General features: G+C 36.3%; 1 pseudogene; it reads left to right on the forward strand.

The window, feature by feature from the left end:
* Positions 1–3,210: 3,210 nt before the first annotated feature.
* LOC111901532 (L-type lectin-domain containing receptor kinase IX.1-like) lies at positions 3,211–120,840 on the forward strand (annotated as a pseudogene).
* Positions 120,841–144,179: the final 23,339 nt, after the last annotated feature.

Genomic DNA, 144,179 nt, shown 5'->3' on the forward strand with positions numbered 1-144,179 from the left:
AATATTAGTTGTATATGACGTGTACATATATATTCATAAAAGGTCCTTCCAGTTCATCCCATGCCCTTGAGTAGCAAGGGTATACATCCATGTCCATACGTATCAGTTGGATTACTAGTAAACTACCATATGGGTAGTTCAGGGAGATACTAGAACTATTACTAGAACGCAACATCATACAATGAGTCAGTTCATTCATGAGTCAATACTTTCTAGAACATTATAGTACATTACTATACTTGCTAGATAGACAGAACACACATTACAGCTAGCACACGTAGAACATTTCCGTACATTACACTTACATTAATACGTTAATTATTGTGATATAAATTGGAGCATGACTTAAATGTCATGGCCCGAGTTGTAGCCAGAGTCTCTTGAAGGGAGAGCGTGAGTTTGTGTATAGATCTGTACTGGATTGACTATCCTACATCTCGCTGCTAGCTACAGCGGGACCTGCAGGTCTACGGGTGCCAAACGTCATTCCTTATTACGACCATTCTTATATCGTTGTTACCAGTCAATAGTATGGTGCAATTAATCACATGATGCCTTAATATAAATCCGGTTTAAGGTAGTTAGTACAGCAGTAGTTCTTATAGCGCTACGTTTTAGTACTACATTAATTTTCCCCGTACATATATTTAGTGATCTTTTCACTTAAACTATAAATGTAAAAACTATATTTTGATAATGATAGTTACACTTGGGAAAATTTCACACTTCTACAAGAGACGAACATATAGAACAGTTAAGTCTTGGTAGAAGACTACATAGAGATCAGTTAAGTCTTGGTAGAAGACTCCCTGTTATAATAGTAGGAATCATAGGGATTTCTAGGGTTTTTCAAACGTTTACAGTTGTTTTACAAACATCTTCATAATTACAGTTCATATACAAATTCTTACATACAAATACTTACATAAAAATTAAGACACTAAAATACTTATGATCTCACCAGCTTCAAAGCTGATACTCGCTTTCAAAATTACTTGTATCCTCAGGTCATCATAGACAGGTACCGATGCAAGGAGAAGGGAAGATGGAGCTTGTTCAAGACTCATCTTTCATTTTGATTTATTCTTTAGTGTTTATCAAAATTTGACAGAACACTTGTATAATAATTATATTATTAATGCAATGGATGATGTTGTTGCTTGTTTACTACTTTTCATTGTTGTGATACTGTACATGACGTCCTCCGCCCCAGAACGTTTCCGCCGTTCTTGGTTTTGGGGTGTGACAGATTGGTATCAGAGCATTGTTTATAGTGAATTAAGTATATCAACCCATAAAAGATATACTAACTATAAATACATAAGGGATTAAAAATACTCTGACCAAGAGTTTATACTTTAAATAATAAAATATTTAATAAAGTATACGTGCCTGCATTCATACTAAAATCAGTGTCACTAGGACAGTACAAAAGAATTACGATTGTTGGGCAACACAAGTGGACTTAGAGACATGGTCAAAACTGGGAAGATATAGCCTAATCACCTATATTATCCGAGGGTTGACTAGCATGTGCCTAAGTTTAATTGTGTGGTTGCAACAATGCTAAAGTCTTACCAACCCTACCACAATGAGAACAATAGAACATAACATTAAAATTTAAAATACTATAGGAGTATTTGGTGTTACTGTAAGTACGTTATACTAGAGAACTAAAATGGGATCTTCAATACTAAGTTGATAGTTGCTAAGTGGATACACTAAGGATATATGTAATTAGGATGTTATAGACTTAGAATATGTGAAATTTTACTTTACCCCGATTCTGTGTAAATTTTGGAGTTAAGATCACTTATTCGAAGGTCTATCCTGTTTAGATTACGCATAGCTGGTATGCACTTCACAAATAGCGATGTAACTAATGAAGGTTTTCTAAATAATTATCTAGATAGTTCGTCTAATAATTATTCTCTTACCCTAAATTCTCGCATAGAAAATATAGCTGGACTCCATCCCCACGGCAACCAGTACCTTCTGAGTGAGGTCATAACTGGTTGGTTTGGAGAAGAACCAGAGAATGATCATCCTATCCCCTTGAATGATCACCATGATTAAGACCTTTCGTATGATGCTAACTCCGAACCAGAGGTTGAGAACCTACCCTAAGCAGCTCCCTTTCCAATTCCTAACCCTTGTACGGCTTTTCATGGCCCGACCCTGAGTGAGTGGAATGCTTGGAAACATGGAGCCAAGGACAAGATCAGCCCATGCCATTTAATGGCGACTGAAGCTTTTGCGACTTGAACAATGGGGGCTCAGCAGATAGAGTCTTGCCAATCTTGGTCCGCAGAGTGACCCGAAATGAGATTCAAGGCAGGACAGCCCTACATCAGATTACCGAAGTTGTCGCCAATGCGAGAATGCATACCCTCCATGCCATTCGTATAGAAGATGCTCGCGAGAGATCAAAGAGAAACCATGAAACCCTGCTGCAAGCACTGGCTGAATCACGAGCCGAAGTCATAGAGCTCCGAGTACACCAAAGGGTGTACGAAAGACACCTACTTGATGTAGAACGTCAACTGGCTGAATTGAGAGTTCACCAGAGGGGTGACCGTCGCCAGTAGTAGACTCTTTACTTTGCTTCCGTTGTTAGAAAGTAATCGTTTTCTGTCTTTGCCTGATGTGGCATTTTATATGAAATTACCTTGTACTGTAAGTACTTTAGGTTAGGTCCTTATGCTGTCAGGAACTATCTTCTGTGGATATGATGTAAGACCTTTACAAGGTCATTTTCCCGAATCTTTACGTCGTGAATATCCAAGATATTGACAGCCGGCTAACTTCTGTGTCATTCTTTATTCAAGTACTCTTATCATACTCTCATTGGAGTCTATCTGGAACATGCTTTAGTCAAGTCATTGGACTATAGTGATCTATCTCCAGAGACATTTCCAAGTCTCTTTCATTGTTTGGATCCTGTTATTCACCAACCCACGATACCTCGGCTTGTAAGACAAACGTCTTGAGAACATTCTACAAACTCACTTCCATTCCGTACTAGGACTGCATCATAAGGATGTAGGTCAAACCTTCGTAATCATACCTTCAATCTGTACTAGGACTGCATCATAGGGATGTAGGTCAAATTTTCGAGAACATACTTCTATTCTTTACGTAAATAGTCGAACTACGTCTAGAGTCAACCAGAATCGCTCACAAATTCCTTGTCTTTCGTATTACAGAATCATGTCGTCATCCGGACACAATCATCCAAGCAATGAAACCTCTACTTTTCCTATGGACGCCGCTACTTTCCAAACCGCCGTTACAGCTGCTGTGATGGCTGCCGTGACAGCTATCCTAGCTAATCGCAGCACTGTCAACGCAACCGAGACTGAAAAAGGAATTGACAATCCCGATCGTGTTAACGATCTAAGAAATCAACAAATAGTAAAAGTCACCACCGCTCAAAACAACAACTCAGAGTTCAAGAAACGAAAATGTCAAACTCAAGTAAAATGCAAGCAATTTTAGAGAATTGCCGTACAACAACCACAAGTGGAAACTGCTGCCATCCCAGTACCGGACAGACCATATAAAGGAACACTCCCGAAGTGTGACCGATGCAACTACCACCACAAAGGAATTTGCCGAGCCTGGAAATGCAATAGTTGCAACAAGATGGGGCACATTGCTCATTTCTGTAGAACTACCTCCACCACTGGAGCAAGCCTAGTTTGCTATAGTTGTGGTGAGGCAGGGCATTATCACATGAATTGTCCAAAAGAGAAGATCAACGAAAGCAACCGTGTCCCCATAACTCCTACTCGACACTTCACTTCCACCACCAATGTTGGTGTTGTCCAGATATGTCACCAATACGGTGAAATTGGGCACTTCAAGAAAGATTGTCCGATAACAAAGAACTCGGGTGCTGATGGGAAGATTCTCAGGATCACAGCCGCAGGAGAGCCTACTCCGGAACCCTCATTAATGTAATTTAGGCCTTTCGTTGTATCAGACTTAAAAACTATCCAGGACTATTGCAACTAGAGTCTTACCTTTTACGAGATCTTGTTTGTATAGGGATTCTCATGCTATGTATACTTGTCTTTTGTAGTATATCTTATTCGCAGAAATAGTATAGTGGTAAATCTAAAGTACTGTAACTCTGTTCATGGTTGCACGGTTGTGTTTTGACTGTAAACGTCTTATGTTCAAATCTAATGTCTTTAAGTTTCAGTATGATTCCGACATTATCATACAACTCGATTCAATTTGTTCCTCACAAAAACAGCTTTTTTACGTACATCTCTTTCTTCTAGATCACTTTTCCAACGAAGTCGTCATATCAGAACACCGAAGTACTCATGCCAGGAGTACCTCTTAGTTATTTTTCCAAAGAAACCCCCGAAGTACCACTCGTGCAGTACATCAAGTTCAATCCAAGGATTTATACGATTGATCTATCACTGAGAAATGTATGCATAAGAGTGATATATAATCAAGGTTCTACAGGTTTAGAATTGATGATTCCATTTTAACTTCGTTTTCCCTGATGGGAAGTCAGCTTAATGAAGAATCAGTTATTCGACTACCTTTTCAATAATAATTATATATGACTCGTATACACAAAATTGTGATTGTGAAACCAGGTATGAATCCTAATATGAACTTCAGGACAGAAAACTGCCTAAGCCTATGAGAAATCGCATCGTCATGTGAACAAACTTAGAACCCAGTACGACTCTTGTAAACAGATCACCCTATAGTCTAAACACCCACGGAGATACCGGAACTGTTGGGTCGTGTTTTGTATTAAGTGTTGCGTCTATTGGGCTCGTTAGCTAGTCCGTTTTTGTATCTCTGGTATGGGCCTGTCCATCCGTGAGTATAGTAGGGTTTATTATAAATATAGGTGCTTGCATGCATCTTAGGTTGACGATAGTAACGATAGATCAGAGCATTATTCAGCAGTTTCAATTATCGTTCTTGTAACCCTAACTCCTCTACAGCGGAAGTTCTTAGTCGAGCTTTGCTGAGGATTGTTTGAATTAATCATTCGACACATTGTGATTCAATCTTGTCTTGTTTATTGTTTTATGTTCTTCACACTACCTGTTACAAAGATCTAATCGATCTTCAAGTTTATTAATAACTTATCAATTGGTATCAGAGCAGGAGGCTGTGTAATTCATACACTTCTTTTCTGTGAAAAAGGTTGCGATTAGGGTTATTCCGCATTTACTGATATTTATTGAGCCGCCATCCCATAATTGATGTAACTCAACATTTATTTGTGTTGCCCTAATTTAATATATTACAAGACTGATCTTTTAAACAGGTTTTTCGATCAAGCATGGACGAGTCACAATCCAATCCCATCAACATCTCAGACAACATTGGATCAACGACAAAGATTCCCATCCATTACACCCAGGATTACGAGGTCTGGGCACATCACTTTGAAGATTATGTCATCGGATCTGAGGACAATGGATATCTCATCTGGGAAGCAATCGTATCCGGACCATTCGCTCATTCAACAACTTCAAGAATCATTAAAACTCAGAAGGAGTATAATGATCTTTTGAAAGACGTTAAAGATATTGCTCAAGACGAAAAAGATACATTTCAGTGCAATATTAAAGCATTGAGACTAATCAGATTCGCTCTTCAATCTGACACCTTCAGGCTAGTGAGTTCATGTAGCACTGCCAAAGAAATACGGGATAGGTTGCGAGAGTTATATTCTATGGACGAAGATCTCGAGCATTCCATTCAAACCTTGCTTTTGTCCGAATTTGGTGAATTCAAGCAGAGTCCTGAAGAAACTGTAACTCAGACGTTCGATCGCTTCAATCATCTTCTTAGTAAGATGATTAAACATGATATTGAAAGGAAGTTGATTGAACAAAAGGTTACATTTTTAAACGGTCTCAGATCTGAGTGGAGAGCGGTTGTGTCCACTGTTAAAGCGCATGAGCAATTCAAATCTTACTCTTTGGCGAAACTGGTAGGGATTTTGAAATCTCAAGAAAAGATTGTGTTACAGGAGAAAAATGTGGTTTCAAGCTTGGGATCATTGGCCCTTCTGTCCAAAAGCAAAGCTGTGATGGAAGATGAAGACCTCGACCTAGAGGATTATGACCTTACCTCTGAAGACTATGCAATGATGGTCTCAAACCCAAAGAGGTTCATCAAGAAAAGGTTCCCTACAAATAAGAACCGAAATTGGCAGGGAAGTTACAGTTCTGAAAAGGTTAGGGAAGAACCGAAAGCAGAAGAACCAAAGAAGGAACCGAAAGCTGAAGGAGATTCGGGTGTGAGCTGCTATTATTGTGGAGGAAAGAACCACTATGCCAAAGATTGTGTTCTCAAGAAAATGGAAGAAAAGGATGAAGAAAAAGACGAAGAAACTGTGCTGTTGAAAAAGCTGGAAGAAATCAAAAGAAAGAAATCCACTGCTAACCCCTCTATGAATGCTTTAATTGTGCAGGGTTCGGTAGCGGATGATGAGTTCGGTGGCGTGGAGGTCTGGTCAACCGATTATGAGGACGATGAAGTCAGAAAGCCATCTCATGGAAAGGCCTATGTTGCAAAAGGTGAAGGGAGCGGTGGAAAGTGTTTAATGGTGTCAGGCGTGTCTCAGATGAGGGGATACAACACAGATGGTGGGAATGAAGACACAAAGGAGCGAGAGGACTTGTGCTTCACAGCAAAACCTCTCAGCGTGCAGTTTAATGAGCTTGATGAATTAATGAAGAAGGTACAATCAGTTTTTGTCTCATTCAAAGTCCCACAAAGTTCATATGAAAAGGAATTAAAAAATGTTAATTCAAGAATCTCTCATCTACACAGTAGTTTAACTCAAACACGAGTCACCAATTCTAACCTAACTGACCAAATAAGTAGGGTATCTTCAAAGAGTGAGGAACGAAGGATGTGGATCGAGCTAAAGGAGTCGGAGTTAATCAAATCCAAGGATGAAAACATTTATTTACAAAGAGACAATTTAAAACTTTTAAAACAGAGAAATGTCTTTTTTTTAATTGCTAAGCGTCTTTACACTAATATCACTCAAATTCATTTAAACTGTGAAATAGGGCAGAAAATTCATCGCATGATTTTGCCCTTCCTTGAGTTTAAGGAGGATGAAATTAACGCTGAAGCATATAACTATGAAAGTGTTGTTTCATCTAAGGATGTTAATCCGACATATATGTATGGTTTAGACAAAATCGAATCTTTCATAAAGTTCAAGGACCTTAAAGACATGCTGAAAAATCTTCTGGATGAAAATGATAAACTTAAACTAAGAACCGAAACCATACAAAAGTTTGACTCATTGAATGCCAACCTGAGCTCAGAAAATAAAATTGATGTTAAAAATGCATCTGAGCTCAATGAGGACGATGATATGAGTGAAATTTATGTTGAAGACACAGTTGACTGTTCAGAGTTTGTCAAGAGCGAACCCAAAAACCACAAAAATCTTATTTCAGAAAATTTTGTGGAGTTTGCTCGTCTGTCCCAACAAAAGTCCCCGATCCTTGAAGAAAAGGCTGTTGTATACCAAAAAGTGAGAACAACTCCAAATCAGGTGTATAAAGTCACAGGCGTAACAGAACATCAGACAGCCGAACTCACAGCTATTGTAAACGAAGATAATGCTGATGGTTGTGATGAGTTCTTCTGGTCTGCTCCTATCGACAATGCTGACGAAACAGTTGGTCTGTCAGAAAGGACTTCATGGAAAACCTAAGGCATATACGTGCCAGAGCCTTTGAACAAGCCTGATAGCTTCGACATGCCAAGTACTAGTGGTACAAAAGATGTTCCTGAAGAAAAAGGAGTTTCTGCAAAAGGAGTCACTCCTTCAAGCGACACATCATCAGTTCAAAGTGAATCAGCTGACAAAAAGCAAAAACAAAAAGCGAATATCCATCGTCAGCCAAAGCAGGTGAGAAATCAGAAACAGCAAAGGAATCAGCGATACAAGAAGAATCTCTCTGAAAGAAAACAGTTCTGGCAATCTCAAAATGCCCATTTCTCTTATCATGACAGAAATTTAAAGTCAGAGAAAAACACTGTTAGGTCACAAGAAAGTCATAATAACCGAAGAGAGAGGTTCGGTTATGAAGGTCAAAACAACCGAAAGGATACGTTCGGCTCTGAAAAATTTGACAACCGAAAGCAAAGGTTCGGGTCGGAAAACACTATCTACCGAAAACAGAGGTTCGGTTCCGAGAGCAAAAGAGACCAAAGATCTAGGTTCGGTCCCACTAATGATCAAAAACAAAAGGGTCACTTAGAATCTCAAGCCAAAAAATCATCTCAGTCTAACTTCTCTCGTTCTTCTTCTTCTAATTCTTCTAATTCCTCTCAACCTCTTTCTAAATTCAACTCTGTTCGCACTCAAAAACCTAAATCATCAACAGATATGAAAGGAAAATCAAATTTTTCATCAGTTGAAACAAATCAAAATAATTCCAGAGTCCAAATACCTAAACCAGAATCCAAACCGAAAGAAACAAATCACAATAAAATTAAGGTTTTCACCATTAAAAAGAAAGATGAAACAACATTAATAAAAAGAACATATCTTGTTGACATCTCTTTAACTATTCCTGTTCCAGTGAAAGGCTCACGTGGACCCAAGAAACTTTGGGTTCCTAAATCTGCTTAATTTTTGCAGGTTATTAGTGACGAGCAGTTTGATGAAGAATGGTACATTGACAGTGGATGCTCACGTCACATGACAGGAAGGAAGGAAGAACTGAGGGAGTTTAGGTCTCTTTCAAATGCTGGAAATGTCATGTTCGGGAACAACTCCTTCGGCACCATAAAAGGCTATGGAATGATTCCAAATGGTGATTTTACGATTAGGAAGGTTGCATACGTTGAAGGACTACAGCAGAACCTCATCAGTGTATCTCAGCTTGTTGGAGGTACCGGTCTCAAGGTTTCATTCGATGATGAGGGTTCGGAAATAATTGAGAAGAAAACGAAAAGAGTCATTCTCAAATCGGAGCGCAAAGGCGAAATGTTTCCCCTGAACCTCAAACCCATCAAAGGGAATCCAGCTATCTGCCTATTATCCAAAGCACAATCTAACGAAAGCTGGCTGTGGCACCGAAGGCTCTTTCATCTCAACTTCAAGGATATCAATAAACTTGTCACAGGTGGTCATGTTCGAGGTCTTCCATTGCTCAAATTCGATCGAGAACATTTATGTGCTGCGTATGAAATGGGGAAGCAGAGTCATCAAAGTCACCCATCGATTGTAAACACTAAAGTTGTTGAACCATTAGAGTTAATTCATATTGACTTGTATGGTCCATCATCTATCGAAAGCATCGGCGGTAGCAAGTATATTCTTGTCATCTTTGATGATTTCTCGTGTTTTACGTGGGTGTTCTTTCTGAAGCACAAATCTGAAGCGACACTCAAGCTGAAGACGTTTATCAATCAGATTGAAGTACAGCTAAAGAAAGTCGTTCGCAACATCAGGAGCGATAATGGTCTAGAGTTCAAAAATAAAGAATTCGAAGAATTCTTAGCCGACAAAGGAACCAGTCATAACTTCTCAGCTCCCTACACTCCTCAACAAAACGGGATTGTCGAAAGATGAAACCGATCTTTGTGTGAGGCGGCCCGAAGCATGCTAAGTTTTGCTTCTTTACCTTTATATTTTTGGGCTGATGTTATTGCTGCTGCTTGTTTTACGCATAACAGGTCATATCTCAATAAGCGATTCACTCTCACTCCTTATGAGATCATCAACAACAGGAAGCCAAATGTCAAATTTTTCCATGTATTCGGCTCACGGTGCTTCATCTTCAATTCTAAAGAACATCGTAACAAGTTCGATGTCAAAGCTGATGAAGGGATATTTATGGGCTATTCTCTCACTTCTAAAGCCTATAGGGTATTAAACAAGCGCTCGAGGAAAATAGAAGAAACCTACTATGTGACTTTTGATGATAGCTATGTCAAAAAGCTTAAGGCCAAAGAAGACACAGTTAGAGAAATCTTTTCTCACACAGGCCAAGTCACAGCCTCGATTGCAAACCTATTTGAGAAGTTCGTCGAGTTATTTGATGAACCAAAGAAGGCAACTCTCTCAGAAGCGAGTGCAGCAGACAACAAAGTAGATCATCTGAAGCAACTCATCGAAGACACTGCAAAGAGAATGAATGAAGGAGGATCAAGTTCTGATGACCCTCCACAGCACGATACTTCAGTTGAGGGGGAGGGCACATCTTCGTCATCACAGGCGAGCTCACATGTTGAGGGGGAGAACTATTCTCCAGCTGCTCCCGAAAGCTCATCTGCACCCGAAAGTCCAGTGGTACCCGAAAGCTCAACACCGCACGAAACTCCTATAGCTCCAGAAACTCAAGACACACCTGAAAGCTTATCTGTCGAGGGGGAGAATGCAGATATGTCTTACGACTATGATAGTCAATCTGAACTAGAAGAGATGGTAATCGCTGAATTGGATCCATCTTATGATCCAAATTACCCTCCTCTTGTCAAATGGACCAGAGATTCTGTATGTTTAACTCCTTCGTCTCAAAAGTTGAACCAAAGACAGTTAACACTGCTCTTGATCACTCCGATTGGGTTCAAGCTATGCAAGATGAACTAAATGAATTCGAAAGGAATAAAGTTTGGCGTCTCATTCCAACTCCTCAAGATGCCTTAGTTGTTGGTCTCAAATGGGTCTTCAAAAATAAGATGGACAAGGAAGGCAACGTGATACGAAACATAGCCCGTCTGGTAGTGAAAGGATACTGTCAAGGGGAAGGAATCGACTATGAAGAAACTTTTGCTCCTGTTGCTAGGCTGGAATCCGTTAGAATCTTTCTTGCCTATGTTGCACACAAAAACTTTAAGGTCTACCAAATGGATGTCAAGTGCGCATTTCTAAATGGAGAACTTGAAGAAACCGTGTACGTGGAGCAACCTCTTGGATTTGTCAATGAAAGGTACCCCAATCACTGTTACATTTTGGACAAAGCCGTATATGGACTGAAACAAGCTCCGAGGGCCTGATGCAGACCTTGGAGGTTGTGGACTAGACAGGAAAAGCACCATGGGAGGCTGCCAATTCCTAGACGGGAAGTTAGTTAGTTGGCAATCAAAGAAACAAACATGTGTGTCTTTATCTATAGCTGAAGAGGATTACATTGCAGCTGCCTCCTGTACTTCTCAAGTGATTTGGATCCAAAGTCAACTCCGGGATTATGGACTCAATATGAAAAAGATCCCACTATATTGCGACTCAGAAAGTGCAATTAGGATCTGTCATAACCCAGTGCAACACTCGAAGACTAAGCACATAGCACTGAGGTATCACTTCATTAAAGATCATGTGGAAGATGGGAATGTCGAAATTCATTTTGTTCGAACCACTGATCAACTGGCTGACATCTTCACCAAAGCTCTTCCTGAAGCATCGTTCAACAAAATTCTACAAGGGCTAGGTATGATGGAATCGGAGTCAGTACCAAACATTACCTCTCAAACTCAAAAATGAGAAGCGAAATAGACCGAACGTTCGGGTTCGGGTCTTCTACTAATGTACCGAAATGAACCGGATGCTTGGGTTCGGTTGAATAATCTGCTTTTCGCTCATCTATCAAAGGTAGTTTTCTTGGTTGTAGATCTTATGTATAATTGCTCCAATTGCATTTATTTTATTATCAAAGTTATTTTCTTTTTAAAACCTATTTTCTTTGACAACCGAAATATACCGAACGCTCGGGTTCGGTTCCAAAATTCTTCTTACCCGAAATAGACCGAACGCTCGGGTTCGGTTCCAAAGTTTTTTTTTAAATTATTTTTTTTTCTTATTTTCATTCCTTCTTTTTCTTTTCTCAAAAATTCCAATATTTCTTTTTATCTGTTTTTTTATTTTATTTCAATTTTTTTATTATTATCAAAAACTCCAAAAATATTTTCTTCTTTATTATTATTATTTTTTTTTGGCTCTAATTTTATTTGTGTGTTCGTTTATGGGGAAATTATTGAATTAGCTAAGTGTCCCTAGAACTATGCTGCTGTATGTGTCCAAAGCCTCACCTGATTCTGAATAATAGGCCTTACTGACTTGGTATAAACAAACATTGTCTTCCCTATTAGACTTTCTTATTTATTCTAATCATGAGCTACCTAACTCTCTTCTCACATGAGATAAGAGTTTTCTGCTTGGTCCTATTTTTCGCAGCAAAGGTACTTTGATTTCTTACACCATCTACATTTCATTTCTCCATAACACTCGTTTCACATACGTAACCCTTGAGACTCTCAGAAATTACCACTGAGGTTTATGGTTACACAATAACTGTGTTCATGATATTAGTTTCGTGCCACTACGAGCTAAGTGAAACCCAAAATTCAATACCCAATACGAATTGACGGTGAACAATTAATTTGCTCTAGTTTTCACCATTGAATTGACGGATGTATCTTAATGGTATCTCAAGTTTTTTTTGTGTAATTCCTATGAAACTGTTACAACCCATAACATTTCTTCCCTTGGGATCCGGTTTTAATTTTTTTTGAGATTTTATATTCCCAGCCAGTTTAAATTATTCCCAACCTACTTGTTCAACAGAATACACCGGTCTCACAAGTACTTCGTTCACTTTCTATCTTATATCAAGATTAGGAATGTTGAATCGAAGCGAAAGCCATCCTAATAAGCCTAATTAAAATAAGCCTTTCAACACTTCTTAATAAGTGTTTGATCGTCATTCAACGGGAAACCACACAAACACTTTAAGGTCTCTCTTGACTTTGAAGGAAGAGATTCGTGCCCGGGATCATTTGTTTCGTGTCTTTATTGACATCACATTTTTCGCAAAAGTTATTGCTTTATTTCTTTTCTTTTACACCCTTAGCACGAAAATCTTTGTTTTTCCAAAATTCGGGTTCTATTAATTACAGGTATTTTACTTGGATTGGCAGTCGATTAAAGGCTGTGGTTGATTTTAATCCACGTGGCGGTATTTTTCAAAAGATGTCGTTACAATTTAAAGGAATAAGATGAAGACATCCTGACTCAGGCGGGAGTCTAATCGATTTGATTTCAAACGGCGCAAAAGGGAACGCGTGCGAATTGGAACCGTCTCATCTCCAAATGGCGCAGAAGGGGCGCGTGTGAATCTGAAACGGTTCACATCCAAACGGCGCTTGATGGGAGGCGTGTTCTTTGGGATCTGACACTCTCTCTCATGCGTGATCATCGGCTACCCCAACTGTCACACATCAGTCAACTCCGGAAAACTCTTCGTTTTTCGATAGAAGATTTGGGAAGATCTTTCTCTCTTCTTACCCCACAGTACAAAAGGCAACATCCTCCACCGTTTACCTCTTTACTGCAATTAAAATTCTCATAGCGCAAGAAATCCCTGAACCTTAACTGTTCATCATCTTCTCCACTTTCTTCAAGCAATGGCAGATTCATCTTCTGTTCACGCAACATCCCACATACTGCCCATTCGCCCACAACAAAGCCTAATCATCGATTTATCCCCTCATGTTTACGACGCCTTCATGTTCCCCATTATCGAGTGTTTGAAGTATTCCCCAATTGCTCCTGCACTTACGAGAGTTGAATCCGTTCTGATGGAGTTCTTGTCGCAGATCTTTGCGACTGCTCACTACGACAAGGTCGTTGATAGAATCTTCTTTGATATTTTTCAGCACAAGGCCTCGATTTCAAAGCAAAGATTTTGCTCGTTGTTAGGGTTTGAACCTGCTTCCTCGAGGGTTAATCCTGAAACGATTCCAATGGGGCATTTGTTCAACATGTTTTACAACATGGGTTATACGGAGGTGCTTTCTTCAGTCGCGAAGTTCAAGAAGTCGTGCCTACCGCCACAGTGGAATGGGATGTTCACTGTTCTATTCAAAGGGTTATCTGAAAGAAGCGCTGGATCTGATGGTGCCAATCGGTTGTTTTTGTCCATAATGTATGGTGTCTACAATGGCATCAACATGGATTATGGGTCTATTCTGTGGCAACAACTCATCCAGAGTCTCTCCTCTACATCCAGGCATTCTGAAATTTCTTACGCTAGGTTCTGGACTTTGGTCACGAAATGGGTGATGGACAAGTACCACGTCCCCATTGTCACTGGTGCTCCAATGTCTTCGATTGGTACATTTCATACCACGAAGATCATTGTCTCGGACGCTTCCAAGTTTCCATTCAATGGTTCAATTCCGGAAACTAGGTATGGAGATGTTCCTGCTAATAGCCGGATTATCAAGACGTACAAAGGATTCAAGCGTTCTGGTCCGAGGGATCTCACTCCGGAGATGTTGAAGTCTATTCATGACGCCGACAAGCCTGCTCCAAGAGGCAAGAAGGCTGATAAAGGGAAACAGGTGGCGAAAGGGGCTAAAGGCCCTTCTCCAAAGAAGAGGAAACCAACCAAGGCTGCTCAGTCTCCGCAGCCAAAGTGCCGAAAAACTCAGCCCAAGCGAAAGCTGATCATCGCTTCCTCCTCAAGCGAGTTTGAGGGTGAGAGTTCGGATTCTGACGATTCTCCACGAGGCAACACTCCACCCAGATCTCCCACCCTAGAGGTTCATGTCTCTACTTCTCCCATTAATTCTCCACCTAGAACCATTCCTATTTCTATTCCCCCCATAACTTCCACTACTTCAATACCACCCACTTCAATCCCAATACCAACACCAATATTCACCGAAGCAACCACAACATCCACTGCAGATGTTAGAGCCAACGTATCTAATACGGGGGTTCATACTGATGCACCCGAAACCACCCCAGCACCCGAAACCACAAAAGCATCCGAACCTACACCTATATCGAAACAACCCAACCTGAACCTACCCATACTTCAGCTCCACCAGCTTCACCACCACCACCTTCTCCTGGTCATGTTTTAGAGGGTGAAGAACCATTCCTTGGCGGGGAAAATATGACGTTTGACTCAGTCTACTATAGTCCGTTTCAAATTCAGAGTGATGACGATGACGATGCTCCCGTTACAAAACGGCCTCTCAAGGAGCTCCATGACAAAGTTGATTTGCTCATTGCCTCCTCTTCCACTTCTCAGTCATCCCTTTCTGAAGAAGCAGTTCAGAAGATTGTTGACGCTTTCTCTAAAGCTCAGCAAGATTCCATTGCTTCTGCAAACTCCGCCATCGACGCCTCAACAAAAGCCTGTCAGGCTGCGACCGAAAAAGTCGATAAACTATTTTCTGATGCCTCTTCTCTGTTAAAGTATTTACAGGAGAGTGAAAATGTTGCAAAGACTACGTTGGAACCAATTGTTCAACAGTTGACAACGTCTTTCTCAACTGAATTGAAGTCCTTCGCTTCATTTCGTCAAATGCTTTCTGACGACAACTCAGCCTTTCGCACAACCATAGAGGAGCGTCTCTTGAAGCTCTAAGAAGATTTGGCCGCTGAGAACTCTCTTATGGATGTTCTTGCCAAGAAGACCACTGCTCTGAAGGTCAAGAGTGTTCAACTCTCCCATTCTCAACAGGAGATTGACTCTCTTCGGTCCGAAAGAGAGGTGATAAAGACGTGTGTTTCGGATGTCCACTCAGCCATTTCAAACATCCTCGAAGCACATGATCCTATCCTTAACTATTCTGTGAGGCATACCCTTGCAGAGAAGCTCGCTCCCGCCCTTGCCCTGTTAAGCAAAATCGAAGGGCTACTTGATTTCGTGTCCATTCCGAAACAAGGGGGAGAGAAGGAGTCTGTATCCCAACCACCTCATTCCTCAAAGGCAACTCACACTACTGAACCTCCTTCAGTAGGCCAAGCCTCCGGTTCGGGTGTGAAAGACAAAGGCAAAAATATTGCTGAGGAAGAAGAGGAAGAAGACAAAGAAACAATTGCCGACTTGCTGAAGCGTAGAAGTCGACGCAATGAGGCTGATGTCAGTGCTCGTGTGGCAAAAGAGGCTGAAGAAGCTGAACGAAAACAGAAGGAAGCCCACGACCTTCTTGAGAGTAGGAAAACTCTTTTTCCTGCTTGGACTCTCGAGAGGATGATAAAAGAAGCCATCGACACACCAAGTATCTTGTGGCTGGAACCTGTAATTTCTTTTGACTGTTCCAATACTGTCGACTCTCAGTTTGACATGCCAGTGACCCGAAAGGCGTTCATCTTTCATGCCTTCTCCAACGTTGCAGAGTTCCCTCATCCTCATCCACAGGTTGATCGGGACTTAATCGATTTCTATCTGAAGGATGCTCAACCTCAGTATCAGACTTGGAGCGCTCAGAAGATTATCAACGTTTGGGTCTTGAAGCCGTATACTGAAGGGAACTTCATTAACATTCGGTTCAAGGTACTTCGGGGATCTGCCAAAACCGAACATGCCATTTCCCTTGCAGATTTTCCAAACCTCAATCCCCATGATTGGATTATCTTGCACAACATCCTTCTCACCAACGAAGCTGAATATGGTCCGATCATCGACCATCTCAAGAGGATGCTGGTGTGCTACATCATGGAAGTTGCACTGATGGATCAGGAGATAGCAAGCGTATTTAAGAAGAAACCAAAAATATCTCCTGTTGGCTCGGCCAGTGATCTGAACCAAATGCAGATGGGTAGAATTGACTCAAGAAGGAATTCAGTCATGTTCACCAGAAATGAAGGACAGAAATGTCTTTTTGCCTTGGCTGACAAACATCTGTACACTACTGCTTGCTTAGAGCATGTTTTGGGAATCATCCACAGGTGCAAGCAAAACTCAACGGATGATGTCAAGTACTTCGATGACATGATACAATGGTACATTCGGTTCAGACGGACTATTCTTGCTCTTATCACACGTCTGTTTGATACTGTAAAGAAGACACCCGTTGCTGGCCCAAGCAAGAAGAAGAAGTAGTCTCGCTCCAATTTGCCGCAAAAGGGGAGATAGTTGTGTCGTGTTTTGTATTAAGTGTTGCATCTATTAGGCTCGTTAGCTAGTCCGTTTTTGTATCTCCGGTATGGGCCTGTCCATCCGTGAGTATAGTAGGGTTTATTATAAATATAGGTGCTTGCATGCATCTTAGGTTGACGATAGTAACGATAGATCAGAGCATTATTCAAAAGTTTCAATTATCGTTCTTGTAACCCTAACTCCTCTACAGCGGAAGTTCTTAGTCGAGCTCTGCTGAGGATTGTTTGAATTAATCATTCGACACATTGTGATTCAATCTTGTCTTGTTTATTGTTTTATGTTCTTCGCACTACCTGTTACAAAGATCTAATCGATCTTCAAGTTTATTAATAACTTATCAGGAACATTACAAACAACTAAGCGGACTACACAGAAATAGAATTAGAAGACTAGGTTTCTCACCCTAGAGAACCCCGGTCTTATTCTCCCAGAGATCGACAGATTGCATCGTATGTGCCCCGGATATCGAGGACTCCGTCAAGATTTTTCATTAGAAATCGTTATCTCTGCCTCGCATAGATGAAATGGTTGAGCAAACGCAAGGAAAGAATTACTTTCAGAAATGGATCTGAGATCCGAATATCACCAGTTTGAGTGTTAGGGAAAGATTTCCGGAAGACTATCTTCCGAATTCGATGCGGACACTTCGAGTCCGTAGTGATACCCTTCGGATAGGACCAATACGCCCATAGTTTTCATGAGCTAAATGAATAGGGTATGTCTTTCTTACTTGGATCAGTTTGTCATTGCTCCATGTGATGACTTACTTATCTACCCTCGTAGTAAGAAGAAAAGCCTTGGAAACATTTCCTTCAGAGGAACTTCTTGCGAAGTTCTCTAGGCACGAGTTTTGAAATTGAAGAGTCGAATTTCTAAGACACACTGTTAGTAATGTGGGAAGTTTTGAGTACTTTTTCAAATTGTCAAAACTGTTGAGCATTTGTCGACACCGGAGACGCCGACAGACATTCGCCAAATTCTAGGTCTTACAGACCTACTGCCATAGTTCGTCCATAACTACTCGTAAGCTACAGAAACCCGTACGACTTTGACCCAACAAGGGGTGGCCTTTGACTGGGAAGTTAAGCAAGAAAAAGAAACCTTGGAGGTTCCAAGTGAGTGACCAAATTCTTTAGGAAGTCTCACTCGGGAACGGCTTAATACACTTCGTAAAGCGTGGAAAGCTAAATCCAAGATAGACAGGACCTCTGAGATTCTTATCAGAATCGGTCCTGTGCCTCGCACAAGCTAGACCTACTCCGCGAACTTAGTAACGTACATTCTACTTTTCGTATCTCGATCGTGAAACCATACCTTTCCGGCAGGACTATTGTAAGTCCACTCGTCGAGATCCTCGCCTTCGTATTTGAACCGTAGAGACCCTTGACCGAGAGGTCAAGCGGACGAAGCAGCACCATCGCCCGATAGTGAAGGTTCGTTGGGATTCCAACCGAGAACCCGATTTCACTTAAGTGCGCTAGAACAAATAGATTAGGAAGTTTCCTCCGCACGACTCGATCATTCGTACATACTTCCTTTTCTAAATTCTAATTTCGGGACGAAATTCCCTTCAACAGGGGGATGATGTGACAACCCGAAATTTCCATTCTGAACAAACCATTTGAAGCCAATAGAAGTAGAACAGTTACAGTGAAAACTCAGATTTTGAGTATAAGTTTGCCAGTTTTCAGGATTTTACACTTAAGGAGATATTAGGAGAGTGGGTGCACTAGGGTTTTGTGCAACATTGTTATTCCAATACTCTAGGATATTAGAGTTCATTCCAAGAATAGAAATATTTTCTACCAAAAATCCACGGACTATATATAGAAAACTGAACCAAATAGTTCATTAGTTGAATTCCAATTAGAGAAAAGCCAAAATTCTCTCTCGCGGATCTTCGGGTTTTTATCCCAAATTGTGATTACTTCGATCTAGTTATGTTATATAGCTTAGATTGTGTTTAGAAACACCAATTACATATCAAATCTGTGAGACTCGGGAGTTTACCGCCCAAGAACGTTCTTGGGGAGTAAACTCCAATATGTAGCTTAAATGCTACTTAGTCCTTTCCCCATGATTTGTAACTACCTTACACTTGTATACTAGTGTGTATATGACTAGAAAACATCAAAATCATATTAAGACCCTAAGATTTGGGAGTTTACCGCCCAAGAACATTTGGGGAGTAAACTCCATTTTAAGGTCCTAAAGGGTTCCAATGACCCTCAAAGCTTTACAACTTCATTTCATATTTACGACACCAAAATCAATTAGAAACAATGATGAAAGTGAGTTCACGGCCAAGGAGCTTCTTGGGCCGTGAACTCCATGTTTAGGTACCAAAATGCTTTGAAACACTTCCTAAGGCTTAGGCTTAAATTAGGACAAGTACTCTAAAGTGTTTATAGCCTAGAAAACATAATTAATCACATGTATTAAGGAGTTTACGGCCAAGACAAGTTCTTGGGCCGTAAACACCTATAAAGGGGTCAAATGACACCCTAACTTCTTCCTTATGCCTAGAACCCAACATAGATCATTACCTTGAAATGTTTGAGACTTGAAAACACTATAACCACCCTCCCAAGGGAGTTTACAGCCGTAAACTCCAAGGGAATATGGTCCCAGGGTCGTAAACTCCTCAAAGGAGTTATTAGGAAGCCCAAATACTTGTTTAAGCCTTGAAACAATTCACCACATGAGTTGTATAATTGTTAGACTTCATTTAGGGACTTGGTTGAGAGTTTACGGACAGGACTTTACTCCCCTAGGCCATAAAATCCAAAACATATAGCCATTAGACCATAAACTCCCATTAGGGGCATTGCACTCCTTTGTTGCAACCCATTAGCCTCCTAACAATTGACCAAAAGTGGTTTCCTCGCGTTTAAATGTTTATACTTGTATAATTAGTGTTTGAATCACTAATTATTTATATACATATGTCTTCATATGTAATTAGGATCATTGTGTGTGTCTAAAGTCTTCACTTGACACTGAGCACTTGCCCGATCCTTCCTTACCATAACAGTCCGTTCAATTCTGTCACACCCCAAAACCGAGAACGGCAGAAACGTTCTGGGTTGGAGGACGTCATGTATAATATCAACAACAATGTAAAGTAGTAAACAAGCAACAACATCATCCATTGCATTAATAAAATAATTATTATACAATTGTATTCTGTCAAATTTTGATAAACACTAAAGCATAAATCAAAATGAAAGATAAGTCTTGAACAAGCTCCATCTTCCTTTCTCCTTGCATCGGTACCTATCTAAGATGACCTGAGGATACAAGTAATTTTGAAAGCGAGTATCAGCTTTAAAGCTGGTGAATTCATAAGTATATAAGTGTCATTGCCTTGTTTGTGAAAATCTGTTATGAAAGCCATGTAAACCTTTAAATGAAAATGTTGAGGTAAGTATGAAATCCCTAGAAAAACCCTTATTTTCTATAAGTATGAAATGTAGTCTTCTACCAAGACCCGAATGTTCTGTACGTATGAGGTGTAGTCTTCTACCAAGACCCAAATGTTTTGTAAGTATGAAGTGTAGTCTTCTACCAAGACCCGAATGTTTTGTAAGTAAGAAGTGTAGTCTTCTACCAAGACCAGAATGTTTTGTAAGTATGAAGTGTAGTCTTCTACCAAGAACCGAATGTTTTGTTTGTAAAATGATAGTTTTTCCTTTGTTTTCACTAGTACTAAAAGTGCTTAGTCTAACTCATCGTTTATGTGAATTGTATCACAAAATAAAGTAAACAGGAAAAATGTAATATTGTATGTGTTGTCACTGGGTACTAGGACCAACACAACATCGCATTAAGCGAAATGTATAACCTAATGACCATCCGAAGATTGTCCACTTGTCCTCTGTAGCAGCAGCAGGTGGGCGGAAGGGTTAGTCCCAAATCGATCTTCCTAATATAAGTAGTAACCTTAGACCTCCGAAGATGGTCATCGACCACTGGTGCTAATCAGTGGGGTTCGGAATGGTGAGTCCCGCCTAGATATCCTATTGAACCGGGATAGGAAAGATAATTTACACATAAAGTACTAATAAATTATCCTCTTAGTTCTAAGTACAAGTATCCAGGTAAGTATATGTAAACATATTCATGTATCAGGTAAACATCTGTAAATACTCATGTATCAGGTAATGTACTAGTATAGACTCATGAATGAACTGACTCTTGTGTGATTCCTTGTAATAGAAGTAATGTTTGATATCTTCAAATTATCCCTATGATAATCTACTGTAATATAACTGGATGATCATGTAGGTTTATACACTCTAACTACTCAAGGGTGTGGGAGACTAAATGAAAGATGTAAACTATAACATCAATACATATATAAGAATATAGGTGTATATGCATAGTCTAGTTCAAGAATGTAAAAATGGTTTTGTAAGACCTCTTATGGGTTTTGAACAACAATTAACAATGACTTGATGTCATTTTAATAAACATTTCAAAGGTAAAACATTTGGTAACAATGTGTTTTTAAGATGTAAAACCATTTCATGCATCACATTTTGTAGCATGTGAAATCCGTTAAATGACAAACATAGTTATAAAATACATATCAATGATTCAATAACATGTTTGTTTCTACTTGTATCCCCCCCCCCCATTAAAGCATTTAAAATCATTTAAAATATTGATTAGGGGTATGAACTCACTTGATTGAAGTGGTTGATTTGTAGTAGTCGAGAGAAGAATCGAGCAGAACTTCGACAGGAAGAGTTGAAAACGCGGGAAAATCTCGGGATTCTCGGGAATCTCGGGAATCTCGAGAACACAAAACCTTCCTTCGGGACTTGAAGGTGAAAACCGGGGCTTTGGGAGGTTCTCGGGGGCTTAAACGCAGAGTTTCAGCGCGAGAAAGAAAGGAACTGAACAATGGAACTCGGAGCCCTTGAAATCTACTTATAGGGGCATTTTTGGGGTGCCACGTCGTGGCAAGTGACGGCCACGTCGTGGGGAGTCAAACCTATCCTCTTCCATTGATTGGACGCCCTCAGTCACTGGCCGGGTCGCGGCAAGCTTGTGCCACGTCGTGGGGCCTGACAGCATCGGATTTTGGACCCCGAACTTGTAAAATCCATAACTTTCGCATACGAGCTCCGTTTTCGACGTTCTTTATATGCACGCGTAGCTAAAAACATGATCTACAACTCTCGTTTAGACTTCATCGGCAAATTCTGAATTTATTTTTAATTATTTATTTTAAACGGGCCGGGACACGAAAAGTCCGTTAAAATTCCATAACTTCTTCATCCGATGTCCGTTTTCGTCAGACTTTTCGCCGTTGCGCTACTAATGTTGAGACCTTACATTCTCATTTAGGTTGCTTTGGTCAAAAGTATCTCGAGCTCTATTTCGAGTTTTTAGCTGTCTACTGCTATACCCGAATCTTGGAAAAATCATAACTTTCTCATACGAAGTCAGATTTGGACGTTCTTTTTATGTACGCTCACGGTTTGAGGTTATCTATAACTTTCATTTAGATCCTTAAGGATAAAAACTATTGTATTGAAACTTCGCGTTTTTCGTTTATTCGGTGATGCAGGTTTTGCCGAGAATCTTCGGTTGGTCATAACTTCTTTGTTATAACTCGGATTTTAGGGTTCTTTATATGTACGAAAACCTTGATACGATTCCTACTACTTTATTTAACCCAAATAAGATTTTAGGAAAGTTATATTTTGACCTAAATTTGATTGGTTTTACATTACATTGTCTCGAAATATCGGGTTGTCACATCATCCCCCCGTTAAAAGGAATTTCGTCCCGAAATTAGAATTTAAGCAAGGAAGTATGCACGAATGATCGAGTCGTGAGGAGGAAACTTCCTAATCGATTGGTTCTAGTGCACCTAAGTGATCACGGGTTCTCGGTTGGCATTCCAACGAACCTTCACTAACTGGCGATGGCGTTTCTTCGTCCGCTTGACCTCTCGGTCGAGGGTCACTACGGTTCTAATACAAAGGCGAGGATCTCGACGAGTGGACTTGCAAGAGTCCTAACTGAAAGGTATGGTTTCACGATCGAGATGCAAAGAGTAGAAAGTATGTTACTGAGTTCGCGGAGTAGGTCTTGTTTGTGTGAGGCACAGGACCGATTCTGATAAGAATCTTGGAGGTCCTGTCTAACTTGGATTTAGCTTTCCACACTTTACGAAGCGTATTAAGCCATTCCCAGAGTGAGTTATCCTAAAGAACTTGGTCACTCACTTGGAATCTCAAAGGTTCCTTTTCTTACGTAACTTCCCAGTCAAAGGCCACCCCTTGCTGGGGCAAAGTCGTACGAGTTTCTGTAGCTTGCGAGGAGTTCTGAATGAACTAAGGCGGTAGGTCGGTAAGACCTAGAATCTGGCGAAAAACTGTCGGCGTCTCTGGTGTCAATAAATGCTCAACGGTTTTGACAAATTGAAAGAGTACTCAAAATTTCTCACATTACTATCAGTGTGTCCTAGAAATTTGACTCTTTAATTTCAAAACTCGTTCCTAGAGAACTTTGCTAAAAGTTCCTCTGTAGGAATGTTACCATGGGCTTTCTTCTTACTACGAGGGTAGATAAGTAAGTCATTACATGGAGAAATGATGACTGATCCCAATAAGAAAGACGTAACCCTATTTATTTAGCTCATGAAAACTATGGGCGTATTGGTCCTATCCGAAAGGTATCACTACGAACTCGAAGTGTCCGCATCGAGTTCAGGAGATAGTCTTCCGGACATCCTCCCCTAACACTCGAACTGGCGATATTCGGATTTCCGATCCATTCCTGGAAGTAGTTTCTTTCCTTGCGTTTGCTCAACCATTTCGTCTATGCGAGGCAGAGATAACGATTTCTATGAAAATCTTGACGGAGTCCTCGATATCCGAGGCACATACGTTGCAATCCGTCGATCTCCGCGAGAATATGACCGGGGTTCTCTAGGGTGAGAAACCTAGTCTTCTAATTCTCTTTCTGTGTAGTTCGTCAAGCGGTTTGTACTGTTCTGGTATCTCCGAGGGTGTTTAAACTATAGGGCGATCTGTTTTCGGGAGTCGTACTGGGTTCTAAGTTTGTTCACATGACAATGTGATTACTCGTATACTTAGGCAGTTCTCCGTCCTGAAGTCCATTTTAGAATTTATACAGGGCTTCACGATCACAATCTCGTGTATACGAGTCGTATATAATTAAGATTGAAAAGGTAGTCGAATAACTGATTCTTCCTTACCCTCACATCCCATCCGGGAAAAGAAGTTAAAGTGGAATCATCAATTCTAAACTTGTAGAACCTTGATTATATATCACTCTTATGCATACATTTCTCACTGATAGATCAATCGTATAAATCCTTGGATTGAACTTGACGTACTGCACGAGTGGTACTTCGGGGATTTCTTCGGAAAGAAAATAACTAAGTGGTACTCCTGGCATGAGTACTACGGTGTTCTGATATGACGGCTTCGCTGGAAAAACGATCTAGAAGAAAGAGATGTACGTATGAAGTTGTTTTGGCGTCGATCAAATTGAATCTGATTGTATGATAATGTCGGAATCATACAGAAACTTTAAAGACATTAGAGTTAAACATAGACGATTACAGACAAAACACAACTGTGCAACCATGAACAGAGTTACAGTACTTTAGATTTACCACAAGACTATTGCTGCGAATAAGATATATTACAAAAGACAAGTATATGCAGCACGAGAATTCCTATACAAACAGGATCTCGCAAAAGGTAAGACTCTAGTTGCACTAGTTCTAGATAGTCTATAAGTCTGTTACAACGAAACGCCCAAATTACATTTAACGTGGTTCCGGAGTAGGCTCTCCTGTAGCTGTGATCCTGAGAATTTAGATTGTTCATGTAAAGAGTACGACGATGTTCTCGAAAGTTTGACCTACATCCCTATGATGCAGTCCTAGTACAAGATGAAAGTATGTTCGCGAAGGTTTGACCTACATCCCTATGATGCAGTCCTAGTAATGAGTAGAGGTAAGTTCGTAGAATGGTCTCAAGACGTTTGTTGTACAAGTTGAGGTATCGTGGGTTGGTGAATAACAAAATCCAACCACTGAAAGAGACTTGGAAATGTCTCCGTATCTAACTTGCTAAGGTCCAATGACTTAACTAAAGCAGGTTTCAGATAGACTCCAATGAGAGTATGATAAGAGTACTTGAATGAAGGAAATGACACAAAAGTTAGCCGGCTATCAATATCTTGGATATTTACGACGTAAAGGTTCAGGAAAATGACCTTGTAAAGGTCTTACATCATATCCATAGGAGATAGTTCCTGACAGCATAAAGACCTAACTAAAGTACTTACGGTACAAGATAATTTCATAGAAAATGCCACATCAGGCATAGACAGAAAAATACGATTCCTCTTTATAAGGAAATAAAGTAAAGCGTCTACTACTGGCGACGGTCATTCCTCTGGTGAACTCTTAGTTCAACCCATTGATGTTCCATGTCAAGTAGGTGTCTTTCGCACCCCATCTGGCGTACTCGGAGCCCTATGACTTCGGCTCGTGATTCAGTCAGTGCTTGCAGTAGGGTTTCATGGTTTCTCTCTGATCTCTCGTGAGCATCTTCTAGATGAATGGTGTGGAGGGTATGCATTCTAGCATAGGTGCCTACTTTTGCAATCTGATGTAGGGCTGTCTTGCCTTGAATCTCATTTCGGGCCTCTCTGCGGACCAAGATTGGCAACACTCTATCTGTTGAGCCCCCATTGCTCAAGTCGTAAAAGCTTCGGTCGCCATCAAATAGCATAAACTGATCTTGTCCTTGGCTCCCTGTTTCCAAGCATTCCACTCACTCAGGGTCGGGCCATGAAAAGCAAGACGAGGGTTAGGAATTTGAAAGGGAGTTGCTCGGGGTAGGTTCTCAACCTCTGGTTCGGAGTTAGCATCATACGAAAAGTTTTCATCACGGTGATCATCCAAGGGGATAGGATGATCATTCTCTGGTTCTTCTCCAAACCAACCAGCTATGACTTCATTCGGAAGATACTGGTTGTCAAGGGGATGGAGTCCAACTAGGATTTCTATGCGAGAATTTAGGGTGAGTGGATAATTATTAGACGAACTATCTAGATAATTATTTAGAAAACCCTCATTAGTTACATCGCTATTTGTGAAGTGCATACCCGCTATGTGTAATCTAAACAGGATAGACCTTCGAATAAGTGACCTTATTTCCAAATTCACACAGAATAGGGGTAAGGCAAAATTATCACTGATTCTAAGTCTATAACATCCTAATTACATGTAGCCTTAGTGTATCCACTTAGCAACTATCAACTTAGTAATGAGGATCCCATTTTAATTCTCAAGTATAAAGTACTTATAGTAACACCAAATACTCCTATAGTATTTTAATTTTAATGTTATGTTCTATTGTTCTCATTGTGGTAGGGTTGCTAAGATTTTAGCATTGTTGCGACCACACACTTAAACTTAGGCACATGCTGGTCAACCCTCGGATAATATAGGCGATCAGGCTATATCTTCCCAGTTTTGACCATATGTCTCTAAGCCCACTTGTGTTGCCCAACAATCGTAATTCTTTTGTACTGTCCTAGTGACACTGATTTTAGTATGAATGCAGGCACGTATACTTACTTAAATATTTTATTATTTAAAGTATAAACTCTAAATCAGAGTATTTTTAATCCCATTGTATTTATAGTTAGTATATCTTTTATGGGTTGATATACTCAATTCACTATAAACAATGCTCTGATACCAATCTGTCACACCCCAAAACCGAGAACGGCGGAAACGTTCTGGGGCGGAGGACGTCATGTATAATATCAACAACAATGTAAAGTAGTAAACAAGCACAACATCATCCATTGCATTAATAAAATAATTATTATACAATTGTATTCTGTCAAATTTTGATAAACACTAAAGCATAAATCAAAATGAAAGATAAGTCTTGAACAAGCTCCATCTTCCTTTCTCCTTGCATCGGTACCTATCTAAGATGACCTGAGGATACAAGTAATTTTGAAAGCGAGTATCAGCTTTAAAGCTGGTGAATTCATAAGTATATAAGTGTCATTTCCTTGTTTGTGAAAATCTATTATGAAAGCCATGTAAACCTTTAAATGAAAATGTTGAGGTAAGTATGAAATCCCTAGAAAAACCCTTATTGTCTATAAGTATGAAATGTAGTCTTCTACCAAGACCCGAATGTTCTGTACATATGAGGTGTAGTCTTCTACCAAGACCCAAATGTTTTGTAAGTATGAAGTGTAGTCTTCTACCAAGACCCGAATATTTTGTAAGTAAGAAGTGTAGTCTTCTACCAAGACCAGAATGTTTTGTAAGTATGAAGTGTAGTCTTCTACCAAGACCCGAATGTTTTGTTTGTAAAATGATAGTTTTTCCTTTGTTTTCACTAGTACTAAAAGTGCTTAGTCTAACTCATCGTTTATGTGAATTGTATCACAAAATAAAGTAAACAGGAAAAATGTAATATTGTATGTGTTGTCACTGGGTACTAGGACCAACACAACATCGCATTAAGCGAAATGTATAACCTAATGACCATCCGAAGATTGTCCACTTGTCCTCCGTAGCAGCAGCAGGTGGGCGGAAGGGTTAGTCCCAAATCGATCTTCCTAATATAAGTAGTAACCTTAGACCTCCGAAGATGGTCATCGACCACTGGTGCTAATCAGTGGGGTTCGTAATGGTGAGTCCCGCCTAGATATCCCATTGAACCGGGATAGGAAAGATAATTTACACAGAAAGTACTAATAAATTATCCTCTTAGTTCTAAGTACAAGTATCCAGGTAAGTATATGTAAACATATTCATGTATCAGGTAAACATCTGTAAATACTCATGTATCAGGTAATGTACTAGTATAGACTCATAAATGAACTGACTCTTGTGTGATTCCTTGTAATAGAAGTAATGTTTGATATCTTCAAATTATCCCTATGATAATCTACTGTAATATAACTGGATGATCATGTAGGTTTATACACTCTAACTACTCAAGGGTGTGGGAGACTAAATGAAAGATGTAAACTATAACATCAATACATATATAAGAATATAGGTGTATATGCATAGTCTAGTTCAAGAATGTAAAAATGGTTTTGTAAGACCTCTTATGGGTTTTGAACAACAATTAACAATGACTTGATGTCATTTTAATAAACATTTCAAAGGTAAAACATTTGGTAACAATGTGTTTTTAAGATGTAAAACCATTTCATGCATCACATTTTGTAGCATGTGAAATCCGTTAAATGACAAACATAGTTATAAAATACATATCAATGATTCAATAACATGTTTGTTTCTACTTGTATCCCCCCCCCCCATTAAAGCATTTAAAATCATTTAAAATATTGATTAGGGGTATGAACTCACTTGATTGAAGTGGTTGATTTGTAGTAGTCGAGAGAAGAATCGAGCAGAACTTCGACAGGAAGAGTTGAAAACGCGGGAAAATCTCGGGATTCTCGGGAATCTCGAGAACACAAAACCTTCCTTCGGGACTTGAAGGTGACAACCGGGGCTTTGGGAGGTTCTCGGGGGTTTAAACGCAGAGTTTCAGCGCGAGAAAGAAAGGAACTGAACAATGGAACTCGGAGCCCTTGAAATCTACTTATAGGGGCACTTTTGGGGTGTGTCACGTCGTGGCAAGTGATGGCCACGTCGTAGGGAGTCAAACCTATGCTCTTCCATTGATTGGACGCCCTCAGTCACTGACCGGGTCGCGGCAAGCTTGTGCCACGTCATGGGGCCTGACAGCATCGGATTTTGGACCCCGAACTTGTAAAATCCATAACTTTCGCATACGAGCTCTGTTTTCGACGTTCTTTATATGCACGCGTAGCTAAAAATATGATCTACAACTCTCGTTTAGACTTCATCGGCAAATTCTGATTTATTTTTAATTATTTATTTTTAACGGGTCGGGACACGAAAAGTCCGTTAAAATTCCATAACTTCTTCATCTGATGTCCATTTTCGTCAGACTTTTCGCCGTTGCGCTACTAATGTTGAGACCTTAGATTCTCATTTAGGTTGCTTTGGTCAAAAGTATCTCGAGCTCTATTTCGAGTTTTTAGCTGTCTACTGCTATACCCGAATCTTGGAAAAATCATAACTTTCTCATACGAAGTCAGATTTGGACGTTCTTTTTATGTACGCTCACGGTTTGAGGTTATCTATAACATTCATTTAGATCCTTAAGGCTAAAAACTATTGTATTGAAACTTCGCGTTTTTCATTTATTCGGTGATGCTGGTTTTGCCGAGAATCTTCGGTTGGTCATAACTTCTTCGTTATAACTCGGATTTTAGGGTTCTTTATATGTACGTAAACCTTGATCTGATTCCTACTACTTTATTTAACCCAAATAAGATTTTAGGAAAGTTATATTTTGACCTAAATTTGATTGGTTTTACATTACATTGTCTCGAAATATCGGGTTGTCACAAATTCCAGTCACTTACTGCAGGTGAGTTCATACCCCTTAACTAATGTTTTAAACTATTTTTAAATGTTTTATGGGGGGGATACAAGTAGAATTATGCTAGTTATTATATCAATCACATGTGATTAATAAGTAGAATTATGCTAGTTATTATATCAACCAAATGTGATTAATATGCAACATTCAATTGATTTACTACACATTATTCGTTTTACCAAACAGTTTCCTTCAAATGATTTTTATAAACATTTTACATGTTTTCAACTCCTTATTACATTGTACATTTTACTCTGTATATTACATTTCAAACTTATTTACAATTGTGTTTCAAACAAATGTTTCTTTATACTAAACTGTTTCATCAAACCCATGCCTTCAAATTGTTTTATAGATTGACATCAAGTCGATCTTTTCTTAAGATAATAATTATGTTTCAAATGTTTTACAAAACTTATTTATGCTTTTATATTATAAATTGCATGCCTTTATATGTATAGTTATATAAGAAATGTTTAAAAGACTTAGGAAGGCTATCCACCCTATTTCCTTTTCGCACTTGAGATGTGGTCTGGTGGGATATCGTGTACTCGTCCGAAAGTCGTTTAAATATTAGTTATATATCATGTGTACATATATAGTCATAAAAGGTCCTTCCAGTTCATCCCAAGCCCTTGAGTTGCAAGGGTATACATCCATGTCCATACGTATCAGTTGGATTACTAGTAAACTACCATATGGGTAGTTTAGGGAGATACTGTAACTATTACTAGAATGCAATATCATACAATGAGTCAATTCATTCATGATTCAATACTTTCTAGAACATTACAGTACATTACTATACTTGCTAGATAGAGAGAACACACATTACAGCTAGCACACGTAGAACATTTCCATACATTACACTTACATTAATACGTTAATTATTGTGATATAAATCAGAGCATGACTTAAATGTCATGGCCCGAGTTGTAGCCAGAGTCTCTTGAAGGGAGAGCGTGAGTTTGTGTATAGATCTGTATTGGATTGACTATCCTACACCTTGCTGCTAGCTACAGCGGGACCTGCAGGTCTGCGGGTGCCAAATGTCATTCCTTATTATGACCATTCTTATGTCGTTGTTACCAGTCGATAGTATGGTGCAATTAATCATATGATGCCTTAATATAAATCCGGTTTAAGGTAGTTAGTACAGCAGTAGTTCTTATAGCGCTACGTTTTAGTACTACATTAATTTTCCCCGTACATATATTTAGTGATCTTTTCACTTAAACTATAAATGTAAAAACTATATTTTGATAATGATAGTTACACTTGGGAAAATTTCACACTTTTACAAGAGACGAACATATAGAACAGTTAAGTCTCGGTAGAAGACTACATAGAGATCAGTTAAGTCTTGGTAGAAGACTCCCTGTTATAATAGTAGGAATCATAGGGATTTCTAGGGTTTTTCAAACGTTTACAGTTGTTTTACAAACATCTTCATACTTACAGTTCATATACAAATTCTTACATACAAATACTTACATACAAATTAAGACACTAAAATACTTATGATCTCACTAGCTTCAAAGCTGATACTCGCTTTCAAAATTACTTGTATCCTCAGGTCATCATAGACAGGTACCGATGCAAGGAGAAGGGAAGATGGAGCTTGTTCAAGACTCATCTTTCATTTTGATTTATGCTTTAGTGTTTATCAAAATTTGACAGAACACCTGTATAATAATTATATTATTAATGCAATGGATGATGTTCTTGCTTGTTTACTCCTTTTCATTGTTGTGATACTGTACATGACGTCCTCCGCCCCAGAACGTTTCCGCCGTTCTTGGTTTTGGGGTGTGTCAATGTTGACATTTTTTCCTATTTTTGTGCCCATTCTAGTTAAATTTGGCTTTGCATATGAGTTCTGAGAGTTCTCAATTGGTTGCATAATAACTTGGAAGCAATGGCAGACACCTGTGTTGCCAGGTGGCAAGAAGCTAAGACTGCACAAGTTTAATCCATATGAGTTTGGATTTGTCACTAACCTTGTCTTATGATTATGGTTTTGAAAAATTTACATGGATAGGAACACATACACCATAAAATCTAAGTGTCATAATGTTTCTCTCCGATTCATGAAAATGTTGGTGAGGAAACGCTTTCACTAAGTAGATTTTATGCAGCTAGCAATTGTGATATTTGCATTATCAAAGTCGTTAGTGGAGCATCTGTGGTTAATCGGAACACTAACATGGATTTGTGAGGAATGGAAAAGGTCTAAACAATTGAGACTATGATTACGGCATCCCTATACATAGTTCTGAAATTGATTAGACACACATGTGTGCTATATAAGGAAAGGTGTATGATTTTGTTAAAGTTTTATCAAATCATCTCGTATCAGATGTCTGAACTTTATTAAGAAAGTCAATAAAGTATTGATTTCTAGAAGTCCAGCTGATTTCTGAGTACAAGTCAAAGCTAGTGGGAGCATAAGTGTTATGCTAATAATTCTCATGTTAGTGGGAGAATGATAATTATGATAAGTGTTGCAAGTTAACAATGTTAATTATAGAAAACAAAAGTTTCAATTGGGAAAAAGTTGTTTTGCTATAATTAATGTAGAGGAAATTATACTTCATTTCAATTCTAAAAGCTTAGATTGAGGTTTTCATCATCTTTAGTCAAGGATAGATATATGAATTTTATGTTGGAATGGCTCAACATAAGGAAATTCTATATATGGATCCATTATTTGCGTTCTAAAATTCGATTATGATTACAGCATCCCTTTTCATAATCTAAATTATGAGAACTTGACAAATAGAAATAGTAATATTATAGCAGAAAGACTGGTCCAGTATCATGTCTTTATGTGAGACATCATGAATCGTGTTCCATATGCTTCGGATATAGGGTTGATTGAATGTGCTATAATATTCATCTGTTCTAAAATTTTCCAAATGCCTAGAGCATTAACAGGGAAAATGTACTAGAACCGGATATAACTAATTTGATTAAGCAATTGTCGTGGACAATCTAAGGCTTGCCAAAGATTGGTTGCTCAGGGACAGTTGGAAGCGTATTGTCAATTTTGGAAGGACCGTATTGGCATATTCTGAAAAGAGGCAGCTCTCGTTCAGAAGTGATAGTCAAAATGGGAATATGGAGTTGTCTCCATATGTGGAAGTTATTCAATATGTATAAGATTAGAAAACTTAATGCAAGAAGGATGTTCAAAGCAATGTACTTTGAATCTAAGACCTCGTTTCCATGGAGTTGATCTCCAATGGAATACTTTGTAATGTCTGTTGACAAGTCTTTGTGACTTTATGCATAATCATTACAAAGGATTAGTGCATATAAGTTTAGAATCTAACATATTTAGGTAAATGGAAGGAATTTTGAATTCTTGCATCTGCGGTAAGGATTTGGGATTATGAAATGAAAATCATTGGAATTATGTTCAGTCAATGTATTTCACAGAGTAAAGATCATAGACAAACTTAGTGTGCATACTTGGTGTATGGCATAACTAATGTTTGGAAAAACATAGTGTGCATACTTGGTGTATGGCATGACTAGTGTTTAGAAAAAAACAATAGTGTACATGCTTGGAGCATGGGACAACTATTGTTTTGATTCAAGTATAAAGTTGATAGTTTGAAACAGTATGCAATGAATAATGTGTACTCAATATAGTGATAAATAAAAGGTGTTCTATTTATATTCATAAGTTTCTAAGACCATATTGGATTCGATTATTCTTGTGTTTCACTTTGCATGTGTTGACTTCCAGAACAACTAGGTTATTCTTCCTGAATGACTAAGTTATTCAAACCATCCACATTCAGTCATATGTTGGAAGTAGATATGAATCAAGACTGTCGTGAAGCTGGTTTGTAGATGTCCAAGGTAGTGGACATATCAAGAGTTGCTGCAACATTTATGAGTGCTCATAAGTTCTGAGTATTGGATTAAACCAACGCTCATTTGACTCACTTCATGGATTTTATCACGAGTGATCATGAGACGATAATATCTTATATTCTTCAAAACTAGAGATATGAGTTGTTGCCTATTAGTTGGTTATACATTGATTGTATGAAGATGCATTGGTAACTCGATGTTATAAAACGTGCCTTTGTGTATGATTCAAAAAGTAGTAGAACAATCATATGAGTTGAAGTTTATTTGTTACTTTTACCCTTAAAGGGATAAAAGCAATATATGTGGGCCCCTCGATGATTTAGTGATGACACCCCGAAGTGCTTGGCCATACCTGGAATGATTTGATTAGTTGAATTAGCTGGTCGTCATAAATCAGAAATCGAGAAACAACAAATGGACATAGAGAATGATTATAATCCATGTCTCAGTCCATATGATATCTAGAATGGAGGAATATATGATCCCTTGTCTAATGGACGCGTCATTGATTTGTTAAAAGTTCGATAACAGCTTTTAAGAGCTACAATTGCTAGTCAGGTTTTGAAGTCATATGCAATAATAGTTTTAGACTTATCCAAGTGGGAGACTATTGGATTAGTATCTAAGTCCATAACTATAATTGGTATGTACTTGACCCGATTGGCATGGTCTATTTGGGTTGCATGGCATCAGAACAATTTGGATAGACTTTTGTGAGAAAAGGATAGTTATGATTTGTTAATATATTATAAGTTCTAATATGTTAACATGAAATCATATTACTTAATTAGTATATATCAAGAATTAATTTGGAATTGATTATGTAATCAAAAGGAGACTAATTAAATATATGGGGATTGATTGTGTAAATCATTCATTCTTATATATTTGGGCTTATGATCCATAGTTCTTCATATTGGTCTAAACCATGGATACTCCATGGAGGCTTTAACCCATGGAGCATGAAGAATATGGAAAGACATGAATTACATGGTGTAACCCTAATAGCCACAATATATAAGGACTCCATGGCTCAAGAAATTGGCAATAATGTGTGTACACATGAGGGCTAGCCGATTTAAGCATATGAATCTTTTCTCTCAAGTTATTCCAAGATGTTGGTGATATTGTGTGAACCATTTGAGGTGTCACACTTGAGGAACTAGGCTCCTAAGCTCCATGGCATCAAGCTACAACAAAGAGGTATGTAATTCTACTAGAATTTATATTATATGTAGTTCATATTATGCTAGTTTGAACAATACCTTGGAAAATTGATATTTGCATGTATAATAGAGAAAACATAGATACAAGGTATTTAGGGTTGCATGTACACCTTAGGAGTGTTAGAATGCTAAAAACCCTTCAATTAAATCATATGATTTCATATTAATATATTAGAACTTATAATATATTAATAAATCATAAATAACCTCTTCTCAAAAGTCCATCCTAACAAATTATCCTGATGATATGCAACCCAAATGCACCATGCTACTCTCGGGTCAAGTACATACCAATTATAGTTATGGGCTTAGACACCTAATCCAACAAGTAACAAATGCAAAATCGTATGGACTAAAATTGTTCAATCTTAATTTCTTTCCACTTGGCATCACAAGGGCCTACCATGTCTTCCAAGTTGCTTAGCAGCTCACCCTTACTGATCAAAGTACTTTCACTGATCCAGGTGCTTTGCCTTATGCAAACAATTGAGAACTCACAAAACTCACATGCATAGTTAACTTTACTGTAATAGGCACAAATATGTCAACACGATAGGTTATAAACCTCAAGTCATGTGCTAGTGATCAATAATAGGTTTACTCTTGGTTAGTTCTTGAAACTATTCAAGATCTTTAAGACTCCCACTGACCTCTTGACATATAAGATTCTATTTGTCAAGAAACATTACTTGACAAAAATATTCAAGAGTTAGTGTGGATTCTTATCAAGATAAACACTTCACACAATTGGTCTTACTTGGTCTTTGTTTTATCCAAAACATCACAACTTACCAATTTCAAATGTACAAGAGTAGAAAACATTTTACTCTACATTTGATAAGTGTTACAAACCTTTATTAAGATTATGTCACTCAAGGCTCGATCTTGGAGAATGTCTCTAAGACTCAATTTTGGAACGAAGTATGATTTACCTTTTTGATTTTACCATTTCAACAATTCACGATTCCTCTTCTTATCCATATAAATGCACTAAGATGTCCGTAGAGAATTAACTGTGATATTGCTTCATAATCACTAAGATAATCATAAAACACGATACTCAAGTACTCTCCCTTCTTCCCAGATTAGATAAACTTTTATCTTTCTGCCTAGTTTGATTCTTCTTATTCATTCGGCTATAAATTGAAACTTTTTCAATGGTTCAGAATTACACTTAATCTTGTAAGTATAACCATATCTACTAAATTTTAGTAAATCATAATGATTAGTCTTATCGTTCCTTGTGGTAGACCTGACCAGTGCACAACCAAGTGTACCTGATCCCCTAGTCCTTCACTTGACTCATATAAACATGTGAACAAGGAATTAATCTTAATTTACCAAAGATGAAGGTTCTCATTCATCACACAATACAAGTTGCATGATTCCAAGTTTCTATCCAACTGAAACTAGGGTGATGAGAATCTTCCCTTATTTGGTAAATTTCGACACTACCACAAACAAAAGAATCAAATCCATATTGCCAAAAATAGAAACATCCAAACATCAATTTTCACACAAACCATTGCAAGGAACAAAATAAGATAAAACCAAAATTTTATTTATTTATAAAATGTAGAAAAACTTTTCCTTACCATGAAATTACAAATGAAAATTATGAGTCTAAAAATTTCCTTAGCAATCTATCATACCTCCTAAGTAGTAGCTCAGAAATCCGATCATCGAACCATGCGATCGAAATCCATCTCTTCGCGATCAAACTCAGTATGCCTTTCCTTTAAGCTTCTTTTCTTTTCTTCGATCCTATAATAACATCAAATTGTAATTAAATTAGATCATGTATTAAGAATCTCCAAATAGGAACTTAATAGAGTTAGATAGTGGACTTACCAGAAGCATAGACTAACTTTTTGACTTTACCATCCTTATGATCCTTCAGGTAAATGGGGTCGCTTCGCAACCAATTCCCCTTCTCTTGGCAATAGAAACATATAGACTTTTTGGGAATGGTACATGGAACTATCTCAAACTTAGCCTTTCTCTTTACCATTTGGTCAAATGACTTGACCATGGCCGATCCCGTTCCATTGGGAAGAGAAAGCTTTTCTGGATTTCCAATGTTACCATTGTCAGTGTCCATGGAAGTTTGGGAAATTTATCTTCTAATCAAATTTGCTTGACCAGTGCGCCAAATCATGGCTGACTCAGCATCAATTAGCAAATAGGTAAGATCAATAAGGGACACGTCGTGTTCTGTCATATAGTAATCTTTAATGAATTCACTATATGACTTAGGGAGTGACTGAAAAACCAACTCAACAGCCAGCTTCCTTGATACATCAACTCCTAACATTCCCAGCCTGTCAATGTGTGAATTCATCTCCAAGACATGTGCAAACACAGACCTTCCATCTTGGTGTTTGCTAGCCAATAGTGCTTGAGTGACCTTGAAGTTTTCAAGTCTTTAAACTTGTGGGTTAGGGAGAATAATTGGAGGAGGTGGAGGAAGTGAAGCATGATTTTCAGTCCCACTAATGCACAATAAAAGGATTAATCTTTCATATTGATCACCATGTGGGATATCATCTTCATTAGGAAATCTTTTTCCAAAAGGATAAGGAAGACCATAGTTATCAGAACTAGACATCTATAGGGAGAAATTCAAGTTAGTTGATTTAAGTCCTTAATATAACACCCAAAATGAAATATTAAGGCTAGGACCCAACACAATATTTTACAATTCGGAAGAGGGATTTCGCAATCCAATTGCAAAATATTTTAACGTAGGTAAATGATGATTTACCAATTTCCACCATGAAAAACAAAAATGAATTTTAGGTTTTAAATTGATTGAAATTCCTATATCTTTTGAGATTCATTGAACTTTTCAATGTCATGTCTAATCTCGATTATGCCCTTTCAAGTTTGTGACTGGGATGCCGAGGATCACAAACAATGTGTGAATAACCATGCACATTTGCTTGGTACACTTAATGTTACAGATCATCCAATCAATGTGTCGGTTAACCACACACGCTCCACTGATCCATGATTAAGATCAAGCTACCCTTTGCCATACATTGTCAATCTCAAATCAGTGTTCCGGTTAACCACACACACTCCACTAACAACTTAACAAGGTGCAAAGTGCAATTTCATGGGATTGCACCATTTTCACACTTTTCCTAAAGTAACTAAGATTGGGAATTTAATTAAGTTTAGTTACTTTATAATTATCATTATACTTATAATGATAGTTAGTGTCCTATCCAACCCGTTCGGCTAACGACCCTCCACCAGTCAAGGAAGCGGTGGGTGAGAGTGAACACCTATTAAAATGCCATTTTATAGGCAGTAACCTTATACCCTCCCCCCCTTATATACCGGCTTCGTGAATCATACCTACTAACGGTAAGACTGACCTTTTAATTATACATATATAATATATTAGACTTTTAATTTTATATAGTATAAGGGTGTATTTTAAACTTTTAAAATACTTGATGGTTTAATCTATTAATAAATTATACTCTTAATTTAATTAAACTTAAACCATATGATTATGAATTTAATAATATTTTTTTAATTAAACATTTAATTAACTATTAATAAAGTCCATAAGAGTTGAATTTTAAACTTTTAAAATTCTAGAGTTTGGAATTGAAGTTTCATAAATGTAACTTTTCATGTTCCAAAAGTTGAGGGCAAGTTTTGTAACTTGTCAAAACCTTTTGAAATTCATAACTTATGGATTTTAAAGTTTCATAAATGAGATGTCTCCAATTCCATAACTTGAGGACAAGTTGTTCAGGAAACAATTATAGATCACATTAACTAATCCAATTATTATAGGATGATCATTTATCAATTTGACCTAATTTGATTCATATTTCATGATAACTTCAAATTATACAAATAACTAGCATTACACATAATCATGTAGCTATCTTAGAATTTGATAAATATCATGGTATCGGATGAGTACTAACATTACCATATCATTAATGAACCAAAACAGTTTGTGGTAATGTTCCTAATCCAAAACAGGCCAAAAACTCGAAATTTATGCCATCGGATGCATCAACTCGTCGAGTCCCATTATGGACTCGTCAAGCTCAAGAAAAAACTCATCCAACTCGTCGAGTTCATAGATGGACTCGGTGAGTTGGCCTTGGCAGAATCCCGAAATTCAGTTTTTTCAGCTTTGAAAATTACACAATTGCATCAATACAATAGAAAACACCCATGACTCTGATACCACTGTTGGGTTTTATGTACCCTAACATTCCTATGGTGCACATACAACCCTAATGCTTTGGATCTAAGTTTTCTCTAATTATACATGCAATAAACATTTTCCAAAGCATGAAGCCTAAACTAGCATCTAAGGTGATATTTGAATCATAAAAAGTAGTTAGAATATTACCTTGTGTAGTAGCTTGAACGACTTGCCTCAAGAAAGCTTAGCACCAATAGTGTGAATGCGTCAAATGGAATCACAAAGCACCAAGAACAATTTAGGATGAATATGGAGAGGTTATGGAGACTCCTAAAAACCGATTTCTTCTTGTAATGCAAGTAATGGTAATTTTTAGGCTTAGCACAACCTATATATATATATATATATATATATATATATATATATATATATGTGTGTGTGTGTGTGTGTGTGTGTGTGTGTAGGATATCAAGGGTCATGGATAAACCTAATCCATACACATTGGCCCACGACCCATCCATTTTATTTGGATAAATGCTCCATGGATTAATCCATAAGCCCAAAAAAACAAACCATGGATCATTATCCCAACTTGTATATGTTAATTTAATTAGTTTTTTTATCACTAAATTAATTCTTGATCAATACTAATTAAATAATATGATTACAAATAATATATTATACATATAATATATTAATACATCATAAATAACCTCTTATTCAAATATCTTTCCTAACAAATTGCTTTGATGAATGCAACCCAAACGGACCATGCTACTATTGGGTCAAATACATACTAGTTATAGTTATGGGCTTAGACACCTAATACAACACCTTTTTCAAATGCTCCATGAACCCCAAGTGAACCATTTAGTTCCAATTTCTCTAAATGCTCGATGAACATGATCAAAATGCTCCGTGAACATGATCTAAATGCTTTATTCACAATTAACAATTATAGGTCGCTATATTCACAAATTGGGAGAAAAATTTATTAAAATCAACTTTTCATTTTTTGGAACCCTTTACCAATAATTTTCCATCGTACCTCTTGCTTCCGTCAATACTATCTTTTACTCGGTATACCTACTCATTTTTTAGTATCCTCATTGTTAGTAACTTGACCATCGATCAAGTTTTGTTTTAGTCAAATGATCTCAACACCTCTTCCATAGCCTTCTTTACTTTATGCAATCTTTCATCATTACGAGTATAAAGTGGGTTTTTGGCTCTCTATTTTCTTTAAGCAGTAAGTAATTTGTTAACGAGGAGTTTGTGGTTAGATGTTTACTTACTCTCGTGGCTATATAGAGCACTCTTAAAGTTGTCACATTTGTAACCTTGTAATCATTATTAACATTTATGTCTTATGTTAGGACTTTTCTCCCACTCGCTTTTGATTCTTCCTCATTATATGATCTCCCACTACTCCCATATCCTATCTATATTTTAATGTTTTAAGAGGTTGATGTTACTACATTGGTTTCGTAGTAAGTTCTACGGAACTTATGTATCTGTTGGGTGTGCATCACGGTTAGATTCTGACTATACAACCTAGGTAGCAGCAAGAAACAACTCTGTTAAACTTGCCCCAGGGACTTTGTCCTAAGAGCAAGCTCCCACAATCAAGTTAGATTGCTAATGTAAAAGGAGGTTACCCCACCTAGCGAGATGAAGCGAACCGTGCGGAGACAAAGATGTCTCCAAAAAACAATAAGAGGTTGAACTAGGTAAAGAACACTTGCATGGAGTGTTTGTGTGAAGCTTCTATTTATAGGCAAGGAAGGGTAGACTTTATATGATATTATATTTAATAATGTACCAGACTATTAATATAACATTAATATATTATATTTGTTGCCTGATCTTCTTAGTTGTACAATATTCTTGAGAATAGTTTTACTTTTCTATCTGACTATACATTTTATCCTTTTCTTCTACTCTTCCTTTATATTCTACCCTTCCTGCTATTCTACCCTTCTTTTTAGCAAGGCCTTGGCAGGCTGGGTAAGTAATCGTCTTGTGATGGGCCGTCAGTGTGTTTAGGCTAACCCCGTACACCATTAAGCCCCCCAGTCTAAAATGTTGTATGACATCAAGACATATACCTGGGGTCTTCCTGTGAAATCGCTTCCAACACTAGTTCTTTTTTTATCGCATGGCATCTAATCTGTAGCCAATAAAAAATCAATCATTTGCGTTTGCCTCTAACTTTTCTTTGTTTGTATCCTTCACCTAGATGTAAGAGACACATCCATAAATTTTCAGATGTGTAAGATATATCTTTTGACCTTACCGTTTCTCCTCTACAATTCTAACCCTAATGGGTATTAAGGGTACAAACTTAATTAGGGTATTAAGGGTCCGAAATTAATTAGCTAGGCTATGGTATTTGTTACATATGCCAAGAACATCTTCAGAAAAGTTGCATATAGTTTCATGCGCTTCTCTATTTCATTTAATGTGTTGTTCATCCTCTCTACAATTTTATTTTGCTAATGCCTTTCTAGGACTATCTTTAACATTTAGCTCGCCTGTTCAACAGAAATCAATGAACTTTATGTTACTATACTCTTTCCTATTATCTGTCATTAAGCAATTTACCATTAGATTTGGTACATTGTCGAAAGCAACTTTCCACTTCTTGAAGGCAGTGAAGACTTCGGATTTACTTTTAATAAAATAAATGCACACCTTCCTCGTTGACTTATATGTGTAGGAAAAATAGTTTTTGGAAAATCCTATTGAAGAGAAGAGATCGATTCATTATATAAACATATGAATTAACAAACTATAACTTCTCAACATTAGGTATTTTCTCCATCGTGTGAAGGATAACCTTATTTTTTCCCTTTAATGTGTATTTCACAAAAGTCCATGGATGCACTTTCTACTCTAGAATCCTACCTTTAGAAGCCAATGTCTTCATTCCTTTCTCACTCATGTGACTAAGTCTTTGGTGCCACATAGTCGTGACCCCTAGGTCGTCAATTTTTTAGTTTACTTCTTCCATAGAAGCTTCAACCATGTACAAATTTTCTTCCAGCAAACCCCAAGCAACTACAAGATTCCTGTTTGTGACATTCCACTAGCGATTACCACAATTTACATGGATTGTACTTTACGTTTTTCAACATCCAATTTGAACCTAGAGTTTTATTGAGGACAAAATCTCGAATTCTAGAGATATGTAGGCTCTTGTTATCAACAAGTCTTAGTTTTTCCAGTGTAATTCTTGAAATTTTACATCACTTCTCTATAATACTTTTATGGAATGAAGTAGATCTGGATCTAGGAAGTTGTAGGAATCTCTATATAAAAAATAAGCGTATCATCATAGTCTTTTGTCAATTAACAGCCTTCTTCACTTTATTGAATGAAGGCTTTGGGCACTATTTCTTCAACTATCGTTTTTCTTTGTAATTCCAATAGATGTTTTTTAAGTTGTTTGACCACTCTCGTCTTCTTTACTTAGATCTCCCTCAACCACTACCCCCTATATTAGATTTTATGGCCCTTATCATGTGTACTCAACAAAACAAACTACTAACTTACACCCCAGAATTCCATATGTGGATGTCCGCACCAAGTATCAAATAAAAAATTCCAATTAAACGGTGAGCTTTGTTGTCCCTGACGAACTGTTTTTAATTTTTACAATTCCAAACCAACTTTCCGATAATGAAGATAGTACAAACAATCTTTTCACATGAACTGTCACCGATCAAGCTTCCTTTATCTTTGTATTCACCCACTGTCTAATAAAGAAAAATTTGTTAATTGTGGAAAGTTTTCGTACATGTTAGTCAACGCCATGATTAATATATATGGTGTTGATTCGTTAACAATGTTATAGGTAGCGTTATTTGAAAACTTGACTACACCATGGGTAAGCCGATCTAACATATCCAATCATCCAATCATCTTGCTTCAATTGAAGCACCTCTAGTTTTCTTATGATTAACAGTGTGTGTAGCTTCTTTTGGTAGAGATAATTTTCTATCAGCATCCGCTGAAATCCAAAATTATGACTTTTAAATCTAAATACAATTAACGATGATGCTAAAGAATAATGAAACACAATAACGAGATTTAGTGGGTCCCTTGATATTAGTGTCAAGCTGCGTGTGTATTGGCAATATTGAAGACATTTTTTATTGAATGTCAATTAAATATGATGTGTGACAATGACATATTTTTGGTTACTACCAATGAGACTAATTATAGATTGGTTTGACCTGTAATGTCATCGTCCTTTGTAATCGTTGATAAGCTATGGCTCACTATCCTTCAAATCAAACATGTTCTCTAAGAAAAATGAATCAGCTCTCGTCAACAGTATGATCTAGTCCTCCATTGATTGTTCATTTCTCGAGCTCTCGCCTAAGCTCTACTCCGGTCAACCTGGTTGACTATTATGGACCGCTTGAATCTATTGTGAATAACCTTCCCCTACGCTAAGACTCCTCTGCGGACTGCTATGTGGTTTGTGGTCTGCGGATAAAGATGATTTCCACACTAAACAATGAGACCACTAAACTTTAATATCACCATAATTTAAGCTGAATGACACGACCTTTAGTTGCATTTTGCATAAAACCAATTGCAGCCAAAAACATACGGCCTCAACTTTTTTGGGTGACTAAGGGGTCGTTTGATAGGTACTAACTGGGTTAGAGCTGACTGGGTTAGAAGTTCTGACTGGATTAGAAGTTCTAACTGAAACTTATTGTTTGATTTTGCATTTGACTGATAGTATAAAATGACTATATTACCCTCAGACAATAGTTTTTATAATAATTCCTTAGTAATTTACAATTTAATTTATAACATTATATTTTTCTATAAAAACATTTGATCTCTCATGTTCAAAGAAACAAAACTTGATTATAATCTCTCCACCAAATATAAAACTTATAAAAGCAAAATAGTTCATAGTATTCTTCACCAAACTATAAAAAGAACAATCAATAGCATGGGTTTTTGAAAATTATAACGTATTAATAAAAAAACATATTCAAAGAAACAAATGACACAAAAAAAATAACAATTTCACTAATTATGAAAAGCAAGTCTCCTATACAATTAATCTCAAGCATGTGCATCTAACAACCTTCCAACTTGGTTACAAGGGCTTTGAATTTGATCTCGGGTCTCACTACAAAAACAAAGAAACACACAGAAATCAATTACATATTTAAGAAAAAGAGCACATAAATCATTACGTTTATGTGCAGCAAAAGAACAAGCAAGACTCTTTCAAAAAAAAAAACTAAAGAACAAGCAGGACACATAAATAGGCATTCCTTCTTTATCTACACCATGATACCCATGAGGATAGTGTTCTAGAACTTTTTTCAGCTCATTGAACTCAAAACCCTCAAATATATTGTCAATACCGAATGCTTTTCTCCATTGAAGCATGTTAGCCCGCATATGTTTTGATTTTTCAATATTAAAGTTCCTAGCTTTTAACACAAACATAAACATCATCACAATCATGAGCATAAAAAACACCGATAAAAGATGAGAATGGAGTGCCAACATAGAGAAGCATGGAGAAGTACCAACATGGATCAGATTTCACACATACATAAGATTTCTACCAACATCCCACATGAAAAAAAAATAGAGAAATTCATATACATATAATCTGATTTCACATATATACAATCTTATTTCACATATACATACATAATCTAATTTCACAAACAAAGAAATCCAACAGACTTTTCATCTGATTTTGTTCAGGCATTTTATCAAATAACTAACGTGCATACCAAAATATTACATTGTGATGCTTCTAACTTGTACATAAAATTGCATACAGCCAAAGTAGTAGATATGAAGACAAGGAAAACATTTGTGATAATAGATGGCAGAAAAATCGAACAAATAAATACATACCTGGAATAAAAATGAGGAAAAAGATGGGTTTTTCTTAGGGAGGCGGTGCTCCAAGGAGGCGGCGGAGGAGCCAGCACAGATGTTGGAGGTGGTAGGAGTTGTGGAAGAAATTGTGTCTGGGGCAAGGAGAATGAAGAAATCATGTCAAAGCTAAGAGAAGGAGAGGGCAACAATGAGGTGGCGACGCTCATGTATGGTGGGCGGAGGCAGTTGCTGGTGTGGGGGAGGAAGTCGTTGGAATGGAGGTTATGGGTGTACGCGATGAAGAAGAAGATGAGAAGAAGGCGCCTGCAAAAGAAGGAGAAGGGCAAGGAAGGAAAAGATGATGCTTGGTCTCGGTCAGCTCTATTCTATTAACGAACCGAATCAGGAAATGGGTCAGCAAGGACTTACAGAGTCAGACGAAAATCACAAATATCAAACATGTTGACTGGACCGAGTCAGCCAAAAGTGCTGACCCAGACCCAGTGAGCAATATATCAAACACCCCCTAAATGTTCTTTCATATATTAGTGGAGGTATATGTAAATCGTTAATATATCATAAATCATTTTGTAGAAAGCTTTTAAAAGTTAAGATGTTAGTCATTTTTCTGCTTTTGTTTAGACTTTGATTAATGTATTACTAATATATGATGATTTTGATGTTTACGGCATGTTCCTTGTCCTTGTTTTAAGTCTCATTTATTTCCTTTTCCTCCCCCGACACTCCTGCTTAGGTGCATCAGGCTGCATTTTATATTGCTCGTCCAACATATTCATTGTTCTTTCGATGTCACATCAACGTTAGAACTCTTGAAGTTAAAATTAAATTAACGGGTTAATTTCTTAGGAGGCTAATAAGGTTTTAACTTTTTTCTACATTAGGTCCTTAAGGTTTTTTTTTTTTGTATATGTTACACCAATATGGTTGTATATAACCGTTAAAAAAAAGGTAATAAGGTTTTAATTTTGTCCACATTAGATCCTTAAGGTCTTTTTGGTACATATTGCAACAACATGGTTGTTATAACCGTTTAAAAAGAGATAATAAAGTTTTAATTTTATCCATATTAGGTCCTTATTTTTAATATTTTTATCATTTAATCTAACTCTTTTACAATTTATATTAATATCTAGTTAGATGACTTCATCATTTCATCATCTCCTTTTAGTCGTCCATCTACCACAACACGGTTTCACTTGAAAGGTTATATAACAATTTTTTGTCATTTTTATAGAAAAAACTAATAATAATCAAACTTTTAAACTCTTAATGATTAAGTCTATGTTTGGTATGCCACAACTAGCTGATAAGCTAGTTTAATTTTTTATCTTTTTAAGTTGTCATGTTTGGCAAGCCAAAATGTAGCTTATAAGGTAGCGTTTTAAAAAGCTACTTAAACTAGTTTTTTAAAAGTTTTTTTTTAATTTCTAAATATACCCCTTCATTAATAAACATATTTTTTAAATGTCTTTTTATGTCATTATATAAATTTCAGATAACTTATAAGCCAGTTGGCAAAGCCATGATCAAAGTAAAAAAGTATCCCCGATAAGTAATGGCGTACCGGTGATACCCCATTAGCGGAACAATTACTTATCGGGGATACATCATTACTTATTGGGGATACTCTTTTATTTTGATCCTGGCTTCGCTAGTTGTAGCGCACAAAATATAGCCTTAATTATTAAGACTTTGATTATTATTAGTTTTTTTTTTTGTAAAAATGACAAAAAATTATTATGTAACATTTTAATTGAAACTGTGGTTGTGGTAGATGGGCGACTAAAATGAGAAAATGAAATGATGAAGTCATCTAACTAGATAATAATATAAATTGTAAAAGAGTTAGATGAAATGATAAAAATATTAAAAATAGGGACCGAATGTGGACAAAATTAAAACTTTATTACCTCTTTTTAAATGGTTATGACAACCATGTTGGTATAATATGTAAAAAAAAATACCTTAGGGACATAATATGGACAAAATTAAAATCTTATTACCTTTTTTAAGGGTTATATATAACCATATTGTTATGATATGTAAAAAAAAAATAAAAAAAAGACCTAATTTGGACAAAATTAAAACCTTATTACCCTCTTAATTCATTAACCCTAAATTAACTCGTCCTCTTCACTTGTAAGGTTCGTAACTCATATATATTCAAAGTTCAAACATCAGATTTTGTTACATGGGACGCCACGGGGTAATGATATTCAGAGTTCTTTGCTTTTAGGAGGGTTTCGACGTTTCGTTATGGAAAATAGAGATCGACATTATTTTAATTATGGACGGTCATTTCTTTGAAATTGGATTAGAATTGGCTTTCATTTTGGAATTATTTTAATTACAACTACTTTTAATTTGCATAATAATTATAGTTATCTCTTAGTATCAATTGTCAATTATGTATTAAACTATCCTTGAGTATCTTTCTCCTGATAAGCAAGTATAATTTAATCAAATGATCAGACTAATAAAAAAATACAACCCGTACTATGAAAAATACTACTACGATATGTTTAATCATGACCGGAAAGAACTTACTTTTTGGTCTTCTCTTATGGTCTTTTTAAATTTATATAGACAAAATTACATAAATGGTCCTCATGGTTGACAAAATCGACCAATTATGGTCCTTATGACGAATTCTTTACACAGATGGTCCCTGTGGTTTCAAAATCTTGCAAAGATGGTCATTTTGACTAACGGCGTTAACTTTTTCAGTTAAGTCCTATGTTAAATGACATATTTACCCTTCATGCATAAGGACGCTTTATGTAATATGTTTATACCACATGGACCATTTATGTAATTCTCTCTATTATTAATTATTTTTTTTTATTTATTTTAATTATATATTTAAGTATTTAGATTTGTTTAAATTTATTTTTTAATATATATATATATATATATATATATATATATATATATATATATATATATATATATATATATATATATATATATACACACACACACACACACATGCATGCTAACATTTTTTAACGTTTTGCGCAAATTATTTTTTCTAATCTTTTTGATATTTTCTTCAAGTAAAATTTTTAATGTTTTTTATTTTGACGTTTTATTCGAATATATATATATATATATATATATATATATATATATATATATATATATATATATATATATATATATATATATTTTGACGTTATGTTCGAATATATTTCTCAACATATAGTATGTTTATATTTGTTAAAGGATTTCACGGCTATTGTAATTATAATTTGTAACTTAATTCACTTTCACCTATGTTTTCATTTTTTTTCTTTTATCAGGTTGTATAATTATTATTTTTTAATTCAAATGTTTAACTATATAAGGTTGTATAATTATTATTTTTGTAAGCTAATTTATTAACATTTTTTATAAAAAAGTGTAAAATGTTTGTTAAACGTGAATATGATTAATATAGATTAGGTAGACATAGGCTACGCTGAGACCGCCTCACAACGTTGCCGAGAACGACCGGGTCATTTCATATTGGATTTAAATATAATTATTTCGAGTTATTATTTTTTTTGTTTTTAGCAGTGTTGTAAAAAATCACAACTAGGTCCCGATTAATCTCAGATTAATCCCTAAGCGCTACCTGACCGATTAGAGGCCCTTGCATTGTGATTTTTTTATAACACTGCTAAAAACAAAAAAAAAATAACTCGAAATAATTACATTTAAATTCAATGTGAAATGACCTGGTCGTTCTCGGCAACGTTGTGAGGCGGTCTCAGCTTAGCTTATGTCTACCTAATCTATATTAATCATATTCACGTTTAACAAACATTTTACACTTTTTTATAAAAAAAATGTTAATAAATTAGTTTACAAATATAATAACTATACAACCTTATATAGTTGAAAAATATATTCATAACGTCAAAAAATAAATAAATAAATAAATAATATTCGAATAAAAAGTCAAAATAAAAAACATTAATAAATTTACTTGAAGAAAATGTCAAAAAGATTAGAAAAAATAATTTGAGCAAAATGTTAAAAAATGTTAGCATATATATATATATATATATATATATATATATATATATATATATATATATATATATATATATATATATATATATATATATTAAACAATAAATTTAAACAAATCTAAATCCTTAAATATATAATTAAAATAAATAAAAAAAGTAATAAATAATAGAGAAAATTACATAAATGGTCCCTGTGGTAGAAACATATTACATAAAGCGTCCTTATGCATGAAGGGCAAATATGTCATTTCACATAGGACTTAACTGAAAAAGTTAACGCCGTTAGTCAAAAGGACTGTCTTTGCAAGATTTTGAAACCACAAGGACCATCTGTGTAAAGAATTCGTCGTAAGGACCATAATTGGTCGATTTTGTCAACCATGAGGACCATTTATGTAATTTTGTCATTTATATATTCAATATTTTAAAGATATATGTTAAACAAGAAAAATACGTATATCTCGTGCGACAATATATAATTATGTAGTTAAAATAATAATTCTTATCTAATTATTATTTAATATTTCTATATTAAAACTTAATGTTAGTAGTAAGTAATATATATAGTTAACATATTAGTTTTATTAAAAATTTTAGTTTTAATTTTTAAGTCGTTGTGACGTATACCATTATTTGGTGATTTTTATAAACCGTTTAAAAATATGTAGATTATATATGAAACCTATGATGATCAATATATCACAAATAACAAAATAAACGAAAAAATAAGCTTTAAAACTTTTAGTAATATAAAAACAGTAAAACATCTATTATAATATATATATATATATATATATATATATATATATATATATATATATATATATATATATATATATATATATAAAACGAATAACAAAAAATATAAAAAAATTACACTGCAACTTTGAATAACATAAAAAAGATTAAAACGTATATTATAACATTTACATGAACTCGTTATATTTGAATCATAAATCTCTTAAAACACATATATATTTTTAATCAACAAAACTTTACAGTCTTATAAACGAAAAGAAAATAAAAAGATTTTACTAATTACAAATTAATAACTATTAAAAACTCTTAAGTGATAAATAATAAATATAGCTAAATTATAAAACTCAGGAGTTGAAGTGGAAGTTTTAAATTAATTTGGTGCTTGAAAATATACATTTATTATTATTATTATTATTATTATTATTATATATATATATATATATATATATATATATATATATATATATATATATATATATATATATATATATATATATATATATATATTGTAGTTTAAATAAGAAGGAAAGTTTTTGTAGAAAGGTAATAAGTTTATTTTCTATATATTTTTTTAGCGAACAAACAAAATGAATCATTAAATAATTCAAAATTAAGATGATTCAAAAGAAAAAAAAAATCTCAAAAAAACATCTTCACGATTCATTTTTAAGTAAATTAAAAAAAAAATTCACTTTTATGATAATTTTAGTGAATAACACTAGAATCATTGTATAAATTAATTATCGAGATGTTTATTTGAAAATTTTTTTGGTGAATCATGTTATTTTTCATTCATCTAGTGATTCATTTGTTTTGTTCATAGAAAAAAAATATGTAGAAAAAAAACTTATTACCTTCCTACCAAAAAACTATTTCTTATCATGTGTATATATATATATATATATATATATATATATATATATATATATATACACATATATATATATATATATATATATATATATATATATATATATATATATATGTATATACACACACACACACTTACATAGGGTTGGTTTAATATACTTATATATTCACAACCAATAATTATTTTTACATCAAATACAATTACGTGAGTCTTTAGTACGATAAAGTCCCTTTTTCGAGTTTTTAACTTTTCTATTCATGTTTTTAGAAAAATTATAGAAAAATCATCTTAAGTCGAAATTTGGATCACTAAACTCTTATAACTTAGAAAATGAGTCTACTTTATCCGTAGTTCTTCTCCTGACCTTTAGTCATTCCTAACCAACGTAAAAATTTTCATTTTCACAAACTGGTCCGAAACTGTATTGAAACGATAGGTAGTTTTGTTAAAATCACCATAAATTGTAAAAATAAAAAAAGTCATGTGAATGTGTGCGAGTAGTCCTTAAAAAGGTATAGGCCTAAACTATTTTCATATTGTAAAGTTTTGAAAAATATTAAGTTTAAGATGGGTAAAACAGTCCGTGGACATATCACAACTTTTCTGTAAAAAGCTGATCTTTAAGTTCAAATTATGTTTTAGTGACATAACTTTTATCCCCCCCCCCCTAAAACTTGGAAAAAAAACTTTAAAATGTAGGGGTATGAACTAACCTTATGTGTTTTCTTGATAAGTGGAAGGATGTGGGTGAGGAGTTTTCAAATCAAGAACACTTGAAAATATACTTGAAGATTTGATGATCTTATGGACATTGATATATAAATATTTGTGTAAATGATTTAAAATTAGTATAGAATATGTAGAATGTTTAGAGGTTGGAGGAAATACTTACTAAAGAGGAGGAAGGACCCAAGGACACTTCTTGGAAAAATGTGGCTAGAGAGAGAGAAAAACAAAGTTTCTTTTGGAGAGAAAGTGGAATTTTGGAAGAAGTAGTGAGATGAAGAAAGAAAATCTCATGGACATGTGTTTATATGGAAGAGAATAAAACAAGCGGATGGGTTGTTGGGATGTGTAATTAGGGATAATGATTTGACTAATAGAGACTAGATAAGTGACATAAAGGTGACATGGGTTTGATGGGGGATCAACTTGGTCCATTTGTGCCATTACCTTATGTATAAAGTAATATAATATCTTTATAGTTTTAGATATTATTTTATGAAATCGTGTGATTTATATTTAATAAAGCTTTCAAGATGTGCATAAAATATGAGTTTAGTATGTTTAATATGTGGAAAATATGAGTTTGATGGCAATCCGACATCAAAAACTCTTTAAAAAGGTGAAAGTCCGAAACTACCAAAAATCTGGAGTGGTGTGCGAAGGCTTCGCAGGCTGCGAAGGCTTCGTAGGCTGCGAAGTCAGATGTGCGAATGCAAAGGTACACACTGCGAATGCTCAGCATGGGAAAGTGAAGGTTCGTATGCGAAAGATCAGGATCTGAAAGCGAAGGTTCGCATGCGAAAGCTCAAATGCGAATGTTCAATGATGTGAAGGTAAGAGGGCTAGCTGCGAAGCTTCCGATTGCGAAGGTGAGGAGGCTCGCTGCAAAGGCTTTAGAGAAGGTTCGTTGCGAAGGTTTTAGAGAGTGTTGGTAGTGAACTTGCTATTTCCCATTTTCTCCTCCCATTTCGAGTGGGTTTCAAAAATTTATAGGGTTGGGATGGTATGGGTGTTTATGGGACAGGTTTGTAGTATGGTTCTTGTTACTAAGAAAGATTTGGGAGAGATTCGAGAGAGATTTGGGAGAGAGACATAGATGGACAGAGATAGAGAGAGAGAGAGAGAGAGAGATTGTGTTTGTAGCCTTTGTTATGATTTTACCCCGTAGTATTAGGATTATAAACTCCACTACGTGTGTTAAGAGTGTTATATATCCTCGAGGGATACATAGTTGAATTTTATTGAGTGTTACGTTATTCACCCTATTTAAGGTTTATATTCGAAAATTTGAAATCCCCAAGTGATACTTTGTACTATAATAGTAAGTTGTACATTAGGAAACGTAGTGTAAACCCTAACATACTAGTACTAGTTGAGCTGATCGGGTTGTACCTCACATATTGGGGAAAAGATGTGCTTATTTTTGTTTCATCTAATCTTCGCGTCCCCAAGTGAATTCGAGTCCTCGTTTTGCGGTTCAACAGATTTTCACTATAGGTATGCAGCTTTGTTTCTTCTCTTTATGTTCTTGTCCATGATTTACACTGGTTCTTCGATGAAGTGAAGACTCTCGTTTAATTTAATTTCATCAAGTGGGATGACGAGAGTCTCATCGGACAAGCACTTCTTTAAGTTGGGCACGTGAAAGGTGGAATGTATTTTACTGAGTTCCTAGGGTAGTTAAAGTTTGTAAGCCATCGGGCCAATCCTCGCACGGATCTCAAATGGCCTGATATACCTAGGATTTAGTTTCCCATCTTTTCCAAAAGGTATCATTCCCTTCCAGGTTGAGAGCTTCAATAGCACACGCTCACTAACTTGAAATTCCAAGGGTTTTCGTCTTTTATCCGCATAGCTCTATTGTCGATCTCGAGAAGCCTTAAGTCGTTCCCTAATGTGAATGACCTTCTCTATAGTTTCTCGTATGATCTCAAGGACGGTGAGTGTTCTATCAAGTATTTGTAATCTTTTTAGTTGTGTGTCACCCACTTTGCCCAACACAGAGGTGATCTGCACTTGTGCCCATACAGGGCTTCGAACGGAGCAAATTTAATGCTAGTGTGATAACTGTTGTTATATGAGAACTCGATGAGTGGTAAGTGGGTATCCCAAGCTTTAACAAATTCTATCACGCAAGCTCTCAACATATCTTCCAATGTTTGAATAGTTCTCTCGCTTTGCCCATTAGTTTGAGGGTGGTACGTTGTACTGATGTCGAGTTTCGTTCCTAAGGACTTTTGTAATGATTGCAAAAATATTGAGGTAAATCTAATATCTCTATCGGAGATAAAGGATATTGGCTTACCATGTAATCGTACAATCTCTTTAATGTATGTCTTGGTTAGCTTCTCCATCTTAAAGGTCTCTTTCATTGGTAGGAAGTGTGCATATTTACTTAACCAGTCAACGATCACCCAAATGGTGTCGGGTCCACTAGTTGTTTCGGGCAATTTAGTTATGAAGTCCATCGTTATCCGTTCCCACTTCCACTTAGGTATCTCCGGTTGCTGCAACAAACCCGAGGGCTTTTGGTATTCTACCTTAACCTTGGCGCAAGTTAAGTACTTGCCCACGTAGGTAGTAATTTTTGTCTTCATGTTTGGCAACCAGTATAGTTTCTTGAGGTCTAGGTACATCTTTTCTGAACCCGGATGAATGGAGTATTTGTTCTTGTGAGCTACGTCTATGATGACGTCTCTTTACCCACCAAACTTTTGTGTCAAGATCTGATTCATGAGATAACAAGCTCTGTCACTCTTTACCTCCAGGTTTCCTCACAAGGGTTCCCCTGCAACATTTTCGGGTTTCAAAGACCCGAGCTGTGCTTCCTTAATTTGCGTGGACCGGTATGAATGGATTGTTATGGTTAATGATTTTACTTGGTGGCCAGAGTATTCTTTTCGACTTAGGGCATCTGCTACTACGTTCGATTTGCCTGGATGGTAACGAATTTCACATTCATAATCATTTAGTAGTTCTATCCATTGCCGTTGTGTCATGTTGAGTTCTTTTTTATTGAGAATGTGTTGGAGACTCTTATGGTCCGTGAAGATTGTGCACTTCGTACCATAAATATAGTGTCTCCAGATCTTCAAAGCAAACATCACTGCTCCCAATTCGAGGTCATGTGTGGTGTAATTTACTTCGTGATTCTTAAGTTGTCTCGAGGCATAGGTAATTACATTTCCTCGTTGCATGAGGACGCACCCAAGACCCTAGTTTGACGCATCATAGTAGACTATGAAGTCTTCGTCCCTTCGGGAAGAGACAAGACTGGAGCACTGCATGGGGCTTGGTTCAATGTTTGGAAGGCATTCTCATGTTTATCCTCCCAGTTGAAGGTCACTCCTTTCTAAGTCAAGGTAATGAGTGGCTTTGCAATCCTAGAAAATTTTTGTATGAATCTCCTGTAGTAGCCAGCAAGGCCTAAGAACTGGCGGATTTCCCTAAGTGTCCTTGGTGCTTTCCAGTCCTCAATTGCTTTGATTTTTTAGGGATCCACATGTATCCCTTCCTTGCTGACCACGTTTCCGAAGAAGTCCACCTTCCGAATCCAAAATTCGCATTTCGAGAATTTTACATATAGCCTCTCCGTCCTTAATGTTTCCAAAACTTGTCGTAGATGCTGACTATGTTCTTCCTTACTCTGTGAATAGATCAGTATGTCGTTGATAAATAGTATCACGAATTTATCCAAGTCAGGTCGGCACACACTGCTCATTAGTCCATAAACACTGCAGGTACATTAGTTAATCCGAAAGGCATCACTACAAATTCATAGTGACCATAACGAGTTCTGAATGTGGTCTTGGGAACATCTTCCTCCTGGACGCGCAACTGATGGTAGAAGTAACTTGATTCTTGAAGTTGGTCGAAGAGGTCGTCGATTCGAGGTAAAGGATATCAGTTTTTTACGGTGAGTTTATTTAGTTCCCGGTAGTCTATGCACATGCGGAATGATCCATCCTTCTTCTTCACGAACAGGACCGGTGCTCCCCAAGATGAGAAGTTTGGTCTGATGAATCTTTTGCTTAGCAGTTTGTTCAGTTGACTGGACAATTCCTCCATTTCTAATGGTGCTAGACGGTATGGGGATTTGGCTACAGGGGTGGTCCCAGGAATCAAGTCGATTCTGAACTCAACTTAGCATTCGGGTGGAAATCCTAGAAGGTCTTCTAGAAATACATCAGGAAAGTTATAGACCTCTTGAATGTCCTTGATATCCTTCACCTCCCATTTTTCGCCAAAAACGTGTGTTAGGAATGCATGGTACTTCTTGCGTAGATAGTTCTGAGCCTTGATGCAGGAGATGATTCGGAGGTTCGTGTCGGGTTTGTCACCGTAGATGACAAGAGTTTCGTTACTCGGTAGGTTAAGGCGAATGGCCTTTTCGTAACACATGATATCGGTATGGTGGGGACTTAACCAATCCATGCCAATGATGACGGCAAAGCTTCTTATTGTAACATGCATTAGGTCGAGTTGGAAGGAGTGATTGTTTAAGGTTAGAGTTCATTCTAGGTATATGTCTTTAGTGCTTTCAGTTTTACCATTTTCCATTTCTACTATGAATGTGTCATTTAGTGATTGGGGATTTTGTTTAAGTAAGTGTTTAAACTTATGGCTCATGAAACTTCTCTCTACACCACTATCGAATAGTATGCAGGCATATGAATTATTAAGAAGAAACATACCGGTAACCATGGTAGGATCATTCACGACCTACTCATACCCCATTGTTAAAACTCTTCCCACACCTCCTTTATTCCTTGCTTTTGGACACTCTCTCTTGAAATGCCCCGTTTCACCGCATCCGTAGCAAACTTGGATCACCCCGACATTAGCGGTTGGGGTGGTTTGTTGCGTCAGTGACTTACAGAAGCGGACAATATGCCCCTTTTTGTTGCAGCTGTTGCAATGCATTTCCCGACAGGCGCCAGAGTGATGGAAGTATAAGCTGCCAAGTCACTAAACCTGGTAGTATAAGCTGCCACATCTGAGCCTGTCATCCTGAGGTTCCATAGTTCTTGTTCCAACCTCTGAACCTCGCCTCTTGGGCAGTATTATTCTAACATCATGGCTTTTAGGTCTTCTCAGCCCATGGAATTGGCTACTGGGAGTGTCAATGATTTGACGTGACAGTTCCACCAGGAGAGGGCCCCATCAATAAATATGCAGGCCGTGAATTTGACCTTGCTAATATCAGGGCATGCACAAATCTCGAACACTGAATTAGTCTTCTCAATCTATCTTGTTAGGGCAATGACGCCTCTGCTGCCATTGAAGGACTTGGGTTTGTAGTTTGAGAATTCCTTGTAGGAGCATTCCCTTGGTTGTCCCTGACTATCTCCTTGGTTAGTATAATTGGTACCGCCTCCCGTCCCATTGGTAACATTTTTGCTGATTTGTGTCATGGTAGCTGCCACAACGACTGTTACAACAACTTGGAAAATGACAATATCCATCTGTAGAGGCGGTGGTGGTAGTGGTGTTGATGTGTTGTTGACATGCCTGTTAGATCTACATGGTGGCATCATTCTGCCATATGGTTTAAAGGTGTTATCAAATTAGAACGTCTTAACTATAGGCTTGTTTATGTCGACTGTACAAGAATAACGATATGAAAGACACATAGAGTCTAGTTGTATGGTTCTATAGTATCACAAAATACTCCTATAGTATTTTAAACTTTATGTTCGGTTCTTAGAGTTTCTTGGTATAGAGTTGGTAAGTTTTAGACTCGTTGTTCACCACGACCATTCCCAAACACATGTTAGTCATATCCTGTATAAATATAGTTGATCAGGCTATATTTATCCCAGATATGATTACATAACTGTCTAGGCCTAATCGTAGTGTTCAACTTGTCATAATACTTTTATATGGTTCTTACTATGATACTGTTTCTAGTATGTATGCATGTATGTATACTTTTATAAAAATATTATTATATTTTTAAAAGTATATTTCTTAGTCAGAGAGTTTTAGTCCCACTGTATTTATAGTTGTATATCTTACGTGGTTTAGATACTTAGTTCACTATAAACAATGCTCTGATACCAATCTGTCACACCCCCAAACCAGGATGGCGGAAACGTCCACGGTTGGATGACTTTCATATATTGTATCATAACATAAAGAATAATAGTGACCAAAGCAAACACAACCATCATAAATATAATTGAAAAGGTTACATTGTTGCATGAGTTACATGTTTCAAAATCAATTACATTAGGATGATAAAAATGATTTGTCTGACGCCTTAGCGTCCCATCTTCAAAAGTTGGTACCTGTTTTAGTGATTACCTGAGAATACAAGTAGTTTTGAACGAGTGTCAACAATTAAGTTGGTGAGTTCATAGGCGTTTTTATGTAGAGTTGAAAACCTTTCTTTATAAAAAGATAGTGTTCGTTCCAGAAAATCCAATATTTTCTTTAAAAAAAATGAGTTACAGTCTTAAAATCCAAAGACCGAAATGTACAAGTATTCTTCGTACTTATAATAGTATATGCAGTTTTAAATTATATAAAACCATTTGAGTGAATGTATCCCCGTAAAAAATATGTATCGTTGTTTCCGCATGTGAGTTATTAAAATTGTTCTAACGACATAGATGGCATGTTACAATGTTCTTCTGGCCTTGGAATGTTATGACATTTGTCACCCCATACCTGCCGGTCCAGCTATTGCAAGCAACTTAGGTGTGGGATTGTCAGTCCCGTATAGATCTATACATAACTATCACGCTCTCTTACCGGAGACTCTGGTCATAATACATGACTTTTATACGTACACTAATTTGTACATGAACATTTTGGCTCACAAAATTTAATTCATCGAGTTTACGTATAATGTAAATGAAAAACATTTTTTTTAATTGGAATAATAAACTTCCATAGTAATTTTATAGTGTAAAAGACCCATAAACTATGCCGACTATAGTTTATCATAAATGTTTTGTAATGAAAAATACCTTGTATGTATGAGTATCACCTTTTCATGGAAACAAAATAGCATAAAAATAATAAATATACATTTCCTTAATATTATACACTTTGCTCAACATGTTACAAAGTCTTGATGATTCACCAACAATACGTGAATAGTTTGTTATAGTATTTGGTGTTCGTAGCCATATATATATATATATATATATATATATATATATATATATATATATATATATATATATATATATATATATATATATATATATATATATATATATATATATATTTACACTTACATTGGGTTTAATTTACTTAGATATTCACAACCAATAATAATTTTTACGTCAAACATAATTACATGAGTCTTTAGTACGAGAAAGTCCATATTTCTAGTTTTTAACTTTTCTGTTCACATTTTTAGAAAAATTATAGAAAAATCATCGTATGTCCAAATATGGATCCGTAAACTCTCATAGCTTAGAAAATGAGTCTATTTAATCCATAATTTTTATCCTGACCTTTAGTTGTTCCTAAACAACGTAAAGAGTTCATTTTCACAGACCAGTCTGAAACTATTTTGAAATGATAGGCAATTTTGTAAATGTCACCATAAATTGTAGAAAAATCTTATGAATGCATGCGAGTAGTCATTAAAAATCTATAGACCTGAACTATTTTCATATTATACATTTTTGAAAAATATTAAGTTTAAGATGGGTAAAACAGTCTGTGAATAGATCACAATTTTCCTGTAAAAAGCTGATCTTTAAGTTTAGATTATGTTTTAGTGACATAACATGTATCCCCCCCCCCCTAAAAATTGGAAAAAAAAACTCGAAAATTTAGGGGTATGAATTAACCTTATGTGTTTTCTTTATGAGTGGAAGGATGTCACACCCCAAAACCGATAACGGCGGAATACGTTTCGGGGTGGATGACGTAGTGAACAGTATCATCACAATTGCATAATAGTAGAAACAAGAATCATACAACCATAGTATTACATAGTGAATTTAATTACATGCGTGTTTTGTAATGTTTAACAATCACTCAAAAGTAATTCAAAAATAAGAGATGGGTCTTGTGTACTCCACCTTCTCCAAAATGCTGCGTCTGTACCTGTCTATCTTTGACCTGAAGATACAAGTTATTTTGAAAACAATTATCAGCATAAAGCTGGTGAGTTCATAAGAGTTTAGTGTGAGTTTTTGTATACAAAGCATTAGTGTTAAAAATGTATCCTTTACGTTCATAAGTAGTAGAAATTTAGAAAATCCCATATTTTCCAGGAAATACATTGTAAGTGACAATCTGTGAAAAGTATGCATTCTTTATCTCTTTGAAAACAATTTATTGTAAAAATTCTTTGGCAAATCTCCAAATAACAAATGTGACAGGATAAGTTAAGCCCGTGATCCATGATAGAGGTGCGAGCTTCCTTTAGTGATAGATATTTACTTACTTACTTCGGGATGTGGTTTAACATTTAGTGTAGTATTTTAGTGTAGTTGTAGGGTATTCCTTGTAATTTACCAATAGTGAGAATAATAGAGAATCCCATGACCTTCCCGGTCATGCACAGTGTAGTGAAGTAGTGGCATCCCTGGGCCTGTACGGCGCAGACTGAGTTAACAGTCGGGATGTAATAGCGTCTGCCCCCGTATAGATCTATACATGTAGAGTCGTCTCCTGCTGGAACACTCTGGGCGTAGTGAATAGCGAATAGAGTATCTCGTAGCCGTTTAGTGTATTATTGTTTGTTTAGTGTTTTCTCTATGGTTATAGTGTGGAAATCTTTTAGTATTGGTCATAGTGCATTCTCTTACTAGTGTACCGTCTAGTAATAGTGAGTATTATAGTGTAGATAATAATAACTTTAGCGAGTAGTAGCGGTAGCGACCCTAACCATACCTATTATGGTTATCTTAGTGGGGATGTTTCTTAGCATGTTAGTGACTTTAGCATTAAGTGAGAGTAGTAATATTCGTATACCATACTGATATACAGATTATATAAGTAAGAAATCAACGACAGTCGGACGGATAACTATTACCCTAAGCCCACAATCAAACAAGAACAGGAAATAAGGCGAGATATCGGTCCTAAGTCCTCCAAGTCTTATTTATATAAATATATCAGAGTGGTTACATTTTCTAAGCAAATTGATTTAAATAAAAGTATTTTTCCAAAAGAACATATAAATTCTGATTCACTGTCTAAAAATAGTTTGAAAAGGGTAAAACCCGTTTTTAAGGCATAGGGACAAATCACAAGTGATTTGAACTAAGGGTAGTGAATCACATGTGATTAATCCTTGTAACTCGGAATTCGTCCTGTAAAACTTTGCATAAACATTTATAAGCAACTTGTATCTCCCCCCTAAAACATTTAAAACATTTGAAAGGTTCATTAAGGGGTATGAACTCACCTGAAATCGCGGAAATCGGGTGAATCGGGTAAAAGTGTCGATTGAGCGTTTGGTACCAAATAACCACTTGAGAACCTTTTAGGACCCTAATGTCATATGAAATATGTATTTTACAAGAAGTTAATCATCTTATGCTTTTCATTAGAGAATTTGGACATTCTAGTGTCGTTTTCGGGGTTTTAAGGCCTAGAAAGGGTTCCCGGGAGTGGTACAAGGCCACGGATGATTTATGGGAGGGTCCATGAGCTCACTTTCTTAGATTTTATAGCCTAAAGCCACCCATTGGGAGTTTACGGCCGTAAGCCCCCTAGGCTTGGCCGTAAACTCTTGTGACACTCCAAAATGTGTGTTTAAGGCATTATCTCACTTCCTTGATTTAGTGGTGTGTGTTTTGAACCAAGAGGGAAGGATTAAACATCATATTTTGTGATATTTTTGGGGAGTTTACGGCCAAGACTTGTTCTTGGGCCGTAAACTCCTATAAGTCCTTTAAGATGATGGTTTTACTTGTACAACATGGTCCCAAATGGCTTAGAAAAATCCTAGAAGGCCCTATAGTGAGTTTGGAACAATTTGGCACATATTTATGGGGAGTTTACGGCCCAAGAACATCCTTGGCCGTAAACTCTTCATTTGGTGTCAAAATGAAGTGTTTAATGGTACAACACACTTCCATAGGCCTTAGATAAATTCCTTTCATGCATTAGGGTAGTTTAGGGGCTTGTTTGACACAAAAGTTTGGGTGTTTACGGCCCAAGCTTAGCCTTGGCCGTAAACTCCACTTTTTATGTTCAAATGATGATGTTTAATGCCTTTAAGCCTTCCTTGTTGTCAATACTAAATTACTAAACACCCTAGAAGAGTTTTTGGAGCCTTAAACATGGATTTGTGGGGTGTTTGAGGTGTTTACGGCCTAAGCACAAGCTTGGGCCGTAAACTCCTTTTTACATGTCAAATCCTTGTGTTTTAGTGTCCAAACCCTTCTAGATATATGCCTTAATTAGTATACTAGCTTAAAAGAAGGAAAAACTTGGCCTTGGGCATGAATTTGGGGGTTTACGGCCTAAGAAGCTTCTTAGGCCGTAAACTCCTCTTTGGACCTTGATTACTATGATTTTTGGCCCTCAAATTCAATGAAGCATGTCTAGGATAAGATAGAGGATGAGTACTTACGTTTGGAAGTCGGAAATTAGCGGAATCGGGGTCGTTTTCGAGTCTAGAGAGAGAAAGTAGAGAGAGAGAGTGGGTGTGTAGTAAATGAGTGTTCAAATGTTGTGCACACCCATTGCATATGTCTCGGGAATCGCACCCGATACACGGCTACCCGATGTTTAAAGTTACCTGGGTTAAAACTTTTTACCCGGGTGAAGTGGTTGGAAAGGTAATACAACTCTATTAGGTTAAACGGGGTTAACACATACGAGTTATATATTATTTTTATTTTTTTTATGATAATATTAAGCCATGCATAAATTTAGATATTCGGATATTGACGATTCCAAATATTGCATAAAATAACGTATAGTGACACGTTCCGTTAGTGAAAATGGGGTTTGTAACGGAATTAGATTTGGGGTTGTCACATCATCCCCCCGTTAGGGGAATTTCGTCCCGAAATTTAGAATACAAACAAATACGATATTACAATAGTACTAAGCGAAGAGATGAGGGTATTTGAGTTTCATTTGATCCTCGCGCTCCCAAGTGAATTCCGGTCCTCGCTTGGCGTTCCACCGAACCTTCACAATTAGGATGCGGCTTTGTTTCGTCCGTTTTACTTCACGATCCAAAACCTCAGCAGGTTCTTCCACGAAGTTAAGGTTCTCATTGATCTCGATCTCGTCGAGGGGGATCACGAGAGTCTCGTCAGACAGACATTTCTTCAAGTTTGAGACGTGGAAGGTCGGATGTATGTTGCTTAGCTCGCGGGGTAAGTTTAGTTTGTAAGCTACAGGGCCGATTCTGGCAAGAATCTCAAAAGGCCCTATATACCTTGGGTTCAACTTTCCACGCTTCCCAAAGCGTATCGTGCCTTTCCAGGGCGAGACCTTCAGAAGGACCCGGTCTCCGACCTGGAATTCCAAGGGTTTCCTTCGTTTGTCGGCGTAGCTCTTCTGTCGATCCCTAGCGGCTTTTAGTCGTTCACGTATCTGTACAATCTTCTCGGTCGTCTCTCGAATGATCTCTGGACCAGTGAGGGCGTTATCAGGAACTCGTCCCTTAGCTAACTGAGTGTCTCCCACCTCGGTCCAGCACAACGGGGATCTGCACTTTCGGCCGTAGAGAGCTTCGAATGAAGCTGCCTTGATGCTTCTGTGATAACTATTGTTGTAGGAAAACTCCACAAGAGGTAAGTGTGTATCCCATGATTTCCCGAAGTCGATCACGCAAGCTCGCAACATGTCTTCTAATGTTTGGATTGTCCTCTCACTTTGTCCGTCAGTCTGCGGATGGTAGGCTGTACTCATATCCAGCCTCGTCCCTAGTGCCTTTTGTAATGATTGCCAAAATCTAGAGGTGAATCTACTATCTCTGTCTGATATGATAGATATAGGGACGCCATGCAATCACACTATTTCTTTTATATAAGTCCTAGTGAGCTTTTCCATCTTATCCGTCTCTTTGATGGGTAGGAAGTGGGCGGACTTGGTCAACCTGTCAACGATGACCCAAATGGTATCTAATCCACCTGCTGTTTTGGGCAGCTTGGTGATGAAGTCCATTGTGATTCGCTCCCACTTCCATTCTGGTATTTCTGGTTGTTGGAGGAGTCCTGATGGCTTTTGACATTCTACTTTGACCTTCGCGCAAGTAAGGCACTTACCTACAAAGGTAGCGATCTCTGCTTTCATGTTCGGCCACCAGTAAAGCTTTTTGAGATCCAGGTACATCTTATCTGAACCCGGGTGGACGGAGTAACGAGTGTTGTGTGCTTCTCTCATAACCAAATCCCTAAAACCTCCATGGCGTGGAGTCCAGATTCGGTCCATAAAGTAATAGGTTCCGTCACCCTTAACCTCCAGATTTTTATCCATTCCGCGCAGGGATTCTCCCGCCACATTTCCAGGCTTTAAGGCTTCCAGCTGAGCCTCCTTGATCTGCGTGGATAGATGTGAATGTATAGTCATTGTCAGCGACTTGGTTCTTCGTACGGAATATTCTTTTCTGCTCAGGGCGTCTGCTACTACGTTGGCTTTCCCCGGATGATATCGAATTTCGCAGTCGTAATCGTTAAGTAGTTCGACCCATCGACGCTGTCTCATGTTGAGTTCCTTTTGGTTCAGTATATGTTGGAGGCTTTTATGATCAGTCTACACCACACTCTTCGTCCCATACAAGTAGTGTCTCCAGATTTTTAATGCGAAGACGACCGCTCCTAACTCGAGGTCGTGAGTAGTGTAGTTCACTTCATGGTTCTTTAGCTGCCTCGAGGCATAGGCGATAACCTTGCCTCGTTGCATCAAGACACAACCGAGCCCCTGATTGGATGCATCACAGTATACAACGAAATCTTTTGTCCCTTCGGGAAGGGATAATACTGGTGCGGTGCATAGGGCTCTCTTCAGGGTCTGGAATGCCTTCTCCTGTTTCTCTTCCCAGTCGAATGGCACACCCTTCTGTGTTAGCATGGTGAGGGGTTTCGCAATCTGAGAGAAATTTTGGATGAATCGACGGTAGTAGCCAGCGAGGCCTAGAAATTGACGAATTTCCGTAGGCGTCTTTGGTGCTGACCAGTTCTCAATAGCTTTGATTTTGGAGGGGTCCACGTGGATTCCGTCTTCACTGACCACGTGCCCTAAGAATTCTACTCTCCGGATCCAAAACTCGCACTTAGAGAACTTCGCATACAACTTCTCGGATCGCAGGGTTTCCAGGACTAATCGTAAATGGCTTCTGTGCTCTTCCTCGCTCCGAGAGTAGACAAGAATGTCGTCAATAAAGACGATGACGAACTGATCTAGATATGGACGGCATACCCTATTCATCAAGTCCATGAATACTGCGGGGGCGTTAGTCAGTCCAAAGGGCATCACCACGAACTCAAAATGCCCGTAGCGGGTTCAGAAAGCTGTCTTTGGAACATCTTCCTCGAGCACCCGCAACTGATGGTACCCCGATCTAAGATCAATCTTGGAGAAGTAACTGGCTCCTTGGAGTTGATCGAATAGGTCATCGATACGAGGGAGAGGATAGCGATTTTTGATCGTGAGTTTATTGAGTTCCCTATAATCGATGCACATCCGAAACGACCCATCCTTTTTCTTCACGAACAAGACCGGAGCTCCCCAAGGTGAGAAGCTCGGTCTTATAAAACCCTTGCTAAGCAGTTCGTTGAGTTGACCGGATAGTTCTTGCATTTCGGCGGGCGCTAGGTGGTAGGGCGACTTAGCTACGGGGGTAGCTCCTGGGATTAGGTCGATTTTGAATTCAACATGTCATTTAGGAGGTAGGCCTGGGAGATCCTCCGGAAAGACATCAGGAAAATCGCATACTACTGGAATGTCTTTTGGATCTTTCGATTTCTGGTTAGTGTTGACGACGTGAGCAAGAAAGGCGCGATATTCTTTGTGCAAGTATTTCTGAGCCTGAATACTAGAGATGATACGAAGGTTTGTACTTGGCTTATCTCCGTATATCACTAGGGTCTCTCGATTTGGAAAGTTCAGGCGAATGGCTTTCTCAGAACATAGGATGTCGGCGTAGTGAAGGCTTAGCCAATCCATACAAACAATGACATCGAAATTTTTGATTGAGACTGGTATAAGATCGATTAAAAAGGGGTGATCATCTAACGTGAGAGTACAACCTATATAAATTTCATTAGAGCTTTCTGTCTTCCCATTAGCCATTTCTACAATGAATGTTTCTTTTAGTGGTTGAGGGGTTTGTTTGAGTAGGTGTTTAATGTTTTGATTTATGAAGCTTCTTTCTGCACCACTATCGAATAAGACACAGGCATAAGAGTTGTTGAGAAGAAACGTACCCGTGACCACCGTGGGATCGGCTACCGCTTCATTGTGACCGATAGCAAGTAACCTTCCAGATCCCCCAGCATTTGTAGTCTTCGGACAGTTCTTCTTAAAATGACCCGCTTCGCCGCAGCTATAACACGTCGGGGTCACTCCCGTACTAGGAACCTGTGTAATAGGTTTGGGAGGGGCCTTGCAAAATCGGACAGTATGGCCCTTCCGTCCGCAGTTGGAACACTGCAATTCACGGCATGGACCGTTGTGGTGAAAAGGGCACTTGAGACACTTAGGCAAATTCCCACTGTAAGCTTTCGGTGGGGCTGGAGCAGCTGGTGCGGCTGGGATGGTGGCAGCGTGGACCGCCACAATTTGCTGGTCCTTGGAGGCGGTTTGAGTCTTCTTGCCCTTCTTCTTATCCCATCGTTTCCTTTTTCTGTCAGATGATCCGGATGGTGCAGTGGTTGTTGTGGTTGTTGTTGCCGGAGTGGAGGAGATTTCGTGATTGATCAGACTCTGGGCCAATTCCTTGGCGCTGTCGAAAGTGGTAGGGCGTGAAGCCAGAACATTTCCTCGATACGGGGGCACTAAACCCCAGATGTAACGTTCAATCTTCTTGCTTTCAGAGGGGATCATGTTGGGACACATAGCCGCCAAGTCGCAAAACCTGGCCGTATAAGCCGTTATGTCGGTCCCCTTCATCTTGAGGTTCCAGAGTTCTTCCTCAAGCTTCTGGACTTCGCCCCTAGGGCAGTACTCTCTTCTCATAAGATCTTTTAGGGTGTCCCAGCCCATGGCGTTGGCTGTGACCAAGGAGAGTGCGTTGACATGGCCATTCCACCATGACAAAGCCCTGTTAGTGAGGGTAACAGCAGCGAACTTGATTTTGCTCTCCTCGGGACAAGAGCACATCTCAAATACAGCTTCGGTTCTTTCGAACCATTGGGACAATGCCAGAATCCCTCCGGTTCCATCAAAGAAAGCAGGTTTACAATTCATGAAGTCCTTATAAGTGCATCCCTGCACTCGCTGGTGGACTTCACCAAATCTAGAATTTCCACCGCTCGCATCACCCGAGTTCATTTGGGCCATGGCTGCTGTTACAGCCGCAGTCACAGCCGCTTGGAACAACACCGGATCGAACTGCGGAGGAGGAGGTGGTGGAGGAGGGGTTTGAGTTTCAGGTCTTCCTCTGCTGGGACGCTTTCGTGGAGGCATCCTTCACTGGAAGATCATAGAAATGATAGCAATAGTAAGAGCCTATTGCGAATATGAATAGAGTGTCTCATGGATTGAATCAACATAATCCGAGATCAGGGTAAGAGCTATAGCAATAGAGAAATCATCTGCCAATACACTGGTATTAATGATGCAACAGAAGTTCATGAAAATTGACCTAGTAGTAGGTCTTACATCATACCATAGAGAAAATGTTGGCAGTTTGGAGGTTCAGATAGAGTACTTTTAAACTAGGAATGCTTACAGACAAAAGACCTACGGAACATAGAGATGAAAGGCTAGTCCTTTAAACAAAAGAGTGAGGTAACTAGATGTCTTCTACTGGCGACGGCTGTTTGTCGGGCGAATCCTCAGATCCTCCTGTTGACGCATAACTTCTTGAAGGTGTCGATCCTGAGTCCTTTGGCGTGCTCGGAGTTCCCTAACTTCAGCTCGGGATGCTGCCAGCTGATGCTGCAGAGCCTCGTTGGTCCTCCTTGTCCTGTCCATGGCTTCCTCGAGTTGGCGGATGCGAACAGTGTTGAGGTTTGAGTTGGCATCCACTTCTACCACTCGACCAATGGCAGCTTGACTTTGCTCAACATTCCTGACAATTCTTCGGATCATGATGGGCAGAACCCGATCTGCTGATCCCCCTTCGCTTATGTTGTAGAAGCTTCGGTCTCCATTGTAAGGCAAGGGCTGACCCTGCTCCTCGCTCCATCGATGCAATGACATTGCCCACATAGGAGTGGGGCCCTGAAATGCGGGTCGGGGGTTAGGGTTCGGGGCATCAGGAGGTTGATTGTTGACTTCTGGCTCGGAGCTCGAGCTATCCGAGAAGCCTTCAACATGATGATCATCCAAAGGAATAGGGTGATCGTCGTCTGACTCCTCTTCGAGCCATCCTCCATTGCCCTGGTTCGGAAAGTACGGATCACCGAGTAGGGGGAAGCCAGCCATGCTATCTACGCGAGAAAGGGGGAAAGAAGATTAATAGACGTACTATTCTAAGATACTTATAGAAGGAATCATTACCAGTTGACCCAATACTTGCATAGTGCATACCGATTACATGTAATCGAAGCAAGATAGTCCTTCGAATAAACCACCCTAACTTCAGACCCCCAATCAAACAAGAACAGGGAATGAAGCAAAGGCTGCAGATTCTGAGTCTATAGCGCCCTAATCACATGTAATCGTGGTGTATCCACTTAGCAACTATTGTCCTACTAGTAATGACCGTTTTTGTTAACACATACGTATAATCTAGAGATACAGAATACTCCTATAGTATTCTTATGGTAGCGTTATTGTGGTATTGTTGGTAAGTTTTAGACTTGTTGCAACATCACAACCAAACTTAGGCACATGCTAGTCACTCCCAGGAAAAACGTAGTTGATCAGGCTACATCATCCTGAATGTGACTATATGTCTCTAAACCCAATTGCGCTGCCCAACAATCTTAATACTTTTGTTTTGTTCTAGAATAATACGGATTCCTGTTTTTTATAGTGATGTGAGTATATATACTTAGTTAGATCTTTTAGATACTTAACAGTATATATATTCTTGGTCAGAGTGTTTTAGTCCCGAAGTGTTTATAGTTCGTATATCTTTTATAGGTTGATATACTTGATTCACTATAAACAATGCTCTGATACCAATCTGTCACACCCCAAAACCGATAACGGCGGAATACGTTTCGGGGTGGATGACGTAGTGAACAGTATCATCACAATTGCATAATAGTAGAAAAAAGAATCATACAACCATAGTATTACATAGTGAATTTAATTACATGCGTGTTTTGTAATGTTTAACAATCACTCAAAAGTAATTCAAAAATAAGAGATGGGTCTTGTGTACTCCACCTTCTCCAAAATGCTGCGTCTGTACCTGTCTATCTTTGACCTGAAGATACAAGTTATTTTGAAAACAATTATCAGCATAAAGCTGGTGAGTTCATAAGAGTTTAGTGTGAGTTTTTGTATACAAAGCATTAGTGTTAAAAATGTATCCTTTACGTTCATAAGTAGTAGAAATTTAGAAAATCCCATATTTTCCAGGAAATACATTGTAAGTGACAATCTGTGAAAAGTATGCATTCTTTATCTCTTTGAAAACAATTTATTGTAAAAATTCTTTGGCAAATCTCCAAATAACAAATGTGACAGGATAAGTTAAGCCCGTGATCTATGATAGAGGTGCGAGCTTCCTTTAGTGATAGATATTTACTTACTTACTTCGGGATGTGGTTTAACATTTAGTGTAGTATTTTAGTGTAGTTGTAGGGTATTCCTTGTAATTTACCAATAGTGAGAATAATAGAGAATCCCATGACCTTCCCGGTCATGCACAGTGTAGTGAAGTAGTGGCATCCCTGGGCCTGTACGGCGCAGACTGAGTTAACAGTCGGGATGTAATAGCGTCTGCCCCCGTATAGATCTATACATGTAGAGTCGTCTCCTGCTGGAACACTCTGGGCGTAGTGAATATCGAATAGAGTATCTCGTAGCGGTTTAGTGTATTATTGTTTGTTTAGTGTTTTCTCTATGGTTATAGTGTGGAAATCTTTTAGTATTGGTCATAGTGCATTCTCTTACTAGTGTACCGTCTAGTAATAGTGAGTATTATAGTGTAGATAATAATAACTTTAGCGAGTAGTAGCGGTAGCGACCCTAACCATACCTATTATGGTTATCTTAGTGGGGATGTTTCTTAGCATGTTAGTGACTTTAGCATTAAGTGAGAGTAGTAATATTCGTATACCATACTGATATACAGATTATATAAGTAAGAAATCAACGACAGTCGGACGGATAACTATTACCCTAAGCCCACAATCAAACAAGAACAGGAAATAAGGCGAGATATCGGTCCTAAGTCCTCCAAGTCTTATTTATATAAATATATCAGAGTGGTTACATTTTCTAAGCAAATTGATTTAAATAAAAGTATTTTTCCAAAAGAACATATAAATTCTGATTCACTGTCTAAAAATAGTTTGAAAAGGGTAAAACCCGTTTTTAAGGCATAGGGACGAATCACAAGTGATTTGAACTAAGGGTAGTGAATCACATGTGATTAATCCTTGTAACTCGGAATTCGTTCTGTAAAACTTTGTATAAACATTTATAAGCAACTTGTATCTCCCCCCTAAAACATTTAAAACATTTGAAAGGTTCATTAAGGGGTATGAACTCACCTGAAATCGCGGAAATCGGGTGAATCGGGTAAAAGTGTCGATTGAGCGTTTGGTACCAAATAACCACTTGAGCACCTTTTAGGACCCTAATGTCATATGAAATATGTATTTTACAAGAAGTTAATCATCTTATGCTTTTCATTAGAGAATTTGGACATTCTAGTGTCGTTTTCGAGGTTTTAAGGCCTAGAAAGGGTTCCCGGGAGTGGTACAAGGCCACGGATGATTTATGGGAGGGTCCATGAGCTCACTTTCTTAGATTTTATAGCCTAAAGCCACCCATTGGGAGTTTACGGCCGTAAGCCCCCTAGGCTTGTCCGTAAACTCTTGTGACACTCCAAAATGTGTGTTTAAGGCCTTATCTCACTTCCTTGATTTAGTGGTGTGTGTTTTGAACCAAGAGGGAAGGATTAAACATCATATTTTGTGATATTTTTGGGGAGTTTACGGCCAAGACTTGTTCTTGGGCCGTAAACTCCTATAAGTCCTTTAAGATGATGGTTTTACTTGTACAACATGGTCCCAAATGGCTTAGAAAAATCCTAGAAGGCCCTATAGTGAGTTTGGAACAATTTGGCACATATTTATGGGGAGTTTACGGCCCAAGAACATCCTTGGCCGTAAACTCTTCATTTGGTGTCAAAATGAAGTGTTTAATGGTACAACACACTTCCATAGGCCTTAGATAAATTCCTTTCATGCATTAGGGTAGTTTAGGGGCTTGTTTGACACAAAAGTTTGGGTGTTTACGGCCCAAGCTTAGCCTTGGCCGTAAACTCCACTTTTTATGTTCAAATGATGATGTTTAATGCCTTTAAGCCTTCCTTGTTGTCAATACTAAATTACTAAACACCCTAGAAGAGTTTTTGGAGCCTTAAACATGGATTTGTGGGGTGTTTGAGGTGTTTACGGCCTAAACACAAGCTTGGGCCGTAAACTCCTTTTTACATGTCAAATCCTTGTGTTTTAGTGTCCAAACCCTTCTAGATATATGCCTTAATTAGTATACTAGCTTAAAAGAAGGAAAAACTTGGCCTTGGGCATGAATTTGGGGGTTTACGGCCTAAGGAGCTTCTTAGGCCGTAAACTCCTCTTTGGACCTTGATTCCTATGATTTTTGGCCCTCAAATTCAATGAAGCATGTCTAGGATAAGATAGAGGATGAGTACTTACGTTTGGAAGTCGGAAATTAGCGGAATCGGGGTCGTTTTCGAGTCTAGAGAGAGAAAGTAGAGAGAGAGAGTGGGTGTGTAGTAAATGAGTGTTCAAATGTTGTGCACACCCATTGCATATGTCTCGGGAATCGCACCCGATACACGGCTACCCAATGTTTAAAGTTACCTGGGTTAAAACTTTTTACCCGGGTGAAGTGGTTGGAAAGGTAATACAACTCTATTAGGTTAAACGGGGTTAACTCATACGAGTTATATATATATATATATAAATATATATATATATATATATATATATATATATATATATATATATATATATATATATATATATATATATATATTTTATGATAATATTAAGCCATGCATAAATTTAGATATTCGGATATTGACGATTCCAAATATTGCATAAAATAACGTATAGTGACACGTTCCTATATATATATATATATTTTATGATAATATTAAGCCATGCATAAATTTAGATATTCGGATATTGACGATTCCAAATATTGCATAAAATAACGTATAGTGACACGTTCCGTTAGTGAAAATGGGGTTTGTAACGGAATTAGATTTGGGGTTGTCACAAAGGATGTGGGTGAGCAGTTTCATGTCAAGAACACTTGAAAAATACTTGAAGAATTGATGATCCTATAGACATTTATTTATAAATATTTATGTAAATGATTTTAGATTAGTATAGAATATGTAGAATGTTTAGAGGTTTGAGGGAATACATACCATAAAGGAGGAAGGATCCAAGAACACCTCTTGGAAAAACGTGGCTAGAGAGAGAGAGAAAAGAAAGTTTCTTTTGGAGAGAAAGTGGGATTTTGGAAGAAGTGGTGAGATGAAGAAAGAAAATCTCCTGGACATGTGTTTATATGGAAGAGAATAAAGCAAGTGGATGGGTTGTTGGGATGTGTAATTTGTTGGATTAGTGTCTAAGTCCATAAGTATTTTGGTATGTACTTGACCCGTTGATGCATGGTCCTTTTAGGTTGCCTTCACCAAAACAACTTGATAGGATGAATTATGGAGAGAGAGGATTAATTATGATTTATTAATATATTATGAGAATAATATATTAAAAGAGAAATCATATTGTTTAATTAATATTAGTCAATAATTAATCAAGAATTAATTTTGTGGCTAAACGAGATTAATTAAACTTAGGGTACTAGAACTATCAATTGTGTGATAATTGAATATTGGGCTAATGGACTCCATATTAGAGGAGTGGACGAATTCTATGGGGAAACCCATTAGAAATCGTCCAATGCCTCTAAGGAGGGAGCCCATCGGATGCTTAGGGTTTCCTTGTTAGATAACCCTAATAACCTCACATATTTAAGGACCCCTAGGGCACGAAAAACGTGGCTAACTGATTCCATAGGGTTTCTAGACGTTTTTGGGTGCCTCTCCTCTTCTCCTTCTACATCCACTTGCTCTTGGTGTTTGTGAGCCATTAGAGGCGTGACATTTGTGACACTAAGCTTTCTGAAGCCAATTACAAGGAGGAATAGATTGTTATTACTACATAACAATCAAAGGTAATTTTTAAACCCCTGATTCGATTCATAGCTTGATAGATCTAGGCTTTATGGCTTTGGATGATTATTTCGTGTTCATGAGACAAACTAGATCCAACCCTTTAGGCTTTGCATGTACACCATAGGAATAATGTAGTGCTTAAAAACCATTAGTGGCATCAGAGCCTAGGGCTGTTTGTTAATGAATTTGATGCATATTTGATCGTTTATTGCTTGAAAATCGAATTTCTTTTGCTCTCTGCCTAAGTGACTCGTCGAGTCAGTGGATGAACTCGGCGAGTCAGGTCAACTCGGCGAGTCCAGTCCCTGACTTGGCAAGTCCTGAGGTCAGACAGAGGGAAAATCGAGATTTTACGCTCTTTTTGTTGTCGGATAATTACCAAAACGATTTTTATTGATAAGATTTGGATTTTTATGATATTGGGTGATTATCCTTGCCAAAATAGTAGATACTTGTTGATTAATCAAATATTTGTTGCCTTATAAGATAATGTTTAATTATTTAAGTTATTTGGTGAATTATCTTGCAAGTAATTGGACTAGGTCAAAAGTAGATAACCATAATTAATTGTTCATTGCTTTATTTGAATTGTTGATCTAGAATATTCTTGATGATGTTTTGAAAAGTTTCAAAACTTTCCCTCAAGTTTTGGAATTTAAGTTTTCGATTAAAAGTTTAATTTTGAAATATTTAAATTTTAAACCCTAATGTTTTGAAATGTTTCAAGACTTGCCCTCAAGTTTTTGAATTTAAAATTGTTTGATTAAAAGTTTAACTTTTGAAATTTTAAATTCTATAACCCAAATTTTTTAAAAAGTTCAAATTGCACCCTTATGGTTTTATTAAATTAATTAAGTGTATAATTAAAAGAGATTTAATAAATCCATAGTGATAGGGTTTACATTAAATTAAATTAAAAGTGTAATTTATTAAATTAGACCACCTAGTATTTTAAAAGTGTAAAATACACCCTTATAGTATATATAACATTAAAGGTCTAATATTATATATGTATAACTTAAACTGCTAGTCTTACCGTTAGTAGGCCTTATTCACGAAGCCGATTTATAAGGGGGTATAAAGTTATGGCCGTTTAATGGGTGCCCAATCTCACCCACCACTTCCTTAATTGGTGGAGGGTTGTTAGCCGAACGGGTACGACAGGGCAAACCCTTTCCATTAAAAGTTTAATGAAGTATAAAGTAACTAAATGTTTTTACAAAATTCTCAATCTTAGTTACTTTAGGCAAAAGTGAATTTGATGCAACTCCATGAAATTACACTTTGTACCCTTGCGAATATGTTAGTGGAGCGTGTGTGGTTAACCGGCACACGAAATGGTTCTAAGAAAAGGTATCAAAGGGTGACTCAATGTTTTCCATAGTTTGGTGGAGTGTGTATGGTTAATTGGCACATCGAATAGGTGATTGTAACATTAGGGGCACCATGTTAGTTTGCATGGTTATTCACACCCTGTTTTGTGATCCTCGGCATCCCAGTCACAAATCGAGGGGCATATCGAGATTTAAACACGCCATTGAAGAGTTCAATGAATCTCAAAGGATCTAGGAGTTTTTCAATACATTTAAAACCTAATCTCTTTTTCGTTTTTCATGGTGTAAAATTAGTGAATCGTCATTCACTTACCTTCAAATGTTTTGCTATTTGGGTTACGGCATCCCTCTCCCAAGTTGTGGAGTATTGTGTTGGGTCCTAGCCTTAATATCTCATTTGGGTGATTTATTAAGGACTCAATCAATCAACTAACTTGTTTTTTTTATCCCATTTTGTAGATGTCTGATCCTAACCTTGGTCTTCCCGAATCCCAAGGAAAAGGTGTTCCTGTTGAAAATGAAAGCCTATTTCACAATGAAGGTGAAAGTGTTGAGTTTTGAGCATTCTAACACTCCTAAGTGTACATGCAACCCTAAATACCTTGGATCTATGTTTTCTCTATTATACATGCAAATATGAACTTTCCAAGGTATTATCCTAATCTAGCATACAAAAACAATGAATATAACAAGATAGAATACATACCTCTTTGATGTAGAAAGTCTTCATGAAGCTTGAGTGCCTAGTGCCCCAAGTGTGACACCTCAAATGGTTCACACAACATCAATTGATTTTGAAATAACCTTGAGAGAAATGTAGAATACTCCTTGAAATCGTTTAGCCCTCACATGCACACATAGTGCACGATTTATTGAGCCATGGGATTCTTTTATATGGTGGCTATTAGGGTTACACCATGTAACTCATGACTTTACCCATTCCTTATGCTCCATGGATTTTAACCTCCATGGAGTATCCACGGGTCTCCTCATGGACTTAGTCCAACATAAGGAATCTTGGATCACAAGCCCATATATATAAGAATGAATAATTTACACAATCAACCCATATATTTAATTAGTCTCCTATTGATCACTTAATAAATTCCAAATTAATTCTTGATCAATACTAATTAAATAACCTTATTAATATATTATAACTTATAATATATTAAAAAACCTTAAGTGTTATTTCTCTCATTTTAGTGTATCCAAATGCATGATGCCATGCAACCCAAATGGACCATGTCGGGTCGGGTCAAGTCTTACCAATTATAGTTATGGACTTAGACATTAATCCAACAGACTCCCACTTGGATAAGTCAAAAACTATTATTGCGTATGACTTCAAGAACCGACTGGCAATCGTAGCTCTCAAAAGCTTCTGTCGAACTTTGACCTTGTAGATGAACTCTGACCTTTGTCAACGACTTGTCCATTAGATAAGGGATCATATATTCCTCTATTCTATATATCATATGGACTGTGACATGGATTATAATCATTCTCTCTGTCCATTTGTTGTTTCCCTATTTCCGATTTATGACGACTGACTAATTGAACAAATAAAATCAGTCCTGGCCCGGCCGAGCACTTCCATTTGTCATCATCAAATCATCGAGGGGCCCACAGATATCGCTTTTATCCTGAAGGTAAAAGGAATGGATAAACTTCGACTCATATGGCTTGTTCTACTACTTGTTGAATCTGTAATAGCCCGGATTCCCAGGTATTATTTATTCTTATAATTTTGGTGATTTGTGAAGAGACTCAGCGAGTTGGAGCTCAAACTCGCCGAGTATGATCGCGGCTTGGGCACGGGTTCGCGTCTGGACTCGGCGAGTCCAAAAGGTGGACTCGACGAGTCCATGCTGTTTAATGAAACCCTAATTTCTAGGGTATGAGACCTATTTAAAGGGGCTTATGGCCATCATTTGCGGCCACCAACCCCAGAGAGAACCCTAAAGAGTCTTTGAGCGTTTTATGAGAGAGAAGAGGAAGATCCTTGACTATTTGTGGGTGTTTTTGCATATAGAAGAGGATCAAGGCAAGAGGAGACCAAAGAAGGTGCTAATCCAGTGATTCCTGAGCTCAGAGACTTCATTTGAGGTAACCATTCATTCCTTTCTCAGTCCTTGGTGTAAATCTTAGAGTTAGGGTTTCTTTGTGGAATGATCCATGGAGTAATTGGCCTCCTCACGTGTTGGTGCTTTAGATCTGGGCCCAAAGAGGTCCAGAGACCCTTTTCCCTCAAGCTTTATGAGTGTTAATGGAGGCCATGAGCTTAGAATAGCATTCTAGAGACCATATCATCAAATAAGGCCTTTGAACCTTTGCATGAGCACCAAGATAGTAACTTTATGTGATGTATGTGCTTGGAAGGACTGGATCTATGAGTTATTGGAATGGATCTGACCTCAGGAGTGAGTTTGAGTTTATGCATGGCATAGACTCGCCGAGTCTGAAGAACAGACTTAGCGAGTAGCATGAAGATTGTCCATAACCACTCAGCGAGTGGTCTTGCCGAGTTAAGGGGTTGACTCAGTGAGTCGGGGAGAGTTAGAGAGGGTTGATGGGTGGACTGAGTCAAGTTGGAACTCGCCAAGTTGTTCTTGAGACTCGGCGAGTTGAGTCGTGGTGGCCCCGCAACTCATGCCAGGTGGAACTCGTCGAGTTAGGAAAATACTCGACGTGTCGAGAGAGGATCCCAGGGAATCAGTGGATGCGTATAGACTCGCCGAGTCGCTATAGTGCACTCGCCGAGTCCGGTCAAAGTTGACCATTGACCATTGACCAGTGTTGACCTATGTTGACTTGATAGGTTTATTCAACCTTAGTTGTGAAGTGTTATTTAGAGATATATTGTGTTATAGGAGGACTATAGATCGGGGGATCGAGCACGAGTGATTTCAGGGATTTGCGAGTTACTGAGATACGCGAGGTGAGTCTTCTCACTATACTTTACCTTAAGTAGGTAACCAGAGTTATGTGATAGAGTATTTGTATGCTATGTATGTTATATGTTGCACTGCATTATTTCTATGTGATCTATGCTATGCATGTTATCAGAGTTAGAACCTGAGGGTTCACAGAGCTTGGGTGCACGGACCCACAGAGTTATAGCCTTGAGTGGCTAATATGCGTTATGTATGGTATATTGGGAAACTCACTAAGCTTTGTGCTTACAGTGTTTGGTGTTATTTGTTTCAGGTACTAGTGATGACCGTGGGAAGGCGCCGACTTGATCAGTACACACACGGGATTTTCATGTTATGTGATCTTGGGATTCTTTATATGTCATGGATTGGAGTTTCAAACATTGATGTTTTTATGAAAATTAAATGAATATGTTTTTATATTGTGCGAAAAATTATTTTGAAATTTACGGTGTTACAGAATCATACACAAAGGCACGTTTTATAACACCGAGTTACCGAGTGCGTTTTCCTGCAATCAATGTACAAGCAACTCATAGTAACAACTCATATCTCTAGGTTTGAAGAATATAAGATATTATCATCTCATGATCACTCCTGATAAAATCCATGAAGTGATTCTAATGAGCGCGAGTTGAATCCAATACTCAGAACTTATGAGCACTCATGAGTGTTGTAGCCCTTTGTCCAACATCTTAGACCTCTACTTCCAACATATGACCGATTGTGGAAGGTTTGAATAACTTAGTCATCCAGAACAATGACCTAGTTATTCTGGAAGTTAAAACATGCAAAATGAAACACAATAATAATTGAATCCAATATGGTATCAAAACTTATGAACATAAATAAAAAAACCTTTTATTTATCACCATATGATTACACATTATTCATTGTATACTGTTTCAGCTATCAACTTTATTCTTGAATTTAAAACAATAGTTGTCCCATGCTCCAAGCATGTACACTATGTTTTCTATGCACTAGTCATGCCATACACCAAGTATGCATACTGTGTTTGTCTATGATCTTCACTTTGTGAATTAGATCAATTGAACATAACTCCAATGATTCTCTTTCACAGTCCCAAATCCTTACTGCAACTGCAAGAATTCCAAATTCATGCCATTTACTAAAATCTATTAGATTCTAAACCTATATGCATTGATCTTCTTGTAATGATTATGCACAAAGTCAGAAAGACTTGAAAACAACCATTACAGAGCATTCCAAAGGAGATCAGCTCCTTGGAAATATCCTTCTTGCATTAAGTTTCCTAATCTTACATAGATTGAATAATTTCTAACTTTGAAACATTTCCATATTCCATTTTGACTATCACTTCTGAACAAGAGTTTCCTCTTTGCATATTATGTCAATATGGTCCTTCCAGAATTATCACTATACTTCCAACTGTCCTTGAGCAACCAATCTTTGGTAAACCTTAGATTGTCCTCGTCAATTGTTTAATCCTTTTAGTCATATCCAATTCTAGACCTTTTCCCTTCTTAATGCCCCAGCCATTTGGAAAATTTTAGAAAGGATGAATATATCACATGTAATCGATCCTATATCCGAAGCATATGGGACACGATTCATGATGTCTCACATAAAAACTAAACCAGTCTTTTGCTATAACATTTCCATTTCTATTTGCCAAGTTCTCATAATTCAGATTATGAAAAGGGATGCCATAATCATAATCGAATTTTAGAACGCAAATAATGGACCCATTTACAGAATTTCCTTATGTTGAGCCATTCCAACATGAAATTCATATATATATATATATATATATATATATATATATATATATATATATATATATATATATATCCTTGAGTAAATGATTAAAATCTCACGATCTAAGCTTACAGATTTGAGATGAAGTATAATTTCCTCTCCCTTAATTATAGCCAAACAACTTTTTCCCAATTGAAACCTTTTGTTTTGTATAATTAACATTGCTAACTTGCAATACTTATCATAATTATCATGCTCCCACTAACATGATGATTATTAGCATAACACTTATGCTCCCACTAGCTTTGACATGTACTCAGAAATCAGCTCGACTTCTAGAAATCAATACTTTATTGACTTTCTTACCAAAGTTCAGATTTCTGATACTAGATTGTTCTGATAAAACTTTATTAAAATCATACACCTTCCCTTAGATAGCACACTTGTGTGTCTAAACAATTATGAAGAGGGATGCCGTAATCATAATGGTTAAACCTTTTTGCCACTTCTCACAAGTCCAGGTTAGTGTGTCGGTTAACCACACACGCTCCACTAATGACTTTGAGAATGAAAATATCGCAATTTCTATCTAGATAAAATCTACTTAGTGAAAGTGTTTCCTCACCATCATTTTTATGAATTGGAGAGAAACCTTATGGCACTTAGATTTTTATGGTGTATGAGTTCCTACCCATATGAATTTGTCAAAACCATAATCACAAGACAAGGATAATGACAAATCCAAACTCATATAGATTGAACTCAATCTTAATTTCTTGCCACCTGGCAGCTCAAGGGCCTTCCATTGCTTCCAAGTTGTTGTGCAACCAATTGAGAACTCTAAGAACTCATATTCAAATCCAACTTTAACTGGAATGGGCACATAATATGTCAACATGATAGGTTATAAACCTCAAGTCGTGTGCTAGTGAAGAACTTTAGGTTTTATTCTTGAATAGTTCTTGAGACTTTCAAGACCTTTAAAACTCCCACTGTCCTCTTGACATATAAGACCTTCTTGTCAGATATTCAAGAGATAGTGTGGATTCTAATCAAGACGAACATTTCACACAATTGGACTTAGTTGGTCTTTGTTTTAACCAAACATCACAACTTACCAATTTCAAATGTACAAGAGTAGAAAACTTTTACTCTTACATTCGACAAGTGTTTTAAACCTTCCTTTAAGATATGTCACTCAACTTACAGTCTTGGAGTATGACTCTAAGACTTGTTTTGGAACGAAGTATGACTCATCTTCTTGATTTAACCACTAAAACAATTCAAGTTCCTCTTCTTAGTCATAAGAATGCACTAAGATTTCCTTAGGGAACTAATTTTGATATGGTTTCTTAATCATTAAGATTATCACAAAAACTGATACTAAAGTACTCTCCCATCTTTTCAAATTTGAGAAACTTTTATCCTTCTGCCTAATTTGATTCTTCTTATTCGTTCTGCCTTACATTGAAAATTTTCCAATGTTTCAGAATTATACTTAAACTTGTAAGTATAACCATATTTACTGAACTTAAGTAAATCATGACGAATAGTCTTATCAATCTTTTGTGGTAGACTTAATCAGGGCACAAGAATGTGTACTCAATCCCTCAGTCCTTTACTTGACTCACATATCCATGTGAACAAGTAGTTAGTCTTAATTTTCCAATACTTGAAAGTTCTCATTCATCATGCTTTACAACTTGCATGATTCCAAGTTCCAGTCCAATTGAAACTTGGGTTATGAGAATCTTTCCTTATTTGGTAAATTTAGACATTATCATAAATGACAGAATCAATTTCGTATTTCCACTCTTGCTATTAATGAAATCTTATAAGCAACAAAAAAGTTCACCAAATGCCATTGTAAGGATATTTTAAAATAAATAAAATCTAAAATTTCCTTTTATGTTAAAAACTTTGCGGAAAAACTTATCCTTACAGTCCATATGAAAACTTGTTGTTATCTATTCCTAAGCAAAATATCATAACTCCTAAGAAGTAGCCCAAGAATCCGATCTTCAAACTATGCGATAGAAATCCATCTACGCGATCAGATTCAGCATATTCTTTCTTTAAGTTTCTTCACTTTTCTTTGATTCTTAAAACATGAACATGTGACCCAGTCACATCATGTATCAAGAAACTCAGAATAGAAACTTAGCAGAGTTAGATAGTGGACTTTACCTGAAGTAGAGTCAAACTTATTGACTTTAACATCCTTAGGTAAATTTGGCAGCTTCGCAACCAATGCCCCTTTCTTTGGCAATATATAAACATATGGACCCTTTGATAATGGGACTATCTCAGACTTAGCTTTTCTCTTTACCATTTGGTCAACCGAGTTGACTATGACCGATCCCTTTCCATTGGGAAGAAAGAGCTTTACTGGATATCCAATGTCACCATTGTCAATGTCCATAAGGTTTTAGGAAGTTGATCTTAGCAAATGGATAAGATCATTAAGGGTCTTGTCTTAGTCTGTCTCATAGGAGTCCCAAGGGAACTCACTATGAGACTTAGAAAGTAGTTGAGCCACCAACTTTCTCAAGACTTTGACACCCAACTCTCCCGGCTTGTCAATATGTGACTACATCTCCAAGATGTGATCACACCTAGACCTTGCCTTGCCAATAGGGATTGAGTGACCTTAAAATTTTCAGGAACTTGTGGGTTAGGGAGAATAATTGAAAGAGGTGAAAGAAGTACGATTTCCATGGGACAACATCTTCATTTAGCAAAGCTTGTTTCAAGAGATTTGGGAAGATCATAAATGTCTAAACCAGACATCTTTTGGGAGATATTCAAGATAGTTGATCTAAAAGTCCTTAATATGAAACCCAATATGAAATATTAAGGCTAGGACCAAACAAACTATTTTATAACTTAAAAGAGGGATGCCGTAATCCAAGCTATAAAATATTTGAAGGTAGGCGAATGACGATTCACCAATTTCCACCAAGAAAAATGAAATGTATTATTAGGTTTTAATTGGATTTGAAACTCCTAGATCTTTGAGATTCATTGAACTGTTTAATGGCATGTTTCAATCTCAAGTGTGCCCTTCAGGTTTTGTGACTGGGATGTTGAGGATCACAAAACTAGGTGTGAAGTAACCATGCAAATTACTTGGTGCCCTTAAGTGTTTATCCCTCAATCGATGTGTTGGTTAACCACACACGCTCCATCAATACTATGATAAACATTAAGTTACCCTTTTCCTACCTTGTTAAATACGAGTTAGTGTGCCGATTAACCACACACACTCCACTAACCGACTTAAACAAAGTGCAAAGTGTAATTTCATGGATTAGCACCTTATTCACATTTTCCTAAGTAACTAAGATTGGGTATTATTAAGAGTTTACTTACTTAGTATTTATCAATAATACTTTTAATGAAGGGAGAATTATAGTCGTGTCAAACCCGTTCGGCTAACGACCCTCCACCAGTCAAGGAAGCGGTGGGTGAGAGTGGACACCCATTAAACTGCCATTTTACAGGCAGTAACCTTATACCCCCCTTATAGACTGGCTTCGTGAATGAGGCATACTAACGGTAAGACTGACTTTACTCTTATACATACATACATATATATATATATATATATATATATATATATATATATATATATATATATATATATATATATATATATATATATTATTAACTTATAATATTATAAAGTATAAGGGTTAAATTTTAACTTTTAAAATTCTAAGGGCTAACTTGGAATTAAAGTATTCATAAGTGAAAACTTTTCAAATTCCAAAACTTGAGGGTAAGTTTTGAAACTATTCAAAACTAATTAATTCCATAACCTATGTGTTTAAAGTAGTTTTAATCCAAAAACTCTTCAAGTTCGATAACTTTAGGACAAGTTATGGAAGACTTTAAACTAATAAAAGAATTAACTTTTCTTTATTTTATAACTTATGGGATTAATTAAGTTTACACTTTTTTATTTATTTATTATTTAATGAAGAGACTCTTGGTCCTCCATAACTTGAGGACAAGTTTTGGAGTCATAAAACCATTTAATTAGAACTAGACTCTTCATTTTGTAACCTTTGCCAACTTTTATGAGTTTTATGAAACTTAAATGTGACTTTTCATATAACTTGAGGACAAGTTACAAAAACACATTTTAGAATCAATTCTTAGATTAATTTGGATTGAAAACAACTATTTCACTCAACTTTTCTATTAATCTAAGCAACTCATAAGAACAAGATAATTCAAATCAAAGTTTTTCATGTAATTAGTCTAAACCTTAAACTAATACAAAACATGAATCTATTGACAATTATCTTTGAAATTGGATTAGCATGAGCATTACCACATCAAAAACAAGTTTATAAGTCGAAAAACATCTTAGGGTAATGTTCCTAGTCCAATTCCAGCCAAAAAGGTCGAATTTATGCTGTCTGGGGGTCCAACTCGTCGAGTGCACGAACCAACTCGGCGAGTTGGATGCATTTTGCCTTGGACTCGGCGAGTCCATTCATGGACTCAGCGAGTCTGCTGGGCAGACATCATCAAAACTCGATTTTTCATCTACTTTTGCAAGTATAACAAGAAAACAAGAAAACAAGCCTAGGCTCTGATACCACTGTTGGGTTTTGAGCATTCTAACACTCCTAAGTGTACATGCAACCCTAAATACCTTGGATCTATGTTTTCTCTATTATACATGCAAATAAGAACTTTCCAAGGTATTATCCTAATCTAGCATACAAAAACAATGAATATAACAAGATAGAATACATACCTCTTTGATGTAGAAAGTCTTCATGAAGATTGAGTGCCTAGTGCCCTAAGTGTGACACCTCAAATGGTTCACACAACATCAATTGCTTTTGGAATAACCTTGAGAGAAATGTTGAACACTCCTTGAAATCGTTTAGCCCTCACACTCACACATAGTGCACGATTTCTTGAGCCATGGGATTCTTTTATATGGTGGCTATTAGGGTTACACCATGTAACTCATGACTTTACCCATTCCTTATGCTCCATGGATTTTAACCTCCATGGAGTATCCATGGCTCACCCATGGACTTAGTCCAACATAAGGAATCTTGGGTCACAAGCCCACATATATAAGAATGAATGATTTACACAATCAACCCATATATTTAATTTGTCTCCTATTGATCACTTAATTAATTCCAAATTAATTCTTGATCAATTCTAATTAAATAACCTTATTAATATATTATAACTTATAATATATTAAAAAACCTTAAGTGTTATTTCTCTCATTTTAGTCTATCCAAATGCATGATGCCATGCAACCCAAATGGACCATGCCGGGTCGGGTCAAGTCTTACCAATTATAGTTATAGACTTAGACATTAATCCAACAGAAAGATCAATCCCTACCTTATGGAATAGCATGGTTTCACTTCCTCTACCTCCTCTCGTTGTTCTCCCAAACCCACAAGAATGAAGAATTGAAAGGCTCAAAATCAGAAAAGCCCTATTGGCGATGTAACACGAAGATGGAAAATTCATGTGTGCTCACGTCCTAGGGATGAAATCACACATCGATAGGTTGATAATGTTATTATTGGGTGCGACTTTCCCAAAGGAGTTGGCTATAGACTGCGTTCTTAAGTCACTCCCTGAATCATATAATAAGTTCAAAAGAGAGTACTATATGATGGATCTTAAAGCAACCCTCATCAACCTCACTTACATGCTCATTGCTGTTGAATCAGAAATGATTTGGCAAGGCAATGGGGCATATTTGTCTAGTAAAACAAACAACCATGCTTTCGTGGTCACTCCAGAGGAACCCACCTATTTTTGCTACCAAGAGAAGGGGTGTTGTCTACGAAGATGCCCAGAGGACCTGAAGAATCCAAAAGATAGGAGAGTCAAAGAGTATGGCTCTGCTTCAGGTAAAATCCACTATCTAACTCTGTTAAGTTCCTATTCATTAATTCTTAATACATGATGTGATAAGATTACATTTGAATGTTTTGCAGGATCAGAGAAGAGAGAGGAAGCTTGATGGAAGAGCAAGATGAGTCTAATCACGAAGAAATGGATCACGATCGCATGGATTCAAAGATCAAATTTTGAGCTTAGAAAGTTATGATAAATTTGTTAGGAATATTTGATTACATAGTTGTTCAATTGATTTTGCATTGTAAGGACATGTTTTCCGCTGCTTTTATGAATAAAATAAATTTTGATTTTATATATATATATATATATATATATATATATATATATATATATATATATATCCTTGTAATAAAATCGTTATGAAAAATAGATGTTTGTGTATTTCTATAAATGGATGTGATTCTTAGTTATGTTATTTATGGAAATTTTCTAAGTAAGGAAAGATTCTCATCGCCCAAGTTTCAGTTGGACAGAAGCTTAGAATCATGTGATGCATGAAAAATCTTGGTACTTAGGAAATTAAGACTAATTCCTTGATCACACAAGTATGTGAGTCAAGTGAAGGACTAAAGGACTAGAACAGAATGTTGTGCACTAGTCAAGTCCACCACAAATAACAATAAGACTATTCGTTATAATTTACTAAAAGTCTAGTAAATGTGGTTATACTTACAAGATTAAGTGTAATTATGAATCATTGAAAAGTATCAAATGAATGGTAGAATGAATAAGAAGAATCAATTAGACAGAAAGGTAAAAGTTTCTCCAATCTAAGAAGAAGGGAGAGTACTTTTGTATCAAGTTTTATGATCATTTTAATGATTAACAGCCATGTCATAATTGATTCTCTAAGGACATCTTAGTGCACTAGTATGGCTAAGAAGAGGAAACGAAAATTGTTGAAATGGTTAAAATCAAAAAAGGATGAGTCATACTTCGTTCCAAAATCAGGTCCTAGAGTTGTACTCCAAGATTATGAATTGAGTGATACATCTTAAGAAGCTCTAACACACTCATCAAATGTAAAGTTGAAAATTGTTTTTCTTACTCTTGTACATTTGAAATTGGTATATTGTGATGTCTTGGATAAGACAAAGACCAACTAATACCAATTGTGTATAGTGATTGTCTTGATAAGAATCCGCACTAACTCTTGAATATTTGTGTGTCAAGAAATGTTTTCTTGACAAGAGAATATTATATGTCAAGAGGTCAGTTAGAGTCTAAATGATCTTGAAAAGTTCAAGAACAAATCAAGAGTTAACCTATTAAACACTAGCACACGACTTGAGGTTTGTATCGTATCGTGTTGACGTATTCTTGTTTCTGTGCAAATCCAGTGGAGTTGATTATTCATATGAGTTCTACGATTTCTCAATAGGTTCCATAAGGGCAAACACCTTGTTCAATGAAAGTACATTGACTGGCATAGGTGAGCTGCTAGATAACTTGGAAGCAATGGTGGGACCCTTGATGGCAAGAAATTAAGAATGAACAAGTTCTGTCCATAAGAGTTTGAATTTGTCACAAACATTATCTTTCGATTATGGTTATGACAAATTCACACGGATAGGAACACATACACCATAAAATCTAAGTGTCATAAGGTTTCTCTCCTTCATGAAAATGATTGTGAGGAAACACTTTCACTAAGAGAGATTTTAAGAAGATAGCGATTATATAAATTGCATTCTCAAATTCGATTATGATTACGACATCCCTCATTGTAGTTCGAATTGTGAGATTTGGCAATTAGTCTGAACATTTGGGACTTAATAAAATAAGTTCTAAATTAGTTTAGACACACATGTGAGCTGTCTAAGGAAAGGTGTGTGATTTTGAGAAGCTTGATAAAGGTTTATCAAAGCATATCGTATTAGAAACAATGAGCTTTGGAAGTCAATAAGTATTGTTTTCTAAAAGTTTAGCTGGTTTCTAAATATGTGTCAAAGCTAGTGGGAGCATAAATGTTATGCTGGCATGGATATAATCATCATGTTAGTGGGAGCATGATTATTATTTAAGTATTGCAAGTTGGCAATATTAATTATAGAAAAATAAAAGTTTCACTTTGCAAAGTTGCAGGGGTAGAGAAGTTGTTTTTGCTATAACTAAGGGAGAGAATGTTATACTTCGCTTCCAATCTAAAAGCTTAGATCGAGAAATCTTAATTGAATTTAGTCAAGGGTATATTTATTATTTGCATTCTCAAAGTTCGATTATGATTACGGCATCCCTCTTCATAGTTCGAATTTTGAGAACACGACAAATAGAAATATTATGACGATATTATAGTAAGAAACTGGTAAAGTCTCACGTTATTCATTATGAATTGCATCCCATACGCTTTGGGTATAGGATCAGTTGCATATGTTGTAATATTCGACCGTTCTAAAATTTCCAAATGCCTAGGGCATTTAGTGGGAAAAAGGAATAGAACCGATTTTAAGTAAAATAATTAAAACGACTACCAAGGACAATCTAAGGTTCGCCAAGGATTGGTCGCTTGTGGACAGTTGAAAGTATAGTCATGGATGGACCATATTAACATTATTATGAATAGATAAAATTCTATTTAGAGTGAGTTGTCATATGGAAAATATGGAAATGTTTCCATGTTGGGAGTTGGATATCGAGAATAAATGTCTAGATCAGAAACTTTTATGCAAGAAGGATGTTCAAAGGAATGTACTTTGAATATGAGACTTCATGACTATGGAATTGTCTTGTAACAATCTCCAATAGAGTATTTGTAATTTCGTTGGTCGAGTCTTGGTGACTTTTGTGCCGTGACATTACGAAAGGACTGTTGCATATAATGTTAGAATCTAACATATTCTAGTAGTGGCAAGAATTTTGTATTCTTACACTAATGGATTAGGAATTGTGAAATGAGTGTGATTGAAAATGTTATTCAATTATACTATTTCACAAAGTAAGGACCGTAGGTAAACATAGTGTGCATGCTAAGAGCATGGGACAATTGTAGTTATAATTCAAGTAAGAAGTTGATTACCCGAAACAACAAATGATGAGTAATCAATATGGTGATTAAATAAAATGTTTTTATTTATACTCAAAGGTTTGAGGCCATATAGGATTAGTATTATTCTTATGTTTCACTTTGCATGTTTTGACTTCCCGAATAATAAGATTATTCAAACCCTCCACAGTTGCTCATTCTTTGGAAATAGGAATGAAAGAAGACTGTCACGAATCTTACTGTAGATTGTCTAGAGTGTTTTAGACATAGCAAAAGTTTGTTGCAGGGTTCATGAGTGTTGCTATAAGATTAGAGTATTGGAATAAACCCAAGCTCACTTGGATCACTTCATGGATTTTATCACGAGTGATTGGTGAGACGATAATATCTTATATTCTTGAAACCGAGATGTGTAGGTTGTATATTGTGAGTTGGTTATGCATTGATAATATGTAAACGCACTAGTAACTTGGTGTTATAAAACGTATTGTTGTCTGTAATTCGGTGACTGAGTAAAAGCAAGCATTGAGTCGAAGTTTATCCGTTCCTTTTACCCAAAGTGGGATATGTGGTCCCCTCGATGATTTAGTGATGACAACCTAAGCACTTGGCCAAGTCGGGACTAAGTTGATGTGTTCAATTGTAGTCTGTTGTCAGTCGTCATAAATCGGAAGTCGGGAAACAATATAAAGACATAGAGAATGATTTAAATCCATGTCTCAGTCTATTCGATATCATGAATGGAGGAATATATGATTCCTTATCTAAAGGACACGCTTCTGATAAGATCAGAGTTGACAGAGGCTTTGAAAGCTACGATTGCGGATCAGGATCTGAAGTCATACGCAGAAAAGTTATTAGACTTATCTAAGTGGGAGACTGTTGGATTAGTGTCTAAGTCCATAAATATTTTGGTATGCACTTGACCCGATGGTGCATGGTCCTTTTGGGTTGCCTTCACCAATGCAACTTGATAGGATGAATTATGGAGAGAGAGGATTAATTATGATTTATTAATATATTATGAGAATAGTATATTAAAGGAGAAATCATATTGTTTAATTAATATTAGTCAATAATTAATCAAGAATTAATTTTGTGGCTAAAAGAGATTAATTAAACTTAAGGGACTAGAACTATCAATTGTGTGATAATTGAATATTGGGCTAATGGACTCCATATTAGAGGAGTGGACGAATTCTATGGGGAAACCCATTAGAAATCGTCCAAGGCCTCTAAGGAGGGAGTCAATGGGCTGCTTAAGGCTTAAGCAGTCAAATTAGGGTTTCCTTGTTAGATAACCCTAATAGCCTCACATATTTAAGGACCCCTAGGGCACCAAAAACGTGGCTAACTGATTCCTTAGGGTTTTTAGACGTTTTTGGGTGCCTCTCCTCTTCTCCTTCTTCATCCACTAGCTCTTGGTGTTTGTGAGCCATTAGAGGTGTAGCATTTGTGACACTAAGCTTTCTGAAGCCAATTACAAGGAGGAATAGATTGTTATTACTACATAAAAATCAAAGGTAATTTTTAAACCCCTAATTCGGTTCATAGCTTAATAGATCTAGGGTTTATGGCTTTGGATGATTATTTCATGTTCATTAGACAAACTAGATCCAAAGCTTTAGGGTTTGCATGTACACCATAGGAATGATGTAGTGCTTAAAACCCATCATAATTAGGTATAATGATTTGACCTATGAAGACTAGAGAAGTGACATAAAGGTGACATGGGTTTGATGGGTGATCCACTTGGTCCACTTGTGCCATTACATTATGTATAAAGTAATATAATATCCACTTGGTCCACTTGTGCCAAGAGTTTTCAAGTCAAGAACACTTGAAAAAGACTTGAAGAATTAATGATCCTATGGACATTTATATATAAATGTTTATGCAACTGATTTGACATTATTATAGAATGTGTAGAATGTTTAGAGGTTAAAGGAAATACTTACGAAAAGGAGGAAGGACCGAAGAACACCTCTTAGAAAAAAGTGGCTAGAGAGAGAGAAAAAAAAATTCTTTTGGAGAGAAAGTGGAATTTTTGAAGAAGTGGTGAGATGAAGAAAGAAAATCTCCTTGACATGTGTTTATATGGAAGAGAATAAAGCAAGTGGATGGGTTGTTGGGATGTGTAATTAGGGATAATGATTTGACCAATGGAGACTAAAGAAGTGGCATAAAGGTGACATGGGTTTGATGGGGGGATCCACTTGGTCCACTTGTGCCATTACTTTATGTATAAAATAATATAATATCTTTATCATTTTAGATATTATTTTATGAAATGGTGTGATTTATATTTAATAAAGCTTCAAGATGTGCACAAATTATGAGTTTAGGAGTTCTAAGATGTGAAAAATATGAGTTTGATGGAAATATGATGTCAAGAACTCTTAAATATGGTGAAAAGTCTGAAACTACCAAAAATCCAGAGTGGTGTGTGAAGGATTCGCAGGCTGCGAAGGTCAGAGGTGTGAATGCGAAGGTAAAAGCTGCGAATGCTCAGCATGCAAAAGTGAAGGTTCGTATGTCAAAGCTCAGGATCTGAAAGAGAAGTTTCGCATGCAAAAGTTCAAGGATGAGAAGGTAAGAGGGCTCGCTGTGAAGCTTCCGACTGTGAAGGTGAGGAGGCTCGCTGCGAAGGCTTAATAGAAGGTTCACTGCGAAGGTTTTAGAGAGGGTTCACATTGAACTTTCCGCTTCTAATTTTCTCCTTCCATTTCGAGTGGTTTTCAACAATTTGAAGGGTTGGGATGGTATAGGTGTTTATGGGAAAGGTTAGTAGTATGGTTCTTGTGACTAAGAAAGATTTGGGAGAGATTCGAGAGAGATTTGGGAGAGAAAGATAGATGGAGAGAGAGAGAGAGATAGATAGATAGAGAGAGAGAGAGATTGTGTTTGAATCCTTTGTTATGGTTTTTCCCCATAGTGTTATGATTATAAACTCCACTATGCGGTGTTATGAGTGTTATATATCCCCGAAGGATACATAGCTTTTGTTGTCAGAATAAAATGGGTATTTCATAACAAGATGGACAAAGAAGGAAACATGATTCCCAACAAGGCACGATTGGTGATTAAAGGCTATTACTAAGAGGAAGTAATAAAATACAAAGAGACGTTCGCACTGGTTGCTAGAATGGAATCCATTCGGGTTTTTCTTCCCCATGCCACTCACAAAAAATTTGAAGTCTATCAGATAGATGTGAAGTGCACATTTCTTAATAGAGAACTCAAGGAGCTAGACTGTCTATGTGGAACAACCACTAGGTTTCATGAATGAAAAATATCAAAATCATTGCTACATTCTGGATAAGGCAGTGTATGGTCTGAAACAAGCACCTCGTCCATGGTATGAAACTCTGACTCGTTTTCTTAAGCAATCAAAATTTAAACAAGGTTCAGTTGACCAAACCTTCTTTCGCAAGAAAGATGGCGACCATTTAATGATCGATCAAATTTGCGTTGATGACATTATTTTCAAATCCACTAATCCTTAATTAACAGTTGAATTCCGAAAAAATGGAATCTAAATTTGAAATGAGTTCAATGGGTCCTATTAAAATTTTCCATGGCTTAAACATTAGACATAGCTCAGAAGGCATATTCAATCATCAAGAAGCCTACACAAAGAACTTTCTTGCTAAATTCAGAATGGTGGGGGAAACAAAGGTCAAAGTTCCAACGACATTCAGAACGAAACTTACTTCATCTTTAGACAAGCCAACAACTGATATCATTCTATATCACCAGATGATTAGGTCATTAATGTATCTAACATCGAGTCATCCTGATATTATGTTGTTGTATGTTATTGTGCTAGATTTCAGGAAAATCTTAGTGAACCACATATGGTAGCTGTAAAGAACATATTCCGATACTTCAAAAGAACATCTCTTGAAATATGGTATCCATTGAACTCTGGATTCTTTGTGCAAGCTTATTTCGACACTGACCTGGGAGGACGTGGACTTGATCGTAAAAGCCCTTATGGGGGTTGTCAGTTTCTGGATGGCTAACTTGTAAGTTGGCAATCTAAGAAGCAAACTTGTGTTTCCCTATCTACTATAGAAGCTCAATACATTACAACAGCATCTTGTACATCCCAGGTTATGTGGATTCATAAACAACTTAGGGATTATAGGATCAACATGAAACAAAGCCATATAGACTGTGATTCATAAAGTTCAATAAGAATCTACTATAATCCAGTGCAACACTCAAAGACAAAACAAATAGTACTGCGATATCATTTTATTAAGGATCATGTTGAGGATGGAAACGTTGAAGTCCACTTTGTTAGATCCACAGATCAGTTGGCTGACATCTTCACAAAGGTCTTACCTAAAGGTATGTTTAATAGGATTTTACAAGGGCTAGGAATGATTGAAGCTGAATCAGTTCCAAAATTTGCCTCGTAATCGGAATTTACTGTTCATGTTCCGAATGGTTCCGAGCTTTGGAATGTTTTGAAATTCATTTTTAAATTCTGATTGGTTCCGAGCTTGAAATGGTTCGAAATCTATTGTTCATTGGGGCTTCGGAATGTTTTGTATCCTTTGTACACTAAGTCTCTTCCGATTGGTTTCGAGCTTCGGAATGATTTGGAAGTTAGTGTTCATTTGGTTTTTTGAATTTTTTTTATCTTTAACACTTTTCTTTATTTTCGATTTTTCATTTGTTTTCAGAATATCAAAAATTTCAAAAATATTTTTCTTTATTTCTGTTTTATCTTTTTCAAAAAATCAAAAATCACAAAAATATTTTTCTTATTTTTAAGAAGCTAACGTTCGATTCTTAGCTGCATATTCTTTATTTTCTCAATTTCGAATGATAGGAAAGGTATAATTCCGAAACTTTGTACTATTTAAGTGTCCCTAGAAGCATGTTCCTGCATGTTGTCCCAAGCCTCTTAGACTTTATGCTCGAAGCCTTATTGAAAATTTCATTTTGATCGTTTCTTCCCAATCAGGCTACTAAATTTACATAAGTCATCGAGCTACCTTAATCTTCTCACTTTTAGTTAAGATTTGACTGCTTTGTCATTCATTTATAGCAGAGGTACACTTTCTTCTTCGAAACCAATCTACAATTTTTCCATCTATTTTGTATTCATATGCATAACCCTTTAGACTCTCAGAAACTACAACTAAGATTTATGGTTACACAACATTTGTGTTCATGATCTAAAAATTGTTATCACCACAATTTTGAGTGAAACCCAAAATCGGAAACCCATTTCTGAATTGATGGTGAACAATTAAATGTTCTAGATATTTTCACCAAGGAATTGATGAATAAACCTTTTGGGTTGTACCAATATAGCTCGAAATCTCATTTTTCTTTTTGAGTGATCTTAATGAAATGTTCTACACATAAGGCATTTCTTCCCAACAAGATCCAATTTTTATTTTATGTTTTTGAGATTTCCATCATATCCAATCACTTATATAAAATCCAAAGTTTACTTGTTCTTATGGCTACATTGGTCAAACAAGTACTTCTTTCAAATCTTTGGACTTATCTTGAGTTTCGTAATTTGATTGAAGATGAAACCACCTTTAAAGCCTATTAAAAGAAGCCTTTAACAGTTTCTTAATAAATTAGTAATGGTAATTCAACAGGATACCACACAAGCACTTCAGAGTCTTTCTTGACTAAGAAGGAAGAGATCGTTGCCTGTGATCCATCTAAATTTCATGTCGATTTTATTTGACATCATAGAATTCAACAAATTTAATTTTCTTTATTTGTTTATCTTTGGTACACTCTTGCACAAAAATTCTAGTGATTTTTATAATTTTGGTTTTAATGTTGATTGGTTACTTTCAGTCTGAGAACATGTCTTGATTTAAATGGCGGTGGATTGCCAGATAATTTTGAATGTGTCAATATAGAAATGACGGTTTCTTGGAGATAAGATTTCAAACCAAGCGCATCTTTTGATTACCCTGACAACACGTGTGTCTGTTACAATGGAGTCTGACATATTGATGAGCTGTCACGATTTTCCAGGCTACGTTTGCGGGATACGGGAATGTGGAACGGCGATTTTCTCTCACCACTTATCACATGATGTATAAAAGGGTTTTCGACGGTTTGTTTTATCTCAGCGCTTACACAATTATCTAAACCCTCAAAGAAAAACCCTTTTTCTCTCAACTGTTCATCGTCTTCCTCAAAGCAAAAATGGCAGGATCATTAGGAACCTCTTCGTTCACTGACCAATTTGTTTTCGTTATCATGCTCAATGTTAAGACAAACCAAAACTCGATTCTCGATCTTGATTCATCGCGTTATAATGAAGCTCTTAGGACAATGATTGAATGCCTAAGGTTCTCGCCACTGGCCCAAGCTTTAACAATGGTGGAATCTGTTCCACCGGTCCATCTTTCTAAGGCTTATTCGACTATTATATACAACAAAGCGGAGGACATTTTCTATTTCTAGGTTTCTTCTCACAGAACTTCGATCACCAATACCCACTTCAGCAGACTCTTAGGTCTTGCTTCATCTGAAAACTCTCGTGGACCCATAATCGATTTCCTCAACTACCCTAATCGTGATGTTTTGATCAGATGGGATATACTTGAGACATATCCCTATTTTCAAAGTTCAGGAAGCCCTTTCTTCCTCCAATATGGAATGTGCTATTCACCTTGCATTTCAATAGCTTTTTCAGAACGTGTTGCAGGATCTGACAATGGAAGTAAGCTATTTTAAACTCTAATCTACTACTTATTTCATGGGGTGAATCTCGAGTTTGGTTCTATACTATGGATTCAACTTATTCACAGTACAGGCTCCACTTCTCGCTACACCGAGATCTCATGTGCACATTTTTGGTCAATTGTGGTCCATCGTGCTCTAGCCCACTTGAAAGTCAAATTGATGTAGGATTATGTCATATTTATTATTCTCACATTAGGTATTGGACCGTTAGCTTTATTGCCATATTTTGGTGTTATTGTATTGTAAAAGTCAGGAGACTCAGTGACCAGCTTGTTTGGATCATGTAGGTAGTTAAAGGGTGTTGGGAATAATAGTTGCGCATCATTAATTGCTTTGCAGAGTGTTTAAATTATGAACTTTGTCTTCTTATGGGATGTCTATCAGGAGTTCGGTTACCAATGCTAGGCATGAGTTATGGAATTTCGATTCATGAAGTTCATTGTGAATGTCTCGGGTGATTTTCCAGGTGGGGTACACCTAAGCTGATATGGGATTTGGGTGCAACATGAGAACTTTTGTATTGACCATCCTTATACTTGTGGGATCAATAGGTTGGTGATCACTTGTTAGGAAGTTAAGTGCATATTTAAGGCTATTAGGTAAAACCTCCGAATTTGGGATTTGGTGAAATTCACTATCAGCATATTCTAAGCATTCCGTCTATATAGTAGAGTGGTATTCCTAGTTAGAGAGTAGGGGAGGGTACCAAGAATGAATGATCAGCAGTCCCAGGGAATAATTTATAGGGTTTAATTTGATGGTTTCATATATTCTAGAAGTTTCCTGCTTCGTGTGGTCATCATTGTGATATAGAGTCTTCCAGTTGACAAGAGTAAGGTGGTTGTTTAAGTTCTCAGGCATAGTAGTTGGGTTTCTTTCCTTGGTTGAGGGCAGAGTGTTAATGTTCATTCTGTCTGAGGAATAAGTGACTTCTGTTGCGGTGGGGTTTGGATGGTAGGGTTGGGAGGCGATCATCAGTATAGGATGATTCTTCAGTCTTAATCGAAATACAGGAAGTTTAGGCATGATTAACTAGTTTTAGCCTTGCGAGCGACAAAAAAAGGTGTTTTAAATGCTTTGGAGTGTTCTTGATGCATCATGGAGAAGAATGAGCTCATCGGAGAAGTGATGGATGCATTGGAGCCTATAGATCCAAATTTACTCACCTTGATTGTAACGCCCGTAGATCCGGGATAGTCAATTTAGGGATAATAGGGGTCGAAAACGACTTTTCGGCAAAAGGTTATTTAGAATAAATAATCTTAACTAAGTTTTAGAATATGCCACAAGGTTTCCGTACATATAAAGAACGCCGAAATCTGAGTTATAACGAAGAAGTTATGACCCGTCGAAGTTTTTCGGCAAGACCGGCACGACACCGGGAAGCGTAAAAAGTGAATTTACGATAGAAGAATTTTTAGCCATAGTAGTCTGAACCAAAGTCATAGAGTATGTTAAAACGATAAAATCCATAAAAAGAACGCCCAAATCTGACTTCGTATGAGGAAGTTATGATTTTTCAAAGTTTCGGCTTAACAATGTATAGCCCGAAACTCGAATTTTAGTTCGAGCGGTTTTTGGCTTATGCGACCTAAATGAGAGTTGAAGATCTCATTAATAGGAACTCAACGGTAAAAAGATAGACGAAAACGGAGTCCGTATGAAGGAGTTACGAATTCTTCGCGGTCATTTAACAGTCTAAACGCCTCCTACTGTTAAATTTTAGATCGGTCGAGAATTAGCCGACGGGGTCTAAACGAAAGTTGTAGATCTTGATTTTACCTACACGTGGATATAAAGAGCGTCAAAAACGGAGCTTATATGCGAGAGTTATGATTTTTCTAAGTCGGGAGGCTGATACGTGATATTGGGTGACGTGGCGCGATCACTGCCATTGCTTTCTCTCCAAGGAAAGCCATCAGATGATGACACATGGCACCAACTCGACGAGTACGTCCTCCTACTCGGCGAGTCCGTCAGGATTTCACACTATAAATAGATGTGTCGGGTTCCATTCATTCTCACACCTTTAAACCCTTCTTTCTCTCTCTAGAACTTCTCTCTAAGCCTCCCTAACCCCCCTAAAAGCCTAGGGAACCTCCCTAGCACCTGAAGGAAGCCCCGAGACTCCCGGAGTCCCGAGAAAAGAGCATTTCGGCTCGGGAACGCTACTCCAGCGAAGCCCGGTTTTCGAGAAAACCCGTTGTAAATGAGCTACGCCTAACATATCTTTAGTATAGCTTATGTTTCAACATAGTAATGTTATTAGGACCTTATAATAATTATTTGGGATATTATTATGAGTTATATTGAATGTTATTTAATGCTTATATAATAATAAAAATAATAATAATAATAATAGTCAGACTATTAATTTGTCGTGGTTATCGTTAGACTAAACCTTAGTAGTATTGGTACTAGGTTTTATCGAAGGAAATTGTTTTGAGAGTATCGAAGCGATGTCCGAGTGCTGAGTCACCACCTTTCAGGTGAGTGCATAGTTACTTTCAGCCTACACATAGATATGAAGTATTTTATATAAATTACGTGCTATGTGTGCATATTACCTGAATACTTGCTATCTATGCTGGATGAACATTTTTGTACATATTTTCAATGATTTAAACTGTATATGTATTTTATATCTACGAAAATGTTAGGGTAAAACATGGGTAGATGTATTAGTTATTGTGTGATAAAATGAAATAATGATAGGCCTCGTTATAGATGTTATTGATGATCCAGTCATCTAGCGGAGTATAGATGACGACCACGGACTATTCTAGACAGTCCAGTGGAACACTAGCAGGCTCGCAACCTATAGGTGTTTATTTGAACTGTGTGTTTATTCGAATTGTGTGTTTATTTGAACTGTGTGCTCACCAGGTGTAGTCCATCCCCCACATGGTTGCCTTTAGGATATTTATTGCTGAGGAATCCCCCTAGCAGTAGTGTCCATCCCGATGATAGTCCTTAGACTAGGTCCCTTGTGTTAGATGTTTTAGGGACGTAATGTGAGGATAACAGGAATGGGTAATTGGGTTGATTGTTTGATGTTTAAACATAATAATTATATTATTGTGGGTTGAAAACCCTATGTGCTCACCAGGTTTCCCAACCTGACCCACTTAGTTTATTTATATCACAGGTGTTGATATGAAGTCACATTATACTGAGAGATTAAAGAGATGTAGATCACTAGTGTAAATAAAAGTAAGTTCTGTTTATGCTAATGTTTTTGTATTGACAATGACATCCCAAACGTTTTAAAATCAATAAAATACGTTTCTTCTAAAATGTTTTGATGACATATTTATCGTATTTTTCTGGGAACAAATTCCACAACATTTTTATGAAAAAAGAAGTACTTTGATTTTTATAAAGCATAAACAAAAATCGGTCTTTTCTGGCCATGAAAATGGGGATGTCACATTGATCTTTCTTCTAGAGGTATAAAGTTTGAATCTCGATGAAGCATTTGATAGATCTAGCTATTCTTGTGTGGTATGAACTTTTGGTTACTTTAGTGCATAAAGTTTAGATCTTGAAAGTTTGTGACCTTTTTATGGATAAAGTTGGAAACTTTATCCATGTAAACATCATATTGACTCATATCTAAAAGATTGAGACTTAGAATTAATGGATAAAGTTGAAAAGGATGCACTTTTGGTCCCTTTGTGTCACATTCATTACCGACGCTTGCAGGGCGTCAAGTTCTCTACTGTCAATCAGTATGGTTACGAGTATCTCCATGTTTACCATATAATCCATGGCCTTAAGGTAACAAGATTTATCACTGTATTTCCTTGTTTTAGACTTTGCTAGCTGTGTTGTTCATTTGACACTGTCTGGAGTCTGTATTTTCTTGTTTTAGACTTTGCTAGCTGTGTCGTTCATTTGACACTGTCTGGAGTATGTATTTCCTTGTTTTAGACTTTGCTAGCTGTGTTGTTCATTCGACACTATCTGTAATCTGTATCTCCATGTTTTAGACTTTGCTAGTTATGTCGTTCATTTGACACTGTCTGGAGTCTGTATTTCCTTGTTTTAGACTTTGCTAGTTGTGTCGTTCATTTGATACTGTCTGGAGTCTGTATTCTCTTGTTTTAGACTTTGCTAGCTGTATCGTTCATTCGATACTGTCTGGAGTCTGTGCTTCCTTTTGTTAGACTAAGCCAGGCGTATCATTCATTCGATATTCTCCTGGAGTCTATGACTTCTTTTGCCTTAATCAGCAGTATTACTGCTGAGGCATATGTTATTTTTCCCCTGGTATTTTTACTTGTGATTTTCTCATTATTCCTTTAAAGTAAATATTGTTTTCTGATAATGATAGTATTTCGGGGAAAATTACTCTTTAAAACATAACTTTGTCGGGTCTTGGTAGAAGACTGCTTTTATTTAGAAAATATAGGATTTTCTGGAAAGGACGCTAATACACCATAGATTCTAAACTACTGCTTTTCATAAACTTATTTTGAATAAAATACTTACTTACACAAATGACACTAAATACTTATGAACTCACCAGCATATTAAAAATGCTGATACTCGCTTTCAAAATAACTTGTATTTTCAGGTCAGCGATAGACAGGTACACCTCGGGAGCTTTTGCGAAGTCAGCCTAGAACCGAGCTGCATCTATACTAGTTTATGTATTACTTTGATGTCCCTATAAAATGTAAATGATGTAAAACTATTACTATTAATGCAATGGTTGTTGTACTTTGATTACTATACTGCATATGTTGTGATACTTGACATGACGTCATCCACCCCAGAACATTCCCGTCGTTCCGGTTTTGGGGTGTGACAGATTGGTATTAGAGCATTGTTTATAGTGAGCTCAGTATATGTAAGTCCCTAATCTGCCTGTGTATCAATCAGATCTGTTTGATGGTGCGGAATCCCAATCAAACGGATGATGTCAGATCAAATAGAAGAGAAGAAGAAGAAGATGATGATGAATCTTGTATGATATGATTAGAATGAAGATCCGGATACAAGATTCACACACACTAACACACACTCTCTTTTCTCTCTCTCTAGAACACCTTAGAATACACACACTTAAGCTCCTTGCTGTTCATCACTCTTTTCCTCACACCCCTCACCCCTATATATATATATATATATATATATATATATATATATATATACACTTGGGCCGCAAACTAGGTTTACGGTTGTAAACACTGGGTAACTCACTTCCTGACCGTAAACACATATACAATATTACATAACAAATTAATTTCCTAGAAAAGCAAAGTATAAACTACATTTTTGACCCAACAATCTCCCCTTGGTTTATAGCTTTCTTTTCTCTTCTTAAATGACCCAACAAGCTCCCCCTAAAAAGTAGCTGGCTTTTCTTGTTAATCTTCATTGAGAGCTTGGCTTCAGCATTTATCTTCAATGAATGACTTCATCTTGAGCAGTTGGGCATTTCTTTAGAGTTTGGCATTGAACGCACGTTGGGTGAGGAGGCTTTACGTACTAATTCTTGAAAGATAGTGCTTTCAGCTTGAGAATCTTCAGAGAGAAACATCAGAGAGAACAAATCTTCTAGATCACTTCAGCAGGTACAAAGATAGCAGCAGACTGATTGAGGAGGCTTCAATGCAATCCGTCACATATTCTTCAGTTGCAGCTTCACCTAGCTTTTGGGGGTTGAAAGATTAAATTTGAAAGAATAATCTTCATTTCTTGTTCCTTCGAATGCGAATTCTTCGATGCTCACGGACGAGGCTTTGGCTCAGAAATCTTCAACACAAACTCCATGAGTCTTATCTATACCTGAAATCACTTTTCAAGACAAAACAAAACTAAAAGAAAACATAGCACACAAATTAAAACAGAAACAAAAATATTTTTGGATTTTTGATTTTTCTGAACAAGAAATAAAACAGAAATAACACTATTGTTTGGATTTTTAATTTAATTTTTTTTTCTTTGATTTTTTTTTGAATTTTTTTTATTAATTTTAATTTTTTTTATTTTTTTTTAATTTTCCCATAATATTTAAATTAGAAGAAACTATGACAAATTTAACAAAAATAAAAATGATATCTAACTTTAAGAATGATTTGGGATCAAAGTTTTTAGACAGCCTTTATCCACTTGTCGGTACCTTCCATATTCACATCTTTGTTTGGTCGATCGTCGGTATTGTGGTCCACTTAAACACGAAAAATTTGTGACAGATTTAGGACATACTATTTGTTACAAGACAGGATGACCTTAAAATCCTAAAATTTATATCTGATCCTAATTTCTTAAATACTATATCTTATGGTCCATTCATCTGACGACGACCAGGGATATTGTTGTCCACCTAAATTGAGCAGTGAGATCTATAGACAATCTGTATGAGTTCAATTTTAAGAGTACTGGAACGTGTTTCCTGCTTCTTGATATGCCCCAGCTATCAAGAACTTCTAGAGTACTCCTTACACCGGGTGAGCAGACAACCATTCAGAGAGAGGATAGATTCAGAATTCTATTACTTATTTCTTATAACTTCAGAGGGGTTGAGAAGTAGAAGGTTGAATATGTTATGTACCAGGTCGGATTAGAAGTCGCGCAGAGGAGACAACATATGACTAACAGATAAGAAGTCTTTAACATATATAACCTGCAGAGAAATAGAGTTGCATATGTTGTGTACCAGGTCGGATTGGAAGTCGCGCAAAGGAGACAACATATGACTAACAGACGGAAAGAAAGAAAATGATATTCTACCGACCTAATTTATCGGAATTTACTAGTCGCTCCATCCAACCGGAATTAAGGACAGAATCTGCACATCGAGGAAAAGTTAAACCACGGTTCCAAGTACGGGTTCAATTAATGTGACGAGTAGATTCCCATATATATCTCCCTGCTCAACCTATCTGAGCGTCGTATTGTCAGGCTGAACGGATCTAACTAGGTCAAGATTTGTCAAGTCTATAAATTTCCAAAGTTCAACTCTCCCTAGTCAAGTCCATTTAAAATATTTCGTGCCTACCGACGCATCAAACCAGAGCATAGACCCTTCAACTTCGGGTACGTTACGCAGACTCAGGTTGCCTGTTATCACATGATCATATCACTTCCCAAAACAACTCCCTCAATCACATATCATAACCAACATAATTTTTTTTTGATTTTCTGATTTTCTAATGTTTTTGGATTTTTTAAACTTTTCTAATTTTTGTTTTGTTTTTATTTCTCCCCCTAAATTTGTGCATAGGAGAGAAACGAAAGTAAATGCGCAAATTTAAACTATCCTAAAACAAAAATTAATCTTTAAAGCGAATTAGGTTAAGAAAAACTCAAGATTATAGAGAAGAAAACTCAAACCGTAAGTCACCGATTGAATTTGCATCCAGAAGGTCTGAGAACAGCATGCATAATCTCAGAACAGATCCGAAAATTCTTCATGTCGTTACGCACTAACCCGGTGAGTGATCACTTCCTTTCTTCCCTTCCTACAAAGGACACAAACTCTCAAACAAATGTTTGAATGTTGTACAGTTGAGAGATGTCCCCTATCAAGTTCCAGGAACAGCCACTACCAACAAACCAAAGTCTGATGATATGCCTCCATAGCTGCTCCGACACAGAGCGGGATCAATTGGTCTTTGGAACCCAGTCCATTTTGAAACTGGGTCGACCTTTGTCATCAACACATGATACTTTCTCCCATGACATGTCTTGTTTATCACAAACAAAAGACGATGAAATGTTAAAGTCATTAGAAGATTTGGGAGTTTTCACCTTTGGTACCCATCTATATTCGGGTTTAACCCATTTCTTGTTTGATCCGATGGGTGGCTCAGTACTTGCTTTTGATCTTGATGTCGGCCGTTGAGAAGACTTTGATTTTGATTTTACGGGATCATCTCTTTGATTTGGCTTCTTGGCTGACATTCCCTTCTTGACTTTGGGATTTTGATTCTTGTCTTTTGAAGTTTGAATCTTGGCCTTGGGAGTTTGATTATTGGCCTTGGGAGTTGAATTCTTGGCCTTCTTGGCATTCCAGTCGTCATGGTCTGAACGTGACCTTGAGGGGTTTCTTTTGGAGTATCTCCCTCTTGGCGCGTTCTGCCATCCTTGTGCATAACAAGGAACGTATGCGCGATTTGGACAATTTCGGGCAATATGACCAGGTGTTCCACAGTGAAAACAAGTCTTTTTCTTCACTGGGAAATTGTTTCTTCCTGCCCCTGGTGGCGTATCCTTGCCTTGTCTCTTGTTGTTCCCACATGCACACTTGCCACAATAACTCTGTTGCGCTGGAATTGGTGGCCTGTATTTCTCAATGGCAGGTTGATCAGAAGCAGTTGAGTTCGAAGCAACATACTCAGAGTTCAAGGAGATATTGGTTTGTTCAGTGGTGTTCTCCTTGTTCTCATCTTCTGCTACTTTACCTGCACATGAAGTAGATGTGCTAGAAACAGGAACATCAGTATTTTCAAACAAATAATCAAATATGTCCAAAAAATTTAACTCAACATGATCCAATGCAAAAGCATCAAAGGCATCACAAGATGCATCATCAACTTTATCATCAGAAATAGTAGGTTGTTCATTGGAAACAGAAACATTATCAGGTCCTTCGACTCCATGCTTTGCCTGGTCTAAGGGTTTATTTGTAGGGGAAGTAGAAATGTTAGTACTTTCAATGCTAATAAAACCTCTTGAAACGAAACCAGCAGGTTTGCCATATCGAAGATGTGGCTCCCTGTCAATTTCGTTCCATGTCAAATGGATTGATGTGTAGTTATGATTAAAAGGGGGAGGAACACAATCATACCCTAAACCCTTGTTTTGATTTTCTTTAAATTTCAATTGGGTTTCATACAAATACTCAACTGTTTTACTAGAAGCAGAATAATTTTTGAAACTCACATCTGTTTTTCCACTTTTAATTTTTAACTCATCAAGTTCTTTGGTCACAACATCAAGTTGTGTCTTAGTATAATCATAAATTTCACACTTTTCTCTGAATTCTGACTGATTTTTTTTTAAATCTTTTGTTTTGGCTTCTAGTTGGGCCTTAAGTGGTTTCTGTCCCTTCCTAAGTTGATAACCCTCATATTTAAGGTCCTCTACTTTTCTTTTTAATAAATCAATTTGGTCCCGAAGAAATTTAATCGTAGTTTCACAAGATTGAGAACATGAGACTTTATTGACTAAAACGTTTGAAGAACTCATTTTATTTATTTATTTATTTATTTTGTTTTTATTTTTTTTAAATATGCACTTTGACTAAAATTTAAAAAAGTCAAACTCAAAAGTCGAACTTGAAAAGTCAAACTTAAAAGTCAAACTGAAAATCTAAATTTGAAAATTTAAAAGTCAAACGAGAAAGTCAAAGGTCAAACTTTAAAAGTTAAAGTCAAAATTTTAATTAAAAAGTCAAAAATAAAAGTTAAAAATTTAAAAACTAAAATTTTTGGTTGAAAATGGTTTTTAAAAATAAAAGATTTTGAATTTTTGGGCAGAAAGTGTAAATAATGCGAAACTTGGTTGCAGCAACGAATCGGTTTGAATTAGGTCGCGGAGGATTGTAACATGTTCCTTGCTAGATCAACTGGTAAGGCGGAGGGAAGGAGGACCCAATAGACGCGGGTTCGATCCTTGCCAGACGCAAATTTTTTTAGAGGACTTGCTGCTTCTGCTAAGGTTACACGCGCGTGCGAGGAGAGCCGAACACCAAGCCAATCGGAAAGGCTGCTGAGTCGAGCCGTCCTTCAAGCCGATCACCGAGCCTTACTGTCGAGCCGAGGTCGCACACCGCCGCCGTAAACTGCCGGCCGCACACTCCGGCGACCAGTTTCCGGCCGTAAACTCCGGCCAGTAAACCCTTCAAACTCCGTAAACTCTCCTTCAAAGACCGTAAACTCGTTCTTGACGAAAAACAGCGGTTTTTTTTCACCTTTTTTGCTCCAAAACTCGGTCAAAAACTCGTTTTTAGGAAAAAACACGAAGAACAAACCCCCCCTATTTTTGCGAGATCTATCCAAAAACGCAAAAATCTCTTCAAAATAAAATCAAATAAGCTCCAGATCTGAAAAAATTGATTGATACAACCAAGCTCTGATATCAATTGTAAGTCCCTAATCTGCCTGTGTATCAATCAGATCCGTTTGATGGTGCGGAATCCCAATCAAACGGATGATGTCAGATCAAATAGAAGAAGATGATGATGAATCTTGTATGATATTATTATAATGAAGATTCGGGTACAACATTCACACACACTAACACACACTCTCTTTTTTCTCTCTCTAGAACACCTTAGAATACACACACTTAAGCTCCTTGGTGTTCATCACTCTTTTCCTCACACCCCTCACCCCTATATATATACACTTGGGCCGCAAACTGGGTTTACGGTTGTAAACTCACTTCCTGACCGTAAACACATATACAATATTACATAAAAATACAATTTCCTAGAAAAGCAAAGTATAAACCACATTTTTGACCCAACAGTATATCAATTCATAAAAGATATACAGCCTATAAATACATAGGGATAAAACACTCTGTCCAAGAATTATACTTTAAAATATAACCATATTTTACCAAAGTATAAGAACATCCAGAATCTAAATACCCGAACAAAGTATCACAAGAAGAACAAGAATAAAAGTCTTCGGATGTTGAGCATTACCGTCAAGCCCGGGCAGTTATGTAATCGTAAGCTGGAATAAATGTAACCTGATCAACTACATTTATTCGAGATGCGATGAACGTGTGCTTGGGAATGATGGTGGTGTTGCAACAGGCCTGAAACTTACCAACTAGGAATGCTAGAGCCAAACATAAAGTTTATATTATGGGAGTATTTTGGAATACTAAAAGACTCACATTAATCCCAGAATCATATTCAGAAGTCAAGAATCAAACAAGAAATTTAAAATACCATAGGGGTATTTTAGGATCCATAGATAACCTTGTGTGAAAAACTAAAAAGATCCTTATTGATATACCTACGATAACAGAGGGTATACTCCCAAGGTTATATATAATAAGGATCCCATAAACTAAGAATGTGTGGTTTCGCTCTACTTCCTTTTCCTTGTTTGGATGTGGATATAGAGTAGTATCACATATTCGAAGGCCTATCGGATCTAAGCTATATATAATTTGTGTACCCTATGTAATTGTAGCAGGACTCGATATGGATCACCCAGTGAAATGTTTTAATAATCTGTTAGGATTCTTTAGACATTTCCATTCTCGCACGAACCCGGTAGAAAACCCTATCCACTCCAGTGTTCGAAAAAAGAGTTGACTCAGACCCAGAAGAGGTTCATTGAGAAGATTTCCAGTTCGGAAATAAATGAACCAAGATGAGACTATTGAAACCACCAAGTGCCTATATCTTTTAGGGACACCGGTGGGAAATTCGCCTAAACTTCCGAGATTTCCAGTCATCCACCATGCATCGATGACACTCAGAGTCAGAATCGGAAGTAAGACGGAGTAGAGATTCAGTATGTCTACAAGGGAGGAGAACCCAAGGTAACTACCCGAAGAGAACCATCGTCTCTTATCAGCTTGTGTACCTTTTCGTGTAGGAAAAACCATGCCTCCGAAGAAACGTAACCGATCCACTGGCAAAAAACCGACTCTCTTATTCGATGAAGCTACGTTCCAAGCTGCAGTCTCGGCAGCCATAGCAGCTGTCATGGCTCAACTGAATGCTAACAACGCCACTATTAGCAAGAGCCCTATCAGGAATCTCGATCCTAGCAATAGACAACAGCAACCAACACCTGCGTACCCAGCCACCCAAGAACCTCAACCAACACCACTGAAGAGAAAGTTCAAGAACGAGGAGGGAAGTACCTCAGCTCAAGGACCTTCCGAAGGGCAACGAGCTAAGACAGTTAATACCCCTGTCAGCCCTCCCGTCCCAACTTCAAGAAGACCATACCTAGGGACCCTTCCCCGTTGCAGCAAGTGTAGCTACCATCATCATGGCATATGTCGGGAACTCTTTTATGCTAGGTGCAACAGGAAGGGCCATACCTCTCGTACCTGCAGTGCCCCGGGTGAGTTCATTACATCAACCACCAATGTCGGGTCCAGTCCAGTTTGCCATTTATGTGGTGAAATTGGGCACTTCAAGCGGGACTGCCCAACTGAAAGAAACGACAAAGACACATGAGGAGTCTAACCCTAATACCTAGGGGAAGCATCAACGAACCCGGTAAAATTTTGGTACGTCTCTCAAATCTCCGATAACTAACCGAAAACATTAAAAGACTAATTCTAAATGTAATTACTCTCCCGTTAAGGCAAAAGTCGCAACACTGTTGTAAGAATTCAAATTTCATCAGGTAAAGCTATAATGGCTCGGTATATACGTTAAAGCCATGTATAATTAAGATGGATAGACCTTGAGTGAGTGATGCTGCCTCATTTCCTGTTCCTTGTTTGGTTGTGGATTTAGGGCGGAGTCGCTCATTCAACAGTCCTTCCTACCTTAATTATACATGACTAGTGTATACTAAGCGATTATAGAGAGACCTCGTGAGAATCCATTCATGAAAAGTACATTATTCCGAAACCTCAGGACCCTCTATAGTTTTCACGTCGACTCTATCAGTCCAAGTATCCGCGACAGTGATACACAGGACGAAATCCGAGACACTAAGAACTTGTGTGCCCGTTCAGCACATGGCCCTATCAACCCTCATTCTATATCATGTCGATGTATGCCAACTTCGACGCCTCTATCAATCATGGTTCGACTCAGTGCAACCATGAGTAAATTCCTAGTGCTGTGTAAAAAGAACTTTCACTGTAACCATTCTGGAAAATAAAAGTTCTTCCAAACTTAATAATAAAACCTAATGCGATCCGTCAGTCGTCTCTCTTATCTAAAACCTTCCGAAATACCCCTGAGTAGGGTATCGCACGTTGTTAACCAACCCTTCCTTAGAAAAATAGAACCCGAAGCGAAAGACACCGCAGGCATTCCAGAAGACGATAACCACCCGAAACTCACTCCGTAGATCCCCCAGAAGGACCCTTAGCACCTCGCAATTAGGTTCGTGAATCAAGAGGAAAGAAATCATAGGATTGACTACTATTAACTGGGTATATGCATAAGAGTGGTATATAATTCAGATCAAAAAGATTAAGATGTGTGCTTCCTCCCTACTCCCTGTTCCTCATTTGGTTGTGGGTCTGGGGTGGAGTCGCACAACTGAACATCCTGCCGACCTCAATTATATACGGCTTGCATACACCAAGTATTAGTGGTTAAGCCAAGTGTGGGCTCTACCACGAACCTCATAGTAAAACCCTTCATCCTATCCCATAGAATGGGAACTAGAGTCAAGAGAACCACTGTGGGTTGAGCTACTAAAATGACCACAAATCCGAAGTTTGTTGTCATCCTGGTTAAACCAATATAGTAGCTAACACCCTCGGTTGAAAAGAAGTTCGAGTCATAAGAGTCAAGGACATTGACTACGACCATCCATTCACGCTTAATCCCACAAATTAAGCATCTCAGCAGATATCCCAGAAACTTGAAGGCTCCGATGAGCAAAATGCTGAGAAGAGTGAATGAGGAAATTAGAAGTTTCGAGTGACGAAATACTATACTCTCTAGATTTGACCTAGATCGAGAAAACTCAGAACCTTCAGAAGTGTAGTTGCAAAAGATGCTCGCACTACTCAGGTACTTCGTCCACCCTGTTACTGATGAGTAGTGCCTAGGACACTTTGCCTCCCCATGTGAAAGGAGTCACCGTCGCCCTGAAGACGATAGACTGCATTCTCCGAAGTGGATACTCGAATGCCAAGAACCACAGGATAACCACCGCAGCCCAGAACACTTGATTAAAGTCCAAAAGTAAGATGCGTTAAGCCTCGTAACCCAGATCCCGAAGAGATTATAGACTCAACACCTGTCTAGGTGTTAGTCGATGGGTTATATAGGAAAACATGCTTTCTAGAACTGGAATAAACCGATGCCTTATAGAATAGGGAATATCTTAGAGATTCATCGGGCTACTAGGTGTTCCAAGAATACTATCTCACACGGAAATAGTAGAACCACCTCCCGAGATAGTCCAACACTTCAGAAAATCTTTAAGGATTGAGTCAGCCCTGAGCAGAGCTTGCTATTCATGAAACAGCAAAGCAAGTAAGAGCATGATTCTTTCCCGATAAGAATCATATTGAGAAAGCGTCAGCTAGACGATGGTGAGAAGGTTAAAAACTTTCTAAACACTCGTCTGGTAAAACCCTATCTCACCGACTACGAGGCTTTCCGTTAGAAACACCTCGAGGATCAGAAGTGAAGATTCATTTTGCACGAGGCTGAGATAGACTCCCCTGCAGCAAACAGATACCCGTAGACACCCAATTCATCCGATGAACCAGAAAAACTTCCGAGGGCCAATCAACAGGAAACACGAATCCGAGGATAACCTGAACCCTCTAAGAACCAACCTGAAGGACTACACCCTCAGTAAGAGAGAACTTTTAGAACTTCAAAATGGCGGTCACGCCAGTGATGATCTCGCCATAGAAGTACACTACGTTCTAAGTACTGAAAAGCTCTACCTTTCCGAGAGTTTAGGACCATCCGAGATTCTTTACAAAGATCGGTCCAACCTTCTTCAGACCACGACTACTTTAGAAAATTCCATAAGTTTCACCCCAAGTCAATCCACTTCTTAGACTTGATATGTGTTTGCCCGACGTCACTCTCTGTATTCCATACATCTTGATAGAAATCATTGGGAACCCTAACTTCGTAGATGAACCTGTGGGAATTGCTAACTGAATGAAACGGAGTCCGCAACCCGTAAGTGAAGGTTTGTTAGAACGCCAAGCGATGGCCAGAGTTCACTTGGGAGTACGAGGACCAACCGAATAGGAAGTTCCCTCATCTCTCTACCCATTTGTTCATGCCACTTCCTTGCCTAAACCGTAATTTCGGGACAAAATTCCCTCTAACGGGGGGATGATATGACAACCCGAAATTTATCCCGTCATTTTAACCTCTTCTTCCGTTAATGAAAGTCACCGTAATAAATTGTCCGTTAACCTTTTGGATTAGGTTAATTAAATTTGGACTTTATTATGACTTCATAACGGTTGAAACAAATTAGAAACACCCTCAATATTCCCTTGAAAAGTTTTTAGCCACAACCAAGTCAAATTACGACCATTTAATCGGGTGCGACCAAAAGCCCCGTTTAACGCCAGTATCGGGTAGATTTCCACTGAGCCTCAAAATCAACCCCTATATAAGGGTGAGTGGACTCCATTTGAAACTTTCCACCCTCTCTCTACTCTCTCTCTCTCTCTCTACAAGCCGATTTCGATCCAAAAACGCCTCGTTCGAGCTCCATAATCGTAAGTAATCTACCCTAACTTGTTGTATAGCTCATTTAACATGCAAATTCGTGTTTAAATCATCCAAAGGTGGCAAAATCATGTGTTTATGGCCCAAGAACACTCTTGGACCGTAAACCCCTCTTCATGAGTCGTGAACACCTTTTAAGGTGTTAAATTTGCCCTTAAACACCTCCTAAGGCTTGGGTAAATATATAGAACCAACCACAAATGAAGTAGGGGCTTTAAACATCAAAGAAACCAAGGACCTAGGAGTTTATGGCCGTAAACCCCTTAAGGATTGGTCCATGGGCCGTAAACTCCCTTAAAGTGGTCAAATGGTGCCCTAAGTTCCCCATATGGCTTGAAATAATGCATAGAACCCTATATTCTTGCATTTAAGACCTTAATTCATGAAGGGAATGACCAAGTGAGAGTTTACGGCCGTAAACTCTAGTTTTACAGTCGTGAACTCCCTTAAGTGGTTCATTTGGAGCCTTAAACCCTTCATATGCCCTAAAAGTGAACCTAGCCTAATTCTATAGGTGATATAAGACCTTTTAGCATCCAAGAGCTTACCACCCATAAGTTTACGGCCGTAAACTCATGGGGATATGGTCTTAGGGCCAAAAACTCCATAAAGAGTTTACTCTTGAAGAGTAAACTCCTTAACTAGGCCATACACCCCCTTATTTCAACCCACTAGCATCCTAGCACTTGACCAAAGTGTTTTTCGCACACTAGGATGTGTGTACGTGTTTAATTAGTATTATAATTACTAGTTGTATGTAAACATATGTCATCATATGTTAATAGGTCACTAAGTGTGTTCAAGTCTTTACTTGACACCGAGCACCCAACCGGCACCTCCATCCGATCCACTTACAGCAGGTGAGTTCATACCCCTGAATTAACCTTTTAAATGATTTTACTGCTTTTATAGGGGGGAAAACAAGTTGAATTGTACAGTTATTAGATAAATCCCATGTGATTAATAACTGTATAGAAAAATAGATTTTGCATATTAAACTGTTTATCCAACTTAAAGATTTCCAAATTATGTTTTCAACTCTTGATAAAGTATGAAAGGTTTTTCAAAGGATTCCGAAGATTTTCAAAACTTTTTTTACAAACTGAGATCAAGTCGTAAACTTTCTTATGCGTAAAGGTTTTTCCAAGGTTTTCATCAGAGTTTTCTTCTATGTTTTTATTTCGTTAAAATACATGCTTATATTTGTATAGTTATATAAATACTGTTTGAAAGACTTAGGAAGGCTAGTTCACCCTATTTCCTTTTCCTCGTTGGGATGTGGTCTGGTGGGTATCGGTTATCCGTCCAAAGCTCATTCAAACATTAGTTATATATTATGTATACATGTATAGACATAAAGGTTTCTATCGACTAGTTCATTTCCCTTGGGTAGCATGGGCATTCTTCCAGTCACCGTTCATAGACCAGAGACACTAGTAACTATTATAGGAATAGTTAGGAGCCTCTATTTACTCTTTCTAGTACGAGAATTCCAAAGGAGTCAGTTCATTCGTGAATCTATATCATTATTCCGGTACTTACAATAGAATTCGAAATACGAGATGCATCTTCGAGACACGGATCTCCCCGTTGTCGAGTTGGTAACCAGAGTCTCCTGGAGGGAGAGCGGGCATTATGTGTATAGATCTATACGGGACTGACACTCCCACACCCTGACTGCTAGCTACAGTCCTTGACCTACCAAGCCAAGGGGTGACAAATGTCACATTCATTACCGACGCTTGCAGGGCGTCAAGTTCTCTACTGTCAATCAGTATGGTTACGAGTATCTCCATGTTTACCTTATAATTCATGGCCTTAAGGTAACAAGATTTATCATTGTATTTCCTTGTTTTAGACTTTGCTACCTGTGTTGTTCATTTGACACTGTCTGGAGTCTATATTTCCTTGTTTTAGACTTTGCTAGCTATGTCGTTCATTTGACACTGTCTGGAGTCTGTATTTCCTTGTTTTAGACTTTGCTAGCTGTGTCGTTCATTCGATACTGTCTGGAGTCTGTATCTCCTTGTTTTAGACTTTGCTAGCTGTGTCGTTCATTTGACACTGTCTGGAGTCAGTATTTCCTTGTTTTAGACTTTGCTAGCTGTGTCGTTCATTTGATACTGTTTGGAGTCTGTATTCTCTTGTTTTAGACTTTGCTAGCTGTATCGTTCATTCGATACTGTCTGGAGTCTGTGCTTCTTTTTGTTAGACTGAGCCAAACATATCATTCATTCGATATTCTCCTAGAGTCTATGATTTCGTTTTCCTTAATCAGCAGTATTGCTGCTGAGGCATATGTTACTTTTCCCCTGGTATTTTTACTTGTGATTTTCTCATTATTCCTTTAAAGTAAATACTGTTTTCTGATAATGATAGTATTTCGGGGAAAATTACTCTTTAAAACATAACTCTGTCGGGTCTTGGTAGAAGACTGCTTTTATTTAGAAAATATAGGATTTTCTGGAAAGGACGCTAATACACCGTAGATTCTAAACTACTACTTTTCATAAAGTTATTTTGAATAAAATACTTACTTACACAAATGACACTATATACTTTTGAACTCACCAGCATTATTAAAAATGCTGATACTCACTTTCAAAATATCTTGTATTCTCAGGTCAGCGATAGACAGGTACACCCCGGGAGCTTTTTCGAAGTCAGCCTAGAACCGAGCTGCATCTATACTAGTTTATGTATTACTTTGATGTCCCTATAAAATGTAACTTATGTAAAACTATTACTATTAATGCAATGGTTGTTGTACTTTGATTACTATACTGCATATGTTGTGATACTTGACATGACGTCATCCACCCCAGAACATTTCCGTCGTTCCAGTTTTGGGGTGTGATGCTTTGAGACTTAAAGACTGGATCTTGGTTGGTTCGACCATTCTAATGGATAAAGTTGGAAACTTTATCCGTTATGGAGTCATTAGGAATCGTAAAAGTAGAATCTTGATGTGTTATATTGGACCATGCATGAGTTAAGGGTCTTATTATGGGTTTAAATCGTCAAAAACAAGTATTGGGTTCCATTAGGACATGCCAAGGAGTAAAGTTTTCAACTTTATGTGTTAAGACATTATTTAGTATCAGATCTAAAAAGTGGACTTAGTGGCTTAACCAATTAAGCACTTAATGGTGAGATTGGGCTGCTATGGAGTACGCTTAGTGTACCCAGCGCATACGCAGTGCGTACTGGCCAAAGGTGGCGTTCACCGGGCGTCCGTCTGAGTACACTAGGCGTAATCAACAGCTGTTGACTTTTCGTTGACTTTTGTGAGTTGGGCCATACTTTGACTATTAGGGTTTTGGGCCTTTTTGGGCCACTAGCCTTTCTGACTTTCGACCAAGTGAAGGAAGGGTAAAATGTTCTTTTACCCTTGGTATTGGAAAAATGAGCTCGATTCCTGATTATGGTTTATGGCCTAATTATTAATTGAGGTTGTAATTGATTGGTTAGCGTAGGGATTCTCCAGTTCAACAACCCTAGCATCTATTTGACTGACAACAGAATAGGTGAGTCTCCTCCCAGTGTTTAGTGGGTCGAAGGAACCAATGTCGGCCCATGATTTATTATGATTAATATGCTAGTTGTATGTGTGACTCTTGCATGTGTATAATGATTAGCATCTATTTGACTGTCACCAGTGTTTAGTGGGTCGAAGGCACCGGGCGGGGCGTGATGAATGTACCGGGCGGGGCCTGATGAATGTATCGGGTGGAGCCCTGGGCGAGACCTGATGTATGTATGTTTGCATGATATGTATGGTATGTGGTATTTTGGGGAACTCACTAAGCTTTGTGCTTATGGATTATGTTTAAAATGTTTTCAGGTACTTCTGGTTCGAATGGAAAGGGCCTGACATGACTGCACCGCATCCACCCATGTTTTCGCATTTGTGATTTTGGGATTGTACTCTGATAATTATTTTACTCTAATATAATTTTTAATGTTAAATCGATTAAAGATGTTTATGGTTGACTTAAAAATGAAAATTTTACCTTATAATTATTGGGTCGTTACAATATTTGTGTATTTTTATATACTTTAAATGTATAATCGTATTATTTTTAATGTTTTTATGTATTTTACATCAAGTTGTCTTCACTATTTCATCTAATTCCTATAGCCTCTTCGAGTATGTCTAGATCATTTTGTTACATACCCACATATTTAAAGATTTTCCCATTCGCATATCTTGAAATTAAAACTTGAATTAAAAAACAAATAATAATTTATGCCTTCAGGCATAACACGGCCGTCTTAGGGATGTTGAAATTAGAGAAAAATTTATTGACCGTGAACAAACTATATATCCATTACAAATTCTGAATTTATCGAAAGGAATTTAAGTATGTAATAGCATTTCTAAGGTTCTTTACCTAATACCAAGGTTGTAAAACAACATCGATGGACTGAGATTAAAGTACTAATGGGTTAGGTGTGGATTAATCGGAGGATTACTCAAATACCATTAATTATTACGAATAGTAATCAAAAAAATAATAAATATAAGTTTAAACCAAAGAATATAAATATACAATAATGTTTTTCCTTATACAAAATATGCAACAATGTTTTTAAATAAGGTTGAATTAAACAATGAGTTAATATGAAATCGTTAAATGTTTGATGTTCCATTAACTTTTAGATTTAAAGTCATGTAATGATGTAAGGAATAAAAATTTTCCAGCACAAACATCTTCATCTTCTCCACATGAGACTTGGGGGCTCCTTGGGGACAAATGAGACTGGTGAATTGTCCGTATCTACATATATTATTATTTTCTGTTTTAATTTGATGTTTAATTTCAATATAATCGAATGAGAAAAGCTTAAAATATGTTGGTATATAGGAAAACTATTATGATGTACTCGATGAAGCTGCAAGAATTTGATAAAATGGTGAAGATGACTTGAAGTAAAAAGTATAATTAATACATAAAAATAATACGGTTCTACATTAAAAATACATAAATATCTACATAACAAACTTTAAAAAATACATAAATACGTAAAAATATAGATAAATACATAATACATAAAAAACAGTTAAAAATACATAAAAAAAAATATGTAAAATACTTAAAAGTACACAAATACATTTATACATTTAAAATAAATAAACATCTATATAAAAAATATATAAAATACACAAATACGTAAAAATAAATATAAATATGTAATATAAAGAATAATACATAAAACTACATAAGAAATATGTAAAATACCTAAACATACATATAAATACTTCAAAAATATGTTTATACATTAAAAATATATGTAAACATATATATATATATATATATATATATATATATATATATATATATATATATATATATATATATATATATAAAATGCGTAAAAATATACGTTTATATATTATATATAAATTTTGACAAAATCTACAGACCAATCTTATTATTTTGGAAAAAATAACAATTTAGTCTCATGACCTGCTGAACAAGTTAAAAAAGAGTAAAGTAAATAAATTAGCCGGTTTCTTGAGCTTTACTATTCAAAAGGATAAATAGTCGGACCTTTATGTTAAAAAAACAATTTAGGAATTTTTAAAGATTTTCCAAAATATTGGGATTTTTCTAAAGATTTTCATAAATTAACAAACAAAAATTCAAATAACCCCAAATTTATTATATAGTATCCAGCTCATATGCAGAAACTGCATATGAAAATAAGCATAAAAAAATTAAGAAATAATTATATGGAAACGTAGATAAACTCCAAAGTTTAAAAAAGTCGGTATCATAAAAAAAACGTTTTATAAAGTTTAAAGTTGAAAGGGTCAAAATATATTTTTTAGAATTACAGTGGCCAGTGGTGATTATAGGAAAAACAAATTTTATATATATATATATATATATATATATATATATATATATATATATATATATATATATATATATATATATATATATATATTATTGAAAATGAATATTTTAATTTATAAAATTAAAGAATTAAAAGTGATATATTATATAGTAGTTGTTTAGGTAAAAAATTACTTTACAAAATAAAGAGACTAAAAATATAATTTGACAATTTAAAGCATAATAAGATAATAGCAATATAAACTTAATTGGCATAAGAACTTAAATTGCCAAAACAAAATTAAATTGCCTAAAACCAAAGTTGGTGCCCACAGACTTTGGTTTAATTAGAATATCGTTAATTAATGATACTTCAAATTCCATCCACGATGTCAACCCTTCTTCCCCTTTGACACGTATACGCTGATAGGAAGGGCTTCTAGATAAGAGTTATTATACATATATATTAGAATTGTCTACCCTTAGCTACAGTAAAGTAGCTAAGGGATTGACATAATTCGTCCTTCTTTTTTTTTTGCCTGATGTTGCATTATTATACATACAATTAATTTCCAACAGGCTTAGCTACAGTGTTTTTTTAGCCGTGGGGTAAATGTTTTGGCAGCTAATAATTTTTATCGGCTTTGAGTTTTTTTTACTGGCTGGAGATTTAGTGTTGATGTTGGAGCTAAGGCTTGCGGGTTCAGTAGGTAAGCCCATTTCTGATCCTACCGCCCAATCAGAATAAGATCGGTGTGCCTGATTACGTATTACGGTGTGATATCCACCGCTTCATGAAAACCTGATTGGTGTGCCTGATTACGTCTGATCCCAAATCGTTCTCAAAAATATGAAATCTCAATGTTTCATGTCTTCTTCGCTTCTCGGCTATCACCACCATCGATTCCTCTTACCATCACGGTCCACCGCCCTGGTCGACTATCACATACGTTTATTTTCATGCGCCGCAGTAAGCTCTACCACCATCGCAATCGACGCAATTCCCAATTCTGGTTCTCTCAATGGTTAATTGTCGCAAATTGCAATTATGATGTCCATGTTTGTACGTTGTTCGTCGTATGTGGTGTAAAGTTTAGTTAAGTTAATACTCATTTAGTTATTAATTTTGAAGTTGAAATTTTGTCGAAGGAACACGATTTTATTGAAAATAGAATTTATGCAAATGAGAATAACGTGTTGGTTAGGTGAATTTCCATGTGGGTATGATAAATTTTGTATTGATAACGTCATTTGATATGCATGCAATGTTAAACAATTATTGATTGTTGTTTGTTCGTTGAACGTTCGTTCGTTTGGTTTTACCTCTTTGGTGCCTTCGCATGTGTAGCTTTTTGAATAATTTATTTCTGAATTGTGTGTCAGTATATGAATTGAAGCAACGAAGGAATCCAATTTGCTATTGACCTGTTTAGGAGGTGGTTAGATGGAGAAAGTGATAACATTGAATTTAGCAATGAATATAAATGAAGCCACCAAGAACATATATGAGAAAAAGTAGCTCTGAAGAGGTAGAAGATACAGGAAAAGAAATGGTTCCACCTGTTGCAAAATCAATTCACGGATCAACTTCAAGGCCAAAGCTTATTTAAGGGGATTTTGAAGAAAGAGATCCCACCATTCTTTTGCCTAATCGATCTGATGATATGTCACAATTGGCTTTAGACATTGGAGGTAAATTTTCTTCTTTTAGTTTAATTTAGTTGTAATTTTACAAGATTGCTCTTTTGTGTTTCTTGAATGCCTTTGTAGTTGTAAATATGATCTAATTTCAACGATTTGTATCAGGGTCTCTCATAAGGTTAGTTTATTTTACAAGACGTGAGGATAGATTATTCAATGACATAAGAAAGAAGTCCATGAAGGAGAGATTTGGAGTTACTAATGGCAGGAGGAGCTTTCCTATCCTTGGAGGGAGGCTGCATTTTGTGAAATTTGAAACAACTAAAATTAATGAATGTTTGACATTCATCCACTCAAAACAACTTCAACAGTTAACAAAAAAAACAAAAATTATTATGACCCATGCGGAGCATGGGGACTACACTAGTTTATATAACTACCATAGTTTTTGTTTTGGAAACGGGAAAACATTATATAAATAACAAGACCGGACAAAAGCAAGAAGCTCATGAGAGGGGAAAGAGTGCAAAATAGAGAAAGAAGACAATTATAAAAGTTTGACAATTAAAAAAAACTAAGAGCAAGACAAAGGATAACAATTCCATTCCGCCTACCTATCCACACATTCCCCCAGTATTTATGTTGCATTTCAACGAACACTATTATGTACGTGGTCTTAACGTGTGTAATTAAAAAGTGATCAATATTAATTAATTACAACGGTTTTTTGGTTTTTTTAAATGGAAAATCTAATGTACTCTAAAATTAAAATTTTAATTTCATCATAAACCATAACATGATTTGAACCTTCGACCTCAAAAAAAAAAAACATTTATGTCGTTCACCACTAAGTGACAACTATACCCGATTTGATCAATAATTTGGTACCAAGACCAAAATTAAGTGACCATTTAATATATGGTGAATCTGAAGAATGTTGTTAGTAATTGATAATAAAACATAACAAAACATGGATCGAATAAAGCTCATGCTTACACATCATGTCAAATATGTTGTTTTAGATCGTTTCCAAAAATGACTTGAAGTAGTAATGAACTTTTAATTTTGTTAGCATTTAGTCAAATATGCCATGTTAGATTGTTTCTAAACCTATGTTATAAGTATATTCCTAAAACCACAACACTCGTTGTTTTTTCAAATTCTATGTGATTAAATTTGTTTCTACTGTACTTCTAAGTCTAATTTCTACTACTTTAGACAATTAAGGTATATCACACCATTAATACAACCTTCTTACTTTCCTATCCTTCATATTCAGTTTGTGCTCATTCTTAATAATATTTAGATTAATTTACATATTAATGGCTTGAAAAGGTTAGAAACTTTCAATTTTATTCACATTTAGTCATTAAATTTTTTTTTTTCATTTTGATTTACACCTAAATTATTTGAAATTGTTTACATTTTACCCTTATGATCCGAATTGATGATAATGATAAAATGCGAACAATTTCAATTAATTTAGAAGTAAATCAAAAAATCCAATAACTAAATATCAACAAAATTAAAAATTAGTTACCCTGACAAGTCATCATCGCTTCTAAATTTCATCTCTATCTCATGGGAATATTTGTTAAAACTAAAAATGTATTCTGCTATTTCACTATAAAAATATTTTTCATCTCACATAAACTCTGAAAAAAAAACCTATATGATTGTAATCCTTACTGTTTCTAACCATGCCGGCTTATAAACTTAAATAATCATTAAATAAAATTTAGATGGTCGGCAAGGGTTGTGTATAAAAGCAAGACATATTTGCTATAATGTGTACCTTGGTACACGTGAATCTGTAACTCAGTACTCTTGCTGCTCGACAATGTCAATGGGCCAGATGCACGTTCTAATTACTTTCTTTCTACCAACATATTGTATCTTACTTTTTCACCCTTTGCTTCCTCGGTTTACTTCAAAATCTCAAGTAGTTTTGGTTCTAACAATAACGAAATCCTATATAGAGGAAGTGCAGTGCCTTCTTCTGGAGCTGTACAGTTTACCGATGTGAATTATGTGTGCCAAGTAGGCCAAGCCATCTACGGCGATAGAGTCCAAATGTGGGATTCCAGCTCAGGGAAAGTCTCGGATTTCACTACGCGTTTCTCCTTCACCATTGACACCGACGATCAACCCACCTCAAACTATGGAGACGGGTTTGCATTCTTTCTTGGCCCTGCGGATTTCCAAATCCCACCCAACTCTGCTGGTTCCTTTCTTGGTCTCTATAACTTATCTAGTTATAGAGAGTCGTCCCAAAATCACATGATCCATGTCGAGTTCGACAGTTTTGTTGACACTCAATGGGATCCTCTGTATGAGCATGTTGGGATAAACAAGAATTCCATCTTTTCAGCTAACACCACCGCTTGGAGTGCTGGTAACCACAGCGGAGATGTTGCTGAGGTTACAATCTCTTATACTGCTCAAACAATGATGATGATAGTATCTTGGACCTACAATGCTGAAACCCCTCCAAAAACTTCAAGCGTTTCATATCATGTTGACCTTAAGGAGGTTCTGACTGAATGGGTGATCGTAGGCTTTTCCGCTGGCACCGGCATCCTTGTAGAGAAAAATACACTTTTATACTGGGAGTTCAATTCAACCTTAAATGGTAAATGGCGAAGCCCCGAAGAGAGATCCGGTATATCAGGAGACTTAGTTCCTGGTGCCATAGGTCTGATCATTGGTATGGTCATAGCCATGATTATTGGCATAGTGATCTTCATGATTTTCAAGAAGGGTTGGGTCATAGGTAATGGAAGAAGCACCAATGAAGCCACACAAGAGGAAATTAAACTGATCGCAATACCCAGTAGTGCTAATAAAGAAAGTGAAACAAGGCCTTCACCACTGGAATATTCTTACTCTGATCTCCAATTGGCAACAAACGACTTCTCCGAAGACAACAAGTTGGGTGAAGGAGGTTTTGGCGGTGTTTACAAGGCACGTCTTCCAATTTCAGTCCACCAGGAGGTTGCTGTGAAGAAGATATCAGAACGTTCTACACAAGGACAAAACGAGTACGCAGCTGAGGTGGCGACCATAGGCAAACTGAAACACCCTAATTTGGTGGAACTTGTAGGTTGGTGCGAAGAGGAAGGTAAGTTCTTGCTTATATACAAAATAATGCCAAATGGTAGTCTTGATTCTTACCTCTTTGGCAATAAAGGCCCTCTTGGTTGGTCCAATCGATATAAAATAGCTAAGGGTTTGGCATCTGCATTACATCATCTTCATGAGGAGCAAGGTGAAAAATATGTTCTTCATAGAGATATCAAACCAAGCAATGTGATGCTGGATTCAGGTTTAATCCGAAGCTTGGAGATTTTGGTTTAGCTCGACTTAAGAACAGCAATGAGCAAATCTCAAAAACTACTAAAGTGGCTGGAACCTTGGGATACTTCGCACCTGAGTATGTTACTTCACGTAAAGCTAGCAAGACAACAGATATGTATAGCTTTGGTGTCACTGTATTGGAAATTGGGAGTGGGAGAAGTGTGGAGAACCAAATCTCGGACATGGACTTGGTAGAATGGGTTACGCATTTATACCGAGAGAAGCAACTTCTTTTAACAGTTGATGAGAGGCTATCGCATGACGTTAATGAGAAACAATACAATTGTTTGATGACTGTAGGGTTGTCATGTACACACCCTGATCCAAGTAAAAGATTAACCATTGCAGAAGTAATTCGAGCATTAAAAAATGTTACTCCGCCTGAAGTCCCCGAAAATATGCCTACTCCCCGATATGACACACCCACTAATCATGCATCTACTTCAGAAACAAAGTCATAAAGATTATGCATTCATGATTTACAGATACTGCCCGAACTTTACGTTTCTAAACGTTTTCCCTTACCTCTTTAACGCCTGGTGCCATCTCCAAAAATAAGTCTAGGGGTCATATCATATATCCAGTATTGAGTGGTTCTTAATTAGTTCTCATTTCTAATATACGTTGTTATAATGTTTATATTAATTTTCATTAACATTTTTTGTACAATGTTTAAGGGATATTTCTTTAGCAAGTTACAATGTGAATTCTAATTAAAACACTGCTTTTTACAATATACATGACAAACTAGACAAATGTCCTAGCATTGAGTGGTTCTTAATTAGTTCTTGTTTCTAATACTCTGTTATAATGTTTGTTAATTTTCATTAACATTTTTTGGAAAATGACATAAATGTCCTACAAATTTTTTAGGGTTTACCCATTTAGTTCTTAAAGTTTTTGTCGGCCTTCATGGGTCCTTAAACTATGATATGACCTGCTCTTTTAGTTTCTGTCAACCTGTAATAGTCGGTTCAGTGACATTTTAATGACATTTTAGATCAAAAAAATACTCACATTATGCCCCTATAAAACTAAAAAATAAGTTTGTCGATCAATTCGTATAAAAACACTCTCTTTCCTTTCTTCTAAATAATTAACTAGTAATAATATATTTTTCATAAACACTCAATCATAGCATATTAAGAAGATGAGTGTCGACTATGTTTCATATATTGCATGTTATATTTATCTAATAAGACGTACATTCTTTAATAAGAAAATGCATCAAATTAAGTCAAGATTCTTGGTCATCTGATGTTTAATAATCAACCGAAAAAGAAAACTAAAACAACGGCCAACTTGTAAATATAGTATGGATGATTTTTATTTAATTATGCTAAAAGGTAATTAAGAATAAACTATTTTATAAAAGAACAAACGTTGAAATTACTTTCTATTCGTCACACATATTCTCATAACTCATGAACCTTTTCAATAAATAAATTAATAAGATGTACCATGGCAGAATCTATCATCTATTAAAAGCAGAAGCTAAATCTAGTTATAAAAACAAATAAACAGAAAATGAAAATGACTCAACGGTATTCTTTGCTGTGTGGCAACTTCTGCTTGCTTTTCTTGCTATCAGCTCCTTTGTTAATTAGAATATCATCCACATTAATAACGAAGGATCCGAAGGAAGCTCCATATGTCTCTTCTTCCATGCCCCCAAGAATATCAAAGCTATTTATGTTAATGGACTATCCACAAGCTTCTTGAAATGATACCTTTTTGTACCCAACAAGAAGATCACGAACCCCATAACAATCACCAAAGCCACGATCCCATACCCCCACCGACGACCAAGATTGTCCTGGATATAAAAAAGAACAGTAACCGCCCCAAGCGACCCGATAGTACTTATAAAGAAGAAGAACCAGCTAAAGAAACCAACCATTTGCACTACAAGAGAATCACTCTTTAGCGGCGACGTTATTACCGGCGATAGAGGCCTTTAGCGGCGACTCTAGAGAGTGTCGCCGCTAAAAGCCCATGTCGTCGGTAATAGCGTCGCCCTAAAGGGTGATCACCTGAATCCGTGTCTTCTCCTTCCGTTACACCAACACCGTTCGATCAAATATCCAATCCAACGGTTAGGGTACCCTTATCCGAACTAACCTAATACCGGCGACATATGTGTCGTCGCTAAAGGTTGCAATTGTCGCTACTAATAGTTCACTAAAAAATGACGTGGTACCCTTCCCTCCAGATTGTCGCCGCTATTGATAAGAGTCGCCAGTAATAACCTATTAGTCGCCGCTAAAGGTGTCGCTGGTAAAAGCTTCACGCACGTACGCAGAAACTTCATTCTTGTTACTTGCTTTCTGTTTCTTGCCCTTTTCTCCTTCGCCCCTTACACATTCTACCGAGTTCATCTTCAATTTGCCTCTTCCATCTTGATTTCTCCATACATTGTGTCATATTAAGGGTATTAGGGATTAAGGTGTTATTTGGGACCAATTTCTAAGTCAAGTTCTTGAAGAAATTAAGGTAATTTGATTTGAAAATTTCTTTGATAATTTCCTTGTTAATTTGTATGTTAACACTGAAAAAGTGTTGATTAAATTTCTAAGTCTTGGTAATTTAATTTTATGTTACCCTTGCAAATATTGTTGAAGTGATTTGTGACATTTTGGATGGCTCCCAGGTTGTGGATTTGTAGCTTCATTGGGTGGGTAACAGTTTTTCCAGCTATTACCGGTTTATTTCCGCCACTATAGGTTCTATTATTTCATTTTTTGTGAATTTGGTATTTATATGTGAAAATTGTCATATGTGAAAATTGTGTGTATATTTGATATTTGTATGTGAAAATTATGTGTATATTTGATATTTGATGTATATGGTATATGAGTATTTGGTAGAAATATATATATATATATATATATATATATATATATGATGTTATTATCTAAATATATGTGAAATTATATGTATTTGTTATAAGTAGGATGTTATTGTGTGTATGTGAATGTATGTATGTTTGTTGTAAATGTGGTATATGATTGTGAAATTTTTGTATTTGGTATACTTAGGATGTTATTATCTATATATGTGAAATTATGCGTATTTGGTTTAAGTATGATGCTATTTTGTGTGTATGTGAATGTATTTGTATTTTGTGTATATGTGGTATATGTATGTAAAAGTATGTGAATTTCATATTCTTATGTATTATGTAAAAGTATGTGATATATGTATGTAAGTAGGATGCTAGAATTGAAAAAAATAATAATAATAAATTATTGTTATATTCATGTGTGTATTGGATATTTGGGGGGGGGGGGGGGGGGGGGGTGGGGGGGGGTGTTTGAACTTTGAATGATTATCCATTTTTTAAATCATGTCATTTTGATAATTGTGGCAAAGTGTTAATAATCACATTTTAATGTTTGAATAGATGTGAATACAATAAAATTAAAATGATTATTTAAAAACCAAACTGTCAATACGCACCAAAACAAATATGATTTTTAGGAAAACGATAAAAATTACTTATCAAACCTGTTTTAAATACTTTTAAGTCATGTTTATTATTATTATTAATTTTATTACTAGAAAAAAAATGAGAATAAAAAATTGCAAAATAATATTAGTATAAGCTTTACAAAATAAGATTATTATAATTGACAAAAATAAATCAACACTCTAAAACCAAAAATATATATTTTATAATCTCGACGGTAAATTACAAATACTAGAAACAACAACACAACAACATATATATATATATATATATATATATATATATATATATATATATATATATATATATATATATATATATATATATATATATATATATATATAATTTCGACGGTAAATTACAAATACTAGAAATAACAACATATTTATAACATATTTATATAATGTTATAAATAATATATATATATATATATATATATATATATATATATATATATATATATATATATAGTTTCATATTTATAACATATTTGTAATATATTTATATTAAGTTTTATAGTTATATAGTTAACTTATTTATAACATATTTATAATAAGTTATATAGTTAATTTATAATCTTCAAATTAACTTATAATGTTATATTTCTATAGTTTCATATTTATATTTAATACTTACAACTTTTGCCTATATAAATTGCAAGTAATTGTAATTAAAATTAATTTAAAAAATGCATAAATAAAAAATTTTAATTTAATTTTTTTGATTTTTAATTTTTTTTTTCTTTTAGTTGTAAAAAACATGTGGATTGGGAAAAAAAACAATGTTAATTATGTATACTAAACTCTAAACCCAAAATTATATTTCAGCAACATCATGTCTATTGATAAAAGCTAGACTACTAATCCATATCGAAACCATTCCGAGTTCCAAGCAGGACTCAAAGCTTTTATCGAGAAGTCGAAGTCACACCTTGATAGTAATGGTAAAATCAGATGTGCGTGTGAAAAATGTGATAACACTTCAAGTACCCGACTGCAGTTGAATGCCATATATTTATAAATGGTTTCAGTAAGTCATACAAAATTTGGATCTATCATGGTGAATCTTTTATTCCTCCAGTCGTCTTGCCAAGTAACCAAATGGCCGATTTAATCGACGATGTGATGTGAGAGTCGAGAGAAAATGATACCAACCTTGATGAAGGAACCTCGAATACAAGTGGTAGCGGTGTGGATGATGATTTTGCACGGTTGTTGGAAAAAATGGAAACTCAATTGTATCCTGGTTGCATCTTTTCTTCCCTTGAGTTTCTAGCAAAGTTAATGCATATCAAGGTGAACAACAAATAGACTGATAGTTCATTTGATCAACTCCTTGATTTGTTGCAATTAGCATTTCCCAAAGGCAATAAGATTCCCCTTTCACATTATCTAGCCAAAAAGAAACTAAAGTCTATTGGCCTAGGGTATGAGTCGATACATGTGTGCAAAAACGATTGTTGTCTCTTTTGGAAAGAACATGATTCATTGCAAGTTTGTCCCGTTTGTAAAGAGAGCCGATGGATTGATAAAAACATCAAGGGTAAGAAAGTACCTCATAAGGTGTTACAGTACATTCCTATGACCCTTAGACTACGACGTTTATATTGTTTGAGGCACAGTGCCAAAAATATGATTTGGCATAGTACCAGACGTTCAAAAGATGGTGTGATGCTTCATCTTGTTGATGGGGAACATTGGCAAGATTTTGATAAAAAAAATACCTTGACTTCTCGAGTGAACCCCGTAATGTATGCCTAGGTCTTTCAGCTGACGGTTTCAATCCATTTGGAAACATGTGTAATCCACATAGCACATGGCCGGTCATACTCACCACATACAATCTGCCACCCTGGCTTTGTATGAAAGAGTCATCATTCATGTTGACTTTGTTGATTCCAGGCCCGAAAGCTCCTGGCAAGGATATGGATGTTTTCCTTAGACTGTTGGTGGAAGAGCGTGAACATTTGTGGAACTCAGGCGTACGTATTAAAGATGCGGCGACAAACACATTCTTCACGATGAGAGCTATGTTGTTGTGGACAATAAACGATTGGCCAGCTCGTAGTAGTCTATCAGGTTGGAGTGGGCAAGGGTATAAAGCATGTGCTACTTGCAATGAAGACACTCCTTCGTACCGCGCAACAAACAAAGTTGTATATATTGGTCATCGTCGTTTCCTAGATGCTAATGATCCGTTAAGAAAGAGGTTGGACTTTAACGGGATGGAAGAGACAAGACATGCTCCGAGACACTTTAGTAATGATGACATACAAGAGCAACTAGGTCGCCTACTAACTCGTAAACCGGGTAAACATCCTGAGCATGGAGGCGGGGAGCCAAAGCGACAAGATTACGAGTTGAACTGGTGGAAACAAAGCATTTTCTACGAACTCGAGTATTGGTCTTCTCTACAGTTGAAACACGACATAGATCTCATGCATGTCTAGAAAAATGTGGACAAGATTTTATTAGGTACTCTTCTGATGAACGATAAAAGCAAAGACACATCAAATACACGAGAGGACTTGAGAATTCTAAACATTCGGAGAAATGAATGGTTGCAAAAAAATGGTGACAAGTTTCATAAACCCCAAGCAAGATACTCTTTCACGAAATCTACTCGACAACTCTTTTGTCAATTTATAAAAGAGGTTAAACTGTCGGATGGGTTTGGTTCTAACATCAGTAAGAAAGTGAACGATACCAATACTAACATTATTGGGTTGAAATCGCATAAACCACCACATTCTTATGCAACGTTTGATACCGATTGGAGTAAGAGGGTTGTTAGACAAAGATATTTATACACCTATTGTAGACCTTTGTACGTTTTTCAAGCAACTTTGTTCCAGAACATTGAAGGTGGAGGATATGAGGAAAGCAAAAGTAAACATTATTGCAATCTTGTGCAAGTTAGAATTGATTTATCCTCTAGCGTTTTTTGACATTATGGTTCATTTAGTTTTGCATTTACCTGATGAAGCGATTTTCGGAGGCCCGGTATGTATGAGATGGATGTATCCCTTCGAAAGGTATATGAAAAAACTAAAAAACTATGTCAGAAACAAGGCGAAGCCGGAAGGTTCTATAGCTGAGGGTTATGTTGCTGAAGAAGCTTTATCATTTTGTTCGATGTACCTTCAAGATGTAAAGAATCATCCGGAAAGAAATGAAGATGTTGTCATTGAAAAAAAAAGTTTTGGATGTTTGAGTCTAAATGTCGACCGGCCAGCACAACTCAAATCAAAACTCTTAATTTAACGGAAATGCATAACATGGAATGCTTTGTATTGAATAGCCGTGAAGAAGTCAGACAGTATATCAAGTAATTAATCTTATCTCTAACTTTCATCCTTAATTTTTTTTTTATCTTTTTAAATCTATATCTTTTGGTCATCAACATAGGAAATTCAAATCTGAGCATCCCCAAAGTGATGAAAAGAGAATTTCGTAATTGGTTTCGTGAAAAGGTAATATAAATTATTAAACAAATTTGTTTCGTTGATCTAACGAATACATAATACATATTAATTTATAATTTCTAGGTTCATTAAATGAAAATAGAAAACTCTCCAGAATTCCACAAAGAGTTGTCGGCTCTTGCAATGGGTCCGCAAATGAATGCTTATTCTTACACCGCATGCATAGTCAATGGTGTTAGGTTTATGGTACTTAATCGTGTCACACAACGTACAACACAAAACTCTGGGGTTTTAGCGGTGGGTGAGAAAGGCAAGAAATATTATGGCCAGTTAGAAGAGATTATAGAGTTGAGGTATACACATGATTATTCAACTGTACTATTTCGTTGCAAGTGGTTTGATACTCGAACATGAGTTATTTCTAGTGATAATTTCACCAGTACAACACACGACGCGAAGCATACAAAGATGATCAACTCATATATGCTTCACAAGCCAAACAAGTGTTCTACATCAGAGAGTCAAACAATAACCATCGGTGTGTTGTCGAGCATGTTAATCATCGAAGTATTTGGGATCTACCATCGAACGATGACCTTCTTCAAAATGTTGACAATGTCTCACACGAAAATGTAGACAATCTCGATGTACTTTAAAATATCTCTTCATCTGATGCTCCACTTTTTATCGATTTCCACATGTACTTTCAAAACATTCCTAGAGTCATTGTTGATGTAGAAAGTGCAACTGAAGTTCCTCCGCCAACTGGTAGAGTCAATGATGTTTCTGATCGCGAGACTGATTACGATAAGACCGATTCTGATTATGATACTGAAGAAGACACTGAAGGATATGAGGAAGATTTAGATTAGAATAGTTCTTATGTAATGTGTATTTGTAATATGTGTTTGCAATATGAACTTTATTTGGATTTCTAGTTTAAATAGAAATGTGTATTCCTATGCAAATGTTTATTTTTATGTAATGTGTATCTGTAATAAAAATTGTATTTGTATATCTTATAGTTTTTTCAGGAAATGATGAGCATATGCATTTTGTTTATGTATACCATGGCTGCTGTCATGGGTCATGGACATGGGGAAGACGGAGCTGAGGACCCACCTATCCCAGGTGGTAAAGATGCTGGTCAGCATGAGCAAGACGGTAAATCTTAGTATGAATTTTTATTTAATATTTTTGTTTAATTATTATAAATTAAATATCTTTTCTAATAATTTTTAATTATATTTGTAGTTGAGGAACGTGCCCAAAGGAAAGTTCGAGGCAAAGCAAAAAATATAAAACTTGAAAAAGCAATATTACGGAACCAGGGGAAACCAATTAGCTTGCAATATGATAGGGATATCACATTTGATCCCGTAGGAGAGCCGAAAGACATGTTTTCCCGAGAAGTTGGAAAAACAATGTGGCAGATGGTCTCGTTTGACAAATGGACTTGGAAAAAAGTTTCCCCTTCAATACAGGACACCGTATTACAACATTTAGCGGTAATTATTTATTTAAATATATTTTATATGGTTAACTATAATTATTTTTTACTTGGTTAACTTTTTTTTTGTAGAAAAAGTTTGATTTGGATCAGATGTACCATGATGTATAAGCTAATCTGTTGACAAAGAGTTTTCAAGCAGCTTTGTTAAAAGGTTATCGAGAACGTAAAGCTGACGCAAAAGAATATTTTATGTTAATTGGAGGGTATGATGATATCCCGGGAGCATTAGCCAATCCTCCGGAGGGAATGCTAGTTGATAACTGGGCGAAGGTAGTTGAGTATTTTCAAACGGGCAAACACAAAATTGCATCAGAAAGGAACAAAAAAGTCCGTGAAATGCAAACAAGTGTGAATTTGTGGGGGTTCGAGCTCGTATAGCAGTACTTGCTATAAGAAGGTACTGTACGATACATGTAATATTTATTTAAAATATAATCTAATTTTTAAAGTTAAACAGAACCTTAAGAGAGTGGAAACGTTTCGCAAAGCTCATACCGATAAGAATGATGTATTTGTTACTGCTGAGGCGGTACAACAATACGTAAGTATTTAATTATAATTTTATCATATAATTAAATGTTTATTTATACTTAATTATTACTCACTTTTGGGAGTTATAAAATCGGTTAGTTGAAGAGCTGTTAGAACAAACTCAAGGTGAAAGTGAGTTAACACCCGCTCAAGAAAGAGCAGCATTCGAGAAAGTATTATGAGAGCGACGTGGCCATATTAGAGGCATTGGCCATAAACCTTCTGCTTTCCCGCTGATTCCACAGCCTTCGCAGCCATCACAACAATCATCACAACCATCACAGGTAAAACAATCTACTTTGGTTTTTGTCCTAAGTGCAAGAAATAGCAATGTACTTTGGTTTTCTATCTTAATTTAAAAATAGAAATCTACTTTAGCATCGTAAAATGCATGTTGAATTGGTAATTTTGGTTTTGTGGTGATTATTTGCTAAAAGGTTTGGTAATTTGGTTTTTGTCCCAAGTGCAAGAAATAGCAATGTACTTTGGTTTTTTATCTTAGTTTAAAAATAGCAATCTACTTTAGCATCGTAAAATGCATGTTGAATTGGTAATTTTGGTTTTGTGGTGATTATTTGCTAAAAAGTTTGGTAATTTGGTTTTTGTCCCAAGTGCAAGAAATAACAATGTACTTTGGTTTTATATCTTAGTTTAAAAATAGCAATCTACTTTAGCATCATAAAATGCATGTTGAATTGGTAATTTTGGTTTTGTGGTGATTATTTGCTAAAAAGTTTGGTAATTTGGGTTTTGTCCCAAGTGCAAGAAATAGCAATGTACTTTGGTTTTCTATCTTAGTTTAAAAATAGCAATCAACTTTAGCATCGTAAAATGCATGTTGAATTGGTAATTTTGGTTTTGTGGTGATTATTTTCTAAAAAGTTTGGTAATTGGGTTTTTGTCCCAAGTGCAAGAAATAGCAATGTACTTTGGTTTTCTATCTTAGTTTAAAAACAGCAATCTACTTTAGCATCGTAAAATGCATGTTGAATTGGTAATTTTGGTTTTGTGGTGATTATTTGCTAAAAAGTTTGGTAATTGGGTTTTTGTCCCAAGTGCAAGAAATAGCAATGTACTTTGGTTTTCTATCTTAGTTTAAAAATAGCAATGTATTTTGATAGTTTTTGTTTATGTTTGACAATCTAACTTATAAGTTTATATATATATATATATATATATATATATATATATATATATATATATATATATATATATATATATATATATATATATATATTGTTATTAATTATGTAGTTGGAAAATCTTCGTGCAATGCTCAGCGACCCAACATGTAGGGATGAGCTTTATTCATTTTTTCAATCCCACAATAATCAAGGAAACGATGGGAACGAAGATGATGATATGTAAGGATGCGTTTTATTTGCATATGTTGTCATGCTTTGCTACTTGGTATATTGTAAAATTTTGGTTGTTTTGCTACTCGGATATTATGACTTTTGATATTTAATTGTAATCGGATGTTTGTTTGTAATTTCATTGACACTATTATGTTTGATATTTAATCGGATGTGTGATAATATTTAATTTGTAACTAGCGTCGACACTATTATTTTTGATATTTAATCGAATATTGTTATTACCGGCGACACTTTTACCGGCGACATTATCACTGGCAACCAAAATCATTAATTAAAAAAAATGAAAACTGTTATTACCGGCGACAAGAGTCATTACCGGCGACATAGTTATTAGCGGCGACACAGCTCATTAGCGGCGACATGGTCAATAGCGGCGATGTTTCTCATTAGCGGCGACAAAGTGATCAATAACGAGGAAGCAGTAGCGACGACTCAGTACCGGCGACGCATCGCCGCTATTAGTATTACCGTCGACTTTTGTCGCCGGTAATGACCTTTTTCCTTGTAGTGTTGGGTCTTTACCCCTTTATCGGACTCATCAAACTGGTCTGACCCAAAAGGGCATTTGAGTGTTAATATGCTTTAGAAGAAAAGAATGAGAGTTTTTTTTTTTTTTGGTATAAATTGGTCCCCGAACTACTTTTTTTGGCTTTATGGTGGCACAATTTGATTTTTTCTGCTCTAAGAAGTTATTGAACCGGCTATTACAGGTTGACAAGGACTAAAAGAGTATGTCATATCATAGTTTAAGGACCCATAAAACCCGATAAAAACTTTATAAACTAGATGGGTAAACCCTAAAAAATTTGTAGGACATTTATATCTTTTTCCCTTAAATTTTTTTGTAGAATGTTTAAGTTCTATTTCTTTAGCAAGTGACAATGTGAATTCTAGCTTTCCATATATTCAAAAACACTGCTTTTTACAACATACATTACAAACTAGACCAATGTCCGACGAGTATGATATAGTTATTTAATTAAAAATTTTATATTTAAATGTTATTAAAAACTAGTTGTGAGACTTGTATGTTATACGGGTTGGATAAAATATATATATATATATATATATATATATATATATATATATATATATATATATATATATATATATATATATATATATATATATATATATATATAGGGTTAAACCAAAATTTGTTTAGATTTGAAATTTTAGGTTTGAAATTTAAATTTAAAATTTTGAATTTAAAAGGAAATATATTAAATACTATATGAGTAGTAATATTGTAATTTATTGGTTATTTTTAATTGAGGTGTAAATATGATTGTGTTCATTAAAAAAAATAAGAAAATGACAAATGAAAAAAACATTTATTCAAAAATACTAAAAAATGACATGTGTCCAAGTTAATGAGAAAGTGACGTGTGACAAAATTATTTTCACTTATTAGGGAGGATAATCACATCGTCATCGTCGGTATTAACTTTAAAATAATATTTGTATATTATCTTGACACTAAAAGCATTTTCAACGATATTAAAAGGTAAACACCTCATAAAAACCATATGATCTTAATCGGCATTACCCATGAAACATGTGTGAAAATTTTGAATATAATTTACGATTTAGATATTATTTTTAATTATTAGTATATTATATAATTTAGATAATCATATATATGATGATTTTTCTAGGTTACAAGAAAAAGATTAGCACAATGTAATTGTCATAAAACAATTTATAGGTGTATGTAACCAAACAATCTATGACTTTTCTCTTTATATCAACATAGTTATGAAACAATTAAACTAACTTAATTATAATCGAAAATCACAATAATTAGAAACATAGCTTTGTTATACTCGAATACAACAATCGCTTTGATCTTGTAGTGTAATGTCCGAAAAAATTTGAGTAAAAATTTCCTTTTTAAACAACCCAAAACATTCATTCAATTGTTGAAAAGATAATCATAGTTTAATGTGTTCTCAAGCACTAAACATAAAGATAATGTGGAATAAAACTATGAGGGATGTGCGATCAAGTCGGAACATTCCCTTTCGAACCAAAAGCACCTAAAACATTTAAACATAAAATTGTAAGCATAAAGCTTAGTGAGTTTGACAAAATACCACATATCACACATAAAACATACACATGTGTTAATGGTGTGGTCCTCCACTGTCTTACAATCACTCAATGATGCAGTCATCTTATAGTCTTTGTTGTTATGGTCCTCCCATAGTTTTTCCTATGGGTGTTATAGTCCTCCCATGGTTTTTCAAACAAATATCATGCTCTCCATTGGTATTTCATACAACTGACATGGTCCTCCCATGGTCTTATATATAAGTATTACGGTCCTTCCATTGTCTTTCATGCTAAACTCACAAAGATAGTCTACCAACCTACATAGTATAGTGAGAAGACTTACCTTAAACTCAGATTGGGTATGCCATAACTCGAGCAATCGTGAAATTGATGCTAAAATCCACATATCGACACACCCAAGGTCAAGCCTTATCCTACACTCTAAAACTAGCCATTTGACTAAAAGCCAACCTGGTCAAAAAGTCAACAATCAAAGGTCTCCACCTTCGCCGTCACATTGTGGCAATTATTGTTGGATTAGGTGTCTAAGCCCATAACTATAATTGGTATGTACTTGAATTGATAGCAACACAGTCCTTTTGGGTTGCCCTCAAACCTAGCAACTGGACAAGGAAATTATGAAAGGAGAGATATTAATTTATTATAAGATTAATACATTAATATAAATGAATTTATTAATATATTAAAAGATTAATATGTTAATTAGAAATCATTATGTTTAATTAATATTTAACCAGAAATTAATTAGAATTAATTTTGGGGTTAAAAGAATTAATTATAAGGTGCAGGGACTAGTTTGCAATTATCTAATAGTTGAGTGGAAGGCTCTAGAACCCCCTTGGAAAAGGGTGGATGAAATCTTTAGGGGAAACCCTAATTATTTCGTACATAGGGGCTTGGATAAGGCCCTTGGGTTTGCTTAGGCCCTAAGCAAAGGATAACTAGGGTTTTCCCTAAACCCTAGATCCCTCAACTATATAAGGAGCCTCCTGGTTCACATTTTGGTCACTCTTTCTTTTGAAGAAACCCTAAGGCTAAGATTTTGCATACTCCCTCTCCCCTCTCTCTTCTACTTTCCTTCTTGCTAGTTTGGGTGTGATTCCATTAGAGACATTACACTTGTGGTGCTAAGCTTCCAAGAAGATCAAGATCAAGAACAAGGGAATTGTCAATTGTTTACTATAACAATTGAAAGGTATGTAACTCCTAACCCTAGTTTACTATTTTTGAAAATAGCCTCCTCCTCTAGGGTTCTTGTTTTGCAATTCAAAGTTATATGTTCAATAGTTAAAACATAGATCCAAAGTAGGTTGCATGTGAACTTAGGAATTGTTTTCTAGTTTATTTGTTTTACCTAAAACCCATCAGTGGTATCAGAGCCATTATTTGTTTTAAATTGAATTGCTATAATTGTTGAATTGCAAATTAGGGTTTATAGCTATTAAACCCTAAAGGCCATTTTTCGATTTTTAGGATTGTGGATCAAAGGGTTTTTCGAAAACCCTAGCCTCCAAAGAACCCTAATCAAAATTAGGGTTAGGGTTTTGAAAAACCTAGCCTCCTCCCTTGTAAATTTCGAAATTGCTAGATTTTTTAGGGTTTCTTATTTTGGATAATTGTTACTTCATTAGATTAATTGGATAATTATCCTTTACCCTATTTTTTGAAATTTAGAGGGATAAGGATTAGGATTAAATTAATTGATTAATTTAATTAGATAATCCTTACAAGATTTAGTAAATTAATTAATAGATAAATATTAAATCTAATTAATTGGTTTATTTAAATTTAAAATTTAATAGTTTAAATTTCGAAAATTTATATAAACCCTTGGAGTTTTAAAATGTTTTAAAACACACCTTATATATATTATAATTAAAAGTTAAATATTATATATGTATAAGAATATGGTCAGTCAAATCGCTAGTATGCCTCATTCACGAAGCTAGTCTATAAGGGGGGTATAAGGAAACTGCCTATAAAATGGTAGTTGAATGGGTGTCCACTCTCACCCACCGCTTCCTTGATTAGTGGAGGGTCGTTAGCAAAATGGATTTGATAGGACAACTACTTCTCATTAAAAGTATAATGCTATTAAAGAAAGTACTAGAACATTATTTTTCAAAAATCCCAACTCTAGTTACTTTAGGAAAAATGTGAAAAGTATGCTAATCCATTAAATTGCACATTATGCTTTATTGGTCGTTAGTGGAGCGTGTGTGGTTAACCGGCACACTAAAAGGCACTAATAAAGAGTAGTAATGGGTATCTTATAATTATCATCTTGATGGAGCGTGTGTGGTTTACCGGCACATCAATAGTTAATGATAAAGACAATAAGGTTACCAAGCACATTTGCATGGTTATTCACATCTAGTTTGTGATCCTCGATATCCCAGTCACAAATAGTAGAGCATAATCCGAGATTAAAACATGCCATTAAATAGCTTTAATGTATCTCAAAAGAATTAGGAATTTCATTTCGTTTATTTTATCTAATGGTGGAATTGGTGAATCGTCATTCACCTACCTTTATGAGATTTGAACTTGGATCTCGACATCCCATTTCTAAGTTGTAAATCGTCATAGTTGGGTCCTAACCTTGATATGATATCTTTGGGTTATTATATTGAGGTGTCTTGAAATCTAACTAAAACTATCTTTCTTTTCAGATGTCTGCTCCTGGAAACACTTCTGCTTCATCATCCTCCAACCACAACTTCTCTCTACTAAACATCTGCTCCAAAGTCGTTATGGATGGCTCTAACTATAACGATTGGATGCGTAACATCAAGATGGCGCTTAGATTCGAGGACAAAGAGTATGTCCTTGAAAAGGAGCTCAAAGAACTTGATGAGTCCAAAGCCACTCCCGAAGAGTATGCTGCCTACAAGAAGCACTATGATGATGCTGTTGGGTTTTGAGCAATCTAACACTTCCTAAGTGTGCATGCAACCCTAATAAACCTTGGATCTATGTTTGTCTAAATACATGCAAAATAATAATTTTCCAAGGTTCATAACCTATCTAACATGGCATGGGGTACTTTTAAGCATAAAAGAATTAGATGAGATTACATACCTTTTTGATGAGTTTGATTCTTTAGGAGTTTGAGGGCCAAGCACCAATAGTGTGAATGCCTCAAATGGAATCACAAATCACCACAAACTCTTGGAAAACTTTGAGAGAGTGTATACACACTATAAAATCGGCCACACACAAGCACACACACTAGTGACACTAGTGGCTATTTCATGCAACATAAGCATGCTTATATAATGTACATGATTAGGGTGAAACCCTAATAACCCATGACCTTTCCTTTTCCAAGGATCCATGGGTTAAAAGCTCCATGGATCATCCATGGACTTCCATATAAGCCTAGCCCATTAACTAATGAGTATTAGCCCACACCATATAAAACAATAGCCCACAATTTAATTAGTCTTCCTTTTAATCTCTAAATTAATTCATAATTAATTTAAGACTAAGACTAATTAAATAACATGACTTCATATTAATATATTATAACTTATAATATATTAATAAATCGTAAGTATACAATTCTCATAAAATAATCCATAAATCGTTTGGGTGAAGTGCAACCCAAATGGACCATGCCCGGTCGGGTCAAGTATGTACCAAATAAGTTATGGACTTAGACACCTTATCCAACAGACTCCCACTTGTATAAGTCTAATAACTATATTTGCGTATGTTACTTCAGGAACTAACCAGCAATCGTAGCTCTCGAAAACTCTGTTGAACTATGAAGCGCCATTTTAGATAAGTGATCATATAATCCTCTGTTCTCATGATATCAGCCGGACAAATACATGGAACAACGTCGTACTTATTGTCCAGCAGTTTGTTTCCCGATTTTCGATTTGTTTGACAAAGAACTTAATCGAACACATCAATTTAGTTCTGACCGGCCGGTACATAGGTCACAACAAAATCATCGAGGGGCCCAAATATCGCTTCTATTTCTAGAAGGAACAGATAAACTTTGACTCATATGCTTGTTCTACTACGTGTTGAATTGTACACAAAGGCACGTTTTATAACATCAAGTTACTAATGCGTTTACGTGCAATCAATGCACAACCAACTCATAGGTAACAACTCATATCTCTAGGTTTCACTACAAGAAAAAGACTCTTTTACGACGCGCAAACAACGACACTCGGAGATTTATGTTACGCAAAAGAGAGTAACGTTAAAAAAGTGCCATCTCTTCAAAAAATTTAAGGATTTAGGTCACGCATTATTGCGTGCCCTTGAATTAGTGTCTGAAGAAGAAAAATTAAAAACACGGAGGGTGCTTTATCTTAAACGTGCGTCGTCTGTGGCTGTCGCTTTATAATTTTAATGAAACGCACGTTTTAATAGCTAAGGGGGGAAATGGAATCCATAAAAATCAAAACCAGGGGGGAAATGGAATCCATAAAAATCAAAACCCCCGCCTGTTCGATCCTTTCTCAGCCATCAACCCTAATCTTTGAATTAGCAAGAAAAAAGCCTTAGGGATCGACTTCATCTTCACCCACCTCCAACGCCTCCAACCCTAGTCCTTCATCCAACACAACTCGGGATTTCTCTGGATGAAAACCTCCAACTACATCCTCCACATGAAAAAAAAAACCCTAATTGGCGGCCACGTTTTGACATCAGGTATCCTTTGGATGAAAGCCTTCTGTTGAAACCAGGGTCCCTTTGAGATCTTCTATTAGGGACGATTGCTCATATTTAGTTCATACATCCCCTCTAACCAAACCACTAGCATCGCAAAACAACCCTAATCTTCTATTCGTTCGTCTTGGCGGCTAGAGAGGGAATTGTTCAAGGTTTTTGTGCGGGTCTGTCGGATTTATGAGTCACCGTCGAGGGAAGAGGGGGAAGAGGACTCCGAGACAAAATTTTCTCCAACCTAAGCTATCGATTCCTATTATTTTCTTCTCATTCTTTTCTGTTTTCCCCGCCAAGCACCATCTACCGCCATGGTCGGCAGCCTAGGCTGTCAGCGTGTTTCTATGTCGCCACCCTCCACAATTAGACAGTTGGAGGGTGAACGACTTTCTCCATCAGTTCGATTCTTGCATAGAAGTTGCAATCCAAAAACAAAAGGAACAGCTGTCTATCGAGGTTAGTTACATTTATAAAAAGATTTTGTTTTTTACATTAAAAAAGGATTAAAATCTTTTTCTTTCCTACTTCATCTCACTTTCTCAGAAATGCAGCTTAGCAAAATGATGCTTCTGAAGTATTGGGAGTGACATTTGACTGTTTACACCAATCGTTCAAATCATCTGGTTCTGGTTGTGGTGGAGAGAACCTAGAGTGGAGGGCTTCAGCAACAATATCTCCTTGCCATGTCACAGTATTTTATTCCTTTATATTACAAATAACTATAATCTTTTAATGGTACAATTTATTCAGTTTTCTTAGTATAATTATAATTTATTGATGGCTTGTTATTGTCTTGAACATTATTTTATTCCTTTATATTGCAAATAACTATAATCCTTTTAATGCTTCGACGATATTTGGGTGAATATGTCCATGGATTTTCATCAGGGGCCTTAAGAATCGGTTTCTGGAAAGGTTTGTTAATAATTTCTGCACATTTTCTTAATAATCTCTAAGGATGGAGGGTGAGGTTGCCTAAAAATCAGCTTCTCAGTCCATATTTCTTCATTTGCCTGATTTGAACAATGTTTTTTTGTTCAGCAATCCAGGACATCCTTTTGCTATTGGTCTTACTCTGGCAAAGCTTGCTGCTTTTATAGTGGATGAAAAGGGGAATGAAACATTTGACACCAGTGGTGCACTAGATAAATTACGAAAGGTCAGTCCCATTTTCCATCTTTTGTATCCTGCTTTTCCATTTAAATATTTAGTCATTGACACCTCTTTAGGTCTTAGAAACAGGAAATGACTTCTTAACAAAGTTCAGTTCTTTATGTCCTAGTCATGATATATGTCTTCTACTTTTTTATCATTTACCAAAAAATATTAAGTTTATGTCTTTTTGATATCTCACATGTTTTTTTTTTCCAGTCATTGCAACTTGAAAGGCTTGCTATGTATCACGATTCCAGCCAACCTCCTTGGATGGTGGATAAGAAATGGGAAGATCTCAGTCCTAAGGATTGGGTTGAGGTATGATCCTTGTTCCTTGCATATTTAAACAGTTATAATGGAAGTAGTAAGTACCCTTTGATGTGCAGGATTTCTAAGCTTCAATTTTCACAAATGATAGATATTTGAAGATGGAATAAATGAACCTGCCAAGGGTCATGCAATTTCTGCATGGGCTCGAGATCGCCACTACTTAGTTTCACTATAGGTTATCTTGGAGCCAAATTTAGCACTTCTGTCATCTTCGTAGGTGATATATTAAGTTATATGCTGGTATACTCCAACAAACGATGGATTTTGATGACCTAGAAGCTAGAAGTATTGAGAGAGATCTTGATCCAAAAGTTATTCTTCTATGGAGGTTTGTGTTCTGGTTACACAAGCACGTGTTACTGTTTTTTTTTTTTGGTTTAATAATTACTTGTATCTTTTGTAATATCTGATTGTGACCTTTTAGAGATTTTGCGTTCATCTTTCAGGTTCTTTGCACATGCAAAAGTTGAATATGTAAAACCAATGGAAGAAGCCAAGTAGAGGATGAAAAAAAGGATAGCTGGTTTTCATTTGGATGGTCTATTACTGACTTGTCTCCTTTTCTTCTGGTTTATGTAGCCATTTTTATATTTTTTCACGATCATTTATTATTATTATTATTATTATTATTATTATTATTATTATTATTATTATTATTATTATTATTATTATTATATTTTTTGAAGTGATTTTTTAGAGTTTTAGAAATGCGAAAACTGAAAAACTTAGTTGTGTTTGATAAGAGTTGCCTAGGTTCGATTTGGTTTATGATATCTAATGGAATCAGTGAGTGATTTGATGTGTTTTTTCTAAAGAAACAAAATGATCAAAGCATTAATGGGTGCAGCAGGTTCTGCATTGATTTAATAACAGAAGAAGTGAGGGTAGTAGTAATTTAAAGTTTTCATCTCAAGGGGAGACATTGACTACAAGATCTCCCAGGTATGGTTAAGCTATCTTTCTGAATTCCTTAAGACTTTTCATTTGTATTCATAGCATGAGTGCATGACCAATGGAGTTCAACATTCGGTATTGGAAACAAACAGTTCTTTCTTTGCTTGATCTACTTAAGGAGTCATGTAATGATAAAACATATGATATCATTGCCATTGAGAAACTTATCCAATCCGGTATGTTTCCATTGATATATAACATATTCTCCTTTAATTTATGCCTTTTTCTATATTAGTTTTTTTTAAGTTGAAGTTCATGTTTTACTTTTTGCTTACAGAAGACATTTCGGTTGATGAATTAGCCAATCAGATCTTATGCCTTTCCATTTTTGCTTAAAAAGCTTCACAACTTATTGTAGCTAAGAACATTTCTTTTAAGGTTCCAACTTCAACAACATAGCTGGAGGTAGAGAATAATGTGGATGTGGACAGAGTAAGATCATCTTCTATTTCTATCGAAAAGCCTCTAAAACTTTAGTATACTCTGTTCCCTGTTCAGATTACCAAAACTGCATATATTCTAGTTTTGCCCTTCCCTGTCATTACCATATTTTGTGCCCTATGAACTTTACTTTCCTGTCCCAGTTTCTTATTTTGGTGTAAAGTCTTTATTACTGCTGCTGAAGTCGAACAACCTACTATGTTATTCTACTTATAATTGTTTTGGATATATTTGCTCGAGGATGCAACGTAAATTTTCAATTTCTTTTTCTATTTATCATTTTATATTTTAATATATATATATATATATATATATATATATATATATATATATATATATATATATTTCTTTAATTGAAAATTAATAATGTATTGATATTGGTTTGGTGTAGTTTTGGTACTATACTTAAGTCGAGGCCGATTAGAGCTGCTCATTGTTTAACATCTATTCAGGTAAGTAGGTTTATTTATTATATCTAATATGAAGAAATTTACGTTCTGTTTGAATGTAATTTAATTAATTTAAAAATGTTTGCAGTTTTCGCCAACCTCTGAACACATATTGCTTGCTTATGGTCGACATCACAGTTCCCCTCTTAAAAGCATTGTTATTAATGGGGAGACCTCATTATCCATTTACACAGTTTTAGAGGTTACTATTTTTTTTTCTAATTTTCTATCCACATTTGTCGATTGATGGTTGTTTATTATTTGAACATATGGTTTTGGGTTTCAGGTATATAGAGTTTCAGATATGGAACTTGTCAGTGCGCTTCCGAGTGCAGAAGATGAGGTCAATGTAGCTTGCTTTCATCCTCTTGCTGGAGGTGGTCTTGTTTATGGAACCAAGGTCTGTACTTTATCTAATAAAAAAAACTTTAGTCTATATTTTTATTTTTATTATTTATATTTGGTTGTAGGAAGGCAAAATTAGAATCCTTCAGCATAATGGTGGTCATGCGCCCAGACCTGATCACTTTTTTGAAGCAAGAGCAGTTGAGGTACAACAACTCTTGTATTTGTAATACATTTGCTAAAACTGGGTAGATTTGCTAAAGGTGCTTTTCTATTCTATTCTTTTTCATGAATAAACTTAATAAGTCCATGCATATGTTAAATAGGTCCAATAATAAAACCATTTTTCATAGTTGATTAATACTTGTGCATAAGTCCTTAGCACATGTCAAAACCTTTATTCTTTTAGCAATCAGTGTTAGTTTAATGTGCACACAATAATAGATGTGATTATGACTTATGTGCTTGAATACTTAATCCATACCATAGGTGTAGTATGTAAACTATTTATTAACAAATAAATAAATCAATATGAAAACCTCTCAAATATAAGTAAAATGTTGGTTCATAGTTTTTTTTCTTGTTTCCAGGGAGTGGGTCAGTTGGAATGAGGCAAAGGGAGTGGGTTGACCTTTTGTTTTTTTGTTAAATGTTAATCGTTACTGAAAGCAAAAAAAATCAAAATTTAATTTTGATTTATTTGATGTCTCGTGTCTTGCAAGTTCATGGTGGTCGGCAGTCCATGTAAGTTTCTTGATTTGTAACATCTTGTATTCAAGAAATAGCAATGTACTTTCCATAAAAATTATAAATTATATTCTTTGAAAAATTTGTAGATTGGTAGGTTTAAAAGCAGAATGTCCTGATAAGAATTAATTTTAAAAGTAGAATGAAAATGACAAGTGATTTTGTGTTGTGTTTATAGGGTTGATGAAAGCGAATAGCTCTGGAGTTAGAAGAGGAAAAGAAAGCTCAAGCCGAAAGAGATAAGATGCTGCAAATGCAAGTGTTGCATTCTTCATTTCAATTGTTAGTATGAAACACAGAGTAGATGGGCCAATGTACAACTTCTTATCCATATAACATCTGTTTGGAGCATTAGTCTTAAAGAATTATGAAAGGCAAGATGCAACTTTAATTACTTAGTTGGAATTTGATGTAGAGAGTAGATTACATGCAAATTTAGATATTGTAAAAAATAGAAATGTATGACATTAAATTTTATGCAATGGATTGTATTTTTTGTATATGATATTTTATTTCTATTATGAGACATTAAATGCAAATTTAATTTAAAAATTAATAAATATATAAATATTTTTTTTAGAACATTTAAAATTATGATACGCAAAAATGTGTGTCATCTTCATTTATGACATGGCCTTTCTTGACAGGGGCTTCCTTGATACGCATTGCGTGTCATAAACACGCGCGTCGTAAGGTTACGACACGCAAATGCGTGTCGTCTTCCTTTATGACAGGGCCTTCCTTGATACGCATTGCGTGTCATAACCACGCGTTGTAAATGCGCGTCGTAAATGCGCGTCATAAATGCGCGTCGTCTCTCTTTATGACAGGGCCTTCCTTGACACGCATTTGCGCGTCGTCTGAGCGTTTTACGACGCACAATCGTAAAAGGCCTTTTTTCTAGTAGTGTTTGAAGATTTATATGATATTACCGTCTCACGATCACTCGAGATAAATTCCATGAAGTGATACAAGTGAGCGTGGGTTTAATCCAATACTCATAACTTATGAGCACTCATGAATGTTGTAGCAACCATTGCTATGACTAAACCCATTTAGCCATCTACAAACTCGATTCATGACAGTCTTGATTCATACCTACTTCCAACATATGAACGATTGTGGAGTGTTTAAATAACTTAGTCATTCGGAAAGAATAACCTAGCTATTTTGGAAGTCAAAACATGCAAAGTGAAACACAATAATAATCGAATCCAATATGGTCTCAGAACCCTTTTGAATATAAATAGAACCACCTTTTATTTATCACCATATTGATTACACATTATTCATTATATAATGTTTCAAACAATCAACTTAAGACTTGAATAAAAACAACAGTCGTCCCATGCTCCTAGCATGTACACTTTGTTTTTCTAAACAATAGTTATGCCATACACCAAATATGCACACTATGTTTGTCTATGATCCTTACATTGTGATGTAGATCAATTGAACATGATTCCATTGATACTCATTTCACAATCCCAAATCCTTATTGTAAATGTGAGAATCCCCGATTCCTATCATTTACCAAAAAATCTGTTATATTTTAAACTTTTATGCAATGTTCCTCTTGTAATGATTATGCACAAATTCACCAAAACCTTGTCACCAGTCATTACAGAGTATTCCAAAGAAGGTCAACTTCTATGGAACGGAAGTCTCATATTCAAAGTACATTGCTTTGAACATCCTTCTTGCATTAAGGTTTTCTAATCTTACATAGATTGAATAACTTCCTCCTATGGAGACATTTCCATAGTCCCATTTTGACTATCACTTCCGAACAAGAGTTACTTCTTTTCAGAATATGTCAATATGGTCCTTTCCGACAACTTACATCATACTTCCAACTTTCCTTGAGCAACCAATCTTTGGCGAACCTCAGATTGTCCTCGACAATTGCTTAATCACTTTATTCATATCCAGTTCTAGACTTTTCCCTTCTCAATGCCTTAATCATTTGGAAAAATTTAGAAAATATGAATATTATAGCACATGCAATCGATCCTATATCCGAAGCATATGGGACACGATTCATGATGTTTGACATAAAGATATGATACTAGACAAGTCTTTTGCTACAATATTTTTTATTTTCCATGTTTTCAAAATTTAACTATGAAGAGGGATGCCGTAATCATAATCAAAATTTGAAAACGCAATATATATAGAATTTCTTCAAGTTGAACCATTCCAACATAAAATTCATATATATATTCTTGACTAAAGATGATTAAAATCTCAATCTAAGCTTTAGAATTGAAATGAAGTATAATTTCCTCTCCCTTAATT

This window comes from Lactuca sativa, chromosome 4 (assembly GCF_002870075.4).
Source record: "Lactuca sativa cultivar Salinas chromosome 4, Lsat_Salinas_v11, whole genome shotgun sequence".
NCBI lineage: Eukaryota > Viridiplantae > Streptophyta > Magnoliopsida > Asterales > Asteraceae > Lactuca > Lactuca sativa.